This window comes from Calliphora vicina, chromosome 2 (genome assembly GCF_958450345.1).
Source record: "Calliphora vicina chromosome 2, idCalVici1.1, whole genome shotgun sequence".
NCBI lineage: Eukaryota > Metazoa > Arthropoda > Insecta > Diptera > Calliphoridae > Calliphora > Calliphora vicina.
The window spans coordinates 45,253,831-45,398,009 of NC_088781.1; the positions used below are offsets into that span (position 1 = coordinate 45,253,831).

General features: G+C 30.2%; 9 protein-coding genes across 9 annotated transcripts; 4 read left to right on the plus strand and 5 right to left on the minus strand.

Moving 5' to 3' along the window:
• The first annotated feature begins 30,188 nt into the window (after positions 1-30,188).
• Positions 30,189-45,811, plus strand: LOC135950423 (lipase member H-A). The gene is made up of 6 exons (XM_065499968.1): positions 30,189-30,382; positions 44,473-44,621; positions 44,731-44,846; positions 44,906-45,224; positions 45,294-45,495; positions 45,559-45,811. The coding sequence occupies exons 1-6, from the start codon at positions 30,189-30,191 to the stop codon at positions 45,623-45,625; spliced, it is 1,047 nt and encodes a 348-aa protein (XP_065356040.1). The 3' UTR covers positions 45,626-45,811.
• Positions 45,812-52,331: 6,520 nt separating this feature from the next.
• On the plus strand, positions 52,332-54,768 carry LOC135950424 (zinc finger protein 768). Its single transcript, XM_065499969.1, has one exon. The coding sequence runs from the start codon at positions 52,342-52,344 to the stop codon at positions 54,766-54,768; it is 2,427 nt and encodes an 808-aa protein (XP_065356041.1). The 5' UTR covers positions 52,332-52,341.
• Positions 54,769-55,427: 659 nt separating this feature from the next.
• LOC135951824 (replication termination factor 2) lies at positions 55,428-56,749 on the minus strand. The gene is made up of 2 exons (XM_065501558.1): positions 56,590-56,749; positions 55,428-56,490 (listed from the first exon to the last, which is right to left on the minus strand). Exons 1-2 carry the CDS (start codon positions 56,656-56,658, stop codon positions 55,585-55,587), a joined length of 975 nt encoding a protein of 324 aa, XP_065357630.1. The 5' UTR covers positions 56,659-56,749; the 3' UTR covers positions 55,428-55,584.
• Positions 56,750-57,495: 746 nt separating this feature from the next.
• LOC135951306 (nonsense-mediated mRNA decay factor SMG8) lies at positions 57,496-61,186 on the plus strand. Its single transcript, XM_065500928.1, has 12 exons — positions 57,496-57,626; positions 57,693-57,831; positions 57,896-58,170; positions 58,229-58,359; positions 58,422-58,687; positions 58,747-58,920; positions 58,984-59,085; positions 59,144-59,190; positions 59,248-59,347; positions 59,431-59,801; positions 60,058-60,719; positions 60,787-61,186. The coding sequence occupies exons 1-12, from the start codon at positions 57,577-57,579 to the stop codon at positions 61,152-61,154; spliced, it is 2,685 nt and encodes an 894-aa protein (XP_065357000.1). The 5' UTR covers positions 57,496-57,576; the 3' UTR covers positions 61,155-61,186.
• Positions 61,187-61,797: 611 nt separating this feature from the next.
• Dpy-30L1 (Dpy-30-like 1) lies at positions 61,798-62,704 on the minus strand. The gene is made up of 2 exons (XM_065499878.1): positions 62,567-62,704; positions 61,798-62,509 (listed from the first exon to the last, which is right to left on the minus strand). The coding sequence occupies exon 2, from the start codon at positions 62,498-62,500 to the stop codon at positions 62,186-62,188; it is 315 nt and encodes a 104-aa protein (XP_065355950.1). The 5' UTR covers positions 62,501-62,509; positions 62,567-62,704; the 3' UTR covers positions 61,798-62,185.
• An 874-nt stretch (positions 62,705-63,578) lies between these two features.
• Positions 63,579-64,623, plus strand: EMC3 (ER membrane protein complex subunit 3). Its single transcript, XM_065500841.1, has 2 exons — positions 63,579-63,817; positions 63,881-64,623. The coding sequence occupies exons 1-2, from the start codon at positions 63,669-63,671 to the stop codon at positions 64,497-64,499; spliced, it is 768 nt and encodes a 255-aa protein (XP_065356913.1). The 5' UTR covers positions 63,579-63,668; the 3' UTR covers positions 64,500-64,623.
• On the minus strand, positions 64,612-66,200 carry LOC135951231 (uncharacterized). The gene is made up of 3 exons (XM_065500842.1): positions 66,025-66,200; positions 65,772-65,963; positions 64,612-65,126 (listed from the first exon to the last, which is right to left on the minus strand). Exons 1-3 carry the CDS (start codon positions 66,106-66,108, stop codon positions 64,686-64,688), a joined length of 717 nt encoding a protein of 238 aa, XP_065356914.1. The 5' UTR covers positions 66,109-66,200; the 3' UTR covers positions 64,612-64,685.
• Positions 66,201-66,852: 652 nt separating this feature from the next.
• Nup107 (nuclear pore complex protein Nup107) lies at positions 66,853-69,763 on the minus strand. The gene is made up of 2 exons (XM_065499809.1): positions 67,374-69,763; positions 66,853-67,272 (listed from the first exon to the last, which is right to left on the minus strand). Exons 1-2 carry the CDS (start codon positions 69,631-69,633, stop codon positions 66,908-66,910), a joined length of 2,625 nt encoding a protein of 874 aa, XP_065355881.1. The 5' UTR covers positions 69,634-69,763; the 3' UTR covers positions 66,853-66,907.
• A 9,632-nt stretch (positions 69,764-79,395) lies between these two features.
• Positions 79,396-116,758, minus strand: LOC135952016 (protein phosphatase 1 regulatory subunit 14B). The gene is made up of 5 exons (XM_065501788.1): positions 116,718-116,758; positions 85,078-85,648; positions 84,158-84,232; positions 80,339-80,380; positions 79,396-80,260 (listed from the first exon to the last, which is right to left on the minus strand). Exons 2-5 carry the CDS (start codon positions 85,291-85,293, stop codon positions 80,219-80,221), a joined length of 375 nt encoding a protein of 124 aa, XP_065357860.1. The 5' UTR covers positions 85,294-85,648; positions 116,718-116,758; the 3' UTR covers positions 79,396-80,218.
• Positions 116,759-144,179: the final 27,421 nt, after the last annotated feature.

Consider the following 144,179-nt stretch of genomic DNA (forward strand, 5'->3'; position numbering starts at 1 on the left):
TGGTTACAAAACTGTTTTATATGAGAAATTTAAACATCAGTTAACGTGAATTAAATAAGGCATCCAAAATTCGTTACATTTCCTTATGTCAAAATCAAATTGTACTTCACAATATTATTTCAAAAAGCTTACACTTACAAATTGTAAATTTATTCGTTCGTTGTAACTATTTATAGATTCATCTATCATAAAGATGATTTTTTATTTTGCTTTGATCAGCGAATAATTTTTTCATAAATGAAATTCAATGGAATTGATAAACGAGTAAATCATACGTTAATAAAAGAGTGTGGAATTAAGCTTATAAAATGAAATGAAATAAAAGTGAAAGAAATATTATTGAAAATACAACCAAGCGATAAAATATATGATTACATTTTTCGCTCAAAAGAAAATTAAATATGTTTATGGCAAGGTGCATTTCTAAAGGCTAAAGGGAATTTAATATTCTATGTGCTTTAGTGACAAAAGAGAGCTAGTCAAAACGCATAAAATTCAATACTGGAAATAATATTATTATTATTAGTTGCTTATGAAATCAGATAGACAAAGCAGCCAATAAAGCTAACAAATATGAAATTGATTGGAATACAGAGTTATTGAAATATATTTTTTCATTAAATACAAGATTTTTCATTCTTCAAATTACTAATATTTGTTTCATGAAATATGAAATTTTCCTTGAATTCTATGGAAACATTTATTCATATAAAATTGCACAGATGTCCAATAAAAAATTTTACCAATTCTTTTGTTTCCATCCACTTTAAAAAACAATAACTTTTGCGCTGAATATTTTCAATGTAGCTTTATCTAAAATGTCTTATCTACCCTTTCGAATTCAGTTTTCCAACAAATAAAATATTAGCAAAAAGCCCCCATAAGTCATTTGTAATTATCACAAAATATAACAACATCATTTACCATATTGTATTTTGATGTCCTTGGCCAACAGCAGCAAACAAGGATATAAAGTTAATTAACACTTGCTTACAGTTTTTGTTTAACCATTAGAACCCCTTTTTTGGATATTCAAAGCAAACAAACAGAAATAAGCAAATAAATACATAATAAACAAACCAATCAAGCCAAAAATGAAGAAAATACGAGTATTTTAAAGATAAATAGAGAGAGAGAGTTGAGAAAAGGTGTGAGTTAGTATAAAAAGGACATTCTAACGTATGTATGGTTTTGGCTTAGCTCTCTCTCTCTTTATTATACCGTCTATTTTTAGTCTGCTATGTTTGAACGTTTGTCACTAAAACGAAAGATTTATTGGATTTTATGGCATAAAATGGGATTTGCTTGTTTTATCTGCTATACTGCTTGCTGGCTTCAGATAGACACAGGGAAATAGAATGCTGTTTCCTATACATTTTGTACAGCATTTAAACAAATTATTGCATAATGAAAAAAATACAAACCTTAAATTAAAGGTTTAGAAATGTATCAAATGACAAACAATACACTTAGAGCAAAAGTAGCCTTCATGACGGAACTGGGCAAAGATGTAACATTACTGCTTTGCAATCGGTAAATAGTGGCCGAAATGGAAAAAGGACGATCATCTATGATCACTTGTATTTTCAACCAAAAATCGATTTTTATATGAATATTAAGAAAACCTAAAAGTGGCTATAATTCAGCAAATAGTGGTCCAAATGGTAAATATTGGTCTAAATGGAAAAATGATGATCGTGATCACTTATATTTTCAACCAAAAATCGATTTTTTATATGAAAATTAAGTAAAACATAAAGGTGGCTATAAATCAGCAAATTGTGGTCGAAATGAAAATTAAGTAAAACATAAAAATGACTAAAAATCAGCAAATAGTGGCCCAAATGGAAAAAGGACGATCATCTATGATCACTTGTATTTTCAACCAAAAATAGATTTTTATATGAAAATTATTTAAAACGTAAAAGTGGCCATAAATAGTAGTCTAAATGGAAAAAGGATGATCATCTGTGATCACTTATATTTTCATCCAAAAATCGATTTTTATATGAAAATTAAGTAAAAGATAAAAGTGGATATAAATCAGCAAATTGTGTAAAACATAAAAATTAAGTAAAACATAAAAGTGGCTATAATTCAGCAAATAGTGGCCCAAATGTTAAATATTTGTCTAAATCAAAAAAGTATCTGCGATCACTTATATTTTCAACCAAAAATCGATGTTTTATATGAAAATTATTTAAAACGTAAAAGTGGCCATAAATTGGAAAATAGTGGTCTAAATGGAAAAAATACGATCATCTGTGATCACTTATATTTTCAACCAAAAATCGATTTTTATATGAAAATTAAGTAGAACATAAAAGTGGCTATAATTCAGCAAATAGTGGTCCAAATGGAAAAAGGACGATCATCTGTGCTCACTTATATTTTCAACCAAAAATCGATTTTGATATGAAAATTAAGTAAAACATATAAGTGGATATAAATCAACAAATTGTGGTCGAAATTAAAAAAGGAAGAGCATTTGTGATCACTTATAGTTTCAACCAAAAATATATTTTTTTTATGAAAATTAAGTAAAACATTAAAGTGGCTATAAGTCAGCAAATAGTGGCCCAAATCGAAAAAGGACGATCATCTGTGATCATTTAAATCTTCAACCAAAAATCGATTTTTATATGAAAATCAAGTAAAACATTAAAGTGGCTATAAGTCAGCAAATAGTGGTCCAAATCGAAAAAGCACGATCATCTGTGATCACTTATATTCTCAACCAAAAATCGATTTTCATATGAAAATCAAGTAAAACATAAAAGTGACTATAAGTCAGCAAATAGCGGTCAAAATGGAAAAAGGACGATCATCTGTGATCACTAATATTTTCAACCAAAAATCGATTTTTATATGAAAATCAAGTAAAACGTAAAAGTGGCTATAAGTCAGTAAATTGTAGTCTAAATGGAAAAAGGACAATCATCTGTGATCACTTATATTTTCAACCAAAAATCGATTTTTTATATGAAAATGAAGTAAATAACAAAAGTGGTTATAAGTCGGTAAATAGTGGTCCAAATGGAAAAATGACGATCATCTGTGATCACTTATGTTTTCAACCAAAAATTTATCTTTTATATGAAAATTAAGTAAATCATAAAAGTGAATATAATTCAGCAAATTGTGGTCCAAATTGAAAAAGAAAGATCATCTTTGATCACTTATATTTTCAACCAAAAATCGATTTTTTATATAAAAATGAAGTAAACCACAAAAGTGGTTATAAGTCGGTAAATAGTGGTCCAAATGGAAAAATGACGATCATCTGTGATCACTTATGTTTTCAACCAAAAATCTATGTTTTATATGAAAATTATTTAAAACGTAAAAGTGGCCATAAATTGGAAAATAGTGGCCCAAATGGAAAAAGGACGATCATCTGTGATTACTTATATTTTCAACCAAAAATCGATTTTTATATGAAAATTAAGTAAAACATAAAAGTGGCTATAACTTAGCAAATAGTGGTCGAAATGGAAAAAGGAAGATCATGTGCGATCACTTATATTTTCAACAAAAATCGATTTTTCTTTTTAAGTAAAACATAAAAGTGGCTATATGTCGGTAAATAGTGGCCCAAATGGAAAAGGGACGATCATCTATGATCACTTGTATTTCAACCAAAAATTGATTTTTATATGAAAATTAAGAAACCTGAAAGTGGCTTTAAATCGGTAAATAGTGGTCTAAATGGAAAAAGTACGATCATCTGTGATCACTTATATTTTCAACCAAAAATAGATTTTTATATGAAAATTAAGTAAAACATAAAATGGCTATAAGTCAGGAAATAGTGGTCCAAATGGTAAATATTGGTCTAAATCGACAATTAAGTAAAACATAAAAGCGGCTATAAGTGCAAATAGTGGTCCAAATTAAGTTATTTGTGATCACTTATATATCCAAGAAGCCTTTAAACGTAATTATTTAACCAATATTTTTGTTGCAGGATGTTTCGACTATATTCAGACACTACATTAACCACTTCAATTGGCTCATTTCTTTAAGTGCATTTTCACATTGATACAATACCTTTGCAGTGTTACCACTTCAAATCTGTCGCGTTGTATCCGTTTCCGTTTGTTAGCCACAAAGATAAAAAAAATTATTCGATATTGTTGTGCTAAATTGTCACGCCATAAAGTTATAGTCACCTTTGACATTTCTCCATACACAAACAGCAACACTGATAGATACAAAACTGATTTTCTAGCACTCTTTGGAAAAAATAAATAGAAAAATCAACAAAAAAAGGTAAATATTTGTTTATCCTTTACTGTACTCTTTCCCGTTTCCATTTAATATTTTTGCTCTTCTATACCTGCATTCATATACATTCAAATAATTGTAAAAAAACCTTTTGCCAACAATTTAACTAACAAAAGTATAAAAATGTTTATACTACACCATTTCCAATTGTATTTCAATATAAAATTGTGATTTTTACACGGAAGACAAAGATCGCCCAGGCTAGCCAAAAAAGTTTAAAGACCAAGAATTGGAGTCATTGGGAGCTACTCAATCATCAATTTCAAAACGTTTGGGATCAGCAAACCAGGGAAATTGGGTATCATACGAATTGAAGCCATACAGTATCTTGAAAGACGATATCCAAAATAATGCATGAACGCTATAAAAGAAACTCAGTCCTGCACCGAATCATTACTTGCGATTAAACATGGATCCATCACGATAACCCGAATCGCAAGAGTTCGTATGTGAAGCACGGCCAACTAGCATAATCGACACCAAAGCCAAATATCCATGGCGCTATCCTAATGCTCTGTATTTGGTCGGGCAAAATAGGTTCTATCTATCATGAGCTGCTGAAATCTGGCCAGACCATCACAGAGAACCTGTACCGAACGCGACTGCCAGACATGAAACCGTAATAATCCATCATATTCCACAACTCTCGGCCACATATTGCAATACCAAACTATTTAGAAAGAAGGGGTTTGGAAGTTTTGTCCCAACCGCCTTCTTATCCAGACCAAACACCCTCCGAATTTTCTGATATACAATTAGAAACTTCTGAATTTCGATTGGATATGGTGTAGAGGTTGGAACATAAGGTACAATTTATATCTGCCTGTATGTAGGTATGCAACAGTCAACTAATACGAGGTGAATCTAAAAATTCCTTTGAAAATCTAAGACAAGTATGAAGCTGACTACCGATCTTAAGATACGTGTTAGGTAAGGTCGTTGCAATTGCAATATTTGGAAAGGATTTTGATGATGTTGCCTCCTAAAATAGTTTTAAAAAACTGTTCAACTTGCCCTCGTACTTCTACTGCCAACTAAATACGAGTGCAAAAATTTTAAAACCACCAGACACTAAAAAGAAAAATCCTTTACACAGACATAAATAGACAAACTGCCTTGCCTGGTAGTCAGTCAACTTGGCGAGAATGCTTACTTACAGGTTTATCATTCCTTGTCATCCTCGTTCTCATCAACATTGTCACCATCATCCGATGTAGCAGCAGCAGCAACAGCAGCTACAACAACAAAATTGTTACAGTTGTTGTCATTGTCATTTGGTTTATTTATTTTTATAACTTTGTTGTTTTAGTGTTGTCACTGGTGACGGACGGGGTGGCAGGCAGGCTGACTGGATGGTTGGATGGTTGGCTGGATGCGTTTGTTTTGTAAGGTGGTTTGTTTGGCTGGTTGACTGGTTGATTTTATTTGCTGAACCGTTAAACTTCTACTTAATGTCAAGTTTAAGGATGTTTTTATTTATAATTGCAGGCACAGGCACAATTAAAACAATTCATTAAAGTACGAGTCGACTAAATACGCCTTAGACTGCGTTTGTGACTGACTCATTTTAAGTATTAAATTATTATCCAGTATAAAAGGAACATGAGTAATTGTGCTCGTAAATAGTAAGCAGTAGAATGATATAAACATTTAAGGCTTTAAATAACTTTACAAAGTTATGTGATTATGTTGTGATAAGCACGAATTGAAATGGATACAATTGGAGGCATTTAAGAAATAAAATAATTTATTATTGTGTAAAAATGTTGATTACAAATTGTTGAAATTAAAATCAAGTAATTAGCTAATTAATAGTTAGATTTTTGTTTAAAAAGTCTCTCTAAGGATCTGAAAGAAGAAATAGTTTTTTCTTGAAGTTCAGTAATTTAATGGTAAAGAGTATCTTATTTCCTAGAAAAAATTATTGAAAATAATTTCAACAAAAATATTTCATAAATTTTAAATCTGATAATTGTTCGTAAATTTTTCTTAAGCTAATAGGGTTTAAACTTCTTCAATTCCTACCATCTTTGCTTCACTACACTTCTACCAAACAAACAAAAAAGTTGCACGAAAAGTAAATAAAAAAAAAATAAGGAAGTTTAAGGAAGTATCCAAAAAATTTTAATTATTCCAACATTTGTCTTGAAATAAATGATCAGATTATGTTTTGTACTGATTGAACCAGTGGTTTTGAATAGTAGAATTGATTGAACTTATGATCAACAGTGTTGATATTATATAGTAATCAAGTACAAATATGTACTAACCGTAAATCCTAATACTGAAAATGTTCACTAAAATTGTCATTTCGTTTCACTACTAACTTGTAGTTAAATTAAACCACAACTGTTTGAAAGTTAATTATAATTTTAGTTTCTAATACAATGGTTTTGCTGATGTTAGCCGCTGACATCAGCCTTAATGTTGCCACTTGTTGATTATTTTATAATCATTTTACTGCAACAATACGCTTGTGTGTCTAGACTACCCTTATTGTGAATGAATAAAGTAATAGGTTGAAGTCCTTACTAAATTATTTAGTATGGTATTGACAACCAGGTGGCGCAATTAATTTTAAATATTTCTGATAAATAGTGTCTGCGTGTATTCACTTTACAATTTGAAGGCAGATGAAACAGAATTGTTTCCTTAAAATATAATTAAAGGGTAACTCAATAAACCACATAATCAACATTTTGATGGCTTATCGAGCTAATGCTGTAAGCCATTCAATTAAAAGAACATAATTATATTTATCTGCATAGATCGTACGATATTTCCGTATATATTTGGAACATAAATATTGTACGGATGAAAAGACGTCTTAGACATATGAATATGAGAACATGCCAAATACAGTTCGAGAATAGTCAAAAATTGATTCTCAGAGAATTATGTTCGTATTTTAAGCTGGCCAAGTCAGTCACCTAATATAAACCCCATAGAGAACTTATGGAGTCAATTAAAGAAAATACTATAGAAGGAGATTTTCAAAAGTAGACATGATTTATGAATATCCTTATTTGAATACTATGCGTTTAGAAGTTATTAAATAATTTATATATATATAAGATTCGTGGAATTTCGAAGTTATCACGAAGCATCATGTCTGGGATCATCTTTACCCTTAACCCTTATCCTGTACTCATGGGTCAAAATTGTCCAAACAGTTTTAATGCTATAAAAAGGGGCGTTGCTTCTTTTGTCCAAATCGGTGAAATATCACGAAATATTGAAATAAATAATCCCGTTATAATTTTCAAAGTGCAGGATAAGGCTTACGTCAACGGAAAATATATTTTAATATATTGGAAAAGAAAAATTACAATGAAAACATGAAAAAAATTAAGACAAAAATTAAAAAATGTAACCAAAATATAAAGTTATAATTAAACAAGTAAGAAAGTATGGTCGGTCAAGCCCTACACTAAGTAAAAGAGCAAAAACATTTTTCTTTTAAAATTTCAATAATTTATATTTTTGAGTGATTTTCGGAAGTGGACCTTATATGGGGCTATGACCAATTATGGACCGATCAACATGAAATTAAGTCGTGTGATTTGTGTCTATATGAAAGTTTACTATGTTGAATTGTGAGTATACCAACATTTTTAAGCGATTTATGCACGTTAAAGTGATTTTCGGAAGCGGGTCTATATGGGAACTATGACTAATTATGGACCGATCGTAACAAAATTTGGTGACATGAATTTTGTTTATATAAAACTTATTTGGAACGCAATTTGTGGAGATACATTTATAAATTAAACATTTATGACCGATAATGTCCAATTTCGGAAGGACATTTGTATGGGGACTAGGTGAAATAATGCACCGATTTCATCCAGTTTCAATAGGCTTGGTCCTTGGGCCGAAAAAATAATATGTACCAAAATTGATCAAAATATCTTCAAAATTGCGACCTGTACTCTGCGCACAAGGTTTACATGGACAGCCAGCCAGCCGCCCAGACGGACGGACGGACGGACATCGATTAATCGACTCAGAAAGTGATTCTAAGTCGATCGTTATACTTTAAGGTGGGTGTTAGACCAATATTTTTGGGCGTTACAAACATCTGCACAAACGCATAATACCCTCCAAACTATGGTGGTGTAGGGTATAAATATACAAAAATATGCTATAAAAAGCAAACTATGCAAAAACAAGTAAGAGAGCTATACTCGGCTGTGCCGAATCTTATATAGCCTTCACCAAATTATACTGAAAAATATTTTTTTTTAAAATATTATATTCAACAAAATTAATTTTTTTTTAAAAAATAAAAAAATTTTTTTACAAATTGTATTTTAATTTTTTTTTAAAAAGTATTTTTTTAATTTAAAATTTTTTTTTTTTTGGAAAATTTTTTATTTTTTTTGAAAAATTTTTTTTTTGTCCATAAAAAATTTTTGATAAAAAAAATTCGGGTTAAAAAATATTTTTCCCGATTTTGACCCCTTGTAGGTCAATTTTATTATAGCCAGATATACATCGTTGCAATGGACTTTGAAATATCTATCATTAGAAAACCAGATATAGATCCAAAATAGGGCAAGTTGTCGAGGTTGTCGTGGTTTTTTCTTTATATCTCAGCCATTTGTGGGCCGATTTTGTCGATTTTAATTAGCAACCGATCTGGAAGAATTCCCGATATATTGATATATGAATCATGTATGTAAGTTATTTGGGGCTACGGAAAGTTGATTTCAACATACAGACGGATAGACGGACAGACGGACATGGCTATATCGACTTCTATAACGATCCAGAATATATATACTTTGTGGGGTCGCAAATGAAAAATGTAGAAATTACAAACGGAATGACAAACTTATATATACCCTTGCCACTCATGGCGAAGGGTATAATTAGCTGTAAAGAGCAAAATATGCACTAAGAAATCGATGCCAAAATTCTTAAAGGATTCGTAAAAGACCGATTAATTAATTTATTGCCTGTTTGTCTAAACTATTTGAGAAAATAATCCAAGACACATTTTAATATTATTTAAGTAATCCTAGATCATCAATTCGGATTCCTTGAGCATCATGGAACAATTTAATAAGTTAACCGCCTAACTGGAGAGATACGAAAATCGGTCGATTTGGCTTTTGATTGAAGCCAAGCGGCTCCACATGACACTAAAAGCTTCTCATTTACACTGGCTGATTCACCATCAATCGAAATTAAGCCTTAACTGCAAAGTCACCCTGTATAGGACAGTCTTATAACCAATTTGGACATACGGAATCCCATAATATTGGAACATCAAGCAGTACAAGTATAGATCTCATACAGAGGGCACAATCCAAAATTCTTAGAATCGCTGGTACATAAGAAATGAGAACATCCACGTTATACGTGCCTCGAGAAGCTTATTTGTCAAAATTACATCATCATCCGAAACCGCTAGCAAGGATACTTGCTGTAACTCAAACCAGATCAAGGCTACGAAGAGCTGATTTACCAATCATCTAATTTGAGACTAATTTGCCAAATATGATTCTCCTCTGAGAGAACAATAATTATTTTAGTTATAAGATTTAATTACTTATTGTAAGGTCTAGACATTAAAGGCAGAAACAACATTATAATAAACAAAAAAAAAGGTTAATCAAGAAATTTACAAAATTTCTCTTCAATCCTCCAAAAATATACAATAAAAACAAGTTTATTATTGAAACATTTATAAATAAGTAAACAAAAACAACAGACACTTCACAATATTACTTTATAAAAGCCAAACTTGTACAAAAGACCGAAGAAAGTACATGCTTAAGAAGTGATATAAAAATATTTAAATCTTTTTATCTTTATGGATCTCTTAGAGCCAGTTTTTGACTTCGTATTTAAATATGAATTATATTTAAGTTCTATTTAAATGCGAAAATGAGTTTCTCAGTGCTTTTTTAAATGATACTTAAATGGCCGACGTTGGTCATTTAAATTCTATTTAAGTTTCATAAACTACCATATGTTTTTGACAGCTGACTTTTGTTGTTTGGTTTTTTTTCACTCTATTGTAGTAAAAAAAAAACAAACAACAGCGTCTTGCTAAAAAAAAGCGTCTTGCAAAAACTACAATTCCGATGCGGGGCAATTGGAGCTTCTTTTGTGCATTTTCCTACCAATAATTTTATTGTTTAATAAACTTTTATTTCTTATTGAGCAAAATGTATCAATTTTTGTTTTGGTTGAACAGCTGTTTTAAGCAAAACTATCGATAAATTTTTGATATTTAGTAGTGCTACCATACTTTTATCTTATTTAAATAAGACAAATTATGTAGCACTGAAAAACTCAAACTGTATTTAAATACAACTTAATTTTAAGTTAAAATTAACTAAATACGTATTTAAATAACAAGTCAAAAACTGGGCATTAGTCTCATGCTACTATAAAGGGAAAGGAATTTACACGACGTTAATTATAATAAGATTTTCGAATATCTTGATATTCTGGGCAAAGAGAACTTCGAATTTATTAATTCAGTTTGAGCTAAAATTTTAATTCTAAATTAAAAAAAATGTCAGCCATAAATCCATTGCCAAAATATATGTAATTCATTAACTTCATTAAAAGGCTTTTATTTAAATAGAATTCATATATCATAAAAAAAACAAGAGCTTGCAAAATCATTGGGAGCTACACAATCAGCAATTTCAAAACGTTTGCAAGCAGCAGGATTCATTTCAAAGCACGATGGGGTCAATGACAGGTTTTTGAGTAAAAAAATTTATATGTGGGGAAATCTAATAATGTGTACTATAATTTTTTGGAAAAACGATCTGCCGCAATCTGCCGCTGTTCATAAAAATCTATTTCCAGATAGCGTATAACTTAAAAATTTGGATATTTATAACCTACACCTCCATAGTGGGGAGGGTATATTGGGTTAGTGCTGATTTTTATAACGTGCAAAAAGATTGTCCCAACACCTACCTTATAGTATATCGATCTGCTCAGGATCACTTTCTGAGTCGATTACAAGATTTTCCCTTGTCCCAGGGACAAAGTGTATTGAATTTGGTTAGAATCGGTCCATTATTTCTTCTAGTCCCCATACGATTGCCCTATCTGCCCTATCTGCACCACTAAATTTTGTGACGATCTGTCCTTAATTAGACATAGCTCGCATATAAGGCCCAATTCCGAAAATCACTTTAACCAGCATATATCTCTTAAAAATGTGGGTATTCCATTAAAATTCAATACAAATAAGTTATATATATATATTCGGTTGTACACATATATATAGATTCGGTTGTACACATAGAATTTTTCGGTTCTATCAACAGAAAGAGAGTTGACAAAGAGGAATTTCGATTAATGCAACCAAACTTTTGTTACCCCTTTTAAAATTCTATAGCCACAACTGTAAAATTCGGTCACTAAGGTAGAAAGAATCATTCGATTGGCAACAAATTCGGTTGCTATCACGAATCAGTTTTCTCTGTGTAGAAAACATGTCACCTAATTTTTGGGCGATAACTAGTGTAGCTCCCATACACATTTTAAAATAAAATTGTTTATATTCAACTTCTCAATTATCCCTTAATTTCAAGATCAGCCTATCGCCATGCATATATTTCCTGTTACTAGAGGTGGGTGTGGCAGTAGGCGGATTGACTTGAAATGATTACTTAAGTCTTTGGTGAGCATTTATGTAACCTAATTGAAAGTCAGAAACTTATTATTTTCCAGAGATCTTTAACCGCCGTTGCACTTTAATCCACCTACTGAAAATGGGCGTAGCACTGCCCAATTGACTTAATTTTTTTACTGAAGACTTAGAAACTCGTTATTATCGTATGTACGAAATTTGAAAGGTCTAGCTGTTTCCTGTGATTTATTGCCTCAAAAACTGGTCATTGGCCCCATCGTGCAAAGCAGGGAAATTGGGTACCATACGAATTGAAGCCGAGAGACCTTGAAAGACTATTTTGCATATTCGAAATGATGCTTGAAGGCTATAAAAGAAAATAATCTTTGCATCGAATCGTAACTTGCGATGAAAAATGCATCAACAACGATAACCCGAAATGTATGAGATCGTATGTGAAGCCCGGTCAACCAGCCGAATCGAAACCAAAGCCAAAGGTAATTATCTGTATTTGGTTGGAGCAAACGTTCCGATCTATTATGAGCTGCTGAAGTTAGCATAAGCAATACTACCTTTTAAAAAGTATTTATATTGAAGTGGTTGGAGAGTTTTGCCTCACCCCCTTTATAGTCAAGACCTCGCCCCGTCCGACTACCATATGTTTCGATCGATGCAGATTTCTCTCTCTGGGATACGGTTTACTTCAGAACAGAGTATCTGAAATGAGAATTAATTCTTTCGTACCTTTGTTTTCAAAGGTTTGATATCAGGTTCAAAAAGAAAGTATTTCTTTAAAAATACTCTTTTGAAGCGCGTTTTAACTCTAATTATTAGCAATTTTATCTGCACCTACAACATGCTCAGCTTTTGACTCAAATTAAATGCACAGTTTGCAGTTTATGACCAGCTATAAATGCTTTGGACACGCAGCGAAATGCATTATCACTGTCGCCTGCTTGTTAAGAGACGATAACACATGAACCTTTACATCATGTTTACAAGTGGATGTAACTTTTATGGGAACAATTCAAGTAAGTATTACAGTGTCTTCGTTATGGTTACGTTACAATGGATGTTATTGTTGTACAAGTTAAAATACAATTCATTCATTGAATTGTTTTTAGTTACAAGTTCATGTTTACATTTTTTGTACATATTTTTTATTGTTTGTTTAAGTTTTTGCATGAAAAAGAGGCGTTTAACTTATTTTTAACTCTTACTTTCATTTAGTCCAGGTTTGGTATGAAATATAAGAAATACAGAGTAAGAGGAAGTATAAGAAAAATATAATTTTGAGGGCCAACATGAACGAATATGTGATGATCTACTATATGAAAGACGTGTAGTGATCTGCATACAAATACATCTCTAATTGGGAAAGTAACGTGACAAATCTTTTGGAAATCGAATCATCTCTTTGTTTTTAAACAGGTTTTAATTTTGACAAATACCAATTTTAAAACAGGGTTTGAAAGAGTATTCATGTTGCCGTTTATGAGACCAAGGATCAGTCGAAACATTAGGATTCTCAGACCGATCTACAGTAAGACACATAGATCCACCGATAACATGGTAATGGCAACAGTTTCTTACATAGATGCAAATACCGAATAAAATCTTACATTTAGTAAATGTAGACTGTTAAGACAACTAAAAAATCAATCATACTAAACGTTTTGCGTACCGCAAGCTCCCGTAGAGTACACATTTTACCCATGCTAAATGTTTCGTCTACAATTTAAGGTTGTGCCTTTCTTAACACACTAACTAAAGACCTTTTGATTAGAAAGAAAACAGTTTGAGACAAAAAACAAAAACAAAAGCAACCCAAAGACAAGATAAATACATAAGTGGATAAATTTTTAATAATGAATGTTAAGTTTAAAGACTGTATGTAGGCTGAATAAATAAAAATAAAAACAATTTGTTTTGGTTTTGCAAAATCGTTACTAAATTTTTTATTATTTTGCCGTAAAATTTTGTTTTCTTTTTATAGTACCAGTATTTTGTAGTACATATTTCTTTAAAATTGCCATCTATTAAATACTTTCATATTAAAGTAAAACATATTACTTTTAGTATGCACAAATACAATAAATAAAATTTAATAATGCATGAAGTTTAATGCAAAAAAAAATAAAAAATAAAGCAAAAACAATAATCAAAATTTACAACACATAACACGCATGCTTCATTTACGGGTATTATTTACCTTTTGTTTACTAGCTGTAGTAACATTGACCGATAATTTTAACCCATAAAGTGCAAGGTCGAAAATGTCGAATTTTGTACCACCAAAACGTCATATGCGGAAAGTTTTGCTTTACTTCTTTAATTTAAAAAAAAGTGACGCAGAAGCACACCGATTGCTCACCAAAGCTTATGGTGAATGTGGTGATTTTGATTTTGATACGGAAGGCCAGTCAAAAATGTCTGAAGACCAAGAATTGGGGGCATTACTCCATGAAGATTGTTGTCAAACTCAACAAGAGTTTGCAAAATCATTGGTAGCTACTCAAGCAGCAATCTCAAAACGTTTGCGGGCAGCAGGATTCATACAAAAGCAGGGAAATTGGAGACCCTGAAAGATGATTTTGCATGTCCGAAATTATGCTTGAACGCTATAAAAGAAAATCAATTTTGCACCGATTACGATTACCCAAAGCGTAAGAGATATTATGTGAAGCCCGGTCTACCAGCCGAATCGACACCAAAGTGAAATAGCCATGGCGCTATGATAATTCTCTGTATTTGGTGGGAGCAAAAGTGTCATATCTATTATGAGATGCTGAAATCTCACCAGACCATTACAGGGAACTGGTACCGAACGCAACTGATTCGTTTGAAGATAGCATTGGCCGAAAAACTACCAGAATATGCGGCCAGACATGAAACCGTAATATACCATCATGACAACTCTCGTCCACATGATGCAATACCTTTTAAAAAGTATTTAAAATGAATTGGTTGGGAAGTTTTGCCTCATCCGCTTTATAATCCAGACCATGCCCCGTCCGAGTACTATTTGTTTCGATCTGGGATACACTTCACTTTGGAACAGACTAGCCCCAAAAATGAGCAGTTCTTTTGGCTCGAAATCCATATATGGGAAATGGTATGTTGGTTCTTGTTGTAGCTCCACCACTCAATAAGATTGAGGTACTAGATGTAGAGTAGATACTAGTCAAATGAGTACTAGATCCTATATTCGATAGCTTAGATACATTCGTCCAGAAAATAGTGTCTTACATGAAGAGCTGGACATTTGCAGAAAACATGAATATGAACCCCGATGCTACGACAAAAACTCTTGAAAGAAAGTCAAACTTTGTTTACATCCTCTTATATCATCCAATTATTCGTTAACAATGACATTAACCTGGAAAATTTGATTCTTTCTCAATTCAAGAGTTTCACTATTTATCATTCTATTGGGGCGACTATTAGCAATTTGGTCAGCACTTTCTAGAATTAAAGAGAATGTGTCTTGTCAAACAATTGTAGCACAGCATCTTAATAAACGCCAGTAAGTACTTCTTTAGGGACACTGAAAGGATGACTTACAAACATTATTATATGAAGATACACCATCTTTTTTGCCATTTTTGCAAAAGTAAGGTTATGGTTCTAGATATTTCCAATGCTTTCAGTAGAGTATAGGATCTTTTCTCCATTCTTCACGTATCTAAATGACTATTTATGTGGTAAATGTATATATTCCAATGTATATTAATTCACCATTTGTCGATTATATTCATTCAAATATATATTCATACAAATATAGGCTGAATATGAATTGAATGGTTTGATTTTAATGATTACATATTGTTCTTGTGTCTAATTAAGTAACACATTTTTCAAATGCAGAAAGACGCATTCAAGTTTCTTAAAACGCTTCTAAACTATGTACAATAAAGGGCCAAAGAGTTTATATATGATATTCGATCAATGTCATAATGTTGGTTGCGTATCACTGTTCCATCACACAGAAAAAACTAAAATTCGTATTCAATCACAAAATTTATAAAATCAAATATTTTTTTTATTGAAATAGGACTTATCACAGAATTTGTAAAATCAAATACTAAAATTCGTAAATTTTTTATTGAAATTTTTTTTATTTATTTTTTATTAAAATATTATCAGTATTAATGAATCAAAATATTTGAAAATGTATGAAAAATTCAAACAATTTTTTTAATAAAATCAATAATTTTTTTTGATTGGTTATGAGCAGATATCCAAATATCTTTTATTTTTGATACTATAAAAATATTAATAAAAAATACTGTTTATAATTAATATATAAGATTATTGTTCATCTTTATTTATATTAAAAAGCGTTTACATATATTTAATTACAGTTAATTACTTATAAATATGTTAATATAAGAATTTTACAATAATGTAGTGCAATATTAGTGTAATGCAAGTATAATATAAAGGTGTAGTGTTAGTGAAAACAAACGTTTGTATAAAAACATTAAACTTGAAATAAAAGATTAAAGTTTGTTATGATACCATTTCTCAACAATTGTATCTGGCCTAGCCATTGATGAGCTGCATTAGAGAATAAAAAGGTCCTCTTTTAGTTCTTTTTAGATTTAGGGCTTTTTCGGACAGCAACTAGGACTTACTAGGATAGCAATATTGAGAAATGGTGACATAAAATTAAGTAGTGTTTCAATTTAGTTGCGTATATCATATAGGACAGTGGCTATGATCTACATTTCATAATCAACCCAATTATGAATAAAAATTCCCCGGTAGTTTTTTCCCTTTTCTTTTTTTTAACATTGCATTTGAATAGGAAAAGGGAAAAAACTCTCTTGGAATTTTTATTCATAATTGGACTGCGTGTCAATTAAGGTGATTGGAAAACCTTAATTTCATTCCAACTTTGATATGTATATGGAAATGTATGTACCTTGGTATTGAGAGTATATGTGAATGCTAGCGTCTGTTTTTGAACCAAATAAAACTTAAAGCTATAAATAACTCTTAAGAACTAGGGACTTGCATTGGATTTGCTTGAATTGCTCCACAGGTACAGGATATGCAAAATATGTAATTGATAGATGTCTTCAAACACTGTGGAATGACACAACAAAACATAATGTTCAAAATAAGCAGTGGTGTGGACAATCAATATACATGTATGTATGTTCAATAGTGCTTACCCGAAATAAACCCCGAAGTTCTAATCATCAGAATCGTTAAGTCCTGCAGCAACCCTTTCTTATCAACGGGGAAATCTATAAAAAGTCCTAAAAGCTTAAGAAAACTACACAGAATGATAATCTTATACTTACCGGTGAGACCGGATTTTAATGGGCAATTTATAATTGGATAAATAGTCGCTTAAAAGTGGATTTATGAAAAAAATTGTGTAAAATACAAAATTTCTTTCATATGTTTATTTATTTTTTTAGATATTTGACATATATTACTTTTTTTAACTTAAAACAATTTTTTTTTACTCGTAGATTTAAAAATTGTTTTTGCTATATATAAGTTTTCAGAGTTTTTAAAAACAAATAAAAAGAATAATAAAACCAATAAAAAATATTAATTAATTTTAATTTAAAATCAAATAACAATTTAGTTGAAAAAAAATAAGTCATAATTTTTTCTGTGCAGTATTAAAATGGAATAAATTCTAATGAATTTTCTCGATTCCTTCTCATTTTACATAACACATGCTGTTTCACAAGAGCTCATTTATTTGTGGTCGATGGTCAAGTGAGTCGCTTAACACATTAGAGAAAATTTTGGCATATTCATACAATGGTTTTGGTGAAGGACTGAAAGTTAACAAATCTAAGATTCCCATGCCATCGATACAGCCGCGAGAAGAATCCGTGGACTGAATCTCGAAAATTCGAATATACATATCTACTTGGACAGCCTTGCATAAATCAGGGCTCTTAACTCCAACGTAATTAGATAGAAATGTCTTCTCAATTGTAGTCACTAACTGGCACGTCGAGTTAATATGAGTTCCAGGTCATGAGGGCATACGGGGAATTAAAGTAGCTGATGAATGCGCACCCAACGGGCGGTTCCTGGAAGTAATCCTAGCGCAAATGGATATTCACACTCCCTTTACAAACGTATCGAATTTGATAGATGAATGGGCGTTGAGAGGACTGGAACTCTAGTGGTCAAATATCAACACTTGTAAAATATTAAGAATGCTCTAGCCCAGTCTGACGAAGGATAGGACCAGGAATCTTTTGTCTCTTGGTAGGCATTCGATTAGGCTTCTTAATGGGCACTGTATGATTGGACACATGTCGGAACATATCGGTTACTCACGTTATAGATATTGTAGATGTTGTTTAGATGAGGAGGAGGAAGAATCAGAGTACAACACTTGCTATGTGACTGCCCCGCCTTACAAGAGCGTAGACTATTACATCTTGGTAGAGCTCTTTTTCATTATCTGGAAAATTTATCAAATTTATTAGTGATAGTCAGAGTGATATAGTCATCAGAATTAGGGAGGAAGTTAATTCTCTTTTCATGTATGATTTTCAGCATACGGGAAAATGTTTTTCTAAGGGTATCACAATGAATCACAAGGCCTCCGAGTGAACTCGCTAAATTGAGAGCAACCTGTCTTAGGTTAGGCAGAAATGATTGCAGAATAGGTAAACGTCCCAGTTAGGATAACACTGAGATATGTATGTTTTCTTGTCTACTTTTTTTAAATACTGATTATAATTTTGGATCTAAATAAGGCTAAGGGTTATTTTCTGTCATGATAAACTGCCTGTCTGTTAATTTTATATTGAAAGGAGTTCTCTAAATTCTGGCATTAGCTCGCTACTACGGTCCCATGGAACCGAAGGATCATTATATTTCAAGTGGTTGAGATTGTGAATCTCTATACGGCAATTTAGTCCTTAAATGTAATATTTGCAAGATTGCAAGATATTCCGTAGTTGAAATCTACATCACAATCTAATCACATCGTGGATACAACTCTGACGAACATTACACGACCTTAGTTGCGAAATTGAATGTCGGTGATTAGTGGTCATTGGTTCTTCTGGTTGCAAGCTAGGAAGCTGAATCTTCTATAACGAACGTTAAGATACTTTATTTTCTTCATACTTCTAGGACCTCTCTTTGTACGATGTATCGAATCTTTCAATGATGAACATGAGAAGTATTAACTTGTTCCTTCATATAACTAATTGGTTTTGGTTAATAACTCGCATCGGTCAAATTGTGTGCTGATATCCTAGGCAGAACACTGTTTGAAAGCTGAAAATAGACTGTTCATATCAATACAATACATAAATATGTTGTCGCTAAGTTATTTTAACACGTGCATTTCTTAAACGGAGGTCAGTTCACCCTTTTTGATTACAATGAGAATATCTAATAGCTGGTTCAAAGTAGTCAACGCATTGGATTAACATATCGGTTACATAGAGTCAGCCACCGTACTAGCTACCTAACTGGATACTTGATCAGCTACATAACTAGTTATTTTAACATGTACGGGTGCTAATTGACCTTAAATAGTCGCTTAAAAGATATCTCATACACAGTCCAATAACCGATTGATTTTAAAAAAACCTTCCTCCTACAACTCTCCAATAGATTAATTCTGGTGGTTAAAATAACTACTTTGTAAAGTGAAGTTACACAATAAACGTTTAAAGTGGCTGCCTTATAGGTTACTTAGAGACACTTAAGTCACGATTGACTTCAAGCTTGATTACCTGGAAGGTATAAAGTAACCAACTTACTTCTCTCTGCACTACAAAGAGCACATACGTGTCAAATGGCTCAACAAATATAGAGGAAGTGGAACTACATATCATTAAACTCAAAATTAGATTATCCAAATAACTTTATTTTAAACTGAAAAGAAACCAATTCCACCAAAGGGTTAATTTAACTTGACTTGCATATTCCAAATAAAGGAAAATCATAAAACAAACTAAGCAATTTGTTAAAACTTACAAGGAAACAACTCAGCGACCATACAAACTACAATAAATTCCAGAAATATACTTACAACAATGTTGAACAAAACAACACAACATAATCAAAACATAACAATACTACAGCCGTAACGATAAAGTTGTCCTGTTAACCAACATCTTCTAATGGAAATTGTCAACAAGCCATGCTCTTGCAACTTTAGCTGTCTCTGTATTCATCTAACACTTAGTGGAACAACTTGATTCGCAAGAATTAGAAAATCGCGCAAGAAAAAACTACGCTTCTTTTCTTTACGCGCCACTTTGTTATTAAAAAGAAAATTATGTCAGAATTAGTCTTGTTCTAACTGTGGTCAGCTAACAGACATCAAAAGAAAAGTGTGAAAGCGAGTTTAAGTTGTTTAATGTAGCAGGAAAAAAATAAATAAATAAATTGTGTACAATATGTTGTGGTTAATATTTTGTTTATATTTTAGCAGTGTTAAAGGTGTTTATTGAAATTATTTAAAAGAAATTTGCTAAATGTATGTTAAAATGTTAATATATCTATTTATAAATATTAGCCCAGGTCCATGTATGGAATCGCGAGGATCTTAATTTATTCGTGCAACGTCACATCAATATTGCGCCGATTTATTGTCAATTATTGAGAACGGATTTGTGTCCACATAAGTTTTTAACATTTCAATTGCATACGAAGTAAGTTAAATCAATTTTTAATTAAGAAATTTAAAAAAAAAATACTTAAAAAGTGTTAATAGTTTTTTAAAACAAAAAACTTAAGTAACCAACTTGAAAAATAAAATTAGTTTAAACATATTTTTACACAAATTTATTGTTATAATTGCCCAATTCACAACTGGTGTTGTAGCGTTGTATCGTTGTATGTCGTAAATATTTTTCAAACAAATTTTTCGAAACAAAAACAAAACATTAATAAAAAAAATTACGACATACAACGATACAACGCTACAACACCAGTTGTGAATTGGGTAAATAAATGAAACTATATTCATATAAGCTCGTGCCAAAAGTTAATAAAATGTTTATAATTATTATAAAGTCCGACATAGTTTTGTTTAACAAAAACAAAAGACTTAAACAAAAACTTGTTATCAACAAAAGTTCGTAATATGTCATTAAAATTACGTTTTTTACGCAAATTATTTTTCTCACAGCAACTCATTCTCTTGGACAAGTGGTTTAGTTTTAATTAGAACAAAGTCTAAAATGAAATACCAGTTGTTTTAGCTACAAATTATACAACACTTAAGTAATAGTAATAATTTTTTTATGTAACGGTTACAAATAAGACAGCTTTAAGAAAAATAAAATATTTGTGTTTAGCTAAAAATTAAATAAAAGACTTGAGATGTGATCATGATGTTTAAATTTTTTACACAGTTATCAATGAAATTAGATAACTGTGTAAAAAATTGTTTAATCGAGAAAAGGAGCTCAATTTTCATAGTGTTGCACAGTGAAGCGTATCCCAGAGAGAGCTTCTGCATCGATCGAAACAAATAGTAGTCGGAGGGGCAAGGTCTGGACTATAAGGCGGGAGAGACAAAACTTCCCAACCACTTGTTTCTAAATAATTTTTAACAGGTATTGAAACATGTGGCCGAGCGTTGTCATGATGGAATATTACGGAATATTTTTCCGCCCAATGCTCGCTTCAAATAAATTTTTTGGCTGGTCTGGGTGATATATTTGTCTTCCACATCAAAATCTCCGCTTCTGAACCATACAAACCATCTCATCTCGCACGTTGAAATCGATGAAACACATTCACCATATCGCTGGCTTAACATGCAAAGGCTCTAAGTCCATATTTTAAAATTTTACAGGAGAGACAAAAAACATTCAAACTTTTTTTGCGTAAATATTTTTGAATTCTGTAAACGCAATTTTTTTATATTTTTCTTTGTTTTCGATGTGCGTAAAAGCAAAATGATAACATAAGTATTTGCCGAGATAAAAGGTTTTTTAGACTTAGAGCTTTTTCTATTTCTTAGTTTGTATTTTTTCTATGGACTTAGGTCTTTTTCTTAGAACTTGTCTTTCATTTCTTATTTACTAGTTTTCATATCTGGATTACTAAGTCATTAATATAGACAATATGAGTATCTAATGATAGAAATTTCAAAGTCCATTGCAACGATTTATATAAGAAAGTTGGACCTACAATGGGTCAAAATCAGGAAAAATATATTTTAAGCCGAATTTTTTTTTTCATCAAAAATTTTTTTTTTGCCATAATTCTTTTTTTTAATTTTTAAAAATTTAAAAAAATTTAAAAAAAAAATTAAAAAATTTAAAAAAAATAATTTGGAAAAAACTTTTTTAAGAAGGATATATAAGATTCGGCACAGCCAAATATAGCTCTCCTACTTGTTTATCATTAAAAAAACAATTTAGAAAAAAAAAATTTTTTTTAAATTTTAAAAAACAATTTTGAATTTTTTTTTTTTTTAAATTTTCTATACCTAAAAATATTTAAAAATTTTTTTTAAAGTACAATTTGGTGCAGGATAAGATTCGGCACAGCCGTATATACCTCGCTATAATACGTTTGTGTAGATAATTGTAACGCCCAAAAATATTAGTCTAACACCCACCTTAAATTATTCCGATAGACTCAGAATCACTCGATTAATTTTGAAGACATTTCGATAAAATGTGGTACATACACTTTTTTTAGGCCCAAGGACGAAGCCTATTGATACTAGCTGAAATCGGTTCATTATTTCCCCTAGCTCCCATACAAATGTCCTCCCGAAATACTTTATAATATGGAAATCATGTCACCTAATTTCATGGCGATCGGTCTATAATTAGTCATGGCTCCCCTATAGAGCCCGCTTCCAAAAATCACTTTAAAGACATAAATCTCTTAAAAATGTTGGTATAACTTTGATGGCGATCGGTCCTTAATTAGTCATAGCTCCCAAATAAGACCCTCTTCCGAAAATTTGACAGAAATGGTTAAACTGTACTTTTTATGGGGACTTAGAGCATTTTCTTGTGATAAATTGTTTTAAATTGGACTAAGCGCTTTTGCTCATCACTAAAAAACAACAACAAAATGCGAGATAACTCCAATTTTTTTTTTTTGTAATCAATGTATTTTTACTTATTGTACATTACTGCATTAAAATCTCAATTTCTAAAAAAAGTGGACTTAAACAATGGGTGTGCTTCTGAGGCTCGTTTTTTCAAATTAAAGAAGTAAAGCAAAACTTGCCGGATATGACGCTTAGTTGGCAAAAGCTTCGACATTTTCGAAGCAAACAAAACTTTGCTTGTTTACATTATAATGTTCAATAACTAAGTGAGATATGTAGCCTTCCAAATGACATATATGTTATTAAAAACAAAAATCGAGTTCAAAAGATATGCCACCTATTGTAAACCCCACATTTTTAAGTCATACACCTAATATTTCGTCACTAGTGTGATCTGATGGTATTATACCTGTAGATCTTCTGAAATATGAGCATCATTTTATACCATTAAAGATCTCACACAATTCCTATTCTACGCAGTCTGTGAGGGTTCTTCAGTCACTGGTAGCCATCATGGAAATGTTATTTTAAAAATTTAAAAATGTTTCGCTAGTTTTTTTATATTTTTCTTTTTAACCCTCTAACCCGCAAGTGTGCCTCAAGGCATACATTACAAAACACCAATTATCTCAAAATTCCATTCAAGGAACGTATATTTTTTATGTAAAATTCAAATTTAGGGTAAAAATTCTTAAATCGCATAGTCGATATCTAAATATAGTAACCCATTTTAGATGGCCCGATATGTCATAATTTTAGCACGTGAAATTTTGTTTGTCATTTTTATACCCTTCACCTTCGTGAGAAGGGTATATAAAAGTTTGTCATTCCGTTTGTAATTTCTACATTTTCCATTTCCGACCCTATAATATGTATATATATTCTGGATCCTTATAGATAGCGGAGTCGATTAAGCCGATTAAGCTGTTAAAATCAATTTTCTGAAGACCCCAGATATCTTCGGGATCCAAATCTTCAATAATTCTGTCATACATGCTTTCGAGAAGTTTGCTATTTAATCAGCAAAATCATAAATAACGGAGATATGAGCAAAAAACCGGGACAACCTCGATTTTTTACCTATTTTTGATCTATATCTGGATTACTAAGTCATTAATATAGACAATATGGATATCTAATGATAGATATTTCAAAGTCCATTGCAACGATGTAGATAAGGCTATAGTAAGTTGGACCTACAATGGGTCAAAATCAGGAAAAATATTTTTTAACCCGAATTTTTTTTTCATCAAAAAATGTTGTCATACATTTTTTTTCCAAAAAAAAAAATTTAAACAAAAATTTTTTAAAAAAATTTGGAAAAAACTTTTTTTAAAAAAAATTAAAAAACAATTTCAAAAAAAAATTTTGAAAAACAATTAAAAAAAAATTAAATTTTGTTTACCTAAAAATATTTAAAAAAAATTATTTTAAAGTATAATTTGGTGAAGGGTATATAAGATTCGGCACAGCTGAATATAGCTCTCTTGTTTTTTTTTTTTGAATCAAAGTTTTACTAACTTTTAGTCGCCCGATCTACTCGAAATATTTTTTATTAGTTCTTTTTCATTTGTTTTTCAATAAAATCGAATCATAATTATTGTTTTTTACACTTAAACCAGCAACAATGCCCTGAGGCACCCTTCACCGTTTTGCACCTGGTTCCTAAACTTAATTTACAAATTAGTTTCTGATGGCTGTTCTGAGTTTATTGAGTCATAATTACCCTAAACAAATTATTCGACAACTTTTTTTAGCTTTTTAAAGAGGGTTAAGTTATGTAAAAAATTTCTAAGAAGATGTATAAGAAATTTATACTTTTTGAAAAGCTAACTTTATATAAAATATTTTAAATGAAAAAAAATTCCATCCAAAAAACGTATATTTTTTATGTAAAATTCGAATTTAGGGTAAAAATTCTTTAATCGCATAGTCGATATCTAAATATAGTAACTCATTTTAGATGGCCCGATATGTTCTTAATTATTTTGTTATAAGAGTTCCGATATGGATATTATAGCCAAAAAACAAAAAAAATACCATTTTTGGTATTTTTCAAAACTGATAACAAATTTCAAAATTTGTTTAAATTTTTGCATTTTCAATAGAAAACTCTATATAATTGTGAAATTTCATTAAAAAATATTCATACATAAAAATATAATTTTAATTTGAAAAATGTGTGTCTTCGCAAAAACTTAATAAAAAACATTTTTTGTCATATTTTTCATAAAAGTATTCCATGAACTTTTTAATTCTCTAACGTTATATATATTTTTGAAAAATAGACAAAATCCGCTATCTATTGATATATAACATGTCTACATTATGTTTTTTACGTGGCAAATTAATTAGGGAAAACTTAACATCTCGCATAGAATTTGGTAAATTCTTAAATGTTAAATATTTTGGAATTATTCTGCATAAATCTTAACCTCTAGAATAGGACAAATATGGCCATATATTAATACAAAAGTATAATTGGGAAATTGGGTCTTAAACTATCAATTGAATCGTCAAACCCTTAATTAAGCCCATTTTGTTTTATGTTTGTCTTAATACAAATTCTGCTAACAGGAGCATTACAGTCCAAGCGAACGAAAGCAATATTTACCATGTTAAACTGGTTACCAGTGGAATTCATGATTACTCAATGATAATCCGCAATAAGGCGAAATGTTCTGGTAGGTACACTGTGCATGTCAGGATCTAGGGCTACTGCACACCGACTCTATTCTTTGATATCTAGTTCTGCACACACATCCCTGATCGTATTCTGTTCATACTCTACCTTCCTGAGGTTTTGGAAATGTATACTAACGGTTTTGAAGCATATAGGATAAAATCCTCTTTCAGGTAACCTAAATTCGGCAGTGAACTGCATACCAAAATCGTGTAGAATGTCTACATCATACATCCACGTTCAATTCGGTCTAAAATAAATTGCTTATCATGGATCTGTAGCCCAGACCGTTATCGTTTTCGAAGAACTATAGTAAACTTTTGCTGGATAGACTGACACCTGGTGAACATCTAGTCGTATGGCAACGTACCATATATGGCAAATTTGCTTATTTACAAAGCCATTTATTCAAAAATATGCCTTATGATTATGAATTTTGCTCTCATTTTCATAATAATGTTTTATCATTTGGACATGGTGTTCCATCGTATAACTTGAATATTAAACAGCCGAGTCACCGCCAATGACAGGCTCCCACGGACTTGCTATTTGCCCCTTGTGTATCACAACGAGATACAGATGTATTCAAATGAGCTGCTTTAAGAGTTGTTCATCATGAAATACAAACTTGTGAATAAGCGCTTAAACGAGAATAGGATCACGATCTTTGATAGAGATCATAGATCGAGCACCCGATCAAAAATCACATTTTTTAAAAAAGAACTAAAAATATCTGGCATCTATAAATAAATTTGTAAACATGAGTTTAAAAAAAATTTGATAAGTGATCACCAGGGCAACCAAAAATATGCTTTAAAAAAAGTGTTTTATGCGCATAAAATATGCACTTAAAAACGAAAAAATATGCATTTAAAAATAGTTGGTTATTGTTTGATTTCAAAATTTCATTAAAAAAATATATATGAAGTAAATAAAATATTGAGCTCATAAATTAAAATTGGTTATTATAGGATTAAATATCGATTTTAGTGAACTTGGCACTACATGAAAATAGTTTGATTCAATTCATTTTATTATATTTAGCAATAAATTACTATGTGTTTACTTAAGTTTTAAAATTTTTAAACTAAATCATTGTTTTAGATTTCCGAGTTTCTTAGACAATCTTAATCAATTGATTTGTCTAATATTTTAAACTGCCTAATACTTCAAACTTTTTTTTGAAATTAGTGGCATAATATTTTACTTTCTCAATCCATGTATCCCAATGTTTATAGGATCCCTACTGAGGATGTACCCAATCACTTTCTCGAAATGTTTCTATTCTATATGAAGCTTTAAAAACTTTTTTACCATTTAAATAATGTTTCAAAAACTCTATGAATAGCCTGTGTCATTTTTTGGTAAAAATTGCAATGGATTTTGGAGCATTCATCATGTATCTAGATTAATATCTGAATAAGGCTTCCAAAATTTAAATAGAATTATAAAAAAGCCTTACAATAGTGGAATGACTGCAATTAAAAAAATATAAAAAACATTTTATTCAAGTTTTATCATTGGGACTCAAAATTCTCATGTTTCTTCCATTCTTATGCATTGTATCGTCTATCAATATCCACGTATATTGTTTTTTAATGATTTCTTAATAACTTTTTTTTACAAGTTATGTAAATACATATATCAACGGGTTTTGAACGCAAGATTTTCGATGGATCTTAATATTCTGAACATCTGTTGAATAATTATTCAATTTTACATTAGTGGTAAACTATTAATGCCCAACCATAACTGTCTCAAGCTGCCTTAAATTCCTTCTTTTAAATGTATCCAAAAATTTGTTATGCCCATAATAACATACAATTTTGGAATTTTCTTTTAATTTTTTACGTATTTTTACTATTTGTTAAATTTTAATATTTGTGTGTGTATATTTTTAATTTAATTGAAATATATGGAAACTAAGCACCCGAAAGTCAATGAAAATTCTATGAGGATAAGTCGATTATGGGTACTCTATTTTTGTATTTAAGTAGCTTAGACCAATTATCATTAGACCTCAACAAAATAGTAAAATATAGAAATGAAAAATTACAATACAAACAATAAAATTATATCAGGAAAATAAAATAATGAAAAATAAAAGAAAATATGCAACAAAAATAAGCAGTTATGAGTTAAACATGCAAAAATATGCTATAAAACGCAAAATATCTCTGATCATCAATATTTCAGAAGAAAATTTATTGTTTTAAATGAGATTTTAATTTTATTATTTTCAACATATTGCATGAAACTCAAATCTTAACAAATAACCATAGAGACAGAATATTTTATTATGAAATCAAAAGTAAAATGTCACTAGTGATTTCGTGTCATATCTTATATGATTGAAAATCTAATGCCTACATATTTCATAATATAGCTAATGTGTGAAAAGTCAAAGTCTTTCCCACAACAAATCAAACACATAACAAACACGTAAATCTAATAAAGAAACTGAAATTGAAATTGAAAAAATTATAACATCTTGATTACAATACAATGTAAAATATAACGAACTCGTAGTACTTACCAGAGCTGTAAATGAATCACTCATTTTTGAATTAATTCGCGAATCATTCACACAAAAAAATGAATTGAATGAAATTTGAGTCAATTCAAATGAATTTCGTAAAAATGAATTGCAATTCGTTTCCAATTCAAATGAATTGAATTGATTTTGAATTAATTCAAATGAATTTGGTAAAAATGAATTGCAATTCGTTTCCTATTCAAATGAATTGAATTGATTTTGAATTAATTCAATTCATTTACAATTCATTTGAATTGAATTGATTTGGAATTAATTCAAACGAATTAGAAAAAAAATTAGCAATTCATTTCCAACTCCGAAGCAAAATTCGCAGCATATTTAGCAGATTCTTCAATGTCATTAAGTATGCAGTATAATTAATCGACGGTTAAAAAGTCTTCTTTTAAATATAATGCGCCGTTACCATCGTCAGCTGGTGTTGAAAGATTATTTTCGTACGCCTCTATTCTAAACATCCCTAAACGTGGATTTCTTTCAGATGATAATTTTGAAAAGCTATTGTTGTTTAAGGTGAATGATGCATTCTAATTAAATCTAATTAGCCTTATTTATGAAACTCAATTGTGTTTTGAACTACATACATTGTTATTTTTCCTGATTTTTGATTATTTTTGGAAGATAGTTTTATTTTTTTGAAATAAATATAATATAAATATTAGCAAAAAGTTTGTTGTTGGGTGGTCGTGGGTCACAAAATTTCAAAAATTATTAATTGCTTCTTGAATATTAAATGTCGTTCAGTGTATTTCAAAATAAAAATCAGTTCTTCTTGAAGAAATAAACTCCAAACACCATGTTTTCGTATACAGGACAAGGCTTTTCAATTTTTGTACTGGATATTTTCATTTTGGTAGGAGAAATCTTTCATTCCCCCTAGAGATCTGCTCTTGAATTTGATTGATTGCAACTCATTTTTGAATCATTCATTTGAATTGCTAATTCTTTTTTCTAATTCATTTGAATTAATTCAAAATCAATTCAATTCAAATGAATTGTAAATGAATTGCAACTCATTTTTACAAATTCATTTGAATTGAAAATGAATTGAAATTCATTTCTGCCTAATTCGTTTGAATTGATTCAAATTTCATTCAATTCATTTTTCCAATTCAATGAATTAATTCAAAATTTAGCTAATTCATAATGAATTAAAATCAAAAAAGAATGATTCATTTACAGCTCTGGTACTTACATACTTCATTCATAATACAGGCTAAAAGATATTACAAAAATTAAATTAAAAAAAATTTACTCATATGTATTTCTAAGGAAAAACTCTCAAGCTTGTTTGCAAAGAAATTAAACAAAATCTACAGAAAACAATACTAGATGATAATGATCATAATCATAATTAAAGCCTGATAATGATGTTATGGTTTGTTAGTAAATCAGTTTGTTTTCACTACAAACAAAATAAAACTCAGAAACAATTTTCAAGCAAAACCAAACATCAACATCAACAATATTTTGAGCCAATTACTTTACATTCAACTAGATGGGGAGCTTTTAGGCTGCTTGTTTGCAATACCCACAACTAAAAATTCACTCAAGAGTACACAAAGCCTTAAACACCACCTGGCTGGCTGGCAGTCTACCTAGACTAACGCAGCCATGGAGCTAAAGTGAAATTGGCTAAAAATATATAAGTATTTTTAATGTCAGGAATTCAAGTGTAGCTACTCGCAACTACTGGTACTGTGGATGCCGCACTGAACACACACAAGTCTGCCAGAAACTCTTTAAAGTCAACACTACGAAACCGTAACTCAAGGAAGCAACAAGTTGCAATAACGCGAGCGCGAAATTTAAATTTGAAGCAAAAAAAAATCAAAACTATTTGAAAGAGTGGAAAATAATAAAGAAAATTACAAATACATATTGAAAAAAAAATTCAGCTTAAGCGGGAAAAGTAGTTTCGAAAGGCAAATTATTTATAGCAACCACTAAGGATGCCTGGAAATAAAAAGTGATTTGAAAAAGAAATTTTGTTTATGAAATTTATATAAAAAAAATAAATTTAAAAATGAAACTTGTGTTTATTCCCTGTGTGATAACAATACTAAGTTGTTTTGTTACAACTGAGGCATTAATTTTAAATCAAAATGATTTGAAAAATTTCCTACGTAGTGGTGTTTTAGATTTAAATATTTTAAGATGTTTCCTAAGGAATACCAACATGTGTCCAAATCCCTATATAATGCATCGTTTATACACACCGTAAGTGAAAATATATAAGCAAAAGAAAAAGATACACGTTTTTGAAAATTAAGATTTCATTTAAACTCTTAAAGAGGATTTTTATCCTCAACTTTAGTTGACATGTTACACAGTTACAAAACATATAAATACAAATTACAATTTCGATGTCAAAGTGAAATTACTTGTGTATGTTAGCCTGGCTAAAATTTAACACATAAATAGTGTAACTTATGAACAACAATAATTGTGAAAGTCTTTAGTAGGCCGTGTTTAAAAGATTTCATCAATTCCAATAATAAAATAAATTACACAAATAAAATGTTTTAAATACACAAATACCATTTTGGTAAAACAATTATCTTCCAGTTGTTAACAATTATCTATTTATGTTGACACTTGGTAATGAATGTTTAATTCAAATGCTCTTAATAAAGTGAAACAAGTTACACATTTGGTTACGAAAATTATTTTCGTTGAATTTTATTTGTATTGTAATTTCCGAGACTTTGATTATGGATCAAAGTGTCTTAAATAAATTATTGCAAACATCATGCCCAGCAAAACAATAATGACGTTTTTCTAAGCTAAGCTCACAATTAAGAATAAAGGTTTCCCAAATTAGTCAATATAAATCGATTCCCAGCCAAAAATTTAGAAAAGGGAGATGTATGTAAATACTGCAGTAGCACGGTGTAACCAGGAAAGAGAGCAGCTCACTTTGGTCCAAACAATAGGTCCCTTTGTGTTACCCGAAATAGATATAAAAGAGGGCCTGATAGAAATGACAAAATAGGAGGGAAAAGTCAGATAGAATAAAGGAGTAGAAGAAGTAAAGAGGATGGAGTTGAGGAGAATATTAAGCACCAGTCAATTGACGGATAATAGGTCACTCCCGAAAGCTCAGAAAGACTATTTAAGGAACGATGTTCCAGGAACCTGTAGATCTACACTACAGGTTCCTGGAACATCGTTCCTAATGTCGAATGGTGAAGACAGGAAAGAGAGCAGCTCACTTAGGTCCGAACAATAGGTCCCTTTGTGTTACCCGAAAATAGAAATAAAAGAGAGCCAGATAGAAATAAAAAAAAAGAGGAGGGAAAAGTCAGATAGAATAAAGGAGTAGAAGATGTAAAGAGGAAGGTGGTCAGAAGAAGAGATGCGAGGAGAATATTATGCACTAATGTTTGGTCACTCAGTGGAGATTCTCGTGTCTGGCTTGATTAGCCAATTGCTATTCCTAATAAAGGCATTGATACACTCTAACTTCATTTCCGAAAGCTAAGAAAGACTATTTAAGAAACGATGTTCCAGAAACCTGATGCGTAGATCTCCTAATGCCGAATGTTGAAGACAGGAAAGAGAGCAGCTCACTTTGGTCCAAACAATAGGCCCCTTTGTGTTACCCGAAAATAAAAATAAAAGAGGGCCAGATAGAAATGATTACAGAGGAGGGAAAATTCAGAAAGAATAAAGGAGTAGAAAATGTAGAGAGGAAGGTGGTCAGAAGAAGAGAGGTAAGGAGAATATTATGCATCATTCAGTTGACGGATATTAGGTCAGTCGTTGGAGATTCCCATGTCTGGCTTGATTAGCTAATTGCTATTCCAAATAAAGGCATTGATGCACTCTAACTTCATTTCCTAAAGCTCAGAACGACTATTTAAGGAACGATGTCCCAGAAACCTAATGCGTAGATTTCCTAATGCCGAATGGTGAAGACAGGAAAGAGAGCAGAAATAAAAGTGAGCCAGAAAGAATTGAAAGAAGTTGGATAGAATAAAGGAGTAGAAGAAGTAAAGAGGAAGGAGGTCAGAAGAAAAGAGGTGAGGAGAATATTATGCACCAGTAAACTAACGGATATTAGGTTCCCGTGTCTGGCTTGATTAGCCAATTGCTATTCCTAATAAATGCATTGATGCACTCTAACTTCATTTCCGAAAGCTAAGAGAGACTATTTAGGAAACGATGTCCCAGAAATGCCGGACAATGACAAAGAAAATGAAAAATGGTCTAATCCTCCTCTTCATTTTTACAACTTCTGCAGAATTTGTCATAGGGTAGGACAAGACTCCTCGCATGGTTTCCCAATATGCAGTGTTCTGTTATCACCGCCACCACATTACTTAATTGTGAACGTGTCAGGCCAAGAAGGACAACATATATTCTACAAATCGGTTTAATCGGCGCCATATCATTCTGGTTATCGTACAGGTGGGTTCACATCCCCACCTTGTCAGAGAGAGCTCATAGTTACTAATTTGTAGCTTGCAATTAAATAACGAAATCTCGCATAGGAAGTCTATGTCTCCGTCAGGCATCATGGCTCCTTTGTTCGCTAAAACATCAGCAACACTGTTGCCCGTAATATCTCCGTGTCCAGGTACCCACATGAGTACGACTGTTGAATGTCTCATATTTAAGGATGCCGCACATTCCTGTACTAAGTATATATACGAATATCCCTGTCTAATATTTTCTGATAACTTAGCCAGTTAGCCGCCCTTTTAATAGCCGATAACCTAATTCCGAATTCCTGAATATAGCCAAATCGATCTCCCATCCTAGAACCGTCCGCATTGACTGAGAGCCTCGTTGTGTTATGTAAAGACCCATCGATATGAAGGGCCTGGAGATGAAATAATCAATATTATCTGGAAGATTATGCATACTTCCGATTATACTGGCGTGACCGTATGGTACATGTTTCCTCGCTCCAATCACATTTAGCCTGCAGGCCGTAGTTATTGCCATTTTTCTGGCCAACAGATCCACAGAGATCCAGTTTAATATAGTAAAGAGCGACTTGCAGTTGTTCTTACGGTTCCTGTTATAGCTCGAATAGCTAAAGGTTACGAAAATTTTGTTTTTTTTTAGTTTTCATTGGAATTAAAGATTCTCAATTTCATGTTGGTCGATATTTGTCTTGGGTTGCATGTGTAAATGGATTCCATTGGCTAAACTTTCTGATGTGATGAAAATACTTCATCAAAGCTTAGAACAAATAGAATTGGCGACATAATACAGGGGTAGGGTTTTTAGCCCGGGAATTCCCGGTACAAATTTCCCGGGAATTTTGCCAATTTATCACTACCCGATTCCCGGAATTTTTAGTCGGGAATCCCGGCAATTAAAAACTGAGGTAACTACAAAAAATGAAAGTCGTATATACCGAAATTCTGTACTCATATGTACTGATATGCGGAAGAGTATTAATTTACTTAGGACTTACACCACTGCATCTAAGAAGTGATTCTTCATAAATATAAATACAATCATCTACAAAAAAATACAATACAACCATGAGTATTTTTGAATTTATCGTTCATAACAGTAGAAATTAAAAAAGCTTAATCTAATTATGAGATGATGCTACTTTAGATATATTGGCTTACGTGCAGCTGTTGATAAAAAATAAATTAAAAACCATTCAAGAAAGTAACAAGATCTTATTTGAATAATTGTTTGTTTGAAAATTTAAATATTTCTATTGATTCTTAAAACGTACATGTATGTATGCTGTCAGCCATCATTCAAACTGAATTGTCTTGTCAACATTAACGGCTACTGATGTCTTTATTTGTTGAGATTGTGTGATTAGATGCCAAAATGTAACATTTATTCAAGCATAAATTAGTATAACGAAACATTTGAAATTGTTAAAAATTAGACTATCAATTACTTTAGTTGAAAGAAAATTGGTTAAAGAATTTTAATAGACATCATGTAGCCTGACAATATATGAAGTTGCAAATAATACTGGCGCTTAAGTTGTTTGTTAAAGATACAAAAATCACTCCATACATATTTTGCAGCCTTATAGAAAGCGGACTCGATTTAATAATGTCCGTGTGTTTGTTAAAATAGATAATATAGTCATGATGTGAATATTGAATCAATGAATCAAAATTAAAAAAAGAGTTTACCAGTTTACTTGGTTTCCGATATTGACTACGCAGACGACATATGCCTACTGACACAAAATCATACAGATATAGTAGAAAATTTTAAAAAGGTCGAAATGGAAGCATCAAAGGCAGACCTTAGAATAAATATACCAAAAACAAAGGTAATGAGAATCAACTCTTCTTGCAGCATACCGTTCTCCATTCAAAATATCAGTCTTCAAGACGTGAACCAGTTCTGCTATCTAAGTGGTAGCCTAACTGCCACGGGCGGATCATGAAAGCCAGACTATCATTTGACCAGCTAACAACAGTATGGAAGTCTCCATCCCTCGCCATTATCACAAAAATCAGAATTTTCAATTCGTGCGTTAAGTCTGTGCTGTTATACGGATGCGACACATGGAAAACAGCTCTGGAAGATCTCAATACCATGCAAGTTTTTATAAACAGATGTCTCAGAAGAATACTGCGCATCTTCTGGACCAACACTATTTTGAATACCCAACTCTGGACCCGCACACATCAGATACCAGTAAAAGTTGAAATACTAAAACGAAAGTGGGGCTAGATAGGACATGCATTACGCCACCCACCTAATGATATCACCCGAAATTCTATTGATTGGAACCCTCAGGGAAGCAGAAGAATCGGACGCCCGCTCACACTTGGCGCAGACAACTAACCCTCGAAGATACCAAAACAGGGAAAAGCTGGAGTGAAATCAAGAACATAGCATTTAATAGAAATAACTGGAGAAAATTCGTTGAGGCCCTATGCTCCTTATAGGATCAACAGGAACCAATATATTTTTAAATTTATTAGTAAAAAAAAAATTTGATAACAAAAAAATTTTTCCCGATTTTGAGCCACTGCAGGTCCGACTTATTTTGGCCTTATATACGTTGTTTGAAAGGTCTTTGAAATATCTATTATTGGACATCCATATTGTGTATATTAATGACTTAGTAATCCAGATATAGATAAAAAAAAATAGGTCAAAAATCGAAGTTGTTCTGGTTTTCCTTATAAGTATCTCAGCCATTTGTGGGCTGATTGTAAATATTAACCGAGCCGGGAGAATCCCCGATATATTGATGTATGTAAGTTATTTGGGGCCTACGGAAAGTTGATTTCAACATACAGACGGACATGGCTATATCGACTTCGCTAACTATAACGATATAGAATATATATGTATATATACTTTGTGTGTTCGCAAATGAAAAATGTAGAAATTACAAACGGAATGACAAACTTATATAAAAAATGTCAATTATTACGGTCATGTACAACTGTTTTTTATCTCTGCTTGTTGTTCTGTGTCAGCTTCTTTCTTGTAGGGTATTTACAAATTATATGAATATGCCTTAGTAGTATTTCTAAAAAATATGGCAACTTATGAAATAGCAATAATGTTATTTTTAAGCCTGCCTCATCTTTTCACTCAAACATTTGAACAATTTTCCAAGCTTATTAAGCTAAAATACCAAAGTTTGCAGTTGTTGCTTCCATTCATTCATTCATTGTTCGCAACAGCATTTTGTGGAAGCCAGTCACGTTTCTGCCCTTTTGTACAAGCAGCTGCTTAATTTTTTTCTATCCAGCTAAATTAAAAAAAAGGTTTTGAAATACGCTAGAATGGCTAATAAATTTTGCTTTTATGTTAACATATTTGCAGGGCATTTTAAAAGAAAACTATGGAAATCTAGTTGAATATTTTGAGTTGTTGGCAACGGAAAAATGTCAGATGATAATGATACAAAAATCTAAATAAATAGAAAATGTGTTTCTAATACAGTAATACTGTTTTTTACATAATTGAAATTAAAAGTTAATATTTTCCCTTGAATATATTAAATGGCAAAATTCTTCACTGAATTATTTGAAAAATTATTTGATACAATAAAAAAATATTTTATTTTCTGCTAAATTACTTTGGTTTTGTTATTTTGTGAGTTTTATTATTTGTGTAATAACATATTCATAACTTTAATTTGTAAATTATTCAATTAACTTACATAGGTAAGTGATTATTACTAGTATAAATAATTGTGCTCAGAAAAGCATTAAATTTATAGTCTTCAGTTGAAAAGTGTAACAAAGTAATTAAAGAGAGTGACGCTATTACACTTGTTATCTTATCAAAATGTAGATTGCTTAACTCTATGACAGCTTAAGGAGGTGTGAACAAATTAATTTTGTATCTTAATAAAGAGCCAAATGTTGAAAAAGTTTGAAGACAGACGTAATTAAAGTGAACTTGAAATACATATTGGTTGTATGACTTTAAAATACAGGATTTTTTAAAATATTTAGCTTTTATTTTGAAACATTTGTACAATAAAAATTTATTCAAAGTATTGGCCATTGTTAGCTATGACCTTTTCCCATCTTTCTGGCAACATATGGATTCCGAGCCAAAATAACTGCTCATCATTCGAGGCCAAGAACGAATCAAGCCAATTTCAGATACTCCCACTAAATACTTTGTGGGATTCGGTGTCGATGAGGCTGATTGGCCGAACTTCACTTACGATCTCTTACGCTTCGGGTTATTGTAATGGATCCATTTGTCATTGCAAGTAATGATTCGGTGGAAAAATTATTTTCTTTTATAGCGTTCAAGCAGCATTTCAGACATACAACATTTTTTTCAAGCTTTCTAGGCTTCAATTCGTATGGTACCCAGTTTCCCTGCTTTTGGATAAATCCTGCTGCTCGAAAATGTTTTGAAATTGCTGCTTGAGTAGCTCCCAAGTAGCTCTTGTTGAGTATGATAACAATCTTCATCGAGTAATACCTCCAATTCTTGGTCTTCAAACTTTTTATGACTGTCCAGGGGCGATCTTTCCCAGCGGGAAAAAGATGCAGTAAAGAGGCCTTCCTAAAGACCTTCTTTTGCAGACACAAGGACTTCTAGCCGCATTGCAAAATAATTTCAATTTTACACGGCGTGTCATTGCGAGCCAAGGCCTTGCACACTCGCTGCTGTTAGAGGGCTGAGAGAAGGCCTACTTAGGAAGGGGTACTAGAAGACCTACTTTGCAAGGGCTTCTAGAAGGCCTAATTGGGAAGAGCTATTAGAAGGTCTACTTTGGAAGGGCTATTAGAAGGGCTATTCGCCTGTACAAAAACCTGTTATTGCTGATCAAATGAAAGGCCTGTAGAGGAATGTCATATGTAATGCCAAGAAAGGTAGGACTACTGCAAAGCCTGCAAAGTCTTAAGGAAGGCCTAATAAAGTGCCTAAAAGAGAAAAAAGCATTAGAATAAGACATCAAAGGACGGCCTATGAAAAGTCGTGCATTTTCAAGTTTTATAGAACGTCTACCATGGAAGACCTGTTTAAAGTCTTATTAGAAGATCTAAAATAAAAATAAGAATTAAAATGAAGTTGTTTGTTTAATTTTTTGAAACATGATAATTTCTGATTACATACTTAAAAAACAACAAAAATAAATAAGAAGCCACATCAAGCAATTTATTGTTGTAAATTTTGTAAAGAGAGTTAATCAAAGAGATGCAGAGTATGTTATTTTTTGATGCAGTGTGGAATGAGTATCGGATATTTTAGAAAGTGTAAGTATGCCTTTTAGAAGGCCTACAAACTGAAGTCCTATCATTTTTTCCCGCTGGGTTGTCTCGTCTCAATCGGTGTATGTCAGCGGCACTTTTTTCAAATTAAAGGTCCAACTATAATATGCATAAGCTAGCTTAAGGTAATGTCAAAACCGAACGAAAAGTCTGTCAAATGCTTAAGGAAATTCAAAGAAACTTTTAGGTGGCTATAATGTACTTACGTGCATTCAAAACTATTTAGCCCCATTTGAACATTTATGTGCAACTTGCAATTAAAAAAATACGTATTTCTTATTATTTTATCAAAATATATAAATTTTCTTCATCCTTTTCATTTATTTCTTTATTTTCTTTGTATAAAATAAATAAACAGCTGATTCCGTACGGAATGTGCGACCAGCTTCGCCCTTTGCTTAAGCAAATAAAATTAGACGAAACTTGACGAAACTCTCTTAAGTACATTATAGTTTGTCACATACGTTTTATATGTATTCGCACATTTGCTTAAGCTGACTTAAGCTAGTGTATGCATATTATAGTTGGGCCTTAAAAAAGTAAAGCAAAACTTCCCGCATTCTTTGTTCTACATTCCCGAAGCATAAAAAACGTTGTAGTTTACACTAAAATTTTCAATAACTAAGTGAGAAAATTAGGCGGATTAAAATTTAATGTTTATAACTTCTCCAGTACATCCTAAAAATATCATCTTTCCAAGCAATCCATATTACAATTTTACAGCTTTTCATCTCTTAACAGTATTTCTCACGATGGGCTTTATAAACTGTTCTCAAAAGAAACTGATTCAATGGCAAATCTTACAACAACTAAACACTTTTACTAACGCCTACCTCGATTTCATATATAAGTAGATAAATCATTTATGACAACTTCCTTTAAGCCACTGTATAGATTTCATTTCAAAATACTTTAGATAAATACTTGTACAAACTCTTGAATTCTTTTAGCCATTTTCAAACGCTAAGTCTTATAAACACCAAAATTATCAAGAAAAACTCGCTTCGAAAACTTTATAAATTCCTATTATACTATCACTTGTAATTCGGATTAGTGGCCACCAAACAAACCATTTCCACTTACCATTTTCTTACCACAAACATTTGTTTGTGTTGACCATGAATTTCGTGGTCTCTCTTATTGAGCCATTTATAGACTGGTTGGTTGTTCATATAAACAACTTCAACTATTTGAATTGGCAATAACTATTGCTAATATATGTATTTTTGGTTTCTGGGTCAATTTTGTTTTTATTATAAACCTGCTGTATCCTTTGATTTAATTGATGACTGCAATTTGTGCGTAATATTTGGAAACTGTTTGAATATTTATTTTAATTTGGTTTATTTTTCACTGACACACTTAAAACATGTTAGAAACTATTGGTAGAATTTTATGTTTGTGTAAACACACAATTTATTATAGAATGGCAATTGATTTTTTATATTCTTCTTTAAAAGAAATTGAAATGATGAACATTAATACTGTCACTTTCACAGCAGCTGTCATTGTAAAGTTAATTTGTCGCTTTTAAGTGGTAACTGGTTATCAAATGTAGACTAAATATGTATTTACGATCAATAAAATCAGTTTGACACAAATGCTATACAATGTAACATTATCTCACTATACCATTGTCGATTTTATTATGTACACAAATATTGAATATTATTACTAAAAGATTCTGTGTGTTCGTAGGGTAAATAATTTCTTGTATGTCAAAATTCCTGACAATTACTACATTAAACTGGACGATTACGCTTAAGAGGTTAATCTATATTTACTCTACTATTCAACAAATAAAGGGTGAGTTTCATTTCTCTTTAATTTTCCCAGTATTTATCAGGCTCTTACTCAACCCTAAACATTGGCTTTGAAACCATGTCTCTATTAAACACAATATATTGACTACATTTTGTGGCTGATAGTCTAATTCTTCAAGGACATCCGTGATTTCGTTGAATATAACACGAAGTCTCGTCCTCTTATAGGGTTAAACAATAAAATCAGTAATGAAATTGTCAATGACCTGAATGAAAACCAGTAATGAGCCAAAGAGTCAAAAATCTATAAAATCCAATAATCATAATCCTTAATAAAAGACCAGGGACAGTTAAATCGTAAATAAACCAAAGTTTCCCATCCTCAATCAATGATGCTGCTGCATAGGATGCAGTTCTTGTTGACCATTTTGACCAGCTATATAATGTCAGTAGTGGTTATTTCTCTTACCTAAATAGTTGTTAAATAGAAGCCTAATTGAAACTAGTTTCAATTGAAAATACCATGAATATTCATTGAAGTTATAGATAAATGCGGCACCTTCAGACCAATACCCTATCTGAAATTCTGTTTAAATACCAGTATTAATTCCATCGACTATTCAATTAACTCCTGTTCTTCAAGCTGGCTTCAATATTTGATTTAAATTTTTAACCAGGAAAATACAATACTTTCATTAGAATACATTCTAGTTATTTTCTCCAATTAGATGGTGACAACATATTTCGAGGGGGGTTTAGTTGCTAATTGACAGCAAGTCGAATGAGAAAATTAAAGTTATAAGTCTAACAAAGCAGGTATTTCAGAGCAACCACAATGTGAATAATTTAATAGTAAATATTCCTGCGAAACATGGCAAGAAAGTAGCGATGTGAGGAATGAATAATGAGGAAGGCATGAAGTAGTAATATGCAGCTCGTGCATTGTTGTTCCGATGGCATAAAGCAATGACGATTAAGGGTCAATCTCTGAACTTCTAATACATTTTTCGATATGTTCGTCATACGCTAAATACGAAAGTTCGTTAAGTAATTGTAAGATATCCTCTTAAAGGTCGATTTGACAGAAAAGTTGATAAATCGAAGTAAATGCAACGTTTATTTTGATAAAGAATTAACATAATAATAAGCTATTTTGTATTGTTGTAAAAGAATAAGAACAATTTTTCTATATGTGCAACAAAATTATTAGACCTTTTGGCCACAGAAGATAACATTCATTCATGATCATGGTGATTTATGCAATCAAATTGCTTAAAGTTGACAAAGCTCCTAGAATCGGCAATATCTCCACTGAAGGTTTCAAAGTCGATCCAAATACATCATCACCCATTTTTATACTTTTATTCCATGCGATTTGGGAAAAGGAAAAACAAGCCTATGAATTGTTATAAGGAATCCAGATAAATGTGACATTTTTTTATGAAACAAGTAAGAGAGCTATATTCGGCTGTGCCGAATCTTATATACCCTTCACCAAATTATACTTCAAAATAAAAATTTTAAATATTTTTAGGTAAACAAAGTTTATTTTTTTTTCCAAAGTTGTTTTTTAATTTTTTGAAAAAAAAAATTTGGAATTATTTTTAAAAATTTTTTAAATTTTAAATTATATTTTTTTTTGGTTTTTTAATTTTTCGCTAAATATTTAGCGAAAAAAAAACTTTTGTTAAAAAAAAAAATTCGGGTTAAAAAATATTTGTCCGATTTTGATCCATTGTAGGTCCAACTTACTATGGTCTTATATACGTCATTGCAAAGGTCTTTGAAATATCTATCATTAGATATCCATATTGTCTATATAAATGACTTAGTAATCCAGATATAGGTAAAAAAATAGGTCAAAAATCGAGGTTGTCCTGGTTTTTTCCTTATATCTCAGCCATTTGTGGACCGATTTTCTCGATTTTAAATAACAACCGAGCAGGAAGAATTCTGGAGACATTGATGTATGAATCCCTTCTCACGAAGGTGAGGGGTATACAAATTATTGAGGTATTGGTGCTCTCTCCAGAATACCCCTGAATAGCAAGCTCGTTTCAGAGCCAATCAATAATGCTTAGATAATCTGAAGATTCGCTTTATAGACAGAGATACAATTTAAAACATCATACTTCAGAAAAAAAGCTTATTAATTTAATGAACACATTAAGTGTTGGATTCTCTCCTCAATGCCAAGACTGATTAAAAACAGAGATGTCTGAGGTCACCACTTATTTTTATCATGAGGTTTTGGATGATACATTGAATATATCATTATCTGACAACAGAAACATATCCTGGGACATATTCGAACGTCTTAATAGCCGTACGCCAATGTCATTAAACTACAATCTGTAAATAGATCAGGTCAATCCGGCATGTAAACTTTAATCTCCATATCAATGTTGCACAGTGGTTTAAAAACTTTTTTTTTTTGGAAATAATTTGGTATCTTGGGAACTATTGGAGAATTGTTACGAAATTTGACATGGTTTGAGCTGAGGTGTTTTCGAGTTGATTTCCGTTTGTTTAGCTTCCTTGGGCCAATGGAGGCCAGTGCGTAGCCCCTCAAAGTTGGTCACCTAGGGCCTGAAATTTATTAAAAAAACCGCCAAAAATCCATTTATGATCCGAATGAGCTGAAATTTTGAATATATTTGCGGCAACAAAGTCTTCAAAAGTTTAATCGGTGAGAACGAAATTTTTTTCAATAGAACTTCAATCTAAAGACAGTTCTACTCCCAACACGTCCTTGGATAGAATTCATGTTTAAAACAATTGTATTTCCAGCCTTAAGTCCAGTGTCAAGCTATTGAATTATAGTAGTATTACACTTTATATCACTAATTATTACAGATATGCAAAGTTAGAGAAACTATCATTTTAAATAGGCAACAAGTGTATATATATTTTTTTACTTTGACAATTTTGCATCTCACTCTGCAGCGGCACTACGAACAAAGTCCCCAATCCAAAAATTAATTAAAACCCCACATTTTGGGGGCTTAATTAATTATGAATTAAAACTCTAAAGTTCTAAATGAAATAAATCTTACTGTAAGCTTTTGAAAATAACAATTTCAAACATAAATAACATTAAGTCAATAGGTGAAAGCTTTTAGATTGTAGAGTTTGATAAATTGTTTCTCTGTGTTAATGGATTGAAAATAAAAAAATCTTGCGAAGATTAATAAATTTATTTAAAATTGAAAGAATGTTAACTAACGTCCCAAAAAAATTTTGTGGATTTATTTCATTTTCAGTAATTGGGGAGAACTTTCATTATGAATTGTCTCCAATTTTAACCCTTAAATGCATGATTTTTACTTTTATTTTTCTATAAAGTATCAAATATTTAGTTGATTTTTATTTATTATATTTCCTTTAGCTTTAGTTTGATTTAGAATTTCGTTAGCTGAAACTTTTCGTACTCCATTTGATTTTTCTGAATTAGAATCTGAATTAGTATCAAGTTTATATACGTCTAAAATTAAGTGGAACTGGAATGTAGACAATTGGCACCAATATGCATTAAAGGGTTAAACATGAAATAAATCCCCAAAAAATCAACTAAGTCCCTAAATTTCATTGTTGGTATTTTCTGTATAACATTTTTATTCCGATCGGGATAAATTTTGACGTGGGCGTAGCCAAGCGTATTCGAGTTTATGTTATTAAAATGGATCCTATAAATCGTCCCCTTAATAAAACAATAGTGTATAATTTTTTGGCCATTTCGAAATAATTGAGATTAAGAATGTGAGGAAGACCCTTCGAGAGTTCTTCCTCACATTAAAATATAATATGGCTCAACTCCTCAAATGTGGTATTAAGAGACATAAATAGAACATAAAACATGCTGAAGCCATTATAGATAAACGCATTTAAAATACAATATTGTTATCAAATGAGATCTTTTGATAAAAGTGGTCTCTTACTGAAATATTGTTTAACATAAATTTCCTGGTTGCCATAATTCTGCTTTAGATAATTTGGATTTAACCGAAAGTTCTCCTGATATCATTGCTGTCAATTAATTTCAGCGAATATTTTAAATTAAATAAAGTACTATATCAAAGACCGTAGCCAGACGAAGTTTGAAATATAAATGTTTGGCTCTTATTATTAAATTTTATCATGTGCTTAACTTTCTTCTAATAAAAATCATAATAAAAATTATAAATCATTGATAATGTAATAGTTTGACTGACAACACACAACGCTTATGGTTTGACAAAAATGTTTTATTGCAAAAATAAACAAAATTATTTGTATTTGTTAATGAACTTTAAATTAATTGTAACAGTATTAATAAAATAGACACGCAATGATAACAAAAAAAAGCACATAAAAATCATAAAAACGCATCAAAAAACTAATAGCAAAGAAAGAAACAATAAATAAATTTGCCATACAAAATGGTAATAAATAATGGAAACATGAAAAGCCACAAAATACTAGTAAAACTTTTTTGAAATCACTGAACATTGAACATTAAATACTGAAACAAAAGCTAAAGCTAAAATTAAAACCAAAGAGAAATACCATAAATAAGTGGCTAATAATCTTTATAAACATGTAAATGCAAACAAAGTCATTGATATTAATTTGTTTTACAAGCTGAGTTTTGAATAATGAAATATGAATTAATAAATTGTAATAAATATGTATGTTGGAGAAAAGAAATTGTAAACTAGGCTATAATTTCAATAATAAATTATTTGAAAAGACAGGTATTAGATTACTTACATATTTTTAAAACAAATATTAAGCAGTATAGTGTGTATGTTTACATAATTATTTATTTTAAAACAATTTCTTTAAATTTTTGTTTTCTTTTATATAGGAAATCGTCACGCCATGGTATTGCATTGAATATACACAATCCATTGACATTATATCAAGGTGGTTTCAGTAAACATCGTGATACAGTTTTCATAGTCCATGGTTTTAATGGCACTGCCATCGATAGACATTTGCAGTTTTTAAGGGATGGTTAGTGAGTAGTTAAATTAAAATGATCATATGTACAAGACATTAATTAAGTTTGACTCTTAATACCTCTTTAATTGCTATATTTGTTTATTTTTTATTTAATCATAAGCGTATCTATCAAGAGATTTTAATGTCATCACTGTGGATTGGAGGCCATTGACTCAGTATCCATGTTATTTAAGCGCTTTAATAAACACCCGTTTAACAGCCCAGTGTACGGCACAAGTGAGTGAATTTTGGTTAAATCTTGATCAATTAATATTTCTATACATTTTAAATTTCAGATCTATTCCTTTCTCACACATTATGGTGCGGCTCGTGAGAAAATCACTTGTGTTGGTCATTCGTTGGGTGCCCATATCTGTGGCATGGTGAGCAATCATTTAAGTGTTAAACAATATAAAATTATTGGTCTTGATCCCGCCAGACCCCTAATCGAGCGTAAGAAGCCAAATCGCTTTCGTCTATCAATGGATGATGCCAATGTCATACAAGTATTACATACAAATGCCGGATTTTTGGGTTTGGAAGATAATACAGGGCATCTAAATTATTGCATAAATGGTGGACGCACCCAGCCTTATTGTAGGGGAAATCCTATAAGTATGACTGAAACCTAAATTAAAAATGAAATTTTATAACCCTATATTATTAAACATAAAATTATTTTAGGACGTGCTAGATGCTCCCACTTCTTAAGTATATGTTACTTGGCCTCGGCCACTTTTAAACATAAAAAGTACCTGGGTGTACCCTGTCCAGATGGTTGTGTGGATATAACCGGTCCCAAACGGCTGCCCATAACAAAGAAAAATCCCTTTGAATTGGTGGCCCAAATCAAAGAGTATTATATGGGCAATGATGCGCCCGATAAGTAAGCTTTAATTTAATATTCCTTTAGTTACAAAAAATCTTATTGTATTTTTTAACATTTTAGCGCCCGAGGTTGTTATTGTCTTGATGTTCCCTATGTCAAACATTGTCCCTTTACCGATATTACGTAACGTACACTATAATTTATATTTTATAGCTTTAATTTGTTATATTTACCAAGTTAATTGTATTGTTTTAAATTTAATTTATTTTAATTTAATTAGTCTGATGTTTAAATTTCAGTTTTTGTGTAATAATAATTGTAAAAATATGTATGTTTCAAATAAATCTTTAAGTTGAATGTTTTAGTTAAACAATTGTTTGATGAGTTTAATTTATTAAAAAAAATTATTGGAAATATAAACCAATGAAAGTTTGCAATAAACTAACAGCTGTCAACAAAAAAATTAATAATTTGTTTTAATTAATTAATATTCTTTAAGATGGTAAGTATTTATTTTTATATTAACTTTGTTTTATTGGTTTACTTTTAAAGAATTTACATTTCTTTTAATATATTTATTAACTTTATAACGGTTAAATTTTCAAAAACCAATTCACCAACTTTATGACAGTTTTATAATATAATAAAAAGAGTTGCATTTAACTGGCTGAAAGTGTTATACGTTTAGTAGTGTAGTATCGGCTTTACTTCCTATTATTTGACGCAGGGATGATGGAATATAAATATGTTGTAGTATATAAAACTTTTTAGTCGGTATGTTCGTAGTTAATAAAAAAAGATTCTATTTTCTGAAACTGAAGAACAAAAGATGATAACACAATTTAAAAATTGTATACCATTGTACTTTTAAGGTTCAAATTGTACAAAAGAAAGGAAAATTAAATCCATCTATGAAGGATCAAACACAATTACAATCGTAATATTCGTCTAATTTTTTTTTAGTTAACTGTCAAAATACAATTTTCTGTTACAGATCAGAGAATTAACAAAATATTCATAATTAAATGAAGAAAAGTTCCTTAAAAAATGTTTATTTCATAATATCATATGCATTTGTACAATAAAATTTGAATTGAGTTATGACCGCCAGATAATGTAAAATAATTATCTTAAGTTTTCAACATATGAGCAAAGTATTTATATCCTACGTCAGCATAGTGGTCATAAATATTTAATTTATATAGGTATCTAGAAATTCGTGTTCGATTTAAATCGAAACCGAAGCCATGGTTTTTCAAGGCCTAAAACCGAAACCGACAATTATTCTTCGGTTTTTACTTTTAATGTATTTTCAGTAGAAAAATTAAAAATTTAGAAATGAAAAACAAATATTTTCATCCAAGTATTTCCTGACAATTAAAATTCAAAAGACTGTTTATTAATTTAATTTAAAAAAAGAATGCAGTGTTTTTAACAATGACTTAGTTATTTTCAAATATCCAAAAAAAGTATGGAGTACTGGCTGACACGGTGCGCTTCGCCACCCCAATTAAAAGAAAGAAATAGTACTATTAAGTCTCCCTTTGTGAATTAATAATAATTTAGGATAACATGTCTCTAGTTTCAAGTTTATTGGTTCATTGAAATGTGAATTCTAGCTCATTCGAAACATGTTATTAGAATTAAAAAAGTACCATAAAGATCATATTTTGTATTCCCACTCAGCATTATGAATGCAAAATTTCATATTTCTGGGCCCATTATTATTGAAAATGCAAAAGAAATGTACCAGTAAGGTCACCTTTTGCGAATTCTAACTCATTTAGAATAGTGTGTGTCTAATTTTTAGGTTTATTATTATAAAATATTCCAAAAGTACTATTACAATAAAGAAATAATACTATAGCCAGCTATTATGTACATAAGTACCAATTTTCCACAATTGAAATCAAAGTAATTTCCTGATTATAGTTTCAATATTATAGAAAATTCAAAAAGTACCATTTTTAAGAACGAAAAAGTACTTCTTAGTTTGGTACAGTTCTCCTTTTTTGAATCCTATTCTATTGAGTTTGAATTTTAAATTTGTATAGCATTTCCTATATTATTAACTGATTTTGTTTCTATAACACTTGATATTTAATAAATTATCACAAAACCGACCGAAACCGATCAGTTTTCAATTTTTTAAAACCCAAACCGCGGTTTTGAAATTCTTCGGTTTTTCGGAAACTCTTTATGTATCTACACAAATTTTTCACAATGAAATCTAATATCACCTAATTTTATGATGATCGGTCTATAATTAGTCATAGCTCCCATATAACACACTTCGCTCATGTAGGTATTATATGTTTTTAGCATATTTTTATACTATCAAATTATACTTGTGTATGTAATATTATAATATTTAAGAAACAAGTCCATAATCGCAACCTATCGGTTTTCAATTTTTTAAAATGCAATTCATTAAAATTTCAAAACATGACAAACTCAACAATAAATTATATAAATTGGATCATTAACTACTGAAATAAAAGTTCTAAGTGGGGCCTTGACAGTGGAGTTTCCGATCTATGTATATTTATCTGTGGTTCAAATCTTTTATATTTTTAGTTATATTTTATTTTTTTAATATTTTTTTAAATTACCATTTTATGAGAACTGCATTGGAGACATCTTAGATAATAATAATTGAAAACAATTAAAATACATACATATATTTTTCATTTTAAATAATAACGTTTCGTAATATTTAAATTTTCCATCATTTCAAATTTAACTTTAATTTAGAAATTAAAATAAATATTTTGTAAGTCAAGACATACAATTTTTGTATTTGAACATTTATTTTGATACTATCCCACTCGCATCCCACTACGAGACCAATAAGCTTTTAAAGGAATAGACCTAAGCTTTCTTTTGAGCAAAAAAAAAATTAAAAAAAGGACTCCTTTTGAAAAAAAGTTCCATTTTGCCGGAAAAAAATCAAAAATTGTATATCTTGAGTTACAAAACATTTATTTTGTTATATATCCCACTCGCATCCCACTAAGCGACCAAATTGATCTTAAAGGACTAGACCCAAGCTTTCTTTTCAGCAAAAAAAAATTTTAACACAAGGGTCCATTTTGGAAAAAAAAGTTAGATTTTGAAAAAAAAAAATAAAAAATTGCATGTTTTGAGTTACAAAACATTTATTTTGAAAAATATCCCACTAAGCCACCAAATAGGTCTGAAAGGAAAATATCCAAGCTTTCTTTTGAGCAAAAAAAAAAAATTAAAAAAGGGTCCATTTTGAAAAAAAAAGTCAACAAAGTTTTTGATTTTGCAAAAAAAGTCAAAAATTGCATGTTTTGAGTTACAAAACATTTTGAAAAAAAGTTAAAAAAGTTTTTGATTTCGGAAAAAAAATATTTAAAATTTTTTATTTTTTTTTTAAATATTTTTTTTCGAAAGATTGAAGAAATAGCTATCTAAACTATTTGGAACACATTTTGCTAAGAACAATAGGTAATAAGTTACATGGATGAGAAAAATCACATGTTTGGCCAAAATGTCAAATTTTGACCCCCTCCAACTCAGAGAGATCTGCACCGATCTTGTTGAAACCCCTGATTTGTAACCGATCATCCCGATCGGAAGACATCGATTTTAAAAGTTGATTTACTTGACGTGAAATCCCCCATATACATTGTGGGATCGCAAATGAAAAATGTAGAAATTACAAACGTAATGATAAACTTATAAACTTATAGGCTATAAAAATTTGGTGAAAAAAATATTCGGGTGAAAAAAATGTTCGTGATAAAACATTATATAGGTAAAAAACAAATTGTTGAAGAAAAATATTGGAACAATAATATAATAAAAGTTGATTATGAATAAGGGGGTTAATGTTTAACTTACCATAAGAACTGCATTGAAGATGACTTTGATTTTTGTATAGGTATTATTTCACTTAACACTTTTTCAACATATATTTCATGCCTATTCGACACAATTTTTTTTAATTATATTATTATTTCTTTATATTTATTAATTAGATTTTACATTTTTTTCTTATTCACTTTTTATTTAAAATAAAGAAATTGCTCTGCTTTTTTCCCTAAATTTTATTTTGAATGCTTCATCAAATTATTTTAAATTTATTTCACATATTTTTTTTTAAATAATTTTTTTTTTATTTTATATTTATTTCTTTAAATTTCTTTACCTCACAAAATTGCACAGATTTAATATTTTAATTATACATGTATACATACATACATATTTTTAAATAATTAGCAATTATGATTATTTCGAATTATTACTTTATATTTCATATTCAACATAATTTTTATTTCTTTATACACACTAATTAAATATATTTTAAATTTTTTTCTTATTCACTTTAAATTTCAAATAAACAAATTGCTCTGCTTTTTTCCCTAAATATTATTTTGAATGCTTAATTTACACACATTTTTATTTTATACACTTTCTTTAAATTTCTAATAATATAATTAATTAAATATATTTTAAATTTTATTCATATTCACTTTTTATTTCAAATAAACAAATTGCTCTGCTTTTTTCCCTAAATTTTATTTTGAATGCTTTTTGAAATTTATTAAAATTTTAAATACCTATATTTTTTTTATTTTAAACACTTTCATTAAATTTCTTTATTTCACACAAATTTATATATATATAAGTGTGATAATTATGGATAAATTGCTCTGCTTTTTTCCCTAAAAAACTTTTTCAACATTATGTATCATATTTAGCAAACTTTTTTATTTTAATTTTTTTAATTAATTTTCCTTGCTATTTAAATTTTTTTATATTTTATTTGAATTATATTAATTATATATTAATTTCAATTTCCTTTATTTATTCACTTATTCAAATTATTTACATATTAAAATTTCACCTTTATTTCCGCTTTGCACTTATTTCAGTAACCAAATATCCGTTACACTTTATTTACAAAAACACTTCAAAACAAACTTTTTGACGTAACTCTATTTCTATTCATTTATTCTATTGCTTTTACTTTAATTTCTTTACACTAGATGGCCGGAACCTAACAACATCTAAAGCCCGCGAACTTTTGACAAACCAGAACTTGTACAAAGAGGAAGGAAAAGAACTAACAGCAAAAAAACGACAAATTGTTAATTTTTTGCACCAACATTTTCATATTAAATTTTACACTTTGCAACAAACTAACTATTTACACATATCAAACAAGTGTTTAACTTCATGTGTATACACTTTTTTCTTTTGAAATTGATAATTAAATATATTAATTTATTAATTTAATCTAACACCTTCCACTAAGACATTCTAATTCAACAACTAAAAACCGCGGACTAAATGACAATCCAATAAGACAATAGAGTTGTATTCTTTAGTTGAAAGTGTTATAAAAATCTTCTATTTGTTATATTTTGGCAGCTCTGCTGTTGTTTTGTTTTTGTATATACGCCTTTGACAGTTCTTGGGCATACAACAACTACTACTACCACTGTAAACAAAACAACATATAAAAAATCCTTTTTTTGTTAAAATTTTTGCATTTATTGTTTTTCGATTTTTATTAATTAAAATTTACTCGAAATTAAAAGGCAACTACAAATCCAAAGTGTTTATCGTATAGAGCATTAATTGCATAAAGAATTTTGTGTAATTGTACAATTAATAGTATTATAACAAAACTAGCAAACAGGAATTATTTTGTTATTCGTCAAGGCAAGGCGTCTTTTTTTGTGTGGCATTTTATAAATGGCAACCAATTAAAATAATTATTTTTTATCTATACCCAAACGAGAACAAAGGATTATTGTGTTAATATTTAATTTTTGTTTGGAAGTCAATGTAAGTATAAGTGAATTTTAATTAATGAAAATGCTTATTATTTATAAAATTATTAAAATTATTTTGTTTTTTTCGTTAATATTAGTGATTTTTTAAGGGAGGTTGATTACGTGCTGTAATGTGTTAATAATTGATAATTATGTATGTGGCCAAATTCAATAGAAAATCGTAGCTGATTATAATTTTTATGCAAAGGATTATTGTAATTTTTATAATTGACTTTTGATTTCGTTTAGTTTAATTATTAGTAAAAATTATAAATAAAATCTTAATTTTGAGATTAAAAAAATAAATTATTTGTAATAAATTGTACCTATAATTTTTTAATAATTTATGTACATATAAAGGATTTCTATACGATTTTGTTGTTGCATATCAAAATATGAAGAAGTATTTTCTTTAGCATTTCAAAAATTTCTACAAGTTGTTTTTATCCAAAAATGTTTATAATTTCTTTAGCATTGACAATTTAAAAATTGTACAAAGTTCTTAAAATAAGGTTATTTTGCGTTCAACTACACATTCATTCATTCAAATAAAGTTTTTAAAACATTTAAATCAAACAAATTTAAATTTTCCACTAAAATAAATAATAAATATAACATATTTTCTTCTCAGCATATGCCAAATGTTTATTCAGTTACCTCAATAACTAATAATAATTTACATTCTAAAGTTTTTAAAAATTTTAATCATATTTTTAAATTGAAAATATTTTAATAACCTCAATTAAAAAATCCATATTTTAATATTCTTAAAAAGCAGAAATAGAAGAATGTTACAATAGGAATTTGCTGAATAATTGCAGTTAATTATTATGGAATATAGTGTAACTGATATTTTATTTCCAAACTAAACTTTTAATAGGTAGTTTTGAGTTTTTTTTATCCATTTTTATACAATTATTGCTCATTATTTTAACTAACTAATATTTAAATTATAGTGTTTTTTTGTTAGTAAAACAATCGTGGCTGTTTTTATTTATTTAACTAACTGAGCATTTAATTAAATTATAACAACAAATAATTTAACATATTTTTTCTTCCTTTCAGCATTTAATAACTTTTCAAATCCCTCACCATGGCCTTACAAATGAATTCGTATGTTAACACTGTGACACAAAATAATCATCACAATAAACAACTTTCCTTTACCATAATACCCATCACAGAAGGTGCCTTAAACAAAACCAACGGCAATGTAGCCGATATGCCAACATCAACACAGAAACCTCCGGATTTAACATTTCATTGTATGTGTTGTGAAGAGTATTTCATTAGCCCGTTTCTAATGTATGAGCATCTCAATACTAAACATGCCGACTTGCCAGAACCTCAAGAATCCGAAGAGGAATTAGATGATGAAAAAGACTATAGTTGGGTATTTGAGCCGTTGTGTGAATTGGTGGCACCCGAAGAAGGAGGACCAACGAAAGTACCGGAAAATGGTCAACCGGCAGAGGATGATGACTCAGACTCAGATGATTCAGATTCGGATGATGATTCAAGTTCTTCGTCTTCATCGAGTTCTTCATCGTCGTCGTCAGACAGTTCATCAAATACGAATAGTAACACAAACACACAAGATGAGATGACCAGAGATTCGTCGTTGGTGGCGGCTAAACCTGCCTTAACTATGGATGACAATACTACTATGGAGGTAATGGAGGAGGCTGCTTATGAAGAAGTTGAGGCAGTTTCTTTACACTCTCAAAACTCCCAAAATAATGCTATTCATTTAAAAGTAGCTGATCCCAGAGAGTCAACCTCAATAATACTCCTAAATCCTCCTTTAGTAGAGACAACAATGCCTCCCATTATGGCCCAGCCGGTGAGAAGGGGAAGAGGTCGCCGCAGTGCTGCTCAACAGGCGGCCATTGAAATGTCTTCTTTAATAAGTGGCGAACCGAAATGTTTTCAATGCAGCCATTGTGAAGCCAGTTTTCCCAGTGCTGGGGATCTGTCCAAACATGTGCGCTGTCACATCACCAACAAACCCTTTCAGTGTTCCATATGTGAAAAGACTTTTACCCATATTGGCAGTTTAAACACTCACATACGTATACACAGTGGCGAGAAGCCTTACAAATGTGATTTGTGTTCCAAGGCCTTTACACAATCCAGTAGTTTAATGGTCCATTTGAGATCGCATTCCATCAAGAAACCCCATCAGTGTCATTTGTGTGATAAGGGTTTCGTGAACTCTACATCTTTGGTCATACACTTAAAAACCCATAAGGATGGCGCCCGTTATTCTTGCACAGAATGCGATAAAAGTTTTAAACATGAAGCTCAGCTTAAAGAACACATGAGCATGCACAATCAAACCTTGGTTTATCAGTGTTCAATATGTCGCAGTGCTTTTGCCAGTTCCTCGGAATTAGTACAACATATGAAATGTCACATGGGCGAGAAACCATTCACCTGTTCCATATGCGATCGATCCTTTACCCAATCCGGCAGTCTTAACATTCATATGAGGATACACACCGGAGAGAAACCATTCAATTGTAAACTTTGTAATAAGTCCTTCACACAGGCATCCAGCTTAAGTGTACACATGAAAATTCATTCTGGCGAGAAGCCATTTCCCTGTCATATTTGTGGTAAATCCTATAGTCAGGCTGCCTATCTCAACAAGCATATACAACACCATGTAGAGGCTCAAAAACAAGGCTTAGAGCCGGCCTGTACTGTACCCAATGAAACATTGCTGTGTATTGTATGCGGTGAATTGCATAAGGATGCTACTTCATTGGCCTTGCATGTGACACAACGACATGCTGCTCTCTTGCATAATATGAAGGAAAATAAGCAATTCAATAATGCAGAAATCTCAGAGGAAGAACGAATACAACAGGAGCAGCAATATATACAGCAAATGCAATTGTTAATGCAAATGCAACAGCAGATGATAAATAATACACAACAGCAGCAGCAACTGCAAAATGCTGAACAAATGCCGACCATGGAGGAAGAGGTGGATGAAGAGGAGGATGATGATGAAGAAGGAAATGAAACTATACAAAATACTCAAGTTGAGGATGATCTCAATGAATCACTTGAAGAAGAGGAGGAGGAGGAAGATGAAGAAAATGAAGTTATGGAAGAGCAACAGCAAGACTTTAACAATCAAGAGGACTATGAAGAACTAGAAAATGAACAGGGTTTGGTGGCTGAAGAGGAACAAGAATTAGAGCAAGTAGACGAGGAGGAGGAGGAAGAAAATTATGTGCAGCAAAATGTTTTACAAAATAATGCAAATAATCACCAAACCTATGAGAATGAATCTGAATTCGAAGAAGACGACGATGAAGATGAGGAAATGAATGATATTGAAATGTTAGATGCCACTAATAATTCCATACCTTTAAACCACAGTGTTAATAACGGCTATATGGCCGATATGAAAGATATTGAAATGTCAGAATATCCATTTTTGGAAGGCGCCGAATATGATGATTACGATGATTATGCCGCCGAAGAAGAAGTCGAAACTGAAGAATAATTTTAGTTTATGTACTAAAGCGTACATATTTTATTAATTTTACGTATTTTATTTAATATTAAGTTTAAAATTTAACTCAAAATAATTAAATATAGAAATTGCCTCAAATTTTAAATTTTTTTTAGTAATTTGTCAATAAAATTTTTATTTTTTAAGTCATGGCTTAGTATTAAATTAAATATTTTCAAATTAGCATAAGCCTTTTTCTGTTAAGTAAATTATTAAAATAAGTTTTTATTTTTTAAGGATATTTATTAGAAGCTAAATTAATTGTCATATAAACAACATATTTAAAAGTTTTTTGCTTAATTCTGATTATAAATACGGTCATATGTATTAAGAGAAACCATTTGCTTAATTTATTTTAAGTTTATAAAATTAATAAATAAATTAAAACAAATACTAGAACAGTTATTCCTTTTTACAGAAGATTGAACAAAAATTTCCATTGTATCTATTAATTTAAAGCCAATTAAAGCCACAAAAAGGCTCAAGAACATGGACACTAGAGCAGATTCAGTAGCATTTTTTCACTAGCATAAAAATTATACTAACATTTATTTTTTCAAAACTATTTTTTTGCTATTATTGACTATAAACATAATCTGTTTCAATTTGAAAAAATAATCTGTTTTTTGGGATTTCAAACAAAGTATGTGTTATTAATTTTATTAAGAATTATTTCTGCAATGCATTTATTATTAAACACCTTAATCAGGCAAATAATGTACAGAGTTTACTTGTCAAAACAAAAAATTTTTAAATTTTCCATAATATTGTTATAGAATCTTAACTAAATTACACTAGATTAAACGATTAATTATAAAAGGGATTATAAGTAACCCAATGGGCTCTTGTCTGTTCTTGTTCACTTTTGTGTGAGGTAAATAATGATTTATAGACATCACTGGCTTTGGGATCTTTGGCCACACTATAATCGGTCTTCAAACGTTTTATCTCGGGATCCTCTAAAGCGCCTGAAGTGATTCCTAAACGTTTGGGATTAGCTACAAGTTTATGTTTAACTGATTGGGATGATGAAGAGGTTGAAGCGCCATTAACTTTTGATTCAGAGCTTGTTGTTTCTTCTGCAGCAGATTTGCTGGTTGATGGTAAATTTGGATCTTGCGTTTCAGATGAAGATTTTGTTTCTTCTTTTACTTCCAATTCTGCACCATTTACTTTCGACTTTTTATCTTTCTTATCTTTTTTGCTAGCTTTCTTTTTAGCCTGTCGCATTTCGATTTTAACTTTCATCAATTCCAAATCCTCATCGCTAGCATTTAAGACAATGACATCCTCCACGGCAAATGGTTGTTGACAGCTTGGACAAGTGCCCGAGGAACTGCATTTGATTTCTTTTAAAGCTCTTTCGGACATAACACAGCCACAGGTCCATAACCCTACAAAACGAAATTTTCCAGACATTTCCAAGCCAATCAATTTACAAACATAGGGAGCATGTCTGGTATCTAGTAAACCTTCGGTTTTGTCTTCTTCAGTAAAGGCAGGATTGGGTGTTAAATTCAACTCTTTAATATCTTTCATATTTTTAATGTGCTTAACTGCTTCTGGCATTTTATCCTTTTCCAACAATTGTTCAATGACATTTTGCTTAGAATACAAACGCCCTAAACCACACATAACAATGGGTTCTTGCAGACGTTGCTGGGTTAAGGCACAGTGCAGCCAACGAAATTCACGTTCAGCATCTTTGTCTTTCTGAAAATAAAGCCAGAGTATTTAATTTTAGGGAAAATCCTGGATAAATATATAAGTATTGGAACAAGGCAATGTGTCTTGTTGGTAAATAAACTCTACCTGTTCTGGTTTCTTTTTTAGGCGCACCAACTCATCGCGTCTGGGTATAGTACCTCCATCACATCCCATTTTATTGGTTTATAATAAATGTATTATTAGTTGTTCTGATTTTTAACAAAAATAATTGAAAATTTACGCTTTTTCGTGATTTTTTTTCTAATTTCACAAAATAAATACAGATGTTTGTAACACAACAATAAATTTCATACAACGAAGCTTCTATATATATTAATTCCATGCAAGGTTGCATTTATTGATTATTGTATAACAGTTATTACTACTATAATAAACTGTTATAAAAAGGTGGGTTTCAATACATCACAAGTAAATATATGGATTTATAACCGATTTGTGCAGTTGATTAATAATATAATAATCTATAATTATATTGTAGTCAAACAGTTTGCTTTGAGAAAGAATATAGATACAAATTTGAGTGTTTTTGTAAAGTCAGCTTTTTTCAATATTTTATCTCTATAACATCAAACTAGAGCTTTTGCACAAAACAAAATTATTGAACGAAAACTGGCTAAAATGAAAAATGCTACTGCGGTTGTGAGGTTTTTAACATATCTTAGATTTTAAAAACTTTATTTTATTCAAGGCTGGCTAAATAATCGAAAATAAAATAATAATTCAATAAATAATTCCATATTATTATTTTTGGTTTTGAAATCTATCAAAATAATACCGCTAAGTTACCGTTACCGGTATTCTAAAATAATAATAACCTTACCCTTTTCAAATAATATTTCTGTTTTATTAAAATAAAAATTAGTAAAATATACCCATGTCTGATTTCCGTTACAATAAAAATCGTTTCACAGCCATTAACTATTGTTTGTAAACAAACAGAAAAACAGCTGGGCAATGCAATGTTTTCATTGAATATATTTTAAGGAAATTTAAACATAAATTTATGAATTTCTTAGTTTATTTATCAAAAAATAATTTTAAATTTAAATAGTATAAAAAAATCGAAAGAAAATGCCGGAATATATGCAATGGCAGTATCCTGATATACCAGAGGAGGTTAAGTATGTTAGAGAACAAGTATTTTTTCAAAATATTTTACTAATTTTATAAATTTCCATAATATATAGTAAACTGTTAATGCAAAATGATAAAAATCTAGTAATAGTTGGTGTTATAGGGAAATCTGCATTTCCCGATTGCAACAAAATGGTCGGTTTAGAAGTGCTAGACCGTCATCCAAGTCTGATAAAACATGAGCCAAAAGAGGTACGTTTTGCTTGAGGTATTGGTGTTTTAATCGCTATACAAGTTTTAATTTTATTTAATTTAGGGACAAATACAATTTTATTATAAACCTATGGAATCTATATTATTTTTACATTTTGAGACCACTTACGATGTGGCTTGCATGCAAAAAATGCTTTTGGAAGAGTTGGAACAACAAACATTTGATCAGTTTCTAACATTTCATCAAAAGATGCGTAATCGTTTTGCGCGCATGTTTCTGTTTGCCACACAAGTATGTCATTTAATAGTGTTTGTGGAATTAAGTGTCACCTTTGATGCTTCATTGTTGGGCATGTTTAAGGCTTTAAAGATTATAAGGTAAAAATAGAACTATTTTTAGGAGTTAAAGTTTTTTATTTTTATTCATATTTTGCAGAGACCATCATGTTTTAAAGTTTTTGCCAAAATTAATGAAAAATACTAGCACTGGTTTTTTGCTGGGCAAATGTGCCAGATTATGTTCTCCTAGGCTTTTATTTTTATTCGAAAATTTGCCTAATGGTCATGGTAAGTTTTTAATTAAATGAAATTCTTTAGATTTTTTTCAAAATAATATATTTATCATTTAGAAAAAAATAAAGAAGCCATTTCAAAATCTGAATTTGATGTTGAGGATAATATATATAAAATGCTGCGCAATGAATTCGTGGTGGTTAATAATAGTAACAATTCCTTGTTTTCTATACCCGCCAATTTACGTTTCGTGTACTATAATTTAAATGATAAATTAAGAGAAGATCCTTTATTGAAATCAGTAGAAATGTTGCATGAATTAATACAGAAACCCAATTTTACCCAAGATGATGAGGATTTGGATGATTTGTTGCCTTTTAAGGTAGGTGGTGTTTTAATTTAATTTTTAATATCTACTTACTTAATATCCGTATATTTTAGGGCTTTGGCAAACCTTTAAACTTAAACAATTGCGAAAATAAATCCGAATCTTTTGAGGATTTGTATGTGAAAAATCGCAAATTTAAAGATTTATTGAAAGAGCATGTAGATCAAGCTTTCGATGTGGGTTTTAATGATAATTTAACCAAATTTAAAGGCAAAAATCACTTTGTGGTAAGATTTTGTTTATACGATTTTAAAGAAACATTAATTTTTGTATTTTTTTCATTTATTTAGCTTTTACCTTTTAAACCTTGGTTTGAGACTTTTAAAATGTTGCATAAATTGTTTATAGAAAATCCTGATAATAAATCATTTGAGGCGAATGATCCTGATTATGTAAATCTTTTTAATTAATTTGTTTTTGTTAAATATTAATGTTTTTATTATATTTCAGAAATCTTATTTGGAAAATTTTGATAAAATCTTAAACTATGATAGCGAGTATGATTTTTCTTTATTATTTTGGGTTTTTATATAAAGAATTCGATTATTTTACAGATTTTTTAAAGCTTGCTGTGATATTGGTCTGCAGAAGGCTTTTTCCATGTACAATAATCCTACTTTAACTTACTACAGTGGTATAGTGCATAAGAAATTGGTAAGTTTTTTAATTTTATAGTTTTAAATCTTAAATATCTCCTAAATTTTTCAAGTTTTTAACCCATATCCTTTAATTTAAAGGTCGAAGAAGCCGTTACGTTATATATGAAATACGCTCGCGGTCCAGATACCGCCACTAATGAAGCAAAACTGCGTGAAATGTGTGAGACTTGCTGGAAATGTGGCAAAGAACAATGTGAATATCCTAGTTTAAGGGGTAATCCATGTGCTAGAGCCAAGCATACAGCTAAAGATCCCACCGAGCATACCAGTAATTTAATATTCATATCGGCCTGTAATTGTGGCAAGTCCCAGGGAAGACGAGAGGATCCTTACAGCATTAGGATAGCTAACTATGAATTTTATGAATATATGGCGAGTAATTGTAATTTATGTGCAAAAGTGAAGAGAATACATTTTGCCATATTTGAGCCATCGATTAATGATTATAGGTAAGTGGAAAAGGTTTTTAATTTCATAATATAATTGGAAGAATTTTTACTTATTTTTGTTAGATTTTTCATCTATCACTGGAGTAGTTAAAACTACTTCAATTAATTTTCTAATGTGTGATAAATCAATGAGAAATAATTTAAATATATTTAATCACCTGATTTATAGAAAGCATACGTGCTTATTAAACACTATTTAAACCATCTTAAATTAAATCTTATACCATTTAAAAAAACAATTATTACTTTTATTTAGAGCTGCCGAATTCGATATTGGTTTTCCCAAACTCATCATTAACGAACAACCTGATATGCAATCGAATTGTGTGTCAAACATTCCCGATGAAGAGCAATTTGCTCTCAATAATTCGCAACCTTTAACCGCCTCACAAGGCACTCATACCAATCTAAGTCTTTCGGTATCTATGGAAAATCTAAATAACCTAGACGAACAAGATAACGATGATATTAATAGTTCGGTAGAAGCTCTAAATGAATTGATCCTAAAAGTTAAAGATAGAGACTCTGAAGATGATGAAAAAGAAAGATCTATAGTGAGACAACCCTCAACTACGGAATATTTGCCGGGTATGATGCATACCGAAAGCCCGATTGGATTGCTGCCACAATTTCCCAGTTGGTCTTTGTGCTGTGTGGGTTCGAGTTCGGTTTACAGTCATAGCAATGGTTTGCAGGAACATTTTCAATCGGGATTTTTGTCGGGCTCTAATTTTCTATTGCCCTGGGATGTTCAAGTACGTTTGGAGCATTCGGCCCAGTGGGCTTATGAAAAGACCAGATACCGTAAAATGGGTGAAGTGTTTGTGTTGAAAATATTTGTGGGCTTTGAGTATGAATGTCCCAGAGGTCACAGATTTATGATGTCGGCACCAGATAAGATTTTAAGAGGAGGTTCAGGTTTGTAGAATAAGTTATTGTTGTAAAGAAAAATCTATACCAATTTTGTTTGTTTTGTTCCTGTTAGGAATTTTACGTGACAGCGGCAGCAAAGTGGTTTACAATAATATGCCTCTGTATTTCCCCTGTCCCTGCCGCACCAAAAACTTTAATGTGGCTCAATTGATGCGTGTTCATGTGGTCACACCGAAAGCTCCTGTCAATGTCTCTTTAGATCCTAAAGTACGTACGGGAGATAGAGATTTTGTAATGGGCTTACCCGAACCTCCGAAACTATCACAGAGTGCTTATTGGATTTTACGTCTTCCCTATGTGTATCAAGGCGATGAGGGCCATATACCCCCACCCATGGAAGTTACCACTGCAAATGCTCTTAACTATGGCTGCTTAATGGCTGGCATGTTTGGTGTAAGTGAAGTTGAGGCAGATGAATAGTTTGGGAAAAAATAGTTGGCGCTGATAAATTACTTGAGAATCGAAAAATAAATAAAGAAGAAATTGAAAATGAGAATTTTAGTAGAAAAGAAAAATTGTTTTAGTTTAATTTTCATTGAGCCTATTTTCTTTTCTTGCTAACAAACCATATTGGAAAAGCATGTAAGAACACGGTCTGATACTTGTTTTATATATGACAAGTTTTGTCCTTATTGGAAAATGTTTGTTTCTTAATATGTTTGAAAATTTTCCAATTGTTGAGAATCAACAAGTGTTTCATTCACTATAAAGTAAAAATATTGATTTATTTTATCTGTTAGTATTCTGACTCCCCTATCATTTTTATGCTGGGGATTAACAAAGCAATACTGCTCAGTTAAGCCTACATGTGAAAAATAAAATGTCATGTTTAAGCTACGTTTAACCAATAAAATAGAAGACTTTAACCCACAAACTAGATCTAAAGTTATATTTTTTTACTTTGCCAGACTTCGTGTGCAATATATTTTTTCCAACTATGTAACAATTCTTTATGTAACAACTAATTTTGCCTAAACAAAATGTTGATCTTTATATTGAAAATCAATATTTACCACAATTGTTTAGCAATCAACGTATTCTTCAATTACAAAACAAATATTGATTAGTCAGCAATTTCAAATCTAAACATAGGTATTTTAAATATTTATTTCACACTTGCATATGCATTAAAACATACAGTCCATTTAAGTACATATGAAAAGGTATCTTATAAAAAATAAACACTCCAAAAATTCCATAGAAAACTTTTTTGGTAGCAACCAACAAGCCAACAAAATGTTTCCTCATTACCTTTTGCATATGCCATTAGTTCGTTTTCCGCTAAAGAATGCACAAAATGAAACTCAAACTTACAGAACTAAGAATTTTGTAAATATATAACTTAGAAACTATTACAAAATAAAAAAAAGAGAGTAGGAAAAATACACCAACTTCATCTGCAAATCCCTGCCGTAGGGCATATTCTTTCTTGTACTCTCATCTCAACTACTTTATACATTCTCTGGTATGGCTTCTTCGCAGCGATTCTTATTCTTAAGGAGATACGAAGCCAAAAAACTAATTGGATCTGGTGGCCGTTCACGTGCCAAAGTTTGCAAGCCGTGCAATAAGATGGGCGCTACTGTCTGATCGAGATATTGTCGCGTAGGTAAAGAATTTAAATCACTTCTTGGTTTTTTAATTTGTTGCAGTGCATTTGCGGTTTGATTCAAGTTATTATTGACATTAGCTTGCAAATTTGTTTGTGCCGGTTCTGCTGGAGGAACAGAGTTTTGATTATTTTGTCCTGCATCAGGTTTATCCATAGCTCTTTTCTACATTAAAATATATAATAGTAATATTTGGTAGTGATTATGTATAAACAAAAATACCTTTACAAGCCTTTAGTTAACAAAAATCCGTAGGAAAATATGAGAAAATAAAATTCTTTCAACAAAAAAATTGCCGCTTTCAATTCTATTTGACAGGAAAAGTCGATTTTTTACAACACACAAAAAAATCAATGTGAATTGTCAAAAAAGCGTATTCTTTGTTATATTGCGAGGGGGAAATTATGCAAACAATAATTCACAATAGTTTGATAACAGTAAAACCTTTATATGGTAAATAAAATCTTTCAAAAATTGTATCCACTTTCTATAACTTGTAAAAAGTTTTCGAGTCGAATATAAAATTTAAAACTTCAGTTTTTGACAGAATGATTTAGATAATGTTCAAACTGAATACATTGAAAGTACAGACACATTAAACGATTTACTCCTAACTCCTCTTATGATTAACAAGAGGTTTATAAAAATGTTAAATGAAAAGATTCTCACATACAATATAGAAACGAGGTACAGGTTTAAAAATAATATTTTAAATCGATCAAAATCATCACAATTGTTTAAAACTGAATAATTTGATATCGAATCCGGAATCCGGATTTCAAAATGGACCAAACTATGTCTAAATTTACCAAATATCCTTATTTCGTTCACAAATATATATTTATTATTTTTAATTATCATATTTCTAGTCTAAATTCTTTTAAGTAATTTATTATATGATACCAGGTTCAAAATTTATACTTAAAATGGATTGAAAATTATCAAATAATTACAAATTAATCAAATGATGTATTTGAATGACCTAAATATGAAAAAAATTATAAATAATACCACTAAGGTCTTCAATTTTCTATCAGCGATTGAAAATTATGTTATCAATCAAAAAAACATTTCTCGAGAGACTGGTATACAAATTGCGGCACGCGTCAGCTGCCGGTTTGCTATTCTCTGTTTACTAAATCAAACTGACACAATTATTGTGAATGATTATTATTTTCATTAGTTATTTGACAGAACTTTGACTTCTCTTAATTAGTGACTGGTCTGATTGTATGGTGGTAGAGGAAGAAATATAGAAAATTTTACTTTTTTAGGAAAATTGAGGAAAAATTAATTAAAATCGTCTCGAAACCGACAAAAAACAATGACGGAGTTATTAATTGATCCCAATATAAGAGTGTGGGTCTTTTTACCTATAGTTTTAATCGCCTTCTTTATTGGTATTTTACGGCACTATGTATCCATACTGATAGCGTCACAGAAAAAGGCTGAAATAACCCAAATACAAGATAGGTGAGTTGGAAAAATGTTTTTAAGATATTAATTTTACTTTAAATATATATATTTGTATTACAGTCAAGCCATGATAAGGGCACGCTTGTTACGGGAAAATGGTAAATACTTGACCGCCCATTCCTTTGCCATGCGTAAGAACTTCTTCAATAACGAGGAGACTGGTTACTTCAAGACACAAAAAAGAGCACCAGTGGCCCAGAATTCCACCGCCATGTTGACAGATATGTTAAAGGGTAATTTCATTAATGTTTTACCCATGGTGGTCATAGGCGGTTGGATTAATTGGATGTTTTCGGGTTTTGTAACCACCAAAGTACCTTTCCCCTTGACCTTACGATTTAAGCCCATGTTGCAAAGAGGTGTGGAATTGGCTTCTCTAGATGCTGCTTGGGTTTCTTCAGCCTCTTGGTATTTCTTAAACGTGTTTGGTTTGAGGTCCATTTACACCCTGGTATTAGGTGAAAACAATCAAGCTGATCAAACTCAAGCCCAAGCAGATGCTATGACTGGTGCCGCTATGACTATGCCCCAGGATCCCAAGGCTGCATTTAAAGCTGAGTGGGAGGCTTTAGAAATTACTGAATACCAAAATGCCTTGAAAAATATAGACAATGATTTGCTACAAATGGCGGCTGGTGATGCCCATGATGTCGCCCAAGAGAATAGCATTAGACAATAGAGCATTTGTGTATATATAAGTCTTTGAAATATTTACTTTGCTGTTTAAATTCCTTTTTTTTCCATTACGAAAAAAAAATTATCTTTTAAATTAAATAAATGATTTACAAATATAAGATGGTAGGAAAAAGTATAAAAAATAGAGTTTTATTTAAAAAATTAACTGTAAAACAAATATGTAGATGGTTCAATGTTCTTCATTCTTTTCCGGGGATACTTCAGTTACCCCCATACTACTAGCGTCTACTGCACTTGTAACACCGCTTGCTTCATTCAAACGTTGTGAGAGCGGTGAAGGTGGTCTGGCAGCTGGCACTCCCCAGTTAATGGATCGTTTTGTTTTCGGCTGTTGTATCAAACGATATTCATTGGGCAATTCATGTTCTTGATACAAACGATCTGTAAAATATATGCGCCGTATTCTTACATTGGCATGGATTTGTAGACGCACAGTTTCAATGTAATTTGTGCCGTAAGCTCGTCGTGTGAAATCAGCTAAGTTGAAATGAATTTGATTCCAACCCTGTGACATACCCATGGGCATGGAAGTGTAAAAAGGTTTGACCGATGTTTTACTTTGGAAGTTTGATACGCGAAAACGGCGAAAGAAATGTTGGTCATCTAGAATCTGAAGAAAACATTGAGCAGGTAAATGTTTTTAAATGGTTACAAAAATTGATGTGTTCGAATCTTATATAACAGTTATTTTGCGATCGAACTTCTCAACATTTAATTGGAATAATCGTCAAGATTAAAACAACAAGAAAAGTTCTCGCCAAATATTCATTCCAAATTCAATGTGTGTAACTAATACCCAAACATGAATCAATTTTACGATGTCTCAGAGTTAATAAGAACTCCGAAAGTTAATCAGCCCAATTATGAAGTTTTTTTCCCATTGAATTTGTATAGGAAAAATGAGAAAAGGGGAAAAACTGCCGGGGAATTTTTATTCCTAATTGGGTTGAATAAGAACTTAATTGAAGAGAGTGTCACAATTTCACGATTAGTCATTTATCTATTGCAGCGGCAGCAGATCATCGGTGTTTCTTGGCACAACACTGGATTCTAAACTACTATAGAATTCGAATTTTAATGCATCGAAAAGCCGAGGATAGCCAAAAATCTCCACAATTTGTTTTTTGGCCTGATCTAGTAAACAAAATCAACCATATCTCAACATATTTTACTTTTGAAAACAATTTTGCCTTTATGTAGTTATTTACAGCTATCCACTTCCTATCCATGTACATATATTTTCAACTCCACTTACCTGCACCTCAAATGTGAAATATTTATGCATATTTTTAACCAGCAACACTAAGAATGGCAATTTTATGGCCAATTCTTTTTTGGGTTCTCGCGGACATGTTATAAACATGGTGGAAACGTTGCTTCCCATGATCTCCAAAACCATTGATTTGATATCATCATCTAAAACACGTTTAACGTAACCGTTTTGGGTCTAGAAAAATAAAAGATCAAAATAATGCAAATAAAAATTACGAAAATAAAAAAAATCCTACATGTATGGCCCAATTACTCAAAGGACGACCACCGACACTATAAAACACCGAAAAACAGCCCTTTTGATAAACCGTACGATACATAAATGAAGATGTGCGTGGTTCTTTACACAAAAAAGTATAAGCTTAGAAAAGTTGTATAGAAAATATAAAGAAAAAGTTGAAAAATTTTTTTGATTTTGTTTGTTTCAAAATTAAAAATATTAACAAAACTTATTTATGCCTAGGTGTCTCGTCTCCTTATATAATTATCTATGCCCAAGTGTTTTCTGGACAAAGAATCGAAAGAATTAATTCTTAGTTCAATATTCAAAGTCAAATATATTCTCTTAATAACTCCAATAAGGCATTCAGCACGAATTAATTCGTTGTCTTAATTCCAATTCATTCTTTAGAGTTAATTACTTGTTAAATCATCAATTTCTTTAATTCAAATCTATTACATAAATGCTTTAGATAATTTTTTTCAATTAATTTTGTAAATGATTATATACAAAACTGAATGAAGATAAAATATTTTAATTTGTATAGATTGAAATTAACAACAATTGAATAATTTAACGGTTGAATGAATTTTGTTATGAATTAATTCAACGATGACTTAATTCTATTTAAATAGAAGTCTTTGAATGAAGCTAAATAATTCGATGGAATGGATTTATGTAATGAAAGGCTGAAATTATTTAATTCCAAATTAAGATTTTAATGAATTAAGCTCAAATTGAATTATTTCGAAGCTGTGGTTCTCTAAAAGACATCTCTTAATACAAATTTATCTCAAAATTTATTTTTATTAAATTTATTTTCTCTTTTTTTTAACAAAAAACTTAATACTAACAATATGATTTCTTTCTTTATTTTATTTAAAATTAAAAAAAAAATATTAAACTGTTGCTGGATAACCCCAGGGATCTAATTTCTTATTCAACAATTCCAAAGAAGATTCAGACAGTTTGGACAATAGTTCTGCCAATTTATGTTTCGTATAGACTAGATGTATTTGACGATTTTCAGAAGCTACTTCATCGGCCAATTTAACACAACCCTGATAGTCTTCCGATAAATGTAATACCTTGTGTAGGAGCAACACAACTTCCGGTATACATATTCTACGTATTTTATCCAATTGTATTTGACGATTTTCCCAAACAACTTCGGGTATATCGGCAGGATCTTTGGGAGTATCGGGATCGATAAGCCAACCTTTTTCGGGGAATAACAGAATGTTGTAGAGAGCATCACGACAAACTGAAAGAAAGATAAACAAAATAATAATATTCGAAATTATAATTTTTTTTGGAGATACTAGAATAAATATGAGAGGGTTTATAAAAGTAATCTCATCTCACCTTTAGACTGTTCCTCTAACGATACATTCCATCTATTCAACTCATTCCTATACACTTGCTCCTTGTGTTCTGACGCTATACGCTCTGTAAAATTGGCACCAGCACTAACCGTTTGAGGTTCCTTGGGACGATTGTGATATAAACGTGACCATGCATTGAAAGCATCTATAGCCGCCAAGTAAACTTTATAACTAATATATTCCTTAATGCTACAGTCTTCACGACAAGGGAAATTATCCTTTGAACCATAAATATTAATAATTTGTGTAAGAGAATCAGGTGGTATCATATTATAAACCGAGCGTACACATTCCAATTTGTTTTCGGCCAAAAAGTAGCGTATCATAGCATTGCCCTGCCAGAGTAGTTCACCGCGTTGGGTGGGCAAGAAGGTCAACCATTCTAAGGCCTTGATTTTATGTTGATCAAATTCGGATATATCACCCTGTTGCAGAGATTCTTGCTGCTCCATATCTGCCTCGGAAAGTTGTCGTTGGCTTATATTCTCCACCGTATGGCGGGTGATATTTTCTACATCTAAACCGGCATTCATGGCCTCCTCTAAGGCCTGTTGACGTTGCTGGGTGTCTGTTATGGCTTCTAAGAACTTTGAGTACAACACAATTTGCAGTTTTTGTGGCAAAGCAGCTGTATAGAAGGCCACCAATTGGGAGTCCTTCATTTGTATTAAACACTCTACATAGGCCGATATAATGCGGTCAGCATTCTCCTCCTTATCCACGCGACCTATTTGGCGCATAAATAATACTATGTGTGTCAGGAATCTCAGCATATGAGGACCTAAAGTCTTTTCATTTTCACCCAAAGACTTTTCCTCGTCTATCCATCTACTCATTTCTTGTAAAAGTTCTGTAATATTATCGAGTACTAAATATTTTTGTATGACTCCGACCTTACTTTGAGCATAATCACGTACGTCTGCATCATTATGCACTAATAGTTCATCGAATATCTGCTCCATTGACATTTTCGAATTCCAGTAGGCATCGGGTAAAGCGTGATATGATTTCATGCAACAGGCACGTATTTCACTTTCTACTCTAATGTCGACTTGTACCTTTAAATATGCCCACAATAAATCCTCCCAAGAGTTGTTAAGTAGAGTCTTGAGTGACTCTAAGTGGCCACAGAATGTTCCCGCTATGGCTCTGGTATATTCATCAAATTTCTTCGATTCGGCCATCATCCAGGCGCATTTTTTCCATATATCTCTTCTGGGATTACCCTCAATGGAAAGCTTTTCTTTGCTATTGGACTGAACAGTGTCATAATTGGGATCTTCGTGTAGACGCCAACCCTCTAAAATTGCTGCTCTCCAGGTTTGACCACAATACTTACACAAGGCCATGGCCTCATCTATGCGTCCCTGACGTATCTCCTGGAATATGCAACGTGACAAACGCATATTATCTTCTTCATCTAAAGCATGCAAAGGTTTTTTCTCTCTAATTGGTGCATCGGGATCTAAAGACTTGACAATTTCAGCTCCAGAGCCAAAAGCAATGTGCAGTTGTTTTTTCAATTGGAAAAGAGTATTTTCCCAGCCCACAGTACGGTCGGTGGTATGACCCACCTGGGGTCCCAATAGTTTACCATCGTAACATGCCTCCAGCCAATCTATAATCAATTGGTATTCTCTCAATGTAGAATTACAATTATAAAGTTGAGCAATAACCTCCTTTTCCGAGCCTCCCAAAGTTGTGCCATCATAATCCATACCCTGTTCACCATTTTGTATTAAAATACGATCTTTGTATAAAGCATACAATAATTTCCAAGTCTTGCACTCTCTTTCCAACCATTCAGTTTTTCTATTGGCTTTTCTTTCGCCTGGCCTCATATTGTCTTTTTGGCACTCCTCCACCACACCCGAACAAGTGTGTATTAGATCTTGAATAGTATCAAACACCTCCGAATCGTTGGTGCGTGCTTGTAAAACTTCCAAGAATTGTGGAAATAACATATCAGCTCTCTCTTTAAATACATCCATGTTTGTCTGTTCCATAATGGAACGGTCACACATACTTTGATTGTCCGCACCACCGGCTCCAGGGAATGATGAACCCAATGCACTTGAATTTAAATTAGACTGGTCTAGCATTCGTTGCAATTCGGTGGGCATTAAGGTGATGGAATAATTTAAAGAATCATTGCCTCCTGCCGCAGACATTGCTCCAACACGTTGTGGTGTTTGTGGCTTAATCAAACCGCGTTTGCTTACAAACGGACTGCCGGACATGTTGGAAATTGTCACAATACTATCACTTGATTTGGATTTTTATAATTTAAAGTATTTTTCGTTTATTTTAATAAAGATTTTGTTAATTTTTGTTAAATTTACTTGTTTTTCTTTGAGAAACGCGCAAATATTTACCGGCAGCAAAACACACAGGGTTAAACATAAAAGGTAGTAGATTAACTTGTTTGTATGAAAGAGTACTAAAATTTTAATACTAATTTGATAAAAAGTACGAAAATACAACTCTGTTTGTGCAAACTAAATTTGGCAGCACTTTTTTAGAGATGACAAAACGAACGAAATTTCAAAAATTCGCATATTCGTTTTTTTTAAAGTTCGCATAAATACCACGAACCCGGTTTTCTTGGGGAAAAAAGCAGCAGCAGTGAGTGTGGTGCTGCGGCAGAGAGCGGGATACGGCGACAGAACGACGATGATAGCAGCGGAACGGACGATGGCGACCGCCAGCCAAGACGACGGACACGGATGAAAAAAAGCGGGTGCGGGTGAAAAAAAAATCCAGAATGTCACATTATTTCTATTATGTTTTTTTTAACCCTTATTTTTTTAAATACATTTAATTAAATAAAACTCACATATTTACATTGACTTCCAAACAAAAAAAAATATTAACACAATAAATAATCCTTTGTTGTTTGGGTATAGATAAAAAATAATTATTTTAATTGGTTGCCATTTATTTATAAAATGCCTTGTTTTGTAATAATACTATTAATTGTACAATTACACAAAATTCTTTATGCAATTAATGGTCTATACGATAAACACTTTAGATTTGTAGTTGCCTTATAATTTCGAGTAAATTTTAATTAATAAAAATCGAAAAACAATAAATGCAAAAATTTTAACAAAAAAAGGATTTTTTATATGTTGTTTTGTTTACAGTGGTAGTAGTAGTTGTTGTATGCCCAAGAACTGTCAAAGGCGTATATACAAAAACAAAACAACAGCAGAGCTGCCAAAATATAACAAATAGAAGATTTTTATAACACTTTCAACTAAAGAATACAACTCTATTGTCTTATTGGATTGTCATTTAGTCCGCGGTTTTTAGTTGTTGAATTAGAATGTCTTAGTGGAAGGTGTTACATTAAATTAATAAATTAATATATTTAATTATAAATTTCAAAAGAAAAAAGTGTATACACATGAAGTTAAACACTTGTTTGATATGTGTAAATAGTTAGTTTGTTGCAAAGTGTAAAATTTAATATGAAAATGTTGGTGCAAAAAATTAACAATTTGTCGTTTTTTTTGCTGTTAGTTCTTTTTCTTCCTCTTTGTACAAGTTCTGGTTTGTCAAAAGTTCGCGGGCTTTTGATGTTGTTAGGTTCCGGTCATCTAGTGTAAAGAAAGTAAAGTAAAAGCAATAGAATAAATGAATAGTAATAGAGTTACGTCAAAAAGTTTGTTTTGAAGTGTTTTTGTAAATAAAGTGTAACGGATATTTGGTTACAGCAATAAGTGCAAAGCGGAAATAAAGGTGAAATTTGAATATGTAAATAATTTGAATAAGTGAATAAATAAAGGAAATTGAAATTAATATATAATTAATATAATTTAAATAAAATATAAAAAAAATTAAATAGCAAAGATAATTAATTAAAAAAATTAAAATAAAAAAGTTTGCTAAATATGATTGATACATAATGTTGAAAAGGTTTTTAAGGAAAAAAGAGCAGAGCAATTTATCCATAATTAACACACTTATACCTATATGTATATACAATTTGTGTGAAATAAAGAAATTTAAAGAAAGTGTTTAATATAAAAAAAATATATTTAAAATTTTTATAAATTTTAAAAAGCACTCAAAATAAAATTTAGGGGAAAAAGCAGAGCAATTTATTTATTTTAAATAAAAAGTGAATAAGAAAAAATGTAAAATCTAATTAATTAATAAATAAATATAAAGAAATAAATAATTAAAAAAATTGTGTCGAATAGGTATGCAAAATAGGTATACAAAAATCTAAGTAATCTTCAATGCAGATCTTATGGTAAGTTAAACATTAACCCCTTTATTCATAATGAACTTTTATTAATTAATTATATTATTGTTCCAATATTTTTTGTTCGAATTTTTTTTTTTCATCAACAAAAAACTTTTTATTATAGTAAGAATTGTGCTAAATTTCCCAATTATTGATAAATTAACTGACATTTATTGTTGGGGGATAAGCTAGTTCCAATGCGCATTTAACTGGTTGCTTAGGCCAGATCGTCAGGAAACCTCTTCCCAAAAAGGCTTTAGAAAAACTGAAGATATTATACAAATCATGCTATAGAGTGAATGAGAATTACAGACACTCGAGCTTTATTTCTAAAAATATCAACGCTTAAACAAAACTCCAACAATAAACAGTGAGTTTATCTTTTCTTTCTTACATTCCCTCTACAATTGGTTGGTTTTTTCCGACATTTTTTTGTTATATAATTTTCTAACTAATAATTTTTTTTTTTAAATTAAAAAAACATTAAAAATAGTGTTTATAAAAAACCGGTTTGTCGGTTAACCGAAAATTGGCCTTTTTTAAAAAACCGGTTTTTCGGTTAACCGACATCGAAAAAGCCGGTTAAACCGGTTAACCGTCATATAAACATAAAATGTTTTTAAGTAAACTCATCGTTCTCTACTATTTAGAATCATTGTAATTATTAAAAATATTAATCTAAAGAGGTTTGTTTTGTAAATCAGCAGTTTAGGGTTCAAATCAGACCAATAATATGTATCAATGAATATTAAAATTGAACAAAAACGTGAGATTTATTAATTTTAGTCCCAAATTTTAAAAACCGGCTAACCGAGTGATAAAAACCGGTTAACCGAAAATCCACATTTTAAATTAGCCGGTTCTCAAAAAACCAAGATTTCGAAGAAAAACAGGGTTTTCTATTAGTTGAAGAAATATATATTTAGGTTTATTTATTTATTTTTTTTAATTTTGCTCAATATTTTTATGATTTTTTTAGATGTGGTGGGCCTACGGAGGCCCCCATTGGCGATAAAATTCTAAATAAAATAAAAAAAAACTTGCTAACATTTTTGAAAACCTTTTAGGACTTGAAGATTGATATTTTAGTAAAATTAAATAATTCTATAAATTTTTGGGATGACATTTTTACTTAAAAACTTAAAAAATAAATAAATATAAAATTTGAACTAATGTAAAATTTTTACGGTTAAAGACATCATAACAAAATTTGAAACTAATATAGATTCAATTATCCTTAAATCAAATACCGATATTCCTAAACCGGGGAAAATGTGTTCCAAAAACTGATTTTTTTTTAGAAAAGTGCCTACTGTGTGTGACATTATTTACCGTGTGATAGTAAAAAAACTTTGTAATTATTTAAGAAACATATAGGGTTATACAAATCTGGAGCTCTTTCGAGGATGGCTGCTTTGCCTTTTTAGAATTTTTTACTCAAACTTATTTTTTTTTGAAATGGCCAAGTTTGCATAGGTCTGGGGGGTGTTATGACCGCTTAAGTGAGCCAAATTTTACTTTACACGGTTTTTCATTAAGCTATCTTTCCGGACAGTATAAAAATTGTATATAGATAGTCCCGAAGACAATTTTTTGCAGGTTTCTCATTCAACACCGGAGCCGGACAATAACAGAAAAGATGGAACACAGTATCCTCCTCTTCTTCGCTTTGACAACTTCCTAGCATGTGTTCCAATTATGCAGTGCCCTATAATATTTGAACCAATAAGTTGATTCGTCCTGCCGGCATCATATACGGACTAGATCGACCTCGCAATAGTACAATTGGGATTCTCTGATCCATCTGTTATGTGCAGTTTCTGCTGGAAATACCAGATAAGGTTTCATTCGCCTCTTCCTCCACCATCTCACTCCTTCTGGACAGTTCATCGGCTATACTTTTGCCTTGATTGAGGTTCCGTAGCTCAATTACACCTTGTCGGAAAATATCGTAGAATATTTGTAATGAAATTATCTAAATTGCAATAAAACTATATTCCGAAGAAGTTCCGATAAAATTTTTAACATCAGCATATTAACTACGTGTCCAGATTTCTAAAAAGTCGTACTTTTTCCATTTAAACTGGGGGTGGTCAATTATTCGACTTAAATTAATTTATTACATACATGATTGATACATCAATATATCCGCTATAGTCCAACTTAGATTGCTATTTAAAATCTACCCGAAAATGGCGATATAAATAAGCAAAAAACCGCGACATCTCGATTTGTTAACCAATTTTTCATTCTGGGTCCTAATGAAATTCAAATTCTGTTTGTCTTTTGAAAACATGATAGGGCCCAAAAAAAAGGAGCTAGCTGGCAGAAATATTTATAATTAGGTATCCATATTGTCTATATTAATGACTTAGTAATCCAGATATAAGTCAAAAATCGAGGTTGTCCTGGGTTTCAGGACAACCATGTCTGATAGAATTATTGAAGATTTGGATCCCGTAGATATCTGGGGTCTTCAGAAAATTGATTTCAACAGACAGGCCGACAGACGGACATGGCTTAATCGACTCCGCTATCTATAAGGATCCAGAATATATATACTTTATAGGGTCGGAAAATTATATTGTGGAAATTACAAACGGAATGACAAACTTATATACATATATATACCCTTTTCACGAAGGTGAAGGGTATAAATATAGTTTTTTTTTTGGAAAAAGATTTTCGGTTCTAATGTCCAAAAATTAGTTCAATGGAACCTTCATTCAACATTACTTAAAATTATGTTTTGTTTAATGCGCATGCATAATAACATAAATTCATATTAAATAATGAGTGAAATAACTTTAAATGTGTTTTGCTCGTGTTTTCAAAAAATGGAGTTACCTAGTTTTTCCAAACCACCACAGATTTGCATTCGAATAACACCCAACAAATTCAAATAAAACTACAATTTTATTTCTATTTTTCTGCAAAGCTTCATCTTGTTTTTTGTTTCCTTTATTAATTTTCAAATATTTTTTGTTTTTTATGATAAAATTAATAAATTTTTCACTTTTACAAAAACATACATACGTTTTTTCTTTTGTTGTTGTTTAATTATTTGTGATGTTATGTATTTTTAAGTATTACAAATATGAATATTATTAAATATACTTTTTTTTTGGGGGGGAGGGGACTTAAATAATCTATGAATGTATAAATGTTGGTTTCAACTGTAATTTCTATATAAAAAATGTTTTTTTTTCTCTTTAAAAGCCATGTATATGAAATTTATTTTGTTTTCCGAAACAAAAATATAAAATATATGTTTTGAGTATGTATGCGTATTAAATATTATATGTATGTGTATTAATATGAGCACCTAAAATTTAAATATTTCCGTACATATGCATTAAATATTTTAACTACTAAAAAAAAAATATATAATCTAAAAATTACATTTTTACCCCCAAAATTTCCATACAAAATTCGTTTTAAAAACCTTTAGATACGTTTAAATTTATCAAATATTTGAAGAAAAAAAACATAACCACTATTTTCATGAAATGTTTATTTATTAATTGATTTTAGATGACTTTTCTAAAAACAAATAAAGTCCAACCATATAATAATGAGCTTATTAGAGTTTCCAAAAAACCGATAAAATTCAAGACCAGGGTTTGTAAGAGAAATATTAATTTCTTAGTAGTTACGTTAAATATTTCAATAATGGAACGTACCTTTTGATAAATTTAAAAACTGTTTATGAATTTGGGGGCATAGTGTCTAATTCTGTGAAGGAGTAAGAATTAACTTTGTTTGGCTGATAGAAATTTGTGGAATCTAAGGTCTCAATTCGTACTGGCATTTTTGTCCTTTAATTTTGGTTCTGTTGCACTTTTAGACACTATAAATTAGCATAAAAATGTTTGTTAGTTTAGTAAGAAAGTGTTGTTGGAGTTTAAAATTGCTATTAAGTTTTTATTTATGTTTTGTATTTTTTTCTTTCTTGTGTTTTGTTTTATTGAATAAATAGTAAAATCATTGAGCTCAGTTTTTAGAATACTTGGAATATTTAGTTAAGGATTTGTGTACCACACTAACTTGCAGTAGTTCTATAGTCATTTTAAAAGTGCTGGGGAGAAAAAGTGTTTTTTTTTGGTTTTGCTAAAAGTTTATAGAATTAAAAGTGCTTGTTTTAAACTTAATGTTAAATTAGTTTGGTTTTAATTAAAGTAAATTTTCTGCAATTTACGTATATATTTACACAACATATTACGTTTGTTTGAGTTTAATTTAAACATAAATTATATTATTATGTATTATAATTATAAAATAATTACTAATAAATCTACAAAGAACCCACATTTATATATATGTACATAAAACACACCAATTAGGTAAACTTTTAAACCGGAAAGTTTTGAAGAAGAGATGTTGTTAACAAATTGGTTACGATTTTAAGTTTGCTCCTATCATTTATACTAATTAAGAGCTTTAAAGTTTTCTTTATTTAAAAATTTTAAAATTTTAATTGTGTTTAAAGTAATTGTTTCAGTTAACATCTTTTTTGTAGAAGCTTTAAGTCTGCAAGCATTAAAAATTCTAATAAATGCAATTGTTCAAGCTTACAGAAAAGCTTTAAAATTTATCCTGCAGCTGAAATTTTAAATTAACTTAAAGCTTTTAATTTTTCTATATTTTTCTTTCAAAAACATTCTAAAAATAATAAAGCTTTTAACTGCAAAAGCTTTCCAAGACCATCAAAATTGTTTATGTTTTAAAACTTGATTTATTAGATGAGTTTAAGGATCATTTAAAATATTGAATAAGCTTTGTAATCATTTTATTTAAATTAATAGATTTCTTATTGCAAAAGCTTTAAATAAAAACTTTTAGTTGAGAATAATTTAAATAATTAAAGCTTATATGTACTTTCCAACAATTATGACAAGTTTTGAAATCCTTTTGTGATACATTTATAACTCAATTATTTATTTTAATAATAATTTTATATTTAAAAAAGCAAAAGCTTTAAGAACAGGCTTATAAGGACTTTATTAAAACTTACAAATTTAGAGCTCAAAGCTCTAATGTAATGTTCTATAGAAAATAGCTTTAAAAATTGAATTTTTCCTTGAAAATTATTATAACAAATAAAGAATGATATTTAAAAGCTTTAAAATTTAAATATTAAATAAGGTTATTAGGGTTTAAATGAATTTAAAGCTTTAGGGTCTCATTTAATTAAATTTTCAACCATTTTTTTCAGCTTTCTTCATACAAATTGCTTCCGTTTGAGTTTCTTAATCGAAGCTGTCCCAAAATCTATACTATTCTGTCTGAAGGCGGAAACTGTCAATTTTCTATTAATATTTGTAAAGTAAATGGATTCGACTAGTCATGGAAAGCTACATTTCTCAAGAACGCGAAAAAATCTAATGTTTTTGTAAGAAATAATCAGTCAGATGAATTTTATCAGGAGATATTAACAGGCTTTGTTATTCAAGAACGCAGTGGATAACAAGGTTACTATGACTGGTGAATCATGCTATAGCACCATGATTCAAGAGGTTTTATTGCAGAAAAATTATGAATTGAGACTGGAGAACATGCGGTCCCAACTGTACAAACTGCTCTCCCGATATTGAATAGTTTTAAGGATACTTTCAAGTGGCATAGAACAAATCTTGTTTTGGAGATTTGCAGTGGGCGACTAGATTGCCTAGATCCCGACAAGAGTGCGGGAATTTGACCGGTCTAGACTTCATTCTTTAGGATTTTTTAAAATCACGGGTATATGTAAACAAACCACAGACTATGGAAGCTCTTAATCACTTATAAGAATGTGAGAGGTTTACGGCCGAACATCTAACGGAAAACACATTCAAAAGAGCGCAAACAATGGCGAAAACCATTCAGTCGGTAGAAATTAATCAGGAGATATCCACAGGCTTTGTTTAATCAAGAACGCTGTGGATGACAAGGTTACTGTGACTGGTGAATCATGCTATAGCACCATGATTCAAGAGGTTTTATTGCAGAAAAATTATGAATTGAGACTGGAGGACATGCGGTCCCAACCAAGGCATATTTAACCAGGTGGCAGCGTAACGCCAGCTGACTATTTTTTGCTCTACCCGTGTTTTGCCTTGTGAAATGTCAAAAGCTTGTTTACAAACATTTTTAAATTTGTTATAAGATTAAAAAGATTATTTTATATTAAAAAAAGTTAGTATTTGTCACCGCTTTATGTGCATAAAATATTTAAAAGTGTTAAAAAAAACTATTTCATTTATAAAAGTGCGTTTTTGTGAATTTTTTCTTTTTGACATTTTACACGGTTTTACACAAACAAGAATGACTATTGTTCTTGTAGTGTTATAATTGTTGTAGTTACGCTGCCATCTTGTTAATACATCTTGGTCCCAACCGTACAAACTGCTTGCCCGACAGTGGACAGTTTGAAGGATACGTTTCCAGGACGCCTTATGTCTTGTTTTGGCGATTTGCAGTGTGCGACTAGATCCCGACAAGAGTGCGAGAATTTGTTTGGTCTAGACTTCATTCTTTAGGATTTTTTAAAGTCAAGGCTCTTAATCACCGATAAAGTTACGTTTCCGCATAATCCGTAATCGGCACGTAAAACGAAATTCCATACATTTGCACCGAAAAAAAGTTCGTTTCAGAAACGTGTATGCGGAAACGTAGCTTAAGGGTGTGAGAAGTTTACGTCCGAAAATCTAGCGGAAAATACATTAAAAAATACCACAAATACAATGGCGAAAATCACGTCAGTAGAAAAACCAGTCAGTAGAAGTCCAAAGCGTTTTAAACTTTTTATTTCTTAAGAACAAATTTATTTTTTTCAATAAATTTAAAGCAAACGTTTTGTTTATTATTTTTTTGCATAAAATATTGAAGTAATGATATCCTTTAAGATCCTATTGGAGCTTCTTAACCTTATAAGTGCAAGAATGAGCTTTTAAAAATAAAAAGCTTTAAAATCAAGCTTCTATTCATAATTTTATTGAAATTCATAGAAGAAACTTATTTGTTTTAAATAATCGATTAAAATATTGACTTAATCCGGCAGTAATTTTTTTAATAATTTAATTTACATTTTCCATATTAAACTATAACTTTACAAATATATAGAACAATGCTCTATGATTCCATTCATAATGTTATTAAAACTTGCAGGACCTTGTTCCTTTAAAAAAACATTCTAATAAGTATGAAACAAAACCTTTTATTAATTTGAAAAGTCCATAACATTTAAATTCAAAAGCTTTTACAAAACCAAACTTTATTAGTTTTAAACATTACCTTCAAACTTATTTCTTTATCAATCTTTTTTGTTATTAAATTGCTAATCTTCTATAAAACTTTCCGATTTAATTTTTATTTTTAAAAATATTTTTTTTTTATTTATTTTTCTCTATTATTTTTTTTGGTTTGGGGGATGATAATAAATGAGGATGACTTTAGTGATTTATTTTAAACTTTTTGTTTTAATCATTTTAATTATTACTTTTATTGCAACATGCGGCTTTATTTTGTTTTTTTTCTTTTTAATTTTTAAGAAAATAAAAAGTGAAAAAAAATTATTCAAAATCAATGTTTAATTAATTATAAAACTTGACCAATTTTATTGCTGTTTAACTCAATTAGAAATTGTAAATTATTTTCAAAAATTATTTCACCATGCACTTTCCTGGCAAAGAATGTTGATGTATTTCAAATATATTGTACAAATTGAAATACATTGACTATTCCAGTAAACAACGCTTTTCTCAACACATTTTGGCAGTGAACCTGAGCTTGCTTAAAAACATTTTTTATTTCAGTATTTTATTAAATAATGTTTTAAGTAAAAAATTTGGATTAATTTGTTTTGTCATAATAAAAATAAGGAAATTTATAAAAAATATGGTTAAAATAAAAATAACCAGCAAAATTGTGTAATAAAATTCAATTACCATATAATTCAGAAAAAGTTTTTAAAATTCTACACAAATTTCCTTAAACATTTTGCTGGCCTTCTCAATTTATTTTTATAATTTTTTTTTTTTAGTTAATACAATAATTTATTCATTAATTTTAATTTTGTTTTATATATAAATCATTATTTTTTATTAAAACAAATTACAACTTTCAAATCATCTACAATTTATTTTTTACTTTTCTTTAATCAATTACAACTTTTTTCAACTTCAACAAATTTTTTTCTTGCAAATAAATTTTATTAATCTAAAAAACTAATGTTTTATTTGAAATTTTAAAATTATATTTAAAATAAATTTTTGTAGCTAAAACTTAAATTAAAAAAAAAATGAATTAATTAATTTCTTTTAATATGTTTTTAGACATTAAATAAATTGTGTGTGTTTTTTTAAATGATTTTTCTTTTTTTTTACTTAAAAAACTAAACTTAATTTCATAATTAATTATTATTATTTCTTGTTGTTTTAAAAAATATATATATTATATAAATAATTTAACAAAAAATAAAGAAACTAAACAAATTTATTTTAAATTATTTTTTAAATTAAAATGAAAAGTTTTCGGTTGTATTTGTTGAAAGATGCTTTTGTGTGTGGGGGTGCAAGAGAGCAAGAAAATGTTTACAGCGTTTTAGCCCGATCCAGTAGATCACTGATGAATTTCTGTGAAGAGAATGAATAAAATGCCAAATTTAATTATTATGATTGATTGTTTAAAATTGTTTGTTGTTTAAAACTCACCGATATGTCAGATTGCGGGCGTTTGCAGACTGATAATAATCTCTGTAAAGAGAAGAAAAGAAAATTGTATCAGTAATTGTAAAATTTGTTCAGTTAGATATTGTAAAATTTTAAGCTTGTGATATATGTAAAAGCAACTCTTCTTTTCCTACTGTTTTTTAAGACAGTAGAAGCTACTAGTCGTACCGTAAAGGTTAATGCTACTGCTTAGATAGATAGATTTGAAGGGGTGTGTACTACAAGAAGTACAGTTCAACTCGAAGACCCATATGATCCATTGTGATACTCTTTAGAAATATAACTAGGTGTGAACTAAATGTGAAGACAAGAAATGCAAATTGAAGAGAGAAAGAAAGAAGTCAGGTGATATAAAGAGAAATAATGTGATAAAACCCAGTCCAAAGAGAATGAAAGAAGTATAGACTGGGATTCTCAGTGTCCCGTTACCTAAAATAGCCAGTCTATTCCTCTGATAAAGCCTAATAGATTTCCTAGATTATATCTAGCTATATCCCCCAGTTCATCATATAATCTTTGCCCTAGCCAGTTTTGCCTGAGACCCTGTTGTTGTAGCAGCTGTTGTTGCTGAGTTGACAGCCCTTGGCCGAGTGAACTAGGGTCATTCCGGTGCGTAGAACCGGTTGTCGTGGGAATGTTGAGACCCTGTAATCTAGGACAGTTACACAGAATATGTTCCACTTTTTTAGTTGCTCTATATCCTCGTACAACCTGTGTGCTCGTATTCCATTTACCAAATAGCCCTGGATACCCTGCAATCCATCCTACTACACCAGGATTGGTTCGTAGAGTTCCCGAATCTTTCGAAGATCAACCTATAGTAGTGGCATATAGGAGTTTTAACCTCCCAGTCCCTATTAATATAGTCCAGATCCGAACCTCATTTCCCTCATTTCTCATTTCCCTGTATGTTAAAGTGCCCTGATACCCAACACAATCTGATTATGAATAGTTCCTTTAACGCTTCTAGAGTCCTCTTACAGTTCAGCAATATGCTCGAGTGTACCATATGGCATTTCAAATGCTATCAGTGCTATCTGACTATGTGCTCTTATCAAATCCGTGGCATTCCAGATTGCTCGGATCTCTGCCTGGAAGACGCTGCATTTGTCTGGGAGTCTGTATGACATTTTGATTTCCTCATCTACTACATAAACTCCGGCTCTCGTGTCAGATTTCAATCAGTGAAAACTGCAACCCCCATCAGTCAAAAATGCACCTCCTTTAAACAGCTGTTCAGATTAGACCTACCTCGTACAAAATTTTCGTGTGACCTACCCGCTTTAGTCTTACCAGAGAAGATTCAAAGAGCCTAAGCAAGTTGCTAGCCGCCACAATTGCCACATAGTCCTCAATTGAATTAAGTTAAGGATTATATCCAATGCTAACTGAGGTATGCTACCGATGGCACCAGCTTTACTGAACTGTACTAATTATCTACCTCTAACTACTTTTTCTCATTGGCTCCAACCAAAACGTGCAACCATAAGTAGTAATGGGCCTTACGACCGATGTGTAAATCCAGTTAACCATGCCTGGGAGTTAATTCTGGTTCTGTGAAACGGTGAAATATTTTCATATTTTCATAGAGTTTCTGATTCTTGTTTAGTGAAAAAATAATAAATAAATTCAAATATTTTCATATGAAAAGTATAAGTGGAATAAAACAAATTGAAGAACATGAATCGCAATTTGTGTAATTGTGAAATGATAATATGAAAAGTTTTTATGAAAATGAAAATGAAAAGTTATTTTTCATTTCACCGTTTCACAGAATCGACCCCCTGGTCGTAATACCCAATTCTAACAAATAGAATTCCTGTATGTGTAGGAATCTTATAATCTTTTTTTCTAATTCTTCGCCCATGATAATTTGTTATTAAGGAAGGCCCTAAATACTTGACTTCCTCCGATAAAATCTAACTCTGTTTTCATTGGGTTTATACCCAGCCCATTTGCTTTGGCCCAACTACTTAAACTAAACTCTGAAGAATGACAAATATATACTGTCCCAATTGATAAAGCTAGACTTTCGGCTGATTTAAGAAAATTTGTAACTGAAAGTTATCGTCCAATAGGTATTTTTTTCTTCACTTTCTAATGTTATATTCTGGAGAGTATGGGAATTACCATCTTGTTAAATATTTGGAATCTAACAAATTTAGCGATGACCAGTATTCAAAATATAGTTTTGTTTTATATATTCATCGTTTTAGCGAGAGCAATGTGGTGGCTGTAGATATTTTCAAGACATTCGATAAAGTATGTTTTTCTGATCTCATCAAATGTATCAAATTGAGGGGTACCACAAGGATCCATTCTTTCTATACTATATCTTATTTCTTAACAATAAAAACTTATGCATACGATTTTGAAATTATATCCATCATCTCCTAGATAAATCTTTATAATCGACACTTGCCCCTACATAGAAACATGATCAGTGTCCATTTCAGAATACATCATTATGTCTTAATCAATGTATGAGTAGTTCGTAAAAAGAGAGACAACTGTCCTGCCCGATAATGCAATTGACAATAAGTTATTCATCATCAGAACTCCTGAAATATCATTGTAGTAAAAGGCCAAGTTTGTATGATGTTTAATCAAATAGTATTTTGATCGAATTTTATTCAGGGACCCTACTATACGAGTTATTAACGACTTCAAGATTAATTCAGGAGTAGGCTCTTTCTCTCCTATCACTCCATTGGCTGCAACATTTGACACTCGTATTCATTCAGTTATAGTCAAAGCCTTTTGTAGATTGGGTCTATAAGATAAAGCATGAATCTCTGAATGGGGTCGTTTTCAATGATCGCATGATGTTTCGGTTCCTTAGAATAAACAAATCTTGGAAGTGTTGAAAGAAGCGAGTTATTAACGAGTTGAAGATTTATTCAGGAGTGGGCTCCGTTCTTCCTCCTAATCTATTTATTAGTTTTCTAAGTAACATTCTATAACGAACTTATAAACCTAGCACTCCTTTTGCAAATAGCTGCAACATTTGCCATTCGTACTGATTCAGTTATAGGCAAAGATTTTTGGACGTTGGGTCCATAAGATAAAACATGAATCTCAGAATGAAATCGTGCTAATAGAGCGGTATTCAATGATCACATGACTCAATAATGTATGGGTGGTATAAATGTAATCATAAGCTCTTGATATTGGGGACATGAAATATAATGTTGACGTTCCTTAGAATAAACAAATCTTGCAAGTGTTGAAAGATGCATGTAAGTATTGTTTGATTTATTTCATATTCTCACTCACTATTTAGGCAACCAACATCCAAACGAAAATTATGTCCCCTGGAATAAACATATATTTCTTATATCTTTTGAGAGTTTAAGATTTGGTATATTTCTTATATACCACATCTTAATCTGTCGAAAGATGTGTTTATTCTAGGGAACATCTTCTTCGGTTGGATGTTGGTGGCCTCGGTATTTTAAAATGCTGTAAGAGTCACTTCAATTTTTCTGATCTCTTCACTATTTACTATCTACATTCGAAAGTAAATTATGTTCGTTGGAATAAACACATCTTTCAAGTGTCGAAAGAAGCATTCAAGTGTTTTTTAAAACGGAGCAATAGATAATCCATTACATCTGATATATCTGATCTTTTTACAACTTTTCTTATCGAAAAAGGAGTAAAAAGTTCATGTCTAATTTTGAGCAACTCAGTGATAGTAGGGTATTTGATTTATATTAAAGTTTAAAATTTACATTTTGATAGTGCACTAAAATTTGTTTGTTTTTTTCATTTGATAATGTGTATACAACTTTTACTTACAATTAAATGAGATCTTCTTATATCGTCTGTATCCATATCTAGAATTTCATCAATATCCACATCAATGGCTTCGCTCTAAAAAATACAAAAAATAAACCATAAAGTTAAAATAAACAGACAATTCATAATAACAAACACGCTAAAAAGAAAAACAGACGGCTATGAAGATGATTAACTTCCAAACAAAACAATAAACAATAAAATGAATAAAAATCAAAAAGAAAAAATTTAAAAAAAAACTTCTGCAAACAATAAACAAACACTAAATATAAAATTCACTTCTTATACTACACCATTTCCAATTGTATTTCAGAAAATTCCAATAGAATTTCAGAATATTCCAATTATATTTCTCAATATTCTAATTGAATTTCAGAATATTAGAATTATATTTCGGAATTTTTCATTTGTATTTCAGAACTTTCTGTTTGTATTTCTGAAATTTTGAATTGTATTGCAGAATTTTGCAATTGTATTCTAGAAGTTTCTAATAGCAAAACAAAAGGACATTTCTGAAATACAAATAGAAAATTCTGAATTACAAAAGGATATTTCTGAAACATACTTGGAAAATTCAGGAATCCAATTAGAAATTTCAGAATTTTCCAATTGTATTTCAGAATTTTAATTTTGTATTTCAGAATTTTTCTAATTTTATTTCAGAAATATAAAATTGTATTTCAGAATTTTGAAATTGTATTTCAAAAATTTTCATTTTTTTCGAAAATTCTAATAGCAAGTTTCTGAAATACAAATAAAAATTCTAAAATACAATTGGAAAATTCTGAAATCCAATTAGAAAATGTTTAAGTATAAATTAAATATTCTGAAATTCAATTGGAAATTTCTGCAATACAATTTGGAAATGGTGTAGAGTATTATAAAATACGAAAATAAAAAAAAATTCACTTTCAACTTACCGGCGGATCAAATAGCTTTTGCAACTCATCGTACAACCACATCTCGACAGCCAAACGCTTTCGGATTAAACTCATCTGATGTGAACCATATTTGGCGGTGAGGAACTTTTCACGACGCTCTTTAACTTCCGAACCCTTCTCATTGAAATTCACCCGTAGATTTGTTCGATTTGGCGAACGTTCACTATCGTTCATTTGTTCTAGACCGCACTGCATCTTTGGTATGTTTAAGACTACAACTACAACGACGGCGACAACTGGGTTCTGTTTTTGTTGTTGTATGTGGTTTTAGGGCGTCTATGAAATTTTGGTTTCTTTGTGTCAAAACAAATGTACCGAGAAATTACTGAAGGGGAAAAACAAATTAAGTGTAGGTGTTGTTTGGGATGATGATGGTGGTGGTGCTGCTATTTATGTTGTGGCTGGCTGGCTGGCGGGCTGTTGGTTGTCACCACTGCTTCTGTGTCTCGTCTAATGTTTATTTGTTATACTAGATCAAAATTAAGTCTTCCGTTTGCAAAGATGTGGGTGGTTTAAGTGTTTTTATAATCCGTAACATTAATTTTTTAAACTGTAAATTAATAAGAAATAAATTTAATTAATAGTTGTTTTACAAGCAGTTTATGTGTTTATGTGAGTAGATTTTTATTAAATGATTGATTAATTCCGTAATAATTTTTGTATTATAGCTAGCGATTTAATTTTGTTTCATTGAATTTGTAATTTAATGAATTTTATATGTATATTGCTTATAAATTATATTCGTTATAATTTACAATGATACTACTATTACATTAGAATGTTGAATTGTAAATGGGTAGTAACAAACATTTTTGACAAGTCATCGAACCTTACCCGTTCCGAATTTGTTTAAAATTGGTAGTGATCATACAAAATTCGCTTCGGTTTGTCTTTTATCCAGGTTCAAATTTATAATTTGATATAACTAATTGTGTAAAATCGCTCAATATCTACCTAACCGCTTATCAAATTTATGCAGTATTGGTCTCGTAGTAATGCTTATATAGTTTCGATATATGTATTTTACTTTTTTGTCAATCGCAGGATATTGAACCAAAAATTGTGCTTGAACAAATGATATCTCAAAAAAGGTATCTCCCATTTGCTAAAGATTTTCCACAATTAACCAGTGCAACAGTGCAAAAACACACGGTCATGATAGTATAGGTTCGACAATAATGGGTATTAACACCCTATACTCAGTTTGGCGATTTTGATGACTAATTTTTTTAATGTGCTTTCACAGATTCTGAAAATCAGTGCGCCCTCAAGAAAAGGTGTCATCTGTTTTTGCTCTACAGCTAATTCAGACATGGTCATGCCGCTAAACTATATATTGCAATAATATATGTAGCTAGGAGTCCACCAAAAAAAAACTTTTCTTGGCCTTTTTGGAAAAAAAAATAGGAAGAACTTTTTTTTCACTTTTTCTAGAATAACTTACAAGGACTCCTAATTTCTCACTAACAATATTTAGCAATCAATATGATCTGGGACCATCACGTTACCCAATCTTGATCATGCAAGGCCGGCTTAATGCAATATATGAAAAAACGTTAAAATGTTTGAGAGGGGGCGAGTTTTGTGGAGCATCTGAAGACAAAATATAAGCTTTTTATATAAGTATTTGGTATTGCTGAAAAACTTAGGATTCGAAGATTAATCTTTTAGTGAAATTAAATAATTTTATAATTTTTGTTGACGTAATTTTTCTTACAAACTAAAAAAATTATAATATGGTGATTTTCCATGAAGAAAATATAAAATTTAAATCAATGTAAAATTTTAACGGTATAAGATATCATAACAAAATTTGGAACTAATGTAGATCCATATGTCGTTAAATCAACGCCATTATAATTTTTGCCATTTTTATACCCTTCACCATGAGTGGCAAGGGTATGTTTGTCATTCCGTTTGTAATTTCTACATTTTTCAAAGTACATATATTCTGAATCGTTATAGATAGCGGAGTCGATATAGCCATGTCCGTCTGTCCGTCTGTCCGTCTGTGTGTTGAAATCAACTTTCTGAAGCCCCCAAAAAAATTACATACACGAACGGTTGCTATTTAAAATAGAGAAAATCGGTCCACAAATGGCTGAGATATAAGGAAAAAACCAGGACAACCTCGATTTTTGACCCATATCTGGATTACTAAATCATTAATATAAACAATATGGATATCTAATGATAGATATTTCAAAGACCTGTGCAACGACGTATATAAGACCATAGTAAGTTGGACCTACAATGATCAAAATCGGAAAAATATTTTTTAACCCGAATTTTTTTTTCACTTATTTTAAAGTATAATTTGGTGAATGGTATATAAGATTCGGCAGAGCCGAAAATAGTCTCTTACTTGTTTATTTTCAAATACCTAAATTCCTATAACGGGTAAAATGTGTTCCAAAAACTGAGTTTTTTTTTATAAAAGTGTCCAATGTGAAGTTATTTACCGCTTGATAGTAAAAACACTTTGTAAGTATTTAAAAAACATAAAGGGTCATACAAATATGGAGCTTTTTCGAGGATCGGTTCATGCCTTTTTAGAATTTTTTACTCAAAGTTAATTTTTTTTTGCCGAAGTTTGGATAGGCCTGGTGGGGACTAAGTCCCCTTAAGGGATCCAAATTTTACTTTACAAACTTTTGCATTAAGTTCTCTTTTCGAATCAGATAACTAGTTACTAGTTTCAATTATTGATGCGTGTAACTTTTTATAGGGACGAGGTAACTGTTAGCAAGTTTTTATTTTACTTAGAATTTTATCACCAATATATGTAGCTGATACTTTAAAAAAAATGTCGGCCGTAGTAGCGCCAAATCTAAAAAACCAAAAAAATATTGATAAAAAATTTTAACCGAGGTGACTTTCTTTGAGGAGCCCCTATTATGCCTAGAAAGCTGAACAACTGTAAATCAATTCGAAAACACTTCATCTCCTACCATGTGAAATTTCGTAACAATATTTCTAATAGTTCCCGAGATTCCGAATAATTTCCAAAACAAAGGTTTCTAAACCTCTGTGCAGTGCTTAGTTGCTTATGGAGTAAAAATATTTGGTAATTTTTACCCATAGATAATTATTTGAAATTAATGATTTGAAATAACGTTACCTCTTAGGTAAATTTAACTGCTAGTATTTAAAACCGTTGAAATAACGGGCATAAGTATAAGTTTTAATTTAAATCAAGTAATTAATTCTTAAAATTCAAATTCGGACATTTTTAAATCAATCTTTCTTTTGAATTACATCAAGTACGAATTCGAGCTTAAATCAGGTTCAGAATTCTTGAATCAAGCGCATTGTAGGATTAAATCGATCTCGGGCATTCTTAAATCAATCCTACTTGTGGGTTATATCAAGCACGAATTCGTGCTTAAATCAGGTTTAGAATTATTGAAACAAGCTCATTAATATGAATCCGTACTTGAATCAAGAATTTTGTACTTCGTTGAAGAAAAACCGTACTTTACGTTCTATTTATACCGTTCCGGATTCCTTAAATTTCAATTATCTCGAGAACCCCAATGGTCCCATTTTGAATTTTGTATATATTTTTAATCGTGCGATAGCTCATATTTAAGAAAATCTTTGGAAAGTGGAACGTTTTTAATGGAAAGCGGATGTCTACTATTCATTACATTTAATATAATATCAAAAAAGATAAAATCTGACTAATAAATCTAGAGTTATTAACAATTTAAATTCAGGTATTTTGCTCGCGTCTATTAAAAAATATAAACTTTAAACCTATATAAAAACCAAACTAAAGCGAATTTCGAAATTCTGGAAAACTTTAAATTCGGTTCCATGGGCTGCCATTCTACAAGCAGCTGACTTCGGTTCATTCAAAACTGATCCCATTGTGATACTCAAGATGTAAACAGCAGGATATTTATACCAAATTCGTTGTTTCCAAGGTGAACCAATCAGATTCTCTGATGAAGGAGTGGATGTATCTTGATAACTCATCTAAACACGTTAGGCAGGGGGTTCCAAGGAATTCAGAAAAGTAAAGGTTAAACTAATTTATTTGTTTAATTTCGTCCCTATATTATCTAACCTCAAAAACTCTACAACCTTTTTAGGGTTAACACGAACATTATTTAAACTGTATATGAATTGTGTTTGTTTTGTGCGCGTGTATGATTCATGCCAATTTGTTTATTGCCGTGTACGTTCATTTGTTTGAAACGTTACGAATACAAAAGCGTTAACCAAATAAAAAAGGATTTCATAAACCATAATCTCTCTTCATTCTTTAACTGTCTATAGCCTGATTTTTTTTTTATTCCTGTTCCAATGTTGGTTCGTTTGTATAGTTGAAGTACGTCTGTCTGTACTACACGGATGAGTCATTTTGTACGGGAGTGTGTTAAATAGTATGCGTTGGCTGTTTTGTTTCAACGTTTGTTGGTAACAACTGCTGGCTGGTTGACTGGCTGGCTGGCTGGCTGGCTGGCTGGCTGGCTGTTTTTAAAGTCTTGTTAACATACTTGGAATACTATTTGACTGTTATGAATGGTACCGAATGCGAGCATTACTCATTTGTATGGTGTGTGTATGCTAAGTGAAGTGTAACGTTAGGCAAATGGAATGGATGTCGATGGTTTGTGACAGATAGAAAAGCCAGTTGAGTGAGAGAACTTTAATCGCCTCTAAGGAAAAAATTCCAAAGCAATGAAATAATAATTCGCTAAAGAACTTATTAAATTAAATACAAGTAAGAGAGCTATATTCGGCTGTGGTGAATTTTATATACCCCTCACCAAATTATACTTTAAGATAAAGATTGAAAATAATTGTTGGTGAACAAAAAGTTCAACAAATGATAAAAATATGTGCGAATTACTATGGCGTTGGAATGGTCATTGAAATATCTATTATTAGATATCAATATTGTCTATATTAATGACATAGTAATCCAGATATAGATCAGAAATTGGTTAAAAGTCGAGGTAGTAGTGGTTCTTTGCTTATATCTCAGCCATTTGTGCGACGATTTTCTCGATTTTAAATAGTAACGGAACCGGGACTATAGCGATATATTGATTGGGGGACTACTCAACTCAACTATACGATTTCAACATACAGACGGATATACGGACAGAGGGACATGGCTATATCGAATGTTATAATGTAGAAATTACAAACGGAATAACAAACTTATATATACCCTTGCCATTCATGGTGTAGGGTATACAAAAATGAATAAAATGCTTGACTAGAGACAGAGACAGTTTTGAGTTGTTTCAACAATTTAACGTTTGTCATTTTATTCAAAGGAATGAAATAAAGAGCTTATTTTTGTTAGCAGCACTTAAATTTTAAAATCCTTTAAAAATATTTTAAATCGAATTCAACAAAACTTAATTTTATACATGATTGCACTCATAATTTAAAGGAGAGTTCTTAAATGGTTATAAGATCTACATTAGCTGCTTTTTTTTTGGTTGAAATTACATATTATATTAAATATTAAGCAACGAAATTTCAATTGTAAGTGTCATCTCTATGGCAATAAATTTAAATAAAGAATTGTTTAAAATCTTTTTATTAATGTTTAACATTATTTCGTATCCTCTTGCATTTTTTGTTGACATAAACGCCTAAATTGAATAATAAGAATTATTTATGTTTAACTGTCGTGTACAATTAAACTGTCAAATTATTGCGTCAACCCACTGAGAAGTAAACAAATAACAGACAATAATAAAAATTAGAGACATAAATGATTTTTATGTTGAGTGCCTTTACAATGTCTAAATTTATGTTACATTAAAAAAACAGTGGTAGAATAGAATGTGTTCTTTCATTATTAGACATTTTTAAAACAAATATTGAAATGGGAAATTCCATGAGATTCAAAATGAATAGATCTGTCAGAAATCATAGCAATGATATTTACTCATGTCATAAGTTAATGAAGAAATCTTGTAGAGTAAACTCAGGACTAATTTAATGGCTATTTGAAGTAATAGTTAATATTTACATATGTAACGCATCAGTTATTATAGAACCACTTAATATAATATTTCCTTGGAGCATCTACGAAGCAATTAGATCTACTTTTGCTGAATCAATGTAGTGTTCTCTGGAAAGAGGTCCGCTTCTCCATATTAAGGAATATGATCTTAGAACATAAATATCTGTGTTAGAAGCACTATAAAATCATCATTAATATGTAAATTTCGGTTTAAACTTACTCTATTATGGCAAAGTACTGCGGGACCATGGTTTTACCACCCAGAGTATACAAAATACAATGCATTAGCTCCCAAATTTGGAATTTATGCTTTAGATTAAAGAACTCTTGTAGCCTCATCTAAATTAAAATTTTTGCTCTGTCTGAGGCGGCTAGGATTATACTTTTGATAGCGATCTATAAGCGTTTCAAATACGAAATATTAAATCGACGTTAGCTCAACAATAAGCTGAAACTACGTTCTATACCGGATCAAAATAATATTCAAGGCTATTGTGGCAGAGAGATATCAGTTCCCAATCAACTGCTAAGACATTGAGGATATATATATGCATCCCCTGTAGGAACATACATAAATATATCCAGGATTGACTTTCTACATAAAAGGATAATAAATGGAATTCAATACTGATACACTGTAAAACAACCCACTACGAAATTTAGAGACGACATGATTTTGGGAAAACTGAGAGCTGGACATAGAAAAATATGAACTGAGAATGTCCTGAAACTCACATTGTACAAAAAAAATTCAATATTTATACACTTTAAAACAACCCACAAGAATGAAAACTGACAAACGTTCTACGAAATCTAGATACATTATGATTTTAGGAAACCGAATTTATACTGGAAATGTCATTGTACATAAAAGGATAATTAACTAATTTCAATTCAATACTGATAGTATTGAGGAAAGAGGAAAACACAATACGAAAACTAGATCATGTCTTTAGAAAACCGCTGGCCTTAGAAAAATATGAACTGTGAATAACATGTTTTGACAAACCAAGGTATTTCATACGGAAATTTAGGTTAGGTTGAAAACAAAGGCTTTTTATGACTTCCATAGCAAAGGGAACGTATATACTCAGAGAAGTTCATAGGCACATTGTGCTCTCTAATTCATGATCAAAAGTTATCGTAAAGTGAATGACATCTTATCTGATTGTCAATTAGTTAAGGAACCCATTCAATGTGCACCCGTATTATGTTCCGATTCGGGTGTAGCATCTGTCAGTAAGTATTTGTTCCTATTTTGACTAAATGCTGGACATAAACACAACATGCCTTGAAGACAATATCCCATAATAGCGATTTTAACTGCAGATGACCAATCAGGATGCTTTCAGCATCCCCAGTGCCGGTCTGTTATGTTTCAGAATCGTATCCGTTTTACACCTGTAGGGCATTTCTAAAGAAATTCTAGAATCCTAGCCGACAATTTTCTACCTTCAGTGTCTGATGTGTTCAGTTGTTTTCGATTTCTTTACTTTTTTATTCCTGGAAATGTGTAGACTCTGTCCAGGGAAGAGCAGATTTGAGACAATCCCGCCTATAATTGTCTCTGAGTGTTCAGTTGTTTCCAAATGTATTTATAACTCCTGGAATGATATAGAGTTTGTTCAGGGAAGAGCTCTTCTTTTTGTTTTTCCAAGCCTTCCTGTTAACTGAAGATATTATTAACATGTCTCGCAGTCTCTGATTGTATTCAGGATGCTGAATAGAGTCCTTAGTGCTCATCTATTAAGTTGCAGAATCTGATGCGTTTTGAAAATGTCGATTCTCCCCAAAGATGATAGTTGTATACTCCTAGTTCCGGATTTCAGCTGTTCAGCTGTTTGCCATTCCTTAAGATAATTGTTAAACTCTCGGAAGTATGTAGTCTTATATAGGCGACATTGTCCAGGAAGGGGATTGTTTTGGATAATTTGTCAAGGTCTTGTTCAGTAAAGGTATTTATATCTATATTATACTAGAGTACAGTATTTCAGTGTATAGATATTAGATTGTCTAGGGTTGGCTGCACAGTTAAATATGTAGAGGGTGTCATGAGGACCCTGACTATATGCTGGGCATAAGTTGGGACCAAAAGGCATTAAGCCTGTTCTTAGTTGTGCGATAAATACTCTTGTTTTACGCGGCAGAATCTTCTCGGCGTCTGATACCGGAATCCTGATATCGCAGAATTTATGGCGTTTCTATAAATGTCGTTCAAATACGAGCGGCAATCAAATGGATCCTGCACGTGTCTCTAAATGCTCTCCTCGTATTTGCGTAGGTCCTGTCTGACATGCCTCGGCGATGACTCCAAATGTGTGATGTCGAAGTTTGTATGACTCCTGTCTGACATGCCTCGGGGATGACTCTAACTGTGTGATGTCGAAGTTTGGATGACTCCTCCGGTGACATTCCAGAAGGAACTGTTGCTTCAACATGACGTTGTGTTCCTTGACCGACACATTGTTAGTTTCCTTGTAAAGGTGGAGTTCGGATGTAATTTGAAGGCAGCCTGCGACGGTCCTTAAGGCTGCATTTTAACAGCATTGAATATTTCTCCACTGAGTATCACTCAACGAAGACGAGCACACTTGATCAGCTTAGTTGACCACTAACCGACCAAGTGGCTTGTAGGTAACTAGCAAGGTTTCTTTATCCATATCCCAAGTGCTGGCGGCTAGTGCCTTGAGGACCTTGTTCCCATTTCGCAGTTTATGCGTGATTATTGTTGTTTTCTATTTCTTAAGTTATTTTTTGAACATCCGGAAGAGTGTAGAATTGTACAGGTATTGGATATTAGGATATTGGACATTGAACATTATGACACTCGTAGATGTTGTAGTGACGAATAAAAAGAGACCTTTAACTTCCTCATATCTTACAGAACATAGAGGAATCGCATGGAAATCTGCACTGCAATATTTAAGGGATTGAGATTATAATAGTGAATCACTACTTAACTTCCTGAGGAAGCACCATGGCATTTATAGGTTGGAACAATATGACTAAGACCTAGTTTCTTTGATAAAGATAGCGTGTTAAGCTAAGTTTAACTAGCAAGTAATAAACTAGCTCTAAGATATTCATTTAAATGAAGCGATTAACTTGATTTCATTCCTTTAACGCCTGTCCATGCTGTCATTTAAACAATATTACTTCATACAATTACTTGACATTACGCTAAACAGTCAATGTACTTTATATACAAAAAAATACATAACAAAAATTCCATGATAAACATTTTGTTATTTCTGGTTTTGAATTTAATTCTAGTGGTAATTTGATTTCATGATTTTAAACTAAAAGCCAGACCCAGGCTGTGATGGTTGGATTTCTGGTTTTTATTACCAATTTTTTCCAACTAAATAATTATGGGAATTTATTGTAGCTGTTGTTGGCTAATGCCGCACTGCCAACAAGTCTAAAATAAACATTGTCAATAGACACTTTGGTAACATGAGATACTACAATGGCTTTGCAATATTGTACTAGGTTTCTATTAGTTTTGTTTTGTAAGCAACTGTCACATTAGTTGTAATGTAAAACTACAAGTAACTGACACATGAATTAGATGGTTACTGTGACTCTAACTGAGTTTAAAACTATGAGCACTTAAACTTAATCATTTAATCTCTTCTAAACAATTAAATTATGTTATTTTTTTAGCTTTATCTATGATCTATTGTTTTATTTTGTGTATTGCAACTCAATCTAGGGTGGGAGTTTCCATTGTTTTAGCTTCTTTGGTTACAGGTATTCATAATTGTTATTAGTATAATATTATTAAATAATTATTGTGTTTTACATAGTTTAATCTGAGAGTAGTTCAGTGTTTATGTTTAAAATTCCCATCACACAATACAATTTAAAACAATAATTTTTCAACACAATTTATTATGATGTAGTTGATATAAAACATGAAATATTGTTACACTTTAGCAATGTCTAACGTGATTTAAGTGGTGATGATGTTCTTTAAATTTGCATATAAATTTGTTTGGAATATATAACATAAAAACGTGTATAATTATAAACAGAGTCAAGGAAAAGAGGAGGTGTTTCAACATTATTTTATATAAAATGAATATTGAAAAAAAACACTGGGAATCCAAAGTGTAGTTTAAATGCATATAAATCTTATGCATTTGCTTACGTCTCTGCTTCTTACAAAGTGCAAGAAAAAAACTTAAAAACATTAAGAATATGCTACCAACAATATGCATAAATAACACATTTTTAATTTAAAATTGTTGCAACAGCTTGAGTGCAACAAAAGGGGGGAAGAGTGAGAGACCCTAAATGGAGAACCTCTCAACTACTCAAGTATGTTGTTGCACACAAATTATAAGCAAAACTGATTTTATAAATCATGCAGGTTTTTGTAACAACCAACTGTATTTAATAATAATGTTTATAATAACATTGTTTTGTACACCGAACGCAAAAAGAATAAGGAAAGTTTAATCTTCAAGTAAGTTTAAACTATGAAAATCATATTAATCGTTTCAATTAATCTGGGTCTGATCAGCACACTCTGACAGGAGATCGCACTATACGAGTTGTGCTGATTGTTTGGCCAATAGAGGTGCCCGATGCCCATTCATAGGCCCTGAACCGTTCTTTGGCATCCCACGTGGATACACTATGGAACAAATTCGTTCTTGGGTTGAATCGGAATTTTCCCGATTTTGGAACAATTTACCAGGACTTAGACAGTCCAAAAGTTTTATTACTCTGTCCAAACGTAGATCTCAATTGTTGCTATCGCTCGGAAAGGGTGAATTGAGATTACTCACTGGATTATTCACAGGACACTGTGGCTTTAGGTATCACCAATTTACTTTAGGTAATGTTTCGAATGAGCAGTTGAGGTTTTGTGAACTTCAAGCTGAAACCTCTGAAGATATTCTATGCGACTGCCCAATGCTGGTAATACGCAGAACAAGATGGCTCGAAAGGGCCTTTATGGCCCCTTTAGGTAATGTTTCGAATGAGCAGTTGAGGTTTTGTGAACTTCATGCTGAAACCTCTGAAGATATTCTATGCGACTGTCCAATGCTGGTAATACGCAGAACGAGAGGGCTCGAAACGGCCTTTATGGCCCTAGGGGATGTAATCTCATCTCATCTCATCTAATAGAATAATTTGCTTCATACACAGCCTAAATCTGACATGAAGAAACTTTAGGGCTGCACAAAATATCCTATGTGCTTGAGGCCTCGCTAATAATAATAAGTACGAATTGTTGTAGATGGGATCTCATCAAATGAGTTCAAGATAAATTCAGCGGTACCGCAAGGCTTCGTCTTCGTTCTTTCTTCTACTCTATTTCTTATTTTTCTAAATGACCTTCTACTTCAAACTTCCAACCCTATTTATTCATTTGCAGATGACAGCAACATTTGCCATTCATATTCATTCAGTTACAGACCAAGACCGTCGGAAATTGGGGCAAAACATGAATGATTCCCTTAATCAGGACCTTCTGACTATCTCTGAATGGGTTCGTGCATGTTGACACAAAAACAAACGACAGATCATGTCGCTTCATCTGTATTTATGGGTGGTGTAAATACTATGGAATCAGACGCTATTGATGTTCTGGGCAATTTCTGAGAATGCAATGTGATTTCCACTGGCCTAAACACTCCATCGGATCTCCTCACTATTTTCAACACCTATATTCGACCGAAATTGGAAAACAACTCCCGTTGTTTCAAAGTCTATTTTAGAGCTTCTCGGCCGCGTACAGGAGAGGGCAAAGGTGATTATTTGTGACAGTAGGGTATTAAACTATATTGATTCGCTGGAGCACCGTCGCAATGTGAGCTGCCTTTCACTGTTCTATCGGTACTACAATGGAATGTGAAGTTAGGGATCTTGTTCCAGAAACCCACAGATTTTTACGTAATACACGTTTTTCATCAAGAACACATCCCTTTATGGTCAATTAGCCAGTGGACCGTATAACACACTACAGGGAAAATTCGTTCTTTAGCCGTAATGTCCGTATGTGGAACAAACTTCCCGCTGAAGTATTTCCAGTCGTTTTCAATGTAGGAAAGTTCAAATCGAATGTTCACAAACACTACTCCTTCTCTCCTCCCTCCTAACCTATTTTCCTAGTTCCAACCCAATGCTTTGCATGAAATCCCCTTAATGCTGGTCCAAAAAGAAAATAAGAGAATGTTTTCACATATAGCCCACGTGAATGCAGGCGATTTGATAGGTAAATGGTGGCAACAAATCCTGTGTTTATGCTCCCATCTTCGCAATATACATTTTGTGTTAAGAAATATTTAAGAAGAAGTTGGGAGAGCTTTAGGATTTATATGATATTTGTGGCCTCATCTAATAAAGGGGTATTTTATGGGGTACTTAGCCATACATTTGTCAGGCGAAGATTTGCGCTATACTCATTTGCGATAAGGAATATTTCAGATGAAGTTTGAGGAGCTTCAGACTTTCTCTGCACTGCATTACATCTCTAAACGAACTTGACGCGGATAATTGGTTGATATTGAGCTGGTCATGAAACAATACTGGGAGCGAGCGATATCCTGGCTAACAGGATCAATGAAGGTATTCTAGAGAGAGTATGACGTTGTAAAGAAATTCGCAAATTGATCGCGGAGAAAGTACTAGGAGTTATTATCCCTCTACAAAAGCGATCTTACATTACTTACGGGACATTGTAGTTCTAGATACCACCAATATGATGTTTGCTTAGGCCAATTTTGCAACAAATCATTGCAGATTTTTCGAGATGTACGAAACCTCTGAACTTGAACCTTGTGATTGTCTATTTTGTGGAGTATCAAAGAAAAGTGTCTCGGGAGAGTCATCTTTTACGTAGATTATTGGAGACTAACCCCTGCAGAACATAGGTAGAGGATAAAGATACATTAGCTGTGCTTAGATTCATTAGAAAAGGAACATATACCGAATGAGAGAAACGATACCCGATCTGAAATATATTATAAGCACGACTTGAAGAAATCTGAAGGGTTATATTGAGTAGACAGAATTGACAATCAGTTAGAATTTCATTCTCTATATTATGACCACGACTTGGAGAAATCTGAAGGGTTATATTGAGTAGAAAATCAGTTAGAATTTCATTCTCTATATTTTGAGCACAACTTGGAGAAATCTGAAGGGTTATATCAGTTAGAATTTCATTCTCTTTTGAACAACATTTTGAACATAAATTAGAGCGACAAAAAGGAATTCAGATAGTGTGACAGACTCTGACATCTGTATGGATTTTGCAACTGATATTTAAAAACATAAATTTTGTTCACAAAAACAACTGTTACCCTATTAATAATACCTGCAGATGTCTTGAACTCACTACACAATTTTGCATAAATGTGTAATTTGTGTGTTTAAATTATTATTGTGCCAAGCTGAGACTCAAGCCAAAAGAACAATAAGAAGAGAAGAAAAACAAAATAAGTAAATGCCACATTAATAACAAACTACTAAACATCATACTAATAATCATAATATAAACAATGCATGCAACATGTTGCATGTTAATTCAAACTTCAATCTAGAAAACTCATATGCATGCAAGTAAGAAATTTTCTTTTATTGTTCAAGTTTTTGTAACTCTATGAAATCACATTACAAGTATCTAAATATAAGTACTTATCTGAAGTTAAGTTTGTTTAGATATAAAATTGTTTTTAATATTTAATTTAAGCTGACGAAAGTCTTGAGAAACAGTTTTAGTTTTTGCTTATAACTTTAACATTTTATAGATAGTTACCAGTTCTGACAGTTTTTCTGCACTTTTTAATGCAAAATAACATTTATATGTATCTACACTTGGAGGTGGTTTTGTAACGTGTAACGATGCAGAAATTTCCGGGATACGGTTTATAGTTGTTGTTTATGTTTTGTTTTAACAAAATTTTTTAAAAAATACAGGTGGTTTCTTGTGTTGTTTTTTTTTTGCCAGCATAAAGGTGTTTATGCGAAATAGCCCATATTTATAAATGTTGCAATTAATCATAAAATAAAATTGTGGTTGCTTTTGTGTGTATCATGTGAAAATCATAGATAAAATTGTGTGAAATTTGTGGGGAATTTTCTGTTCAGAAAGGTCTCACAAGTTATATGTAAAAATCATAGGGAATATCTTAGATTTGGTTTCTTCATTAAGAAGTAGACAATAGTATCTCCCTGTTTAAGTTTAAGGCGAAATTATCAAAATTTAAACAACTATTGGATTAATGCAATTAGAATCCCGATGATATCAGCCATTTTGTTCGAGAAGAGGCTGCAGTTAATGCTTAATGTCAAGAACAGCAATAGGGGAACACATATTGACTGCTATTTCTTTGATTGACTTAATACAGTCTTCCGCTTATCTGTATACTATGATCTTTGGATCGCACATTTGTAATTGTTTTTAGCATAATGATAAATAATTATTGTATAACATTATTATGTAGTGTTTTACATTGTCTTATCTTATATCTAAGTGTAATTCAGTGTTTATGTTTAAAATTCTTTTCACACAATGCAATTTAAAACAATAAATTATCAACACAATATATTATGATAAAGTTGTTGATAGAAAACATGAAATATTGTTGAAGATAGAAACGTCTAACGTGATTTAAGTGGATGTTCTGAACAATAGAACATCTTGCGAATTCCAGTTTCAGGAGTTGAAATTTTTATCCCGACTTTAAGTTGCTTCCTTTCCAAATCAAAATTTCATTGTTAATTAATTTTGTATTCCCGTATAACTTTTTAATATATTTCATTGTTCTTCAAATGATCCATGGCATTTAATATACAGTTTTAATTAATATTCCGAATAACATGCAAGTCCTTGGGTCTATCAGTAGGAATGATATGGGTCAGAAATTAGGTATGTGGTTCATTCTTAAAACAACTTTATCTTAACTAAGATGCCTTCAGGGAGTGTATATTTTCACTACTTAATTCAGAGAATCGTCTCAGATTTTGATTATATGTAGAGTAATGGTGAATTACCTAATTTGGTATTGGGAAACTCAAATGACTTTAATCTAGTTTTGCAACATTAAACTAAGTTCAACAACTGAGATGAATAACTTAGGGAGTGTATATTTGAACTAATTAATTCAGAAAAGCTTCTCTGATGTAGAGTACTGTTGAATCAGCTAAATTATTTGGAATCGATTTGGTATGATTTTGTAACCATCAGCTCAGATAGTGTAATGGTAGCTTTATAAAGAGATTGAGCTTCATTGTGTTTAAAATTATCTGCCCAGTTAGACTTGCATTTGACTGCATATATTGTATGAGAGAACATTCATCATTGGTTACTTGTGAAGATAGCATTGGGATTTAGATGGACCGACAATGCTGTTATATTCATAACGTGTTATTGTATGTTAATTTTCTTTTTTGACTGCGAATTTGCCGATCACAGGAGAGATATGGAATACGTTTCTTGTGGGGATCATCTTTTTGCAAATCAGCTGTATGACCTGTTCTTTGCATGCTTGCGTTGGGACATTATTTAGTATCAGATGAATTCTACGTAGACGATAGTCTTCCAAAATAATAAAGATATACATACTTGCAATCTGTTATCCATTGGGGTGTATGAGAGCTTCGGTGCAAAAACCAGTCTATAGTCGCATTCAAAACTTCAGGTGACTTAAAGACTTATTAGGGCTTATTCATACAGAGTAAAGTTCCCATATTTATAAGTAATTCTCTTCACATTCAATAATGGAAGAATACCAGAGGCAGTCATGGTATATACTCCAGGTTATTTTAAAACTTAATTAGAGCTTATCTCTTCAACGTTAAGTACGCATATTCACAATTTTTGAATTATCAAATAAATGAAGTGTGAATTCTTATCGAAAGGTTTTTAAGAATATTATTGGTGCATTTCACATAACTAATTTGCATTTTATTTGACTCTTAGTAGCCAATACAATTCAGCATGTGTCTGAATCACATAATCTGAATGGACATTCACAGCAAAGTCGGTATTAACTTCTCTCGATTTATATCGAGCTTCCTCAGAGATCGCACGATGAGATCTCGTCAAACGAGTTCAAAATAAATTCTGGGGTACTGCAAGTCTCCGTTCTTTCTTCTACTCTATTTCTTATTTTTCTAAACAATCTTATACCTCAAACTATCAACCCTATCTATTATTTTGCAGATGACAGCAACATTTGCGATTCATATTTAGTTACAGACCAAGCTTATCGGAAATTGGGACAAAACATGAATGATTCCCTTAATCGGGACCTTGTGAATATCTCTGAATGGGGTCGTGCGAATTGTGTCACTTTCAACGCTCGTAAGACTCACTGTAGCATGTTGACACAAAAACATACGACAGATCATGTCGCTTCATCTGTATTTATGGGTGGTGTAAATATTGTGGAATCAAACACTCTTAATATTCTGGGCATGAGAATACAATGTAATGTCCGCTGGTATAAACACAGCATTCAAGTGTCTCGAATTTCTGGACCGGTGTAGGAATTACACTATATCTGATTTCCTAACTATTTTCACCACCTATATCCGACAGGAAATTGAATACAACTCCCATGTGCTTCAAAGTCTATTTTGGAGCTTCTCGATCGTTTCACTGTTCTATCGGTACTACAATGAAGAAATTAAGGATTTTGTTCCTGATACCCACAGATTTTTACGTAATACACGTTTTTTAACAGGAACACCTACCTTTGTGGTCGATTGGCCAGTGGACCGCACAACACACCACAGGGAAATATGTTCTTTAGCCGTACTTTACGTACTTCTTCTTTCCTCCCTCCCATAACCTATTTTCCAACACAATGCTTTGCATGAGTAGGGGTCAACCCCTGAAACAATCTCCTCACATTTAAAGGGGTGAGACTAGAGTATCCAAAACCGAAACCGAAAACCGGACAACCGGTGTTTTCATCTTTGTAAACTCCACCGGTTTCGGTTTTTTTTTTTAAATTTGTTATTGCTGATTATTTATGTGTCTATAACAAATTTCAGGACTTTAAACTGGAATAAATGTGTTAAAAAGTAACCATTTTACCAATAAGTTTCCGGCAATTTCTCAAGACATACTCCTGCCGTGACTTGTAAATATAGAACTACTAAAAAGTTACGATGTCCGTGGAAAAAATATACGTTGATACAAGTAACTTGTTTTTTCAAGGTTTTCTTGCCAGTTCATAAAGATTAGATGAGAGAAATAAAGTGTTTAAATTAGAACCGATTCCTACCACCCAGGAACCAGTAAAGTAACTGGTATCCTTCAAACTTGGATTATGTATCTTGCAGTTTTGAACTCATTTAAAAACACATTTACGCTTATTTTATCTAAACGCCTATTATAACTTCTAGACCAATTTACCATATTATGCCTACAATTTACAAATTATGTTCGTTCTAAGAACACAATTTAATCAAAAAAAAGTAATTAAAATCTTATTGTTATTACAAGGATTATGAAGTTTATTAAACAACTTAAATAAGTTTGAGAGGAAAAACATAATAATAATTACAAATAGATAATTCAAAGAAAATTACCATCTTATAAAACACGAGCACTTATTTTCTTATAATGCTTTTAATTTTCCTTAAAGTGTTTTGGTTTTTTCCAATTATCTTTTCAGAAATCAATTAAGCTTAGTGAAACATAAAACTTGGTAAAATTAATTTACGCTGTGAAGAATTTTTCCTCCAAAAAAATAATAATTAATGCAAAAATGTTTTTGTTTTTCCAAATAAATTTGAAATTCATTGGAAAGAAAACAACAACATCAACAACGAAAGATAATTAACTTTAATTTAATGCACATTAATTATTCATCATCACATAAGGAGTGAGATCGAAAAATTCTTAACACACGTTTTTCATTACATTTTTTAACCCAAGTATTATTTGAATTTTTTTTTGATCAAGTTACCTTTGAAAAACATGTCAGTTATTATGTGTAATGTCAATTATATTAATTTTTTTGTTAATCTGATTAAAATGAGTGACCAGAAAAAAGTGCGTACTGAAATTATTAAATATTTTCAACAAAACCCAACTTGGTCTTACAAAAAGTTGGCCAAGCATACAAAGGTCTGCCGTCAAACTGTTTCCAATGTTATTAAACAGTACCGGGAGAACTTGTCAGTTGATAGAAAACCTGGTTCAGGTAGAAGGAATGGTCCACATGATGTTTCTAAAGCCAAAAAAATAGAACGCATTTTCAAAAGAGCTCCCAACACATCCGGTAGGAAAGCAGCCCGGTTAGCTCAGTGCTCGGACTATTTGGTACGAAAAGTTAAAGCTAATGCAGGTTTAAAAACATACAAGGCTCAAAAAGTTCCTGACAGGAACGCTACTAAAAATTTAGAGGCCAAAAACAGAGCACGGAAATTGAAGTCAAGTTTTATAAAAAAATATTCTTGCTGCATAATGGATGACGAAACGTATGTTCTGGCAGATTTTTCGCAACTTCCAGGTCAAAAATTTTATGTTGCTGATGCTCGAGGGAATGTTGAAGAAAAGTTTAGGACCCAAAAGCAGACAAAATTTCCCAGAAAGTTCTTGGTATGGCAAGCAATATGCAGTTGCGGCAAAAGAAGCCACTCATTTGTTACAACGGGCTCTATAAATACCGAAATTTACATCAAGGAATGTTTACAAAAAAGGCTGCTTCCATTCATAAGACTTCATAATGTGTCCACTTATTTTTGGCCTGACTTGGCATCCTGTCACTATGGCAAACAAGCCCTTGAGTGGTACAAGAACAATAATGTGGTATTTGTACCAAGAGAGGCAAATCCTCCAAACTGCCCGGAGCTAAGGCCAGTGGAGAGATATTGGGCTCTTGTTAAAAGAGAATTGAAGAGTACAAAAAAGGTGTCCAAAAGTGTGGTAGATTTTAAACGGAGATGGACTACATGTTCGAGCAAAGTGACAGAAAGCACTATAAAAACGTTAATGGAAGGGTTTCCGAAAAAGGTTCAAAATTTCATCACTAGTGATTAAAACTATAAAAATAATTTTTTTTGTAAATTGTAATAATAATTTCAATCAAATAAAAAAAAAATTAAAGCTGTAAGTTTAGTGGTTTCTTTTTTATAAACATATATGTATGTTAAGAATTTTTCGATCTCACTCCTTAGTTACACACTCATTCTCCAAAGTGCTTATTTTATTCATGCTAAAAAGGATGCCATTTATATTGATGGAATAGAGCTTTGTAAATACAAACAACGGCAGCAGGCAGTTAGGGAGAGAAGTTAAGTTAATAGAGAAAACAAAACTAAATTAAATAAACTCTTGAACGAGAGAGAAAAAAGCAAAGAAGCAAAAAATTAAATCAAATCAAATACTACTTGAAACTATACTCGAGAGGTAAATAAAAACGGAAATTGCCATCATGACCCAAATATGTTGTTGATTTTAATTCGTTGATATATTGACAACACTGCAAAAAAAAAAATAAAACTCTGGTCAAACAAAGTCACACACGCACACACGTTATAAAACTGACATATATATTAGGGTGGCCGAAAAAAAATTTGTGGAAGTTCAAAACTGAAAAAAGATAACTAAGATAAGATTGTGGACTTACACGATCATTTGAGATACAACATTGAAAGAACTTTGCTTGATATATATGAAAAAAATTAAAAAAAGGATTCTTATATCTGTTCCCAGCAGTTCTAGGAGACAGTACCGAACTAGTAATTTTACCCATCATTTCGGGTGGGATGGGACTGTCTAATAGTTGGTCCAAAGTAGGCAACTCATTGGATTCACATACTGGTTAAATAGTGTCAGTTACCTTACTAGCTTTGTAACTGGTTACTTGATCAGCTACTTGACTAGTTATTTTAACACGTGCATGCCCTAAGCAGGGGGTCAATTGAGCATTTTGATTACAATGTGACTATCTGATAGCTGATCGAAAGTAGTCAACGTTTCTGGTGGGTAAAATAAAGTGCAGTACAAAAAAAGTTTGAAGTGACTTCACCATAGGTTACTAAGAGACACTAAAGTGACTATTAACTTCATGCTATGTTACATGGGATATCAGTATACTTAAGCAAAAACAAAAATAAACTGTATGAGAATTATATTAATTTTTTAGAAATAATCTCCTCAAACATAATAAGCTTCCATTTTAGTTGGCCACTCTAATATACATACTTATTTACCAGGAGTAAATAAGGAACTTGTATACAAATTAATGAGAGCAGGATCAGTAGAGTGAGACAAATAGGGAGATAGATAAAACAACAATAGCAGGTTATAAATGATTGTTGGTTTTTAAAATGGATGCCAGTCAGTACACATGTACAAGTGTATTCTATATTAAATTACTTATGCAAACATATAGGAGGAAACATATACATATGTATGTATATTTGCCATTGTGCTCTGGATTTTGTGCGTACGAGTGAATATGTTTGGTAGGATGTTAACCGGATATAAAAAATGTCAGATTATTGTGTATGTAGCAGTGTGTGTGATATTATGCTTAACTACACAAACAATACGCATATACAAATAACAGTGACAAACATTAATTTGTCAGGATTAATTTTTTTCTGTTTCCTTTTTATTTGCTTTTTCAAAAATACATTTTTAATGGCAATTTAAAACAAAGTGTTGTTGTTTTTGGAGTAATTTTTCACTACCCGATTCCCGGGAATTTTAGTCGTGATTCCCGACTAAAAAAAATACAAAAAAAACAACTCTATTTTTTAAAAAAAAAAAAGTTTTTTTTTTACAATTTTTCGTTTTTATCTTGGCAATAATAGACCACTTCGACCATTCGAATGAACATTTAAAAAAGCGTTTGGAAAACTGCACGATCTTGAAATAAAGGTGAATAATCTTCAATGTTAAAATTGACCGGTGCGAATTATTCCAGAAAACACTAGTAGAACAAAGGCCCCTACTTTTGATCGCGGCACACCATTTCGTATTTTCATGTATAGAATTGATTTTGACCTTGAAAGGAAACACTAAAAAAGATTAAGAAATTTTTTTGCAATTCATTTTGAAAATAATTTAAAGTTAAATAAAACTGAATGAAGAAACAACCTTTTAACTCAATTTGTAGTAGATTTGAATCAACAAAAATTTAATCACTCAAAGTTTGAATAAATTCTGTTATTAATTAACTTCAAAATTAATTCAATTTAAATGAAGCTTTTGAAGGAAGCTAAAGAATTAGATATTGGGAATGGATGGAAAATTTTACCGATTCCCGGGAATCAAAAAAGGGCGAGAAATTAAAAACCCTATTATCACTAGCACTGGTAGTGAATACAGATATATATACATATATGTTTGACGATCCGTGTCTAAAATTAAGAAATTTTCCATCTATTCATGTGGGTCTTTCTGTAGAAAATGTGCTCTCGCCCTAGATATGAAACATGTTTATGCATAAATATTTTTCTATATAACAAAATAACAAAATCGGTTCTGTTCAAACAAATATTTCAATAAAATGGTAGAATATTTGAAAATTCTCATGACGTCCTGATATTTAAGAATTTGGTAGATGAATCATTTTGTAATTCCCCCACTGTGCAACATTGTGATTAAAAATATTCATTAAATTTAAGTCAGTGATCGAGTTCAAAAAGAGCCAAATCAGTCAACTCCACTCCATTCACAGGAGTTGGGAAACTGTGAGTGAAGATTAAATTAACTCAAATCTTGATCATTTGAAGAATATCCAGAATTTTTAGGTAATGCCTTCGTGAATTTGATAAGTTCGATAATCATATCATCTCGAACATTGAACGTCCTTACGCGTATGAATAAAATTTTATGGGGTTATGTTAACGCTTTGATATATGCATGTTAACAAGCCAACAATCATACAGCAGCTCAGGAATAATACTTATGGCAAAATTGACAATGTTCCTATAGATATGTGAATAAGAGTGTTTTACTTCAAAGAATCGACTGCGAAAATCTTAATTTAACTACTATTCTTCAACCCATATCAAAAGGTGATCCGGTAAGAGTCACAAAAACCAATGCGAAGACAGGACGGTTGTTGGCTCTCGAGTCGTTAGTACCTGATTCTAATCTCAGAAGAAGTCGGTTTATAGTCAAATGTGTAATAGTAATAGTAGCAAATATTTATTGCTACACAGAGAAAATAGATTCGTGATAGCAACCGAATTTGTGGTCAATCGAATGATTCTAACTTAGTGACCGAATTTTACAGTTGTAGCTACATAATTTTGTAAGGGGTAACAAAAGTTTGGTTGCTTCAACCAAAATTCTTCTTTATCAAATGACTTTCTGTTGATAGAATCGAAAAATTCTATGTGTGCAACCGAATCATTCGATTGGCAACAAATTCGGTTGCTATCACGATATCTGTTTTCTCTGTATATCATATACATGATCGGTTATTTGTAAACAAAACCAATGTCAACGAAGTTCATAAAAATTAGCTAATATTTCATGTTCTCTATTTGGTGGTCAGCATAAATCGTTGGTGAAAATTAAAAACAAAATGGAAATAAAAAGAACATACATCTAAGGAGTAAAAATTATATTACATTTGAAGTGACCCTTAACAAATCGATCATGGAAATTAAAAAAAATGCAAGGGCAATGAACAGAAAAACATATTGCAAGTACTTTTCTCTCCCAAAGGAGTTGGATTGATCAGCATTACAGCTTCGAGAGATATTTTACTTGAATTGGCTCCCAATTAAACGTTCATAAATTTGCCGCGGAGAACACCGATATTCAGTACAAAATTCTTGGAAGAAATCCCATATCTCTTATAAACAAAACTTATAAATACATTCTTGACTCCGATCAATTGAATCGTGCTACACTGGGTCAATTGACTCGCGCTAAATCATTCTTTAAATTTATAAAAAAGAAATAAAAAGAACATTGCACAGTGGTTTAGAACCTTTTTTTTTGGAAATAATTCGGTATCATGGGAACTATTGCAGATATGGTTATGAAATTTCATATGGTTTAAGCTGAGGTGTTTTTTTGAGTTGATTTACGTTTGTTCAGCTTCCTACCGCTAATGAGGGCCAGTGCGTAGCCCGTGTCGGGTCACAAATTTTTTAAAAAAAAATCGCCAAAAATCCATTTATGATCCGAATAAGCTGAAATTTTAAATATAGATAGTCCTTGAGAATATCTACAAAAAATAATCTTACAAGGTTGGTAGCTTATCTCTATTAGTTGAAGAGATATTCTGGTTTATTGATTTATTTTTTTTAATTTTTCTAGATCTTTTTATGGTTTTTTAGATATGGCGGGCCTACGGAGGGTCGAAATTTATTTTTAAAATATCAGCTATATGGGCGATAAAATTCTAAATAAAAAAAAAACTTGCTAACAGTTATCACTTTCCTATAAAAACTTATACGCATCTAAAGTTGGAACTTGTAAAAAGGGCCGTATTTTTTACGTTTTGTCCCAAAAATGGCATATATTTTTTCTTTTGTAGAAAAAAATTTTCTTCGGGACTATATAGAATTTTTATATTATCCAGAAAGATAATTTAATGCAAAAGCGAGTAAAGAAAAATTTGGCTCACTTAAGCGGACATATCACCCCCCAGACCTATACAAACTTGGCCAATTTTAAAAAAAAAAATTTCGATTTGAGTAAAAAATTTTAAAAAGGCAAAGCATCAATCCACAATTAAGCTCCATTTTGTATAACCCTGTCACAGTAGGCACTTTTCTAAAAAAAACTCCGTTTTTTTAGAAAAACTAACAATATTGTTACGTTTTAACCTTTTCAAAACGTTTGGTTTATTTCCTCTAAATAAACCGGATACTTTTGATTGCAAATAAAAGCCGTTTAGTAGTTTGAATATAGTAACAACTCGTTATTTATTCAAATGTACAACAACAGAATTAAATAGTCACTCAATATTTTTTATACACGTTTGTAAATTCGCAGAAATACAGACACAATTTATAATGTACACGAATTTACTTGAAAAACACAACACACTTTAAGGCACTCAGTTGATGTTTATTCGAAAAGCGTCTCTGAGAAACTGACTAACAACTGCAACCTCTGCCACTATTTATAACACTGCATTACCATCTAGAAAGCTCTATTTCTACAATGTTCTTTAACTGAATATTCGAATTCGAATATACGGTCGCAGCAAACAGCGTTGCCAACTTACGATCAATGGTCAACTGAAAGCTTTTATTTAATAATGCCCACAGATATGTTACAGTTTGCTATTACAGCACTGTTATTTGAAAGCATTATGCTACTTTTAAATCAGCCCTTAAAATCGTTATATTTGAATTCAAGTACAATTTCGTAACAATATCTACAATAGTTACTAAGATACCGAATTATTTCCAAAAAAAAAGTTTCACGGCCATGGAGGAAACATCGTTTCATTCAGTTTCTTTGTAAAAAATTTGCTAATATATTTAGTGGTTGCATTTATTTCATCAAATATTTGAACAATATGAGTGTACCTTTGTGTAAACTATTGGAGATTGCTGTTTTTGATTGCTCTTTTAACAAATCCACCTTATTAACTTAATATTGGTACCTATTTATTTTGTGTGTGTTTGTTTATTCACTCAAGGTTGTTAGAAAATTTGCCAAACTTTTCTTTGCCATTAAATATTTGAGGATTTTGGGTTTTTGTTTTAGTAAATGGCAAACAAATCTCTACTACTTAATTGAAAGTATTACAAGGATAATCTATAATTGGGTAACTGGCAGTATGTATTACAAGCATAATTTGTAACTGGCATTAGCAGTTTGATTTTGTATTTATTGTTTTAGGTTGAAAAAGGTTACCTAATAGCAAATTGTTAATATTATTTACAAAACAGTTTAAGTGTATTTTCCACTACTGATGACATATTTTATGTTCAACTTTTATCTTTTGAGGATATCTGTCTTTAATTTCTTGTGTGTTTTTTTAGCACTGAGGTAAAAACAAGAAATAAGTTATTTTTGAAATGATTATTGTATCTGCAGACTGCAGTAATAAACCTAAATTTAAGTATTTATCTATGGAAATCATATGGTGTTTTAAATTTGTATGTAAAATTGCAGGTATTTGTGGAAAGAAATAAAACAAAAGTTGGGTTTCATTTAATTTAAATGAGAGACTATTGTCTTTTCATTATCATCATCTGCATGATGTATTTCAACAATTTATTTTAATAATTTATTCTTCTATAAACATCAAACCTCAAAACTCATTAGATTTAAATATAAAAACTCTATTCCCACGTTTCTATCAACATAAATTCGTTTCTAAACAATTTATTATTTGTTTAGTTGTTATTAATTGCAAATTCTAAAAAAGATTTTATTTTTCTGCATAATAATTTAACACAAAAAACTAGAATAGAAAGAGAAAAAAAGAACAAAGCCAGCTTTTGCTGTTTTTGATTTCAATTTCAATGCCACTTGTCTATTAAATATGCATGTATTTTCTAAATTTTTACAAAAGATTCATTCAGATATACAGCTCTCTTTGTGATACAAATAAATTGCAGTTCATTAATCTTTAAATGGCATCTGAGTTTTAGTTTTATTCATGTTGTTTTTATAAAGTTTTGTTTTGAGGTTTTTTAAAAATTTAAATGCCATCCAAATATGGTCAAAATACCGCTTAATTTAGATAAACTAAAACGAAATAAAAAACAGTTTGTTTGAAGGTGTTATTTTTATTAAAAAAATCAAATTTAAATTACTTCACACAACTTTTTATGGCTGTAAACAAATTAGTTTAAGTCTCAACTGCTGCTAAATATGGTTGCATATAAATTAAATTAATTGAAATTTTAAGACCATGAAATTGAACTAATTTTAATAATTATAGTTGGTAATGAAACACAGTACTACATATATCAAGGTAATAAAGTCTTTTGTTTTAAGAAACCACAACGCCTATACCCCAGGAGATCTTTATTATCTTAACTTTGTACTACACACAACACTAACGTCAAAAAAACTCATAACAGAGAGATAGAAAGAGAGACCAAATCCACAATACAATTACCCCAGTATATCACAATATAATCATGAATCATTTTTCGCAATAAAGCTTTAAATATATTTGATTTTTATACCCTTCACCATGAGTGGCAAGGGTATATATAAGTTTGTCATTCCGTTTGTAATTTCAACATTTTTCATTTGCGACCCCATCAAGTATATATATTCTGGATCGTTATAGATAGCGGAATCGATATAGCCATGTCCGTCTGTCCGTCTGTGTGTTGAAATCAACTTTCCGAAGCCCCCAAATAACTTACATACACGATTCATACATCAACATCTCCGAAATTCTTCCGGCTCGGTCGCTATTTAAAATCGAGAAATTCGGTCCACAAATGGCTGAGATAAAAGGAAAAAACTAGGACAACCTCGATTTTTGACCTATTTTTGACCTATATCTGGATTACTAAGTCATTAATATAGACAATATGGATATCTAATGATAGTTATTTCAAAGACCTTTCCAACGACGTATATAAGACCATAGTAAGTTGGACATACAATGGGTCAAAATCGGAAAAAAATATTTTTTAACCCGAATTTTTTTTTGTCATAAATTCTTTTTCCAAAAAAATTAATTAAAGAAATTTAAAAAAAATAATTTTAAAAAACTTTTTTAAAAAAAAATTTTTTTTTTAAAAATTTTAAAACATTAAAAAAAAAATTTTGATTTTTTTTAAATAAAAATATTTAAAAAAAAATATTTTTAAGTATAATTTGGTGAAGGGTATATAAGATTCGGCACAGCCGAATATAGCTCTCTTACTTGTTAAATATCAAATTATTGAAAATTTAATTGGATAAATTTCCCAACAGAAAAATCTTGTAAAGCAACCCTTAATCTTTCAATTAACTCTTTTCGTTAAGATTTGAAGCAATTGTTTATGACAGCAAACATTAATTAAATGAAAACTAATTAAAAATTTCGCTTTTCTTCTTTAACCTTATTAGCAGCAAAATTATTAATTAGCAATTTATATTCTTCATCTGAAATGTTCAACGTAAGTAACCCTTTTTACATACAAATTTAAAACCCGTTCTCTTAAATGCTGTTTCTGAGAACCAAGCCAGTTTGAATGCTTCAGTGTTAATTAAGTATTGGGTTAATTCAGGAAACTTCATTGATTGTCATTATTATTGACATTTATATACCCATTTAGAATCCCCTACCCCGGGGGACCTTAGTCATTTTAAACTTTTTACAATAGTTTTTTTTTTAATCTTTTAATCACTATAAATATTCATTCCACAGTTTAGAATATTTCATCATTTCATTAGAATATACTGAATGCATTATTGTGAAAGTTTTCTTATCACTAAGCCACCACACTGACCCTGGGAGCACAAACCACAGCTACTGACAATGCGATTGCTTAATTTCTGTTTAACATTTTGTATTTAACAGCGGCGACAAAATGCTTTAAATCTTTTGGCTGCAATTAATTATGTGTAAAATGTGTCTACGATTACAAAATGTTATAATAAATTACTTAATTATTTCCAAATCATTACCAAAATATAAACATTTTTCTTAACTAAACAATTTAAGTAAACGAAATGAAACAAATTTAAGAACATTTGTCAAGAGGAATTCAAAGAAAGCGGCAATTTTTGGGTAATAAGCGACTGAGGAATGCTTTACAAACATTTCAGGTGTCTGGTTTTTCAAATCTGGGATATATGTAATTGTTTATCAAAACTCTCATATGTATTGCTGGCAACATGTTGCTGAATATTCGAATTTAAATTATTTACAATTTGAACATTTTTAAAATATTTCCAAAATTTAAACTAACAAGATGTTATTAAAGAAAATATGATCTGATTTGTTGCTAGCAACATGTTGCTAAATATTAAAATTCTGATTTAAAATATCTACAATTTTAATATTTTCAGAATTTATTCAATTTGAAACTAGCTGTAAAGGAAATTTGTATTAAATTATTTCAAATAATTTCTTTGCAACATGTTGCTAAACAAATTCAAATTATTCTCGGCATATATTTACATATTCTACAAAATCTTACAGGAAACTTTGTTATGGCAGCAGAAACTATAATGTTTTTGATTGTTTAAAAATTGGTTTCTAGCAACATGTTGCTAGACAACAATTATTCATAATCAAGCTAATATTTCATAGCTGTGACAATAAAATGAGAGGAATTGTATTTAATTAGAAAAAACTTCCATTCCAATTCTTTTTACATATCCCAAACACCTCTAACAGTCGTTATTATTGTTCTATTAGATGTAGCGCATACAAATTCATACAATAACAAATTAAAAGTTCACCCAACAATACCAAACAACTTTAAAAAAAAGCAAAGGAAATTGTTATTTTATGTCACAACAATGGCTATAACAGAAACTGCTGCAGCAACAGCAAGTCAACAACATTCAGCCAACATTATTCATATTCCATGACTCGACTCGTAAATGTTCTTTCTTTGTGTTGAAGAAAAGAAATGCTAAAACTAACAACTAACTATGTAAATAAATAAAATATATGTATATAAAAACGAGAGAAATATGTTGTAGTTTTAACCAAATGTCTTAGACATTTGAAATGTAGACATTTGATGGTATTTTCAATAAATTTTTTTATTTTTTTATTCATAATTAAATGATATGTGTAAATTTTTGCCAGCAACATGTTGCTAAAGATTAAAAATAATTAAGCAACATGTTGAATTTATGTTGTAATGCAAAATATAGTAATTGAATAGTTTATAGTAAGTTTTTTTCGCCAGCAACATGTTGCATAAGATGTGTTTGGAATTTAAAGTTCTTGTTTCTAGCAACATGTTGCATTTCTGCTGTAATGCGAAATATAGTACAATTATATAGCTTCTAAAGACTTTTGCTCCAGCAACATGTTGCAAAAGAAGGGTTTGCAGTTAAACGTTCATGATTCTAACAACATTTTTATGGAAGAAATTGAATTCTGAGATTTGCATACAGTTTTTTAGCCAGCAGCATGTTGCCAAAGCGCATTTATGTTGTAACGTAAAATAAAGTAAAAGCTTATTTTCAAATTCAGCAATAGCCTGCATTTTGTATCGCCATAAACATGTTGTGAAATAAGTGGTGGGAATTAAATTTCTTGTTTCTTGTGGCAAATTAGTTACATTTTAAATCTGATTAGTAAGAATTTAACAACTTCTAATTACACTTTGAGCTAGCAACATGTTGCAAAAGACTTTAGTTATTTTTAAAATTTTTGCCAGAAACATATAGCGAAAACCGAAGTTCTTCCTTAACAATTCAGTAATAAACGATCAGCATTGTATATTTTAATAAACTAAACATTTAAGTCTTTATATTTCGCAGTTTTAATGAATTTGTTGGTAAATTTTTAACAATGATTTATCAGCAACATGTTGAGAAAGATATTATTTCAGTAAAAAGAAAAATTAAATAATTGCTTTGGCCAGTTTTCAATAATTTGTTGGTAAATTTTGTTTCAACATCAAATTGAGAGAGACCTTTAGCAACATGTTGCAATTGATAATGTCTATTTATTATGCTGCTGCAACTACTATTCTCTTCCTAAAATCAAAATTATAATGTTTATATGAAGTGTGACTATATAAAACAATGGTTAAGAATCTTCTATGTCAACTTTTTTAAAAACGTTGATGAATTTTTTGCCAGCAACATGTTGAGAAATACATTTTAAAGCGCCAACATAATGTCAGATACATTTTGCACTTTTCTTCCTTAACAATTCTATAATAAACGATCAGCATTGTAAATGTTAATAAACTAAGCATAAAAGTCTTTATATTTCAGAGTTTTTATGAATTTTTTGGCCAATTTTTAAGAATGGTTTATCAGCTACAAATTTTTTATCAACAACATATTGAGAGAGACCTTTCGCAACATGTTGCAATTGATAATGTATATTTACTATGCTGCAGCAACTACTATTCTCTTCCTAAAATAAACATTTTAATGTGACTATAAAACAATTGTTAAGAATCTTTTATGTCAACTTGTTTAAAAACGTTGAATAATTGTTTGCCAGCAACATATTGGGGAATACATTTTAAAGCGCCAACATAATGCCAGAGACATTTTGCACAGGTCTTCCTTAACAATTCAATAATAAACGATCAGCATTGTAAATGTTTCAATGAATTTGTTGGCTAATTTTTAAAAATGGTTTATCAGCAACATGTTGAGAAAGATATTATTTCACTTAGCAACTTAGGAAAATGAAAAAATTACTTTTATAATATTAAATAATTGCTTTGCCCAGTTTTCAATAATTTGTTAGTAAATTTTGTATCAACAACATATTGAGACAGACCTTTAGCAACATGTTGCTGTTGAAAATGTTTATTTATCATGCTGCTGCAACTACTATTCTCTTCCTAAAATCAAAATTGTAATGTTTATCTAAACAGTGACTATAAAACATTTGTTATAAACTTTTTATGTCAAGTTTTCTAAAAACGTTAAAGATTTTTTCGCCAGCAACATGTTGCAAAAGAGATATTTCCAGTTGCCAACATAATTCAATTAAAAATTCTAATTTATAATGATGTATTAAGTTAATTTAAAGTAGAAATATAATTAACAAAATTAAGAACTTTGACAGAAACTTATAGAATTATAATTTTAGTCATAGAAAATTTCAATGTTTAAAGAACTTTTACCTCTGCAACATGTTGCCAAAGTCACTATTTATTACATGAAAAAATGTATTTAAATAGTCATACAAATTTGTACACATTTTTTATAAATCTTCTACAAACCACTGTAAATATTACCATCAACATTTTCTCTTTAAATATACATTCTCGACAATTGCACAATTTATTAAAATATTTCATATATTTATTTTATATATTTCCTTCTATCTTTCTTTCTTGGCTTTTCATAAAAATAGTTCTTTTTTCTTAGTCAAGCACAGCTAGCACTAAACTAAAAATATTTGGCATCTTTGTTGCATCTGTCAGAGAATTTGAAAATTGTTTCTGTTTATAGTGGGTTTATGGGGGCATATAATGATTATAACGATGACGTTGAATGCGGCAACGACAAAGACAAAAAACATCCAGAAAAACAAGTGGAGACTGTAGAAAATTTATTTATAAATAAATTATTTTGTCATCATTTCAAATGTATGTTGGATTATACTATGTGTAGTTAACAAATTATACAAGTTTTGTATTAGAAAAATAAGAAAAAGTTTTTAAATATTTATTTGACAATTGGTGTGAGTGTGTTTTTTAGTTTGTTTTGTGTTGGAACACTAGTAGATGGGATTTAAATATTGGGAAATTTGAAATAGATTTGTTATGAGGAGGGAAATTTATTAAAGAGACCTAATAACTTTTTCGAAATTTCTATACAAATTGGTTGTAACACTGCTGTCAGATTCGAAATCTCTCTCTGATTACGATTAATGAGAGGCAGAAATGAAAAGTAACATTTAAGCAAACCATTAGTCTCTGGAAGACTTAATAAAATCTTTAGTTTCTCCTTAAAATCCAAGGTATTATAAATTATTTGATTTACTGTAGTTATTAACTAAAAACACCTATAAATAAAATTCATAAAATATATTTCTAAATGTTTACTTACCTATTTTAAAACAAATTCAAAGTTTCCAATGTAATACCGATTGTTATTGCCAATAGAGGAGTCTGAAAGAAAAAAAAATATAAAGTGAAATTATTAAGGTCTAAGTATAGAGGTAAAGTAGTTTCAAATATTGATTGTTTAATCCAACAATTTTTCGGTTTTAATAAACAACAAGCAAGAGAGCTATATTCGGCTGTGCCGAATTTTATATACCCTTCATAATAAAAATGAAAATTTTAAATATTTTTAGGTAACAAAATTTAATTTTATTTCCAGTTGTTTTTTCGAAATTGTTTTTTAATTTTTTTTTTTAAATTTAATAATTTTTTTTTAATTTAAAAATTTTTTTTTTTTTAATATTTAGCGAAAAAAATTTTTGGTGAAAAAAAAAATTCGGGCTAAAAAATATTTTTTCGATTTTGACCCATTATAGGTCCAACTTACTATGTTATTATATACGTCGTTGCAAAGGTCTTTGAAATATCTATCATTAGATATCCATATTGTCTATATTAATGACATAGTAATCCAGATATATGTAGGTAAAAAATAGACCAAAAATCGAGGTTGTCCTGGTTTTTCCTTATATCTCAGCCATTTCTGGACCGATTTTCTCGATTTTAAATAGCAATAGCCGGAAGAATTCCGGAAATATTGATGTATGAATCGTGTATGTAAGTTATTTGGGGGCTGCGGAAAGTTGATTTCAACAGACAGACAGATGGACATGGCTTAATCGACGCAGTTATCTATAAGGATCAAGAATATATATACTTTATAGGGTCGGAAAATTATATTGTGGAAATTACAAACGGAGTGACAAACTTATATATTGGGAGCTGCTTGATTAGCTCCCAATGAGCTTGCAAGCTCCTGTTAAGTAAGAGTAACAACTCCAATTCTTGATCTTCAAACATTTTTGTCTGGTCTGGGCGATTTTTTGTCTTCCGTGTTAAATTCTATACTTCTGTTCCAAACAAACCATCTCTCGCATATTGAAACCGATCTTCCAACATCTTTTTCCTACTTGTAGAATAGCTTAATTTTCTAGCTAATATATTCAAAATTATTCTCATATTCTTAACTATGTATACATTTCCTGGCCATTTTTCTAACACTCAAATTTCAACATAATTTATCAAAAAATTAATCAACACAATTGTATAACATCACCTGTCATACGTTTTAATCTTAGATAAATGAGTTTAAATTTGGTACCTAATCTTTTTATGGATTTAATTTTTTTTATACAATTACTTTAACCAAACTAGTCTTTATAATAAATTAATTCATTCATTAGATATATGGAACTAAGTTTCTCAGTTTTCATCTGATGAGAAATCATTTAAGATTTTGTGGGCCTACCTACAACTAACATAATAAAACGTAACAACCGTTAAAATGTCATTAAGAAATTTAAATAAAATCTATAGATTGACAGCATAAATTAAATATAGAACAAATTTACATATTTAATTTTGGAATATAACCAAAATAAAAAGAAAACACTGGAGATTTGAGCATAAAATTTTAAGATTTAAAGAAAAACTTGTTTAAGGTTTTATTATTATATTTTGGATTTTTTCGAAAACTTTTTTTCTTGACAAATCTATAGTAATTTATTAAGCGGCTTTAGTTCAAATGTTAAATAGAAAGAAATCTTTTCCAAATAAAAAACAAGCGTAAATGATATTAAAAAAAAAAAATCCATAAAAATTTTCCAGTTTTTTTTACATTTAGGTGGTCTTTTTATAAAAATAGATTTGAAAAGTCATTACAATTTATTCGGCTTGGTTTTTTTTTATTGTTAGTAATTTCTATTTTAACATTGTTTTGTGTTAGTTTTGGTGTTTTTTAAAACAAAATTGAAAATATAACACTTTTGTGCGAGTTAATATTAACATAACATGATTTTGTTTTCCTTATTTTTTGTTTAGGATTTTATGAAAATTTTTTGTAAATTTGTTTATTTTTCTTAACTTTTAACGTATAAAGCCAATTTATGTAAACATTTGAGCTAAAAATGTTTAGTGTTTTTAAGTGTTAATAAGTGTATGGCCACATAAATGTTTTGTTTATGTTTGAAAATCCCATAAATGTTGTATTTTGAAATAATTATTTCAAATCTTTAAAAAGTTTTATTTGCTTAAATTTTGCTAGTATAAATGAACATTTGATCATGTATTTTTAAACTCTTAGAAATACCCTGATGTTCTAGGAACTAGTTTCAAAGTGAGCTAAAAACCATCACTGGTTACCTAGAAATCTACTTAAAGGGGTTATATTGACACCCTCTGAGTTAGGTCTTACTTGACGTTGAGTTATTAAAAACCACCACAGATTACCAACCAATCTACTTATATCATATTTACCTGGAAGTAGCGATATAGCAAGGGCAAAGTGGAAAACTGCTATCTTTAAAATTGCAGAGCAGTGTAGTAGTATTTGAGATAGTAGTATAAAAACCCAGCAGTGTTAAAAGTATACTTTTAACTTCGATATTGACAATGTGTAACAGTACCTCTCTAAAATGTCAGTAGACAGTTGAAACTTTTTTTCACTTTTCACTTTATGATAAAGCCATTTTACTCGCTGAAAGTAACTTATTTAACCCAATTTTGTGATTTGATTGTATCTTATTATAGCAAGTAGTATCCAGTTAGAATATTTATTTATGCCTCTTTTCCTATTATAACACATGTAATAGCTGGTCCAGTCTATTTCCAAATTAGTGTTTCTTAGATATTGCTGGGTGTATGACTCAAAAATGCTGGGTTTTTTTCAAATTTTTACTTTTATTTTGAAAAATTTGTACAATCTTTCTGGCAAAAAATGGATTCCTAGCCAAAAGAACTGCTCATATTTTGAAGCCAAGAACGAATCATCTGTTACAAACTGAAGAATATCCCAGAGATATCGTTCTGCGTCGATCGAAACAAATAGTAATCGGTCGGAGCACGGTTTGGACTATAAGCCGCGTGAGGAAAAACTTCTTAACCACTTCATTCTAAATAGTTTTTAACATGTATTGCAACATGTCTTGTCTGGCCGCATATTCTCGGTGTTTTTCGGCCAATTCTCACTTCAAACGAATCAGTTGCGTTCGGTACAGGTTCCCTGTGATGCTGTGGTCCTTTTGCTCCCACCAAATACCTCTGTATCTGTATTACCTTAGCGCCATGGATATTTGGCTTTGGTGTCGATTCGGCCAAAGCTTCGGGTTATAGTAGTGGATCCTTTTTTCGGGTTATCGTAGTGGATCCTTTGTTCAAGCATCATTTCGGACATGCAAAATCAAGGTCTATCGGCTTCATTTCGTATGGTACACAATTTCCCTGCTTTTGGTTGAATTCTGCTGCTCGTAATTCATGCTTGAATTCATGGTCTTCAAACTTTTTTGATTGGCCTGAGCGATCTTTGCCTTCCATGTCAAAATCACGCCTTCTGAACAGCACAAACCATATCTCGCACGCACATTGGGGCAGAATCAAAATTTTTTGAAGATAAATCTGGCATTTCTAAACGGCTGGTCCGATAGGGATAACTCCAATACTCCAAGAAGTATTGAAGTTTATGTTATTAAAATGGGCCCAGGGGCGGCGCTATAGGGGCTCAAAGTAGGATACTTTCGATATGTAAAATGTTTATATATGTGCCATTTTTTTGTTTCCTATCCGATTTCAAAGATTTTTATATTTTTGGAAAGTGCTCGGCTAGGTATTATTTATCTCTTATAGTTTACGAGCAAATTTAAATTATAAAATTTTGCCATACTTTGGTCCGCTTTATTTAAAATATAGGGCGTACTTTTGGACCGAATGCACTCATATTTTGTTGTTAGTTAGACAACTAAATTACCAATAATGTAGAGCAGATAGAGAGTGTGACTTAACTCTTTTTTTATTAAAAAAAAACTTTCTTTAAGAACATATAAAAGTTTGATAGTTTTCTGTAAGGTATCTTTATGGAGAACATTTTGGTATCACAAACATGTCCTATTTTTAGAATATGTCTCCCCTACGCACTTCGGAATTTGATCTATTTGTTATCAAAATTTCAACTTTGGGTCACATGTTCTAAAATTCCAAAGCTGGGATCAGAAAACGGAAAGCAGCTTTAGAAACCTTGATGTGTTTCTTATTTATCCCCAAAGTATTTTCCCAGCCTTGAAGGAAATGTGGACTCTATGGTCAAAATTGTTAAAATACCATATTTTTGCTCCATTTTTTAGGAATTGAATCTTTGACATTTTGAAAAGTTTTTTTACACTTTGTTATTTAGAATTTTGTTAATAAATACAGATTTTATTACATATTTATTGAGTTTATAAAACTAAAATTTGATCCACATTTTTTTCCGAACTTTTTTTTTTGTTTAGATAAGTTAATTTTTGGTCTTACAAAAAAAATTCAAGTCAATATCTCAATTAGATTAAAAAATATGCCACTTTAAAATTCCGTCCTTCAAAAATATTGCATAAATGATAATTTAATTATTATTTCAGAATTAAATCTATTCGAAAATAAATTGGTAAAATTGGATCATTTTCAAACAAAAATGAAATTGAGAGAAAAAATTTTACAATTTGACCACTTTTTGAAAAACATTATAATGATAAAGAAACACACTATAAATCGAAAACTCTTGAGGGTACGCAAAAATGATATGTTACCAAAATGTAGGAAATTTTATTCTCTCAAAATTTTGTAATAACTCCTAAACTCGTAGGACGCACAATAACCGAGATATTTGCAAAACATGTTCGTGACCTTTGACCTCAAATTATCTCTAGTAGCGCAAACTTGATTTGTAGAGACTTTTAGCACATTATCTTTTCATAGTCTTTCATTTCGCAATATAGTAATAAATACTAAACTCGTAGGACGCATAATAGCCGATATAAATGCAAACAAAAATTGTTGTTACCTTTGACCTCCAATATGTCAAGTAGTCAGGAAATGATTTGTGGTGATTTATTATTATTTCACAATCTTTTATTCCACAATTTAGAAATGTTTGAGTCTAAGGGCCTGATTCAGAAACACAAAAGGAAAACAATTTTCAAATATTTGTATGAAAATTACTCAGTTTTTAAATAATTTTTGTTTTCCTTTCCTGTTTCAGAATTAGGGCCTAATTTGCTAGTCTATATAAGCTATTAAAAAATATTCACTCACGTGGTTTTCAACTTTGACACCTCACACTATATTCGAAAAAATTTTAGTAATATTAAGATCCATTGCTTAAGGTGCGATAAACAAACTTGGATTAGTACAGAATTGTATATGTTAAGAATAGGCTCCAGACAACCTGTTAAGTACAATAATATGTTTAAATATTCTTAATTTTTTATTGAATAATGTTTATTAAAGCATACAATTTTATGGACAATTAAATTTTTGTTTGTTAAAATTTGAGTTTATTTGTTTTATTTTTTCAAGATTTGTTTATTTCAAGCCGTATTGTTTTTTTATTAACCAACATTTATTTATTTTTAGGCAGTTTTTATTTATAATCTGTCTACATATTTATATTGTTTTAGTTGTTTTTTTTTGCACTATTAATTAATTTGTTTGTGGTAACTTGTTGTTCCTTATTTTTGTTTTGTTTTTATTTCGTTGCTTTTGACGTATGTCATTAAATATTTAACATGTTTTTTTTTGTTTTATTATCATGTGGGTATTATAAATTGGCTGTTGTTATTACAAACATATGGATTTTGTTAATAACAAGATATAAAATAAAATAATAAGTAAACAATATTATGTTTAAGGTCAATGGAGACTATGAAGACACTCTAATATTGGATGACTAGTTTGGCAAAATGATTAACTCAACTTTTGTAATTTTTTTTAGATTCTAATGTATTTGAATTAGATTTTCTTAAAAAATAAACACCACAAAATGATAAATTTATTTTGTAAAAATTTTAATTCCAAATGTGTAACTCAGACATGTAAGAGAAATGTGAAAATTTAAATTTATTTCCCTACAATAGTGCCTCACCTGGGAGATTTGTAAGGTCGTTTATCAAAATCTGCTATATCTATGTGGAATTTAATGTCAATCAGATCTGATAGTTGGAAATGACAGATTTATTTTCAAAATATTTTGAAATCTGCCCCACTGTGCACTATTGACACATGAGTCTCGGCCGATGTTTAAATTTGACTTTGACATATCTGTAGGGTTCATAATTTCCCAGACTTTTTCCTTTCCCGGGAGGAAATTAAAAAATCTTTTTAATCCCGGTAATTCGCGGTATTTTTTTAATATTAAACCAAAAACCATTATTTTTTTTTTCTAATAAATTGTCTTTTTTAATACAAAATTTAAATTTCTGAAATACAATTGGAAAATTCTGAAATATAATTAGATATTTCTGAAATTCAATTAGAAATTTCTGAAATACAAATGAAAATGGTGTAAGACTTAAAAAATATATGGATGTAATAAATAATTCAATTAGCAACAAATTTGGGCATCACAAAGAATCTGAATATTGTAATTTTCAGAAGAAAACGTATAAAAAAATTCCCGACAAACATTTCGCGAAAATTTACAAAAAAATATTCCCTGGAATTCCCGGGAAATTTTTCCCGTGTAGGAACCCTACACCTATGTTTAAAGTATTTTCTAATCTGTAAAACTTTTTCTATTTCAATATTTAAATATTGGAATGGATCGCCTCAAGTCTCTAGAAAATCGAAGAGGCCTAAATGTGCTTAAAAAGTCTTACAAACATTTGACTTAACTTAATAGTCTCTCAGTCACATTAAGAAAATTTGTACAAATTCTTTAGTATGAAAAAGTGCAATATTTTTGAAGGACGGAGTTTTAAAGTGGCATATTTTTGAATCTAATTGAGATATTGACTTGAAATTTTTTTTGTAAGACCAAAAATTAACTTATCTAAACAAAAAAATATATCTCGGAAAAAATATGTATCAAATTGTTCCTAATATTTGCAATCCTATTAAAATGTTTATATAAAATTTAGTTTCAGAAACTCAATGAATATGTAATAAAATCTTTATTTATTAACGAAACTCAATGAAATTTTCAGCGTTTTTAACTTTCTCATTCTAAATAACAAGGTGTAAAAAAACTTGTCAAAGGGAATCCCGCAATTCCTAAAAATTGGAGCAAAAATCCCAAAAATGGTATTTTTTACAATTTTGTCTATAGGGTCCACATTTCCTTCGGGGCTGGGAAAATACTTTAGGGATAAATAGGGAACACATCAGGGTTACCAAAACTGCTTACCGTTTTCTGATCCCAGCTTTGGTATTTTAGAACATGTGGCCCAAAGTTGAAATTTTGATAAAAAAATAGGTCAATTTCCAAAGGGCGTAGGGCCGACATGTTCGAAAAATAGGACATGTTTTTTATACCAAAATGTTCTCCGTAAAGAAACTTTATAGAAAAACATAAAATTGTTATATGTTCTTAAAGAAAGTTGTTTTTTAATAAAAAAAGAGTTATGTCACCTTTTTGTCCAAAAAACTGGAAAAATATACTATTTTTTTAATTTTTAAATTGAAAATCTGTTATTTTTGGATTCGTAATTAATATTGCTCTGAAATCTTTTGTATGTTGTTGGTAAATTAGTTGTCTAACTAACAAAAAAAATTCGAGTCCATTCGGTCCAAAAGTGCGACCTATATTTTTAAAAAAGTGGACCAAGGTATGGCAAAATTTTAAAATTTCAATTTTGAAATGCCTATATAAGATTCGGAACAGCCTCGATTTTTGATATCTAATTAGATATTTCAAAGAATTTTCAACCGGGTCAAAATCGGAAAAAATATTTTTTAACCCGAATTTTTTTTTCACCAAAAGTTTTTTTTTGGTAAATATTAGAAAAAAAGTTTGAAAAAACAAAAAAAAATATTGAAATTTAAAAAAAAAAATCGAAAAAAAAATTTTTACAAAAAATTAAAAAAACAACTTTGGAAAAGAAAATAATTTTGTTTACCTAAAAATATTTAAAATTTTTATTATGAAGTATAATTTGGTGAATGGTATATAAGATTCGGAACAGCCCAATCTTTTTTAAAAAAAAAACATCTTTAAAATTTTGTTAAATATATTTTTTTGGATTAATTCTTCATATTGTTTACTTTGGGTTTTTTATTTAATTAAAAGTTATTTTTTTCCTTTTTATTTCAAAATTTCTGTGTCAACTAACACTTGAAAGTGTAAATGTCAAAAAAAGCAAACAATGAGCCAAGTCAATGTACCCTTTTGGTCAAGCGTTACAGAAATCAAGGTGAGAAAGTTTTGATTTTTTTAATTTTAAATATTGTCAATATTTAATAGGTACATAAGTATATAAAAAAATCTAACGTATGTATTTTTTAACAAAACCCATATATTTATATGGAATTCTTTGTTTAACAAAATGATTCATGGAATAAATAAAAAACACCGGCATATAAACTTGTTCGCACGTTTTTACAGCTCTAACTCAAAAGTAAATACAAATTTGCATAGCATTATTTTTATATATATTTAAAATAATGCACAAATATTAGCCAACAAAAGATTTATTTGAAATGTTTTTATTTGTTTGCCTTTAAAAAAATGACGTCAAATTTTTATATTTAAAAACGTGTTTAACATTTAAAACTCTGTTAAAAAAAATCAACACTTTTCCATTCATTTTTAAAAGTTCCGATATTTTTTTTTTTGCATATTCAAATTATTTAGATTTATTTTTTGAGTTCTTGAAATTTGTAACGTATGTATGTTTTCTTGTTGTTCCTCTAAAAATGTGGTTTTTCTGTTAAGACACACCTTATTTGTCTGTTTGTTTCTTTCTCTTCTCTATTGTCATTTTGTTATTTAAGTTTTATAACTTTGGTGGAGTGTTAAAACAAAATCATAAAAAACATTTAACAGATTTTTTTAATTTTTTATTAGTTTATGTTTGTACCCTACCTCTTAAAAAAGGGCCATAAAAATTCATACTAATTGTTTGGTGTAAAAAACTTAAAAGCATAACTAGTTTTCTTTAAGGGCCGTCTATAAACGGAAGTAGTTTTTACCATTAATTTGTTATTATAATAAAAAACAATCATAATTATTTAACGATTTAGTTCACCTAGAAATAACTTGTAATATTTAACTTTTTGTTATCTAAAAAGTGAGTTAATAAAAAAAGTAATAATCATTTTACTTAAGAAATTCATATGCTAATAACACTGTATTAATATATTTTTTGATCAAATTATATTAAGGAAAGATAGCAGATTGAATACTTCTTCGAGTGAAATTTGTGTATTTTTTTAACAAAATAGTCCATCACATGGGAAAATAGGACATATCAATTCAGTTATTCAATTGTAACAAAATATCGAAAATTTGTCATTGAATTTGGGATCTAATTCTCACATTCCAAATTGATATAACTTTCTTAGCTTTCGACTAAAAACTGGCTCTTTATAGAATTTCGTGAATATAAATCTCTCTACATTTTATTCGATATCGAATATAAGAAAACCAAAAATAAAAAAATCTCGCACCTTCGAATAAGTGTTCGCTCTTATACGAATGGAAGAATTAGCCCCCTGGTTAAAAAATGTAATATTAATTGTAATAATTTGGTGGGATGATTTGCGTATATTTGAATCATATTTGTGTTAAATTTGATTTGATTTGGATACTAACATATTTACATATTTTAGAGATTTATGCACATTAATGAAATTTTCGAGAATGATGCTTATATGAGAGCTATGGAACATTGTGGACCGATCGGTACTAAATTTGGTAGTACGAGTTCAGCTTATATAAAATTATTTGTGCTGAATTTCGTTTGGATATGTTTATATGTAATTAAGATATTTATGAAAGCCGATTATAACCAAATTCAATATTAATATTATACATCAACGTTTAGGAAATTATATCCTATTTTAAAAACTGTAAAATATGTTAAGGAATTAAAAAAATTATAGAAGACTTTTTTAAAAAATATGGGAATAACATTTTTTTTTGGAAAATTTTAATTTTTAATGCATAAAAGTTTTGTTTATTAAACATTTTTAATGAAATTTTACACTTTTATAGAAATTTTTGATCGAAATACAAAATTGAAAAAGAAATTATTGAATTATTTTTGACAATCCCACAATTCCCAAAAAACTTTTCAAAAATCCCAAAATTGGAATTTTTTTAGATTTTTGCATTATTGAAGGCACCAAGCTTGGGGCTATGAAAGCGCCCTTTGATCAATATTGAAGAACATACTGTACAAAATCTTTTGAAAGAAGCTTTGCAATTAGATAAAATGTTGTCTAAAGTTGAAATTTACATCAATAATAAATATGTTGTTAATTCAAAAAATGATATTTCAAAACGGTAAAGAATTTTATTCGTTATTAGCAAAAAACAGACCAAAAAAATTAAATTTTACTTTTCAAATGAGAATCACTCGTTAACTATAAGAGATAATATATGGCTAAGTAGATTCGATTCGAACGTCTAGTAGATTCGATATATAGAAATATTTCAATTCGGATAGCAAAAAAAAAATTATTAAAATTTAGAAGTTACATATTTATTTCCACTTTTTTTAGTTCCCCCACTGTGCTAAATCACACGATCTAGGGGACCGAAATCCGGAACAAACAGTGACAGGTTGTTGCTGCATTTGTTTTTCGAAAATCACTTGTGGGTTCTCCAAACTCATAAAAATAAACCAATAGCGTTAAATCACACAATCACTGGTTGATCAGACTCATTTTCCTATTTTCAAAACTGTAAAATATGTTTAAGAATTAAAAAAAATATAGAAGACTTTTTTAAAAAATATGGGAATAAAAAATGTTAGCTGATGTTCTTTGGAAAATTTTAATTTTTAATGCATAAAAGTTTTGTTTATTAACATTTTTAATGAAATTTTACACTTTTATAGAAATTTTTGATCGAAATACAAAAGTGATAAAGAAATTAGTGAATTATTTTTGACAATCCCAAAATTGTAATTTTTTTAGATTTTTGCATTATTGAAGTCACCAAGCTTGGGGCTATGATAGCGCCCTTTGCATAATATTGAAGAACATACTGGGACGTACAAAATCTTTTGAAAGAAGCTTTGCAATTAGATAAAATGTTGTCTAAAGTTGAAATTTACATCAATAATAGGTCTACTTCGGAAGGCTCTGGAACACGCAATAATACGAATTTTGATATTATTTTGCTTTTATAATATTTTCCGAAATGTTATCTTTCAGAAAAACATAAATACATTATTTACCTTTTTCTTATTTTCTGTATAATTTAAAATTAATGTAAGTAATTATTTCGAAAAAAAAATACTTTTTTATTTTTTTTTAAGTTTGATATGACATAACTTTTGACTCACACAGAAAAAACTATTTCTTAAACCGTTTCAATTCAAATATATATCACATATTGAACTGGTTTCAATTATTTTATAATTGAATCAAGTATTCATGTGCTCAAAAACAAAATTTTCTGATATTTTCTATTGCATTTTTAGTTTTGAATTTGATAATTTTGACAATTGAATATACAATTTTCGTAATTGAAAACACATTTTTGTTATTTTTTGTGTTTTCACTTACGAAAATTATCTATTCATAATTTTTGTATTTAAAGTTCAACCAATAACGAAAATTGTATATTCAATTGTCAAAATAATCAAATTCAAAACTCAAAATTCAATAGAAAATATCAGAAAATTTTGTTTTTGAGCACATGAATACTTGATTTAATTATGAAATTATTGAAACCAGTTCAATATGGGATAAATGTTTGAATTGAAATATAATTTTTTCTGTGCAGTTGAGGTTTTTAAAACAATTCTTTATTACGATTATTAATAAATTTGTTGTTAATTCAAAAAAAGATATTTCAAATCGGTAAAGAATTGGACACGGAGCAGACCAAAAAAATTAAATTTTACTTTTCAAATGAGAATCACTCGTTAACTATAAGAGATAACATATGGCTAAAGCAATGTAGATCTCGTCTAGTAGATTTCAATATTTCAATTCGGATCGCAAAAAAAAAATTTGGCATCATTTTTAATTTTTGATATACCCGAGGTCCCACACTTTGGGACATTGTGTCTCGGCCCCCCTTGGTGTTATAAGACTCTAAACATCAACTTGTCAACACCACTTCTATAGACATGGGAAATTGTATTAAAATCGGGATATTCGTTTAGAAGTTACAGATTTATTTCCACTTTTTTTTAGTTTCCCCACTGTGCTAAATCACACGATCTAGGGGACCAGAATTTACCCGAAATCCGGAACAAACAGTGACAGGTTGTTGCTGCATTTGTTTTTCGAAAATCACTTGTGGGTTCTCCAAACCCATAAAAATAAACCGAATAGCGTTAAATCACACAATATAGGAATAGGAGTCAATTCTGATCACCGACACCAATTGTAATTGTATTATTGAAACCACATGTCGACCACATTAATATCATTAAATTTAAGTAGAAAGAACTATGTTATGTGTCGTGATATAGAGCGCCATTAACAGTCACTGGATCAAACTCTTTTCGATGAAATTATGCCTCCAGCGAAATAAGCACCATACAATAACCCGTTGTAGATGCATTTGTTTTGCTACAATCACATGTGGGTATACACTGAACCCCAAATGCGACACGTTTGACGATTAACAATGTCATCAAAGTGCTTCATCGCTTAGGATTAGTTAATCGAAAAGTTATCATCCAATTGTTGATGTTCATTAATCTAATCACGAATAATTTTAATGAAAACAAGTAAGAATATAGCTCGGCTGTGCCGAATCTTAGATACCCTTTACCAAATTATACTTAAAAATAATTTTTTTTTTAAATATTTTAAGGTTAACAAAATTTAAATTTTTTTTCGAAATTTTTTTATAAAAAGGTTTTTTTAAAATTTTTTCTTTTCGAAATTGTTTTTTAATTTTTGTTAAAAAAATTTTTTTTAAACTTTTTTTTTAATTTTTAAAAATTTTTTTTTTTGGAAAAATAATTTATGACAAAAAAAATTTTTGATGAAAAAAAATTCGGTTTAAAAAATATTTTTCCCGATTTTGACCCATTGTTAGTCCAACTTACTATAGATTTATATACATCGTTCAATGGACTTTAAAATATCTATAATTAGATATCCATATTGTCTATATTAATGACTTAGTAATCCAGATATAGATCAAAAATAGGCCAAAAATCTAGGTTTTCCAGGTTTTTTCCTTATAGCTCAGCCATTTGTGGGCCGATTTTAAATAGAAATCGAGCCGGAAGAATTCCCGACATATTGATGTATGAATCATGTAAGTTATTTAGGGGGTACGGAAAGTTGATTTCAACATACAGACGGACAGACGAACATGGCTATATCGATCGCTATCTATAACGATCCAGAATATATATACTTTGTGGGGTCGCAAATGAAAAATGTAGAAATTACAAACGGAATGACAAACTTATATATACCCTTGCCACTCATTATTGCACAAAAGGCGGCAGGTTTAAATCTAGCTTGAATTTTAGTACACTCTTTATATGGATATATTGATTTGTGACTCCGAATTCACTTGCCTGTAAGTTTCTAATTCCATTACAACTCCTTTTCCTTTCAGATTAAATTGTTATTTTCTATAACTATTTATTATTGTTGTTTCTACTCAATTTTTTTGTGGTATTTAATATGACGTGCTTTATTTCCATTTAGTTTTCATCCATCTAAACCTTAACCAACTGTAATTAGTCATGTGATAAATATTTCACTTAAAATGTTTACAGTTGATTTGACTAGACTTTGGCATTATACGATGGATAAGATCTAGTATACATTTCAGTTTTGGCATGTAAAAACAAAAAGCGGAAATAACTTTTTCGATATCAACACAAAATGATTAATTTAAATATATATCTGAGTAGTAACACAAATTAAATAATTATTTGTAAATACTTGTTGGTAAATTAAACATAAATAATAACATTGAATCCATACGGTAATAACTTACTAAAAGCCTTACCAGGTAAGGACTTGGAAGTAAAACTAATATTATTAATATGAAAATAGATTTTAGGTTGCATCCATTAGACATCTTAAATCTGTCTCCTATTACTTAACACCTTACTAGGTAATGCTTTAAGCTAATAATCTATGTAAAACTTTGACACACATATTTTTTAATTAAAGAACAATAAATCAATTACAAATTTGTATCATAAATTTATTGTACAAAAATTCTTTAATTCATTACTTGATGACAACTACCAGCATTAAAATAACACTTTTAAATGTCATAATAGGGGGGATATTGAAAACCATTATATGAAATACAAACGATATATGCTTTATAATTCATAATGTAAACATTTTACATTTTCCACTCTGGCTCCTTAGTCTACTCTAGCAGCCAATATAAACTTATGGACTGCCTTCAATATTTATTATAGTAGGAATGTTTGAATGTGTTTGAATTTATTTACTTTATTGTAAAACAAATAAATCAATATCAGCAATTTATTTAAACATTCACTTTAATATTTTTACAGGCCTGCTTGCTGTATTTCTCTCGTGTATATATTTATTTATATCGTATGAAAGGGAAACATCTAGATTCAGTTTTTATTGAACATTTGTTTAAACAATTTAAACAGAACACAAACAGAAAACGAAATGAACTGAAAGGAAGATAGAAAGAATATAAAATGCAAATATGTGGGTTTATTTTTCAAACAGTGGGTGGAAAAAGTAAAATTCAAATGGTATGATAACACAGATCAACAGCAAAAAACCACTTGAATAACCACTATATAGATTTGATGCACCATAACTACCTAAGTACAAAAATTGTAAAATTTTCTAATCTATGAAGAAATTTTTTTTAAAATTTTTAAGAAAAATTAGAAAATTTGTTAGACGTTTCTCCACATAATTCATGATAACTCAAAAAGGGTTAGTCCGATATTATTAAAATAAACTCAGAAAAATTTACATTAATATAGCCCTTAATCCGTTTATATAATGCGTTTTAATCGGCTCAGTTGTTTCGGAGTAATAATAACAAATTGAAGCAAAAAATTTATTTTTTACAAGGAAATAGCTAATTTTTCTGTTTTAAAAAAATCGTGAAAAATAGAAAACGGCAGAAATTGTTCAGATTTATTGCTTTTTCGCAAAGCCACATGCAATAAGAAGAAACGAAGATATCCATCATAAAAATCGATGAATTCTTTTCGAATTTATTCACAATTAAGTGAATTCGCTTATTTTCACAAAATTTTAGTTTTTTGTTTGATAAACATTAAATTGAATAGTTAATGTTCTTCTTTCGATGGATATATTGCTTTTTGATCGGCTCAGTAGTTTCGGAGTTATAATAACAAATTGAAGAAAAAAAAATATTTTTTAGGTGAAATTTGCAATTTTTTCTGTTTTAAAAAAATCATGAAAAATAGAAAACGGCAGAAATTGTTCAGAATTATTACTTGATCAGAAAGCCACAAGTAATAGGGACAAAAAGAGATATCGACCATAAAAATCGATGTATTCTTTTCAAATTTATTTACAATTAAGTGAATTGGCTCATTTTCTCAAAATTTTAGTTTTTTGTTTGATATACATAAAATTGAATAGTTAATGTTCTTCTTTCGATGGATTGAATTTTGAAAACATGCTTTACAAATTTTCACATATATATTGCATTTCAATCGGTTCAGTAGTTTCGGAGTTATAATAACAAATTTAAGCAAAAAATATATTTTTTAGGTGAAATTTGCAATTTTTTCTGTTTTAAAAAATCATGAAAAATAGAAAACGGCAGAAATTTTTCAGATTTATTACTTTATTAGAAAGCCACATGTAATAGGAAGAAAATGAGATATCGACCATAAAAATCGATGGATTCTTTTTGAATTTATTCACAATTAAGTGAATTGGCTTATTTTTACAAAATTTTAGATTTTTGTTTGATATACATAAAATTGAGTAGTTAATTTTCATCTTTCGATGGATTGAATTTTGAAAACATTTTCCTCATGCTATGTAGATACTTTCATATGTATATTGCGTTTCAATCGGCTCAGTTGTTTCGGAGTTATAATATTAAATTAAAGCATAAAATATATTTTTTACGCGATAATAGCAAAATTTTCTGTTTTAAAAAAATCATAAAAAATCGAAAACGGCAAAAATTTTTCATATTTATTACTTTACCAGAAAGCCACAAGTAATAGGAACAAAATGAGATATTGATTATAAAAATCGATGGATTCTTTTCGAATTTATTCAAAATTAAGTGAATTCGCTCATTTTTACAAAATTTTAGTTTTTTGTTTGATATACACGAAATTTAGTAGTTCTTCTTTCGATTCGAATAATTCTTTCGACATGAAATGCATATATATTACTCGGTGTCCAATGCGGGTTCAAATTTTTGCCGTTTTAAATTTTTCATGATTTTTCTAAAACAAACTAATTTTCTATTTTCAAGTAAAAAATATATTTTTTGCTGCAATTTATTATAATAACTCCGAAACTACTGAGCCGATTGAAACGCAATATATATACGGATTAAAGGTTATATAAATCTCAACTTTTTTAAGTTTATTTTAATAACATCGGACTAAACCTTTTTGAGTTATCATTAATTATGTGGAGAAACTTTTAACAAAATTCACAATTTTACTTAAACATTTTTTTTTAAATAAACCTCTCCATAGAATTTAAAATTTGGACCATATTTGTACTACTGAAACCACAATACATCAAAATTGTGTAGTGGTTTAAAAAGACTTTAAAATGTTTTCGATTTTGATGCGTTGTGCAATCATGTCGCAAAATAGCAACTAGCCTTACAATCCGATTTTTGTTTAACGGCTTCTGTAAGTCCAGACAATCCGATATTTGTTTAACTGTTTCTGTAAGTCCTTACTAACGATCAATCAATTATTGGCTCTATCCGTGCTAGTTTTATTTTGTAACTCTACTTTTTCCACCCACTGTATTGCATTTTCTAGCTACATAACTATACGAATGTTAACAAAACTCTATAGAATAAATAAAATTGAATTTGATTGTTTACAAAAATTGAATTACAGCTTGCAATACAATCAGCAGCAATCAACATCATTTAGAGCCTCAAACATCAGCAACATAACTAAACGAACAAACTAGCAGATGATAAAAAAAAATATTTGTTTAACTGGTCTGTTACAAGTGAAAAAAATAAAAATCAATTGAAAAGTTTATAGAAAAAAGTTTTGTATTTAAGTATTTGGAATTGATTAGAAAATACTAGAATTTATATATTGCAAATTAAAATTAGGCTAAGTTTTAGGGTTTGAAAACAAAAATTTAATTGAAAACATAAACTTATAATGCAAATTCAAATATAAAGGATTACAAATAAATATTATAAATGAACAATATTCATTTTACATTATATTTAATTGCAATTTAAAATGTATGCTTTTCAATTGAAAATTTTCATTATTTCTTTTAGTTTTTCCAGTTCACTCATATGTCAAATTACATATAAACATTTTCCATACATTGTTTTTCTCTATTATCTTTGTTTTATTTTATTTTTAGTTTGAAATTAATAATAAAAAAAAGTTCAATTATACTTTTAATTTCAACTTATAACATGAAAAATGCAAAAAAAAGAAGAAGGAAAAACGTAAAGATACACTCCACACAAGATCAACGTATCTCGTATCTGTGTGTGTCTGATGTTTATTTTCGATTACAAATTTTTATTATACCATCATTCTGCTGTTGCATTAATATTACGCCAGTGCCGAGGAAAGTACAATGACTTTTTGTTATTTAATAATTGATGCATTCATTCATTCACAATGCTGATGATGGCAATGAATAATTAAATAATTGTTCTTTTCAATAATGTAAAATCATAAAGTACAATGATATGAGTAGGAATAAATAAATAAATATTAAAATTCATTTGTCTGTTAATAATGTTAAATTAGGTCAGTTTTTCTGGCTAAAGAGATTTGAACTGGAGGTCAGCTTTTGTATATCCTTCGCCATGAGTGAAAAGATTATAAATAAGTTTGTCATTACGTTTGAAATTTCAACATTTTTTATTTGAGACCCCCTAAAATATACATATTCTGGATCGTTATAAATAGCGAAGTCGATATAATCCGATGTCCGTCCGTCCGCCTAGCTGTCCATGCAAACCTTGTGCGCAAAGTACAGGCCTCAATTTTGAAGATGTTTCGAATTAAGAATTCCATGCTTTGGATAACACAGATGCATCATGGCTAATTAAGTACAAACATGGTAAAATTTTTCAAATCTATGGAGAGAATTTTTTTTTTTAAATTTTTAAGTAAAATTATAAATTTTGTTAGACGTTTCTCCACATGATAACTCAAAAAGAGTTGGCCCTATATTATTAAAATAAACTTAGATACATTCAAATATACATAACCTTTAATCCGTTTATATATTGCGTTTCAATCGGCTTAGTAGTTTCGGAGTTATAATAAGAAATTTAAGCAAAAAATATATTTTTTACGTGAAAATAGCAAATTTTTTTGTTTTAAATTTATTAGTTTATCAGAAACCCACATGTAATAGAAACAAAACGATATTGATCATAAATATCGATTAATTCTTTACGAATTTATACACAATTAAGTGAATTAGCTTATTTTCACAAAATTTTAGTTTTTTGTTTGATTTACATAAAATTGAGTAGTTAATGTTCTTCTTTCGATTGATTGAATTTTGAAAAAATTTTCCTCATGCTATGTACAAAATTTAATATGTATTGCGTTTCAATCGGCTCAGTATTTTCAGAGTTATAATAACAAATTGAAGCTAAAAATATATTTTTTACGTGAAAATATCCAATTTTTTTGTTTTAAAAAAATCATGAAAAATCGAAATCCGCAGAATTTTTTCAGATTTATTGCTTTATCGCAAAACCACATGTAGTAGAAACAAAATGAGATATCGATTATAAAAATCGAATGATTATTTTCAAATTTATTCACAATTAAGTGATTTAGCTCATTTTCTAAAAATTTTAGTTTTTTGTTTGATATACATAAAATTGAGTATTTAATGTTCTTCTTTCGATAGATTGAATTTTTGAAATGTTTTCCTCATACTATGTGCATATTTTCGCGTGTATATTGCGTTTCAATCGGTTCAGTAGTTTCGGAGTTATAATAACAAATTTAAGCAAAAAATTATTTTTTACGTGAAAATATAAATTTTTTAGTTTTAAAAAAATCATGAAAAATCGAAAACGGCAGAAATTGTTCAGATTTATTACTTTATTAGAAAGCCACATATAATAGGAACAAAATGGGATATTGATCATAAAAATTGATGGATTCTTTTCGAATTTATTCACAATTAAGTGAATTTGCTTATTTTCACAAAATTTTATTTTTGCTTATTTTCACAAAATTTTATTTTTTTTGTTTGATTTACATAAAATTGAGTAGTTAATGTTCTTCTTTCGATTGATTGAATTTCGAAAACATTTTCCTCATGCTATGTACATATCTTCACACATATATTGTGTTTCAATCGGCTCAGTAGTTTCGGAGTTATAATAACAAATTGAAGCAAAAAATATATTTTTTATGTGAAAATAGCAAATTTTGTTGTTTTAAAAAAATCACGAAAAATAGAAAACCGCAGAAATTGTTCAGATTTATTGCATTATTGTAAAGCCACATTAAATAGGAACGCAATGAGATATCGATCATAAAAATCTAATGATTGTTTTCGAATTTATTCACAATTAAGTGAATTCGATAATTTTCACAAAATTTTAGTTTTTTGTGTGATATACATAAAATTGAGTAGTTTGTGTTGTTCATTCGATTGATTGAATTTTGAAAACATTTTCCCTATACTATGTATAAATTTTCACATATATATTGCATTTCAATCGGCTCAGTAGTTTCGGAGTTATAATAACAAATTGAAGCAAAAAATATATTTTTTATGTGAAAATACCAAATTTTGTTGTTTTAAAAAAATCATGAAAAATAGAAAACGGCAGAAATTGTTCAGATTTATTACTTTACTAGAAAGCCACATGTAATAGGAACAAAATGAGATATCGACCATAAAAATCCACTTATTCCTTTCGAATTTATTCACAATTAAGTGAATTCGCTTATTTTCACAAAATTTTATTTTTTTGTTTGATATACATAAAATTGAGTAGTTAACGTTTTCTAAGTTTATTTTAATAACATCAGACGAACGCTTTTTGAGTTATCATTAATTATGTGGAGAAACGTCTTAAAAAAATTATAATTTTACTTAAAAATCTTTTAAACCTGTAAATAGAATATAAAATTTGGACCTTATTTGTACTACAGGAACCACAATACATAAAAATTGTATAGGGGTTTAAAAAGCCTTTAAAATTTTTCCGATTTTGTTGACTTGTGTAATTAACAGGTAGGTCAGAACTGCCAATGAAACAGGCAACATTTTGCCAGGACAAGGGCAACATTTTGCCAATGTAAGGGCAACATTTAAACTAAAACATCAAGATTTATATGTAAAAAAAATAGAGAGAAAACGCTACAGTATGACAGCTGTTTATCTAGAAGTTATAAGATGAGTGTTACTAATAAAATAGATTTTGTAACATGATTCTATCATAAAACTGACGTCAACTATTTTCTTCTCCCATTTTTATTTTGTTTTGTTACAATATGATCTGTTATTTAATTGGTTTTATTGAACAAACAAAAAAAATTCCAATCATAAAGTTACTAGTTATCAGCAAAACTGTGTAATAAGTATCTTTTCTCTTCACCAACTGACTGTCAGTCCTTTTTTAGTGATTACTGCACTTAATACGGTCTGTCAAGTGCAAATGCGATTAAAGCGCAGTTAAACATCAATAAGCATTATAAGCAACAGCAACTGTTTGTCTAGCGGTGGCCTCTAGAGCAGCAGCAATTGCTGATATTAACAGATGCTGGCTGGTATCATCAGCAATTGCCTCAAACTTGTCTTTTCAAAAGTTTCGTTTAGTGTCTTCACTTTTTTTCCTTATATACGAGTACATAGTAGTAAATATGAACGTATGTATCTCTACGTTTTGTAAAATCAATGAATCTTCTTTATGGTGGCAACTTATGAGCGCATGAATATTTTATGATGCTGGTTAACGACTGGCTGGCTGCCTGTTATAAGTCGTGTAATTTTACAACTAAAAATCAATAAAAGATGGGCTCCATCCATACTGAACAAAAAACTTATAGGAAAATTATACGTTGTGTTTTTTTATATATATATTTTTTTGTAATAAATATAACAAGTAAAAGTTGTTATGGTTTAATTCTTTTTGTTGCTGCTGGTTGTTCTGTTTCCAATTTACTTGTTAAAGAGCTCAATTGTATAGTGTTTTGTGGGCCAGTCCATACTTAAGAAATATGATACGAGTTCGAGTGAGTAGATTATTTAATATGTGTTAGTATGAGTGTTAACGGCCCTGGGGTGGTAAATACACTTGGAGAAATAATGGCAGAGGTTAAGTGAAAACATTTAACAAACATAGAACTACGATTATTTACGCAAAATTGCCCACTGAGTAATTCGCAAACAATTAACCAGTTTCTTAACAGATAGCTACCGAAAATTTGGCAAATTAATTTTTTATCAGAAAAAATTCAAAAAATTTAGTAGAAATAGTTATAAAGCACTTAATTTTGAATGAGTACCCGATTAATCATGACACTATTAAACGGTTACTTAACTTTAAGGTACCACAAATGAGGCCAATGAAATCTTTTTTAAACAATTATAATAAACCAATCAATTAACAATATTAAAATTACCCAAATAATAGATTACTTGAAAAAGTAATCGGTTAACCATTAAAAAACTACCGGATAATCTATTAACCACATTTATAGCTTGTTTCCTAATATCGAATGAAAGAGTTCGAATTCTAAGCGAAAATCTGCTATTTCTAACTTACAGAGGAATAATCGAATATTTGGCAAAAAAAAGGCAAAATTTCTAAAGAAACTAATAATGTTTATATATTTTTTTTGAATGGTATCACAACATGGATAATTCTAAAATAGAAAACGTTTCCAAAGGCAATTTCGAATTTCGAAAAACTTATTTTGTGTCGAAATTTTAAATTTAGACTAAGAGTTCTAAAATCCCAAAGTTGAGACTTCAAAACCGTCAACAGTTTTAGATACTATGATGTATTCCAAATCAATCATATTATTAATTTACCAGAACTGCACCAAATGTAGATTTTGTGAACAAAATTTCAAAATATGTTATCAAAATTGGAATTTTTATGTCCCTTTTTTGGGAATTAAGAGATTTGCTTAATAGTTTCCACCATTCCATTGTCTATCAATAATTGAACCAAAGTGAAAAACTTCATTTAAGTTAAGTTAATAAACCAAGCATTTATTGAACATTATATATTTAAGGATTCCAAAATTTCATGATTTTTATCTAAATACGTATTATTTCAATTTTACTTTGACTTATCCTAAATTAACTATTTTGTTTAGAAAATACTATTCGTATTTGACGAGACCAAAAAGCTCTTAAAGGAATAGAACTAAGCTTTCTTTGAGCAAAAAAAAAATTAAAAAAGGGCCCCTTTTGAAAAAAAGTTAGATTTTGCCAAAAAGAAATCAAAAATTGTATATCTTGAGTTACAAAACATTTATTTTGCTATATATCCCACTCGCATCCCACTAAGCTACCAAATAGATCTTAAAGGACTAGACCCAAGCTTTCTTTTGAGCAAAAAAAAATTTAAAAAAATGGCCCATTTTGGAAAAAAAGTTCGATTTTGAAAAAAAAGAGACAAATTGCATGTTTTGAGTTACAAAACATTTTTTTTGATAGATATTAAACTCGCATCCCACTAAGCGACCAAATAGGTCTTCAAGGAAAATATTTAAGCTTTATTTTAAGAAAAAAAGGGCCCATTTTGAAAAAAAAATTAAAAAAGTTTTTTATTTCGGAAAAAAAAATATTAAAATTTTTTTATTTTTTTTTTAAATATTTTTTTTCGAAAGATTGAAGAAATAGCTATCTAAACTATTTGGAACACATTTTGCTAAGAACAATAGGTAATAAGTTACATGGATGAGAAAAACCACATGTTTGGCCAAAATGTCAAATTTTGACCCCCTCTAACTCAGAGAGTTCTGGACCGATCTTGTTGAAATTTTAATTACTATCCCGATTTAATACTATCATCCCGATCGGAAGACATCGATTTTAAAAGTTGGTTCACTTGACGTGAGATCCCCCATATTTATATAGATGACCAAATGTAGTATCAATCTGTAAAAATATTAAAATTCTCATTTTTCGTTTCTTTATTTATTGTTTTTCGGGAATTATGGTATTCAAGATCGCCCTGGTCATCCAAAAATTTTAAGACCAAGAAATGGTCAAGCATGCAATTTCAAAACGTTTGCGCGAGCAGAAATAACAGGGAAATTGGGTACCATACGAATTGAAGGAGAGAAACATTGAAAGACGATTATGCACGTCGTAAAAACAGGGAACCTATACCAAATACAACTGATTCGTTTGAAGCGAGCATTGGCCGAAAGGCGCCCAAAATATGCAGCCAGAAATGCAGCAAAACATGAAACCGTAATATTTCATCATGACAAAGCTCGGCCACATGTTGCAATACCTGTTAAAAAGTATTTAGAATGAAGTGGTTGGGATGTTTTGCCTCACCCGCTACTCCAGACCGTGCCCCGTCCTACTAATATTTGTTTTGATCGATGCAGAACGCATTCTCTGGGATTTGCTTCTCTTTAGAACAGAGTATCCGATATTGGCTTGATTCGTACTTGACCTCAAAAAAAAACAAGTTCTTTTGGCTCGGAATCCATATGTTGCCAGATAGATGGAAAATTGTTATAGCTAACAATGGTCAATACTTTGAATAAATTTATATTGTACAAATGTTTCAAAACAAAAGCAAAAAAATTTAAAAAATCTCGCTATTTTCATTCATACATCTAATATATAAACTAGCATAACCCGGTGCACTTCGCTACCCCTACCCTGGTAAAATTAAAAAAGTATGAATGGAAATACGAAAATAACACATAAAAAATTTGAGAATCACTCAATTACAGTTCACTTGATACTCGAAAATAACTAACTAATTTTGTATAGGGCATACCACTCCACTGCTCTGATTCCACCCATTTTTAAACCTTTTATGTAAATATCAAGCTTCACTTTAACTTTCCTTTATAAGGGAAGGGTCATTCCTACTAAGCAGATCACGCTTAGCTAAACTTCGAACAGGGATCAGGAATAAAGTCGTTTTTAGCTAATCTCCTTAGAATTGTAATAAATTGATTGATACAGAGTTTAAATTCTTTTAGAATTATAATTCTCCAGATATTCAAAATTAATTATTTACTTTTCGCCATAACCACTAATGCAATCCCGACCATTTTCAGCCAATCTGTGTAAAATGGTAAGAGAGCTATGCGGACGAAGTTTGAAGAACCATGCAATTATTACTTTGTATGGGAGGTGACTTACATCCTTTTCCAACCTCTCCCATTTTGGGTGCTATGCCCTCTAATCTAATTCCGTCTATATTCAACTAAACTCCGCACAGTAATAAGAAATTAATTCGCTAAAAGTTTAAACACTTTTACAATTATAGTTCTACAGTTATTCGAATTAATTATATACTTTGTATAGGGTGTGTCACTCCCACTTTTCCAATCCCGAACAATTTTAGCGAAACTATGCAAATTTATAAAAGAGCCATTTAGACTAAGTTTGAAGAATCTTGCAATTATACTTCACAAAATATTTAGAAATAACTACTTTGTATGGGAGGCGACTCGCCAGTTTTTCCAACCCGTCCCATTTTTCATTAAACTTCATGCAGTGATAAACCGTTGAAAATCGTCACAATTATAGTTCTGCACATATGATAAAATAACTATTTACTTATCTACAATTACATATTTACCCCCATATGCATAAACAGTTTTTTAAATTTGTCAAAGGTTTATAAAACTAATTTTGAATGGAAATTTTGTTTTATAAACCTTTGATAAATTTAAAAATTGTTTATGCATGTGGGAGTTAGAAAATAAAAAAAAAACCTTCAAAATATATTTGGGGCATTTCATGTCAAGTGAACCAACTTTTGAAATCGATGTCTTCCGATCGGGATGAAATTTGCACCAAGGTTAGCTCTATTGGATAGTAACTCAGACACAATTTTTCAACAACATCGGTCGAGAACTCTCTGAGTTATAGGGGGTAAAATTTTGACAATTTGGTCAAACAGGGGGTTTTTCTTATACATGTAACTTATTACCTATTGTTCTTAGCAAAATGTGTCCCAAATAGTATAGATAGCTATTTCTTCGATCTTTCGAAAAAAAATATTTAAAAAAAAAAATAAAAAATTTTTAATATTTTTTTTCCGAAATCAAAAACTTTTTTGACTTTTTTTTAAAATACGTCCTTTTTTTTTTTTTTTTTTTTTCTTAAAATAAAGTTTAGATATTTTCCTTGAACACCTACTTGGTCGCTTAGTGGGATGCGAGTGGGATATCTATCAAAATAAATATTTTGTAACTCAAAACATAAAATTTTTGACTTTTTTTGCAAAATCAAAAACTTTGTTGACTTTTTTTTTTCAAAATGGACCCTTTTTTAATCTTTTTTTTAGGTCAAACAAAAGCTTAGATATTATCCTTGAAGACCCTTTTGGTCGCTTAGTGGGATGCGAGTGGGATATCTATCAAAATAAATATTTTTTAACTCAAGACTTACAATTTTTGACTTTTTTTTTTTGCAAATACGATTTTTTTTCCAAATGGGCCCTTTTTTAAAATTTTTTTTGTAGTCAAAAGAAAGCTTAGGTCCATTCCTTTAAGATATTTTTAGTCCCTTAGTGAGATGCGAGTGGGATATCTATCAAAATAAATATTTTGTAACGCAAGACATACAATTTTTTAATTTTTTTTTGCAAAATCAAAATTTTTTTCCAATATGGGCCCTTTTTTAATTTTTTTTTTGCTCAAAAGAAAGCCTAGGTCCATTCCTTTAAGATATTTTTAGTCCCTTAGTGGGATGCGAGTGGGATATCTATCAAAATAAATATTTTGTAACAATTTTTTAATTTTTTTTTGCAAAATCGAAATTTTTTTCCAATATGGGACTTTTTTTTTAAAATTTTTTTTTGCTCAAAAGAAAGCTTAGGTCTTTTCCTTTAAGACTTATTTTGTCACTTAGGAAGATGTGAGTAGGATATCTATTAAAATAAAAATGTTGTAACTCAAGACATTCAATTATTGACTTTTTTTTTGCAAATTCGAATTTTTTTTCAAAATGGGCCCTTTTTTAAAAATTTTTTTTTAGTCAAAAGAAAGCTTAGGTCCATTCCTTTAAGATATTTTAGGTCCCTTAGTGGGATACGAGTGGGATATCTATCAAAATAAATATTTTGTAACTCAAGATATACAATTTTAGATTTTTTGGCAAAATCAAAAACTTTTTTGACTTTTTTTTAAAATGGGCCCTTTTTGTAATTTTTTTTTTTGCTATAAAGAAAGCTTAGGCCTATTCCTTTAAGATGGTTTTGATCGCTTAGTGGGATGCGAGTGGGATGTATATCAAAATAAATGTTTTGTAACTCAAGACATACAATTTTTGTGTTAAAACATTTATTTTGATAGATATCCCACTCGCATCCCACTAAGGGACTAAAAATATCTTAAAGGAATGGACCTAGGCTTTCTTTTGAGCAAAAAAAAAAATTAAAAAAGGGCCCATATTGGAAAAAAATTTTGATTTTGCAAAAAAAATTAAAAAATTGTATGTCTTGCGTTACAAAATATTTATTTTGATAGATATCCCACTCGCATCCCACTAAGCGACCAAAAGGGTCTTCAAGGATAATATCTAAGCTTTTGTTTGACCTAAAAAAAAAGATTAAAAAAGGGTCCATTTTGAAAAAAAAAAGTCAACAAAGTTTTTGATTTTGCAAAAAAGTCAAAAATTTTATGTTTTGAGTTACAAAATATTTATTTTGATAGATATCCCACTCGCATCCCACTAAGCGACCAAGTAGGTGTTCAAGGAAAATATCTAAACTTTATTTTAAGAAAAAAAAAAAAAAAAAAAAGGACGTATTTTAAAAAAAAGTCAAAAAAGTTTTTGATTTCGGAAAAAAAATATTAAAATTTTTTTATTTTTTTTTTTAAATATTTTTTTTCGAAAGATTGAAGAAATAGCTATCTATACTATTTGGGACACATTTTGCTAAGAACAATAGGTAATAAGTTACATGGATAAGAAAAAAACCCTGTTTGACCAAATTGTCAAAATTTTACCCCCTATAACTCAGAGAGTTCTCGACCGATGTTGTTGAAAAATTGTGTCTGAGTTACTATCCAATAGAGCTAACCTTGGT

What these genes read in the sequence shown, in the direction of transcription:
- LOC135950423 (XM_065499968.1), top strand. Translation starts at nt 30,189, where the DNA reads ATGAAACTTGTGTTTATTCCCTGTGTGATAACAATACTAAGTTGTTTT. An exon ending in ATGCATCGTTTATACACACC is followed by an intron (nt 30,383 to 44,472) that starts GTAAGTGAAAAT and finishes TCTTTTATATAG; the next exon opens with GAAATCGTCACGCCATGGTA. An exon ending in CAGCCCAGTGTACGGCACAA is followed by an intron (nt 44,847 to 44,905) that starts GTGAGTGAATTT and finishes TTTAAATTTCAG; the next exon opens with ATCTATTCCTTTCTCACACA.
- LOC135950424 (XM_065499969.1), top strand. Translation starts at nt 52,342, where the DNA reads ATGGCCTTACAAATGAATTCGTATGTTAACACTGTGACACAAAATAAT.
- LOC135951824 (XM_065501558.1), bottom strand. Translation starts at nt 56,658, where the DNA reads ATGGGATGTGATGGAGGTACTATACCCAGACGCGATGAGTTGGTGCGC. An exon ending in TAAAAAAGAAACCAGAACAG is followed by an intron (nt 56,491 to 56,589) that starts GTAGAGTTTATT and finishes CTTTATTTTCAG; the next exon opens with AAAGACAAAGATGCTGAACG.
- LOC135951306 (XM_065500928.1), top strand. Translation starts at nt 57,577, where the DNA reads ATGCCGGAATATATGCAATGGCAGTATCCTGATATACCAGAGGAGGTT. An exon ending in GATATACCAGAGGAGGTTAA is followed by an intron (nt 57,627 to 57,692) that starts GTATGTTAGAGA and finishes CATAATATATAG; the next exon opens with TAAACTGTTAATGCAAAATG. An exon ending in ATGATTTGTTGCCTTTTAAG is followed by an intron (nt 58,688 to 58,746) that starts GTAGGTGGTGTT and finishes CGTATATTTTAG; the next exon opens with GGCTTTGGCAAACCTTTAAA.
- Dpy-30L1 (XM_065499878.1), bottom strand. Translation starts at nt 62,500, where the DNA reads ATGGATAAACCTGATGCAGGACAAAATAATCAAAACTCTGTTCCTCCA.
- EMC3 (XM_065500841.1), top strand. Translation starts at nt 63,669, where the DNA reads ATGACGGAGTTATTAATTGATCCCAATATAAGAGTGTGGGTCTTTTTA. An exon ending in ATAACCCAAATACAAGATAG is followed by an intron (nt 63,818 to 63,880) that starts GTGAGTTGGAAA and finishes TTTGTATTACAG; the next exon opens with TCAAGCCATGATAAGGGCAC.
- LOC135951231 (XM_065500842.1), bottom strand. Translation starts at nt 66,108, where the DNA reads ATGTATCGTACGGTTTATCAAAAGGGCTGTTTTTCGGTGTTTTATAGT. An exon ending in TGAGTAATTGGGCCATACAT is followed by an intron (nt 65,964 to 66,024) that starts GTAGGATTTTTT and finishes TTATTTTTCTAG; the next exon opens with ACCCAAAACGGTTACGTTAA. An exon ending in ATTTCACATTTGAGGTGCAG is followed by an intron (nt 65,127 to 65,771) that starts GTAAGTGGAGTT and finishes TGTTTTCTTCAG; the next exon opens with ATTCTAGATGACCAACATTT.
- Nup107 (XM_065499809.1), bottom strand. Translation starts at nt 69,633, where the DNA reads ATGTCCGGCAGTCCGTTTGTAAGCAAACGCGGTTTGATTAAGCCACAA. An exon ending in GTTAGAGGAACAGTCTAAAG is followed by an intron (nt 67,273 to 67,373) that starts GTGAGATGAGAT and finishes TCTTTCTTTCAG; the next exon opens with TTTGTCGTGATGCTCTCTAC.
- LOC135952016 (XM_065501788.1), bottom strand. Translation starts at nt 85,293, where the DNA reads ATGCAGTGCGGTCTAGAACAAATGAACGATAGTGAACGTTCGCCAAAT. An exon ending in AAAAGCTATTTGATCCGCCG is followed by an intron (nt 84,233 to 85,077) that starts GTAAGTTGAAAG and finishes TGTATTTTTTAG; the next exon opens with AGCGAAGCCATTGATGTGGA. An exon ending in TAAGAAGATCTCATTTAATT is followed by an intron (nt 80,381 to 84,157) that starts GTAAGTAAAAGT and finishes TTCTCTTTACAG; the next exon opens with AGATTATTATCAGTCTGCAA.